Below are 123,719 nucleotides of genomic sequence, written 5' to 3'. Positions count from 1 at the left end.
TCCGTCCCCTCTTCCCTCCCATATCCTACAATCCTCCGTCCCCTCCCTCTTCCCTCCCATATCCTACAATCCTCCGTCCCCTCCCTCTTCCCTCCCATATCCTACAATCCTCCGTCCCCTCCCTCTTCCCTCCCATATCCTACAATCCTCCGTCCCCTCCCTCTTCCCTTCCATATCCTACAATCCTCCGTCCCCTCCCTCTTCCCTCCCATATCCTACAATCCTCCGTCCCCTCCCTCCCTCCCTCCCATATCCTACAATCCTCCGTCCCCTCCCTCTTCCCTCCCATATCCTACAATCCTCCGTCCCCTCCCTCTTCCCTCCCATATCCTACAATCCTCCGTCCCCTCCCTCTTCCCTCCCATATCCTACAATCCTCCCCTCCCTCTTCCCTCCCATATCCTACAATCCTCCCCTCCCTCTTCCCTCCCATATCCTACAATCCTCCGTCCCCTCCCTCTTCCCTCCCATATCCTACAATCCTCCGTCCCCTCCCTCTTCCCTCCCATATCCTACAATCCTCCCCTCCCTCTTCCCTCCCATATCCTACAATCCTCCCCTCCCTCTTCCCTCCCATATCCTACAATCCTGCCCTCCCTCCCTCCACATGCAGTCAAAAACAAGGCATTTAGAGGGATTTCTATTTAAGCTCCGGATTGCGTGTTCGCGACTGAGTTGTTTAGTAAACACGAAGAGGCTTAATGGGTATTGATGCCCGGCCGCTGTTGTTTGTTGTGGGCGCAGCGCAATGTTATGCGTCGCTGTTATGCGTCGCTGTTATGCGTCGCTGTTATGCGTCGCTGTTATGCGTCGCTGTTATGCGTTGAAAGTTTAATTGGTATGTCAGGAAATGTATTTTGTTGTTATTTTTTGATATAATAAAGCTATTGGGAGCTTACTGTGGCGTGTGATAGGCTGTGTTAGGCTGTGACAGGCTGTGACAGGCTGTGATTGGCTGTGACAGGCTGTGTTAGGCTGTGACAGGCTGTGTTAGGCTGTGACAGGCTGTGACAGGCTGTGTTAGGCTGTGATAGGCTGTGATAGGCTGTGACAGGCTGTGTTAGGCTGTGACAGGCTGTGATAGGCTGTGACAGGCTGTGTTAGGCTGTGACAGGCTGTGATAGGCTGTGACAGGCTGTGACAGGCTGTGTTAGGCTGTGACAGGCTGTGATAGGCTGTGATAGGCTGTGATAGGCTGTGATAGGCTGTGTTAGGCTGTGACAGGCTGTGACAGGTTGTGATAGGCTGTGTTAGGCTGTGACAGGTTGTGATAGGCTGTGTTAGGTTGTGACAGGTTGTGATAGGCTGTGACAGGCTGTGACAGGTTGTGATAGGCTGTGATAGGCTGTGATAGGCTGTGTTAGGCTGTGATAGGCTGTGATAGGCTGTGTTAGGCTGTGACGAAATAAAACAAAATTTTATTTTGTTTTATTTTGCGGCCTTCACTTATAACTTCCCAAGAGTAGATTCACAACCTGTCTGAAGTTTTTTTTCCAATTTGTGTTGAAATGGTAGACTTTTTTCACATTACCCTGTCTTGTTGCTGTCATGTAGATTTGTTTACAATAATCTTTTCAGTTATTGAGCTGATCCTGCCTGCTGTTTTTTTTTTAATAATCCTATTTGTTGAAATAATTTTGTCTGCATGTTAAAGAATCCTGCCTAAAGATAAAATGGTGTTGATAAGGAAACAGTTGCTGTTGTTAGAATACTTCCACAACAGAACTGTTGGGGTCCGTTGTCAGTGTCGTGGTCGGTTAAGATAACTAATGACCAGGATATTATCCGGCTCGGATAAGAGTCTTTATTGGATCTTACTCACTACTTATTGAATATTATCCATGTTTCAGTAAGTCATTTTATTCTGCGATTTTAATTTAGTTTCTCCTTGTGACCTGGCGAAATTTTCACACGGAGATGTGTTGTCCATAATTCATCACTCTTGTAAATTAGAGTTCCCTGCATCAGCATAGCAGCAGTACAGAGCCTGTAACTTATTTTATTTTTTTTTTGTGATATATACAAGAGTTGTTACATTCTTGTACAGCCACTAGTACGCGTAGCGTTTCGGGCAAGTCCTTAATCCTATGGTCCCTGGAATACGATCCCCTGCCGCGAAGAATTGTTTTTTCATCCAAGTACACATTTTACTGTTGCGTTAAACAGAGGCTACAGTTAAGGAATTGCGCCCAATAAATCCTCCCCGGCCAGGATACGAACCCATGACATAGCGCTCGCGGAACGCCAGGCGAGTGTCTTACCACTACACCACGGAGACTGCTTGACTCTATGGGTGACTCAAACACGAAAATCTTGATTTTGTGAATATATTAATTACTTAAATACATGAGAAAGATTTAGGAGGCTATTTACACAGTAAATAAAGACATCGCTGTCACCGGGGTGACAACGTAGAGACTTGGAGGCCGAGCGACCCGCGCTCAGTGCTCACAAGTGAAGGGTTAATAACAATATCCTTGATGATGATGCCACGGGAGCCTTTTACCCCTAGGACCTACGGGCTTTGCCGGGCTGCATGGACGCTACCCAAGGACTGTGATTCATACTTCGGGCTGCGAGCAGCTACGTCCAACAGCCTTAGTTGACCAGAACACCAACCAGGAAACCTGGTCAGAGACCGGACCGCGGGGACGTTGATTCCCGGAACCACTAACAGGTAGGTAGAATCTACGCGGGGTAGCTGGGCTGGGCTTTGCCCTAGGACTTCCACTCAAGGTAGCTAGGCTGGACTCTTCCATGTGGTCTTCAGCTCACTCTAAAATACACACTTCGTCTCCCGCTCTAAGACACCAGGGGACGAACCCCTCTTCTAAAGAGTAACAATTTTTTTCAAAATACCTCATAAATATTGTTCTAAATCTCTTACTCTTTTCTATAATGGGTTCAAATGTAACGCTCTGCTCCCTTACGTTATGAAGATGTTACTGGAGCGCTAAATACTGAGTCGTTTGCAGTGTATACAGAGCAGGAGGAGGCGTGGGTAGCGTGAGCTGTTGGTGTCGTTGACTGGCATGAGAGGCGTCCCTTACTCACTCCTCTGCAGGAGCGACGTCGGAGGTGGACGCTGGGGTCGCGGTAGCCAGGTGTGGGCCGTCGTGCTCTTCTTCGTCGGCTCCTGGTTCTGTAGGGGGGAGTTCGGGTTCAGACAGGGGTTCCTCTGTGTTTGCCAGAACCTCTTGAACTTGTTGGGATTCTGGTTCCTTCTGTGGTTCAGCATGCTCAGGCTCCTCACTTACCCGATCTTCTGAATATCCGAGTTCCTCTGGAATTTGAACTTGCTCAATGATTGGTTCCTCTTTGGAATCTGTTGGGCCATCCTGGTCTTGATGGTCCTGGATGTGGTCAGACTCTGGCTCGTTTAGGGTCCGAACTTGGGCGTGTTCTGGTTTCTTATGGGCTTGACTCTCGTCTTGCGTTGGTTCATCTTGAAATTCTGTTGAGCTATATTTTCGATCATAATATTCTTGGATTTTATCAGACTCTGGCTCATATAGGGTTCGGAATTGGGTGTGTTCTAGTTCCTGTTGAGTTCGGCTTTTGGCTCGTGATGCTTCTTCCTGGTATTGGAATTGACTGTGAACAGCTTCTCCGGTGCCTTCAGCTTCTACATATTCAGGTTTTTCATGAAATGAAGCTTGATCGCTTCTTTCTTCACCTTGATCTTGGTAATGTTCAAATTTTTGGGGGGCTTGGGCTACTTGACTGTATACAGCTTCATTTTGGTGTCGGACATGGTCAGTTTCCTTTGAGGCTTCGTCGTGGTCATAATCAGTTTCTTTTGAGGCTTCAAAGTGGTCATACTCAGTTTCCTTTGATGCTTCGAACTGGTCATATTCAGTTTCCTCTGAGGTTTCGAACTGGTCATCTTCAGTTTCCTTTGAGGGTTCGATTTTGGAATATTCAGCTGCCTTTGGGACTTGGTCATATTCAGTTCCCGTTAGAGTTTGACTTTCGCCATAATCAGACTTTTCTTGGGCAAGAACTTGCCCAAATTCAGCTTTTTCTTTAACTTGGTCATAACTAGTTACCTTGGGCGCTTGGACCTGGTCATAACCAGTTTCCTTCTGAGTTTGAACTTGGTCATAACCAGTTTCCTTCTGAGTTTGGACTTGGTCATAACTAGTTTCCTTCTGAGTTTGGACTTGGTCATAACTAGTTTCCTTCTGAGCTTGGACTTGGTCATAACCTGTTTCCTTGTGAGTTTGGACCTGGTCATCACCAGTTTCCTTGTGAGCTTGGACTTGGTCATAACCAGTTTCCTTGTGAGACTGGAATTTTTCATTTTCAATTTCCTCTTGGGCATGAACTTGACCAATTTCGGGTGTTGAATTAGGTGGAGATGGGCGATATTTTTCAACTTCACGAGATTGGACTAGGTCGTGTTCCGGTGTCTCACGGGACTGGACTTGGCCGAACTTAGTTTCTTCTCTGATCTGGACGTGATCAAACTCGGACGCTCCATGGGGCCGGACCTTAATCGCTTCAGATGCTGTGATTCTGGGAGCAGTAAAGTCTTCAACGTTCTTCACGACAACAGCTTCGTCAACGCTTCTTGGAGTTGAATCTTCGGGAGCATCATGTGTCTCAACGCCCTCTTTGGCCGGTACGAACTCAAGGTCCTCCACTTGAGGTGATTGTGGCTGTTCCAGTCGCAGGAGGTCCTGACCCGAAGAACTTTGAGGTTTCTCGTCATCCTGGCTAGGGACAGGCCACTGTGTCTCACGCTGATGGATTGGGATATATACAGGCACCTCGCCACCCTCAACCGAGAGATAGATCGATGGCGGAGGAGTTCGTGCTGGGCTGTGGACTGGTTCCTCGTGGATCTCCTCCTGGATATAGTCCGGGTCCTGGTTAGCTACCACCGGGTAGTACAGAGTTTCTCCCGCCTCCAGCACGGGCTCCGGGGATTCGCTCGACTCGTAGCGCACTGGTGCGTACTCGGAAGGTTGGCCGTCGTACTGACCAGCTGTTTCATCATAATCATAGACCGGGTCGTCGTACACGGGGGCGAGGTCGTGGACCGGGGAGGTGTTTCCAATATACTGCGAGGCCTGTCCGTTAACTTGAGCGAATCGTTTATGTTGTGTGGTTTGCTCTTGTTCGTTGTATTGGGAGACGTGCTGGCTCAACTCTGGAGTCTGCTCGTTATACTGAGGAGTGCGCTCGTTCAGGTAAGGAGAGGGTCCGTTATAGTGCACTTCCTCTTCCCTCTGAAGTTCCTGAGGATAGAAATAATGAATACGTTACAGCCATCTCTAACATGAAGACAGAGGTGATAGAAGTAGTGAAGAAATTACTCCACCAGTAACTAAGGCTCTGCAAATGTAAACAAATCACCATACGATATAAAACATATGTTCAGTGCTTCTGGGTCAGTGATATAGGATATAGTGGTGATTATGAAGGTGTGGAATGAGATAAAATGAGGAACGAAAGGACAGATGAAGAACCAAAGGAAATATGAGGAATATGAGCGGAAAAATCTCAAATGAGAATAGTTGTAATATTCTCAGCAGACAACCATGATAGGTCATAGATAACAGACGATGGGAAGGTCTTCTGGTATACCTCCCAGGCACTCCCACGCACTCCCACACCCTCCCACGCACTCCCACACCCTCCCACGCACTCCCACACCCTCCCACGCACTCTTAATAAACTAGCCTCGTTATGCAGGCAAAACCTCTTCCTCCCAACAGTCTGAAATCGGAGAGCTTTCCAGTGCTTCTGAACCCCCCCCCCCCATGGCTGCTATAATTTATAGCTTCCAGAGAAAGAGGATTCAATGCTGCCAGTGTATTGCACTTTTGTCTAGCATGATTGAATCCATTTTTACGCTGATGAAACAATTGTTTAAATCAATGAAGCTTTGTCAAATCATTGTTCATTTATTTGTTAAAATCCGCTTTCGGCGAGTTGGATTTGTCTATAAATGGAATAAATCTTTGCATTTTTTGTTGGTCGTACAACAGTGTATACTGACTCTCTTGGCCACAGTGGTGTATGGTGGCTCTCTTGGCCACAGTGGTGTATGGTGGCTCTCTTGGCCACAGTGGTGTATGGTGGCTCTCTTGGCCACAGTGGTGTATGGTGGCTCTCTTGGCCACAGTGGTGTATGGTGGCTCTCTTGGCCACAGTGGTGTATGGTGGCTCTCTTGGCCACAGTGGTGTATGGTGGCTCTCTTGGCCACAGTGGTGTATGGTGGCTCTCTTGGCCACAGTGGTGTATGGTGGCTCTCTTGGCCACAGTGGTGTATGGTGGCTCTCTTGGCCACAGTGGTGTATGGTGGCTCTCTTGGCCACAGTGGTGTATGGTGGCTCTCTTGGCCACAGTGGTGTATGGTGGCTCTCTTGGCCACAGTGGTGTATGGTGGCTCTCTTGGCCACAGTGGTGTATGGTGGCCCTCTTGGCCACAGTGGTGTATGGTGGCTCTCTTGGCCACAGTAGTGTATGGTGGCCCTCTTGGCCACAGTGGTGTATGGTGGCCCTCTTGGCCACAGTGGTGTATGGTGGCCCTCTTGGCCACAGTGGTGTATGGTGGCTCTCTTGGTCACAGTGGTGTATGGTGGCTCTCTTGGCCACAGTGGTGTATGGTGGCTCTCTTGGCCACAGTGGTGTATGGTGGCTCTCTTGGCCACAGTGGTGTATGGTGGCTCTCTTGGCCACAGTGGTGTATGGTGGCTCTCTTGGCCACAGTGGTGTATGGTGGCTCTCTTGGCCACAGTGGTGTATGGTGGCTCTCTTGGCCACAGTAGTGTATACTGGCCCTCTTGGCCACAGTGGTGTATGGTGGCTCTCTTGGCCACAGTGGTGTATGGTGGCTCTCTTGGCCACAGTAGTGTATACTGGCCCTCTTGGCCACAGTGGTGTATGGTGGCTCTCTTGGCCACAGTGGTGTATGGTGGCTCTCTTGGCCACAGTAGTGTATACTGGCCCTCTTGGCCACAGTGGTGTATGGTGGCTCTCTTGGCCACAGTAGTGTATGGTGGCTCTCTTGGCCACAGTGGTGTATGGTGGCTCTCTTGGCCACAGTGGTGTATGGTGGCTCTCTTGGCCACAGTGGTGTATGGTGGCTCTCTTGGCCACAGTGGTGTATGGTGGCTCTCTTGGCCACAATGGTGTATACTGGCTCTCTTGGCCACAGTGGTGTATGGTGGCTCTCTTGGCCACAGTAGTGTATACTGGCTCTCTTGGCCACAGTGGTGTATGGTGGCTCTCTTGGCCACAGTGGTGTATGCTGGCTCTCTTGGCCACAGTGGTGTATGCTGGCTCTCTTGGCCACAGTGGTGTATGCTGGCTCTCTTGGCCACAGTGGTGTATGGTGGCTCTCTTGGCCACAGTGGTGTATGCTGGCTCTCTTGGCCACAGTGGTGTATGCTGGCTCTCTTGGCCACAGTAGTGTATACTGGCTCTCTTGGCCACAGTAGTGTATACTGGCCCTCTTGGCCACAGTAGTGTATGCTGGCTCTCTTGGCCACAGTGGTGTATGCTGGCTCTCTTGGCCACAGTGGTGTATGCTGGCTCTCTTGGCCACAGTGGTGTATGCTGGCTCTCTTGGCCACAGTGGTGTATGCTGGCTCTCTTGGCCACAGTAGTGTATGCTGGCTCTCTTGGCCACAGTAGTGTATGCTGGCTCTCTTGGCCACAGTAGTGTATGCTGGCTCTCTTGGCCACAGTAGTGTATGCTGGCTCTCTTGGCCACAGTAGTGTATGCTGGCTCTCTTGGCCACAGTAGTGTATACTGGCTCTCTTGGCCACAGTAGTGTATGCTGGCTCTCTTGGCCACAGTAGTATATACTGGCTCTCTTGGCCACAGTAGTGTATACTGGCTCTCTTGGCCACAGTAGTGTATACTGGCTCTCTTGGCCACAGTAGTGTATACTGGCTCTCTTGGCCACAGTAGTGTATGCTGGCTCTCTTGGCCACAGTAGTGTATGCTGGCTCTCTTGGCCACAGTAGTGTATGCTGGCTCTCTTGGCCACAGTAGTGTATGCTGGCTCTCTTGGCCACAGTAGTGTATGCTGGCTCTCTTGGCCACAGTAGTGTATGCTGGCTCTCTTGGCCACAGTGGTGTATGCTGGCTCTCTTGGCCACAGTAGTGTATACTGGCTCTCTTGGCCACAGTAGTGTATACTGGCTCTCTTGGCCACAGTAGTGTATACTGGCTCTCTTGGCCACAGCAGTGTATACTGGCTCTCTTGGCCACAGTAGTGTATGCTGGCTCTCTTGGCCACAGTAGTGTATACTCTCTTGGCCACAGTAGTGTATACTGGCTCTCTTGGCCACAGTAGTGTATGCTGGCTCTCTTGGCCACAGTAGTGTATACTGGCTCTCTTGGCCACAGTAGTGTATACTGGCTCTCTTGGCCACAGTAGTGTATACTGGCTCTCTTGGCCACAGTAGTGTATACTGGCTCTCTTGGCCACAGTAGTGTATGCTGGCTCTCTTGGCCACAGTGGTGTATACTGGCTCTCTTGGCCACAGTAGTGTATACTGGCTCTCTTGGCCACAGTAGTGTATGCTGGCTCTCTTGGCCACAGTGGTGTATACTGGCTCTCTTGGCCACAGTGGTGTATACTGGCTCTCTTGGCCACAGTAGTGTATACTGGCTCTCTTGGCCACAGTGGTGTATGCTGGCTCTCTTGGCCACAGTGGTGTATGCTGGCTCTCTTGGCCACAGTAGTGTATGCTGGCGAGGCACGGGGGGGGGGGGGGAACGCCGACGGGAGGCAAGTGACACCTGCAATTAAAAAAAGTTCAATGACATAAGTATAGACTCCCTTGTTAGCGGAGTTTCTCCTCACCTGGTTGTGCAGTGATGCCTGCGGTGGGTGGCGCTGCTGCAGTGAAGCCTGCGGTGGGTGGCGCTGCTGCAGTGAAGCCTGCGGTGGGTGGCGCTGCTCCAGTGAAGCCTGCGGTGGGTGGCGCTGCTGCAGTGAAGCCTGCGGTGGGTGGCGCTGCTGCAGTGAAGCCTGCGGTGGGTGGCGCTGCTCCAGTGAAGCCTGCGGTGGGTGGCGCTGCTGCAGTGAAGCCTGAGTCTGTATTCGCTGCTCCGGGGGAACATAAGATGTGATGTGCTCCTCAAGTGGAACCTGTGACGGGCGGTATTGCTCCAGCTGAAGTCCTCCTTCTCTTGCCTCGTAGCCTCCAGCCGCAGCCTCCCGCTCCCTCAGCTCGTCCTCCAACTTGGCCTTCTTTATCTGCTCGAGTGCGTGGGGGGGCATGGGGTGCGGGTTGGTCGGAGCGACGGGCAGCATATTGGATGTCGGACGGAACCCATTCTCGTCCGCCACGTAGGTGAGTTCGTGGACCGTGCCGTCAGGGTGAGTGAACCTGTGGGTGGACGAGAGGTTAAGGGTACAAGTGTGTTGTGGCAGCTCATGGATGTAAACATTGCCATAAACTCTCTCCAGCAAGCGAAGTTTCAGAATATATATCGGGAGGGAGAAAACACTATAATGTTTGTGAATAAAGTGTTTAAAGTGGGTATAATAAAACTGGCAGAGTTTCCCCCGTTAAATCATTAGTAATCGGTTTCTATGACAGAATATCTACAGCTTTCACCGGCCGCTGGTACGCTCGTCTCGGCTCCTTTTTTTAAAGGAAAGCTATTGGAGTGCAGATATTTCCACACCTTTCCCTTATGATCCCCTTTTTTTCCCTTTACCCATCGTAATTTTCTGCATCTACTCTACCATTCCCATTCTCTCCCAATCTCATACAACGAAAACAGGGAACGTCAGAACGCGTAAATGTCCCCTACGAGGCACCCAGGGCCCAGCTGCTCCTCTAACTCTCCTGTCTGAAGCTATGCAGAGAATTACCTGTATCCCAGTGTCATTTGCGAGCCTGAACTTTCCCAACTTGTGTATCCACTGCCTCGAGTTCTGTCAAGAGTTCATTATTGGAGAACGCTATTTATATACGACTTCCTTGTCACCCAGTAAATACTCGCCTAGCTGTCCTCACGTAGTTGTGCTTGCAGGGGAAAATTTGCTAGGTTTATCAAGGTCCTCTGACCACCGACGAACTATCCACAAAATGCAACTCCCAACAGTTTAATAACTCCCAAATACCTATTTACTGCTAGACAAACAGAAGTATCGGATGTAAGGCAACGCGCGAACGTCTCTCCCTGCTCCGGACTCACACCACTAAGCAATCGGGTGTCCTCAGCCTTGAGAACTGTTTGTCTTCGTCTCTCTCTGTTTACTTCCAAGAGCAGTCTCATCCATTCTTTATTACCATCATCACAACTGGGGTTCACAGCGGCGGCCAGATGAAGGACAACGCCACCATTGCTGCTACTTCTATATATATATATATATATATATATATATATATATATATATATATATATATATATATATATATATATATATTCTAGTACTCTATTAGCTATATTTCGTGCGATAGTATATTTATCATAGTTCCATATCTCTAGTGATCGTGGCACACTGATGATTTTTTCCTATACTAAATCTAGACAATTTAGGAGTACGCTAAAAATCCACATTCGAGGTACCAGGACAGAGCCTTGAGGCACTCCACTCACTGTTGTCTGACATTCTGAGTGTACTCTATTTGACCTATTTTACTCCATTCAGGTTTCGATTTTATTAATTTCATGCAGGATTATAATTTTCTCACTACCCCCTCTCCCCCTACCCCCCTCCCTCCTCCTTTAATGTTCTCCTATTCCTCCCGGCCCACCTTCCTTCCCCTTGGTGTGGACTCACTGGTAGCTGCCCTTGGAGATTGAGCCACCAGTCAGCTGGCTGGACTCCACCTGCTGGACAATTCTAATCCCGTTGCCAGTTTCCACATCCATGTTGTACACGCCACTTTCCGGCGCTATCCTCATATCCTTCACTATTGGCACGAAAGAAGAGGCGCTGGGGTGGCCCTCAGAGGATTGACGGCGGATAGGAGCGCTGAGATGGCCCTCAGAGGACTGACGACGAATAGGGGCGCTGAGATGCGCCTCAGCGGACTGACGGTGGATAGGGAGGCTGAGGTGGCCCTCAGAGGACTGACGGTGGATAGGGAGGCTGAGGTGGCCCTCAGAGGACTGACGGTGGATAGGGGCGCTGGGATGGGTCTCAGCGGACTGACGGTGGATAGGAGCGTTGGGGTGACCATCAACGGAATGACGACGGATGGAGGGACTCTGGACGGCCTGACGGAAGAAGGTACCGCCGTCGAGGGCGTGGATGGGTGACGATTCATGGGTAGACTTTCCGGGTTGATTGACATAGGAAGATCCGTAAAGGCGTGAGTTGGTGGGAAGACGCGGCCTGGCCACACCCGCGGCCACACACACGGCCGCCAACACCATCTGTCGGGCAGAACAACACTTACGGTGAGAACAGGAATTGGTGTCAAGATCAGATAACTTGTTCACGCACAGTATGAAAACAATAGATGAGTAACAGAGAAAGGACATATAATGGACAATGAATCAATACAATGGACATTGTATTTTGTTGCCTTGATCATCTGGGGACACGAGTTGTAGTTTAATGTACCTCTGTGACACTTTACCTCCAGCAGGGTAACTTGCTCTCTCGCGCGCGCAGGAGAGAGAGAGAGAGAGAGAGAGAGAGAGAGAGAGAGAGAGAGAGAGAGAGAGAGAGAGAGAGAGAGCAAACAGCGGAATGTTATTTAAATGCAAAGAGCAGCGATGAAAAAAATAGGATGTGTAAATAGAAGTTGTTTACTTGAAGCTTTGTACTGTATGATGGGTGACTGAACGTGACTGTGTGAAACAAAAGTTTGTTGGTTGATGGTAGCTACTGTGAGTGCATTTCCACCGTGTGAAGATATATATAATATATATATATATATATAATATATATATATATATATATATATATATATATGTATATATATATATATATATATATATATATATATATATATATATATATAATATAATATTAATTGGATTGAATATTGAGGTTGGAAACATACGAGAATCTCTCTCTGTAGTACAAGACTCAAAAGACTAAACTAATTAATTTATGTGCAAGGAATTCAAGTTCTCAATGGCCTCAGACAAAAGTATATGTATACTGGAAGGTGGCTATGTATCACGGACGTATATTCCAAAAGACTATACATAAGTATTCATGAGACACACCGTAAGTGTGAAAAGGAGCCGTGAAGAGGAGGAGGATTAGTGTGTGTGTGTGTGTGTGTGTGCAGAGTCAAGCAGGTCAAGTCTGAATGTGATGGAAAATAATATTGAAAGGAATATCATAAGGCATGGCTGATAATTAGAAAAGTCTGTATAATGAGGTTCTCCAGTAAGTGGATAATGGAGCTTCCAGAAGTTGAAAAGTTGGGGAACATGAGTTTTCTGGCAAGAGATGGCATCAATCTTGTTGCTATATATAGTTAGGAATAAATCAATTTGATTGACACATTTGGTGAATACAATGACTGGCACATTGGGTGAATACAATGACTGGCACATTGGGTGAATACAATGACTGGCACATTGGGTGAATACAATGACTGGCACATTGGGTGAATACAATGACTGGCACATTGGGTGAACACAATGACTGGCACATTGGGTGAACACAATGACTGGCACATTGGGTGAATACAATGACTGGCACATTGGGTGAACACAATGACTGGCACATTGGGTGAATACAATGACTCTTTTTATGGTTTTCAGAACTTCTTTATATATTAGTCTTGGAAGAGACTTTGTGTATTGTATTTGCTGATAGTATTACTGGTAGTTGGTCACTTATGCTGGGCCAGTTGTGTGTGGGTGTTTAGGAAGTGGTGATTGTTTGTCAGTGTTATGTCAGGTTTGTCACTATGACCTTGTCTTGCAGAAGACTGGAAGTCTGGCAAGCATATGAATAGTATTTCTCTTCTTTTTCTTATTGTGTGTGGTTATTGTTGGTATGGTATGGCCTTGTTGGTGCGGCCGTGTCCTGGGGCGCCCGTGTCCCCCGTGGGCGGCATTCAGATCTCCCAGAAAACAGGCGTGATGTTCGCCAAGGGAAGGTAGGCAACCTGTCCTCCTACAACCTGCTCTCCTACAACCTGGCCCTCCTACAGCCTGGCCCTCCTACAGCCTGCCCTCCTACAGCCTGTCCTCCTACAACCTGCTCTCCTACAGCCCGGCCTCCTACAGCCTGGCCCTCCTACAGCCTGGCCCTCCTACAGCCTGCCCTCCTACAGCCTGGCCCTCCTACAGCCTGGCCCTCCTACAGCCTGCCCTCCTACAGCCTGGCCCTCCTACAGCCTGGCCCTCCTACAGCCTGGCCCTCCTACAGCCTGGCCCTCCTACAACCTGGCCCTCCTACAGCCTGGCCCTCCTACAGCCTGGCCTCCTACAGCCTGGCCCTCCTACAGCCTGGCCCTCTACTGCCTGCCCTCCCACATCCCGCCCTTCTACAGCCCGTCCTCCTACAACCCGTCCTCCTACAACCCGTCCTCCTACAACTCGTCCTCCTACAACCTGCCCTCCTACAGCCTCTCCTACAACCTGTCCTACAGCATACCCTCCTACAGCCTGTCCTCCTACAACCTGTCCTACAAAGAACGTCGCATTTCGCTCGTATGAGCGAAATGCGACGGGCTGAGGTAGGACCCGTCCTACCTCAGCGTCCTACGCGTCCTACCCGTAGGACCCGTCCTAGGTAGAACGGTCCTACCTCGGACGGGGTGAGGTACCCCGATTGTACCTGATATCAGGTACAATAAAGATTGTACCTGATATCGTTTGGAGTTCAAATTTCGGGAAACTTTCCTGGAAATTATTCAAGAATTTGTGGAATAAATTTATCCTGATTGGTGCTTCGTCATTGGCTTGGTCAGCTCTATTAACTGTAAGGTAATTATGAAGAGAAGTCATTAAGCCATGAAGACAAGGATAGGGTAGGAAGGAAAGGAATGGTGCTCAACCACTTGGACGGTCGGGGGATTGAACGTCGACCTGCATGAAGCGAGACAGTCGCTCTACCGTCCAACCCAAGTGGTTGGGCGGGCTCCCTCTCCCAAGAGGGATCAACTCGACTCCCACTCAGGAGGAATTCCAGGTTTCCAGGTGAGCTTCCATGACTTACAAAGGACACGAAGCGGCTTATGATATTTAATACCGATATCCGTGTGGCGGCGCTGGTGTTCTGTGGCTAAGACATAATTGGGGGGTGTTTATCGCGGAAAAGATAACGGTCAAAGACAAAATAACCAGGAAAAGCTTCTTTCAGTTCTTTTTGCTATGAAAGCTGCGGTATCAAACGTTGCTGACTCTAGCGATGCTGGCACAAACGTTGTGGCAAGCGCTTCTGCAGCAAACGTTTCTAGGTCAAGCTGTGCTGGCTCCAAACACTGGTGGCACAAACGTTTCTGACCCTCCGGCGTCACTCTCCTTTACTCCATGTTGTGAAGTTAGCAAGCTATATGCAGACGAGGAGTAACAATAACGTGGATGAAATATGTTGACCAGATCACACACTAGAAAGTGAAGGGACGACGACGTTTCGGTCCGTCCTGGACCATTCTCAAGTCGATTTATAGCTTTGCAAGCTATAAATAAGTTTAGCTTGTATAACCTCTGAAGCTTGACTGTTATACAAGCAGATATAATATATGTAAATAACACAGTAATTCAAGTGTGACTTGAAGACTTTATTTTATTTATTTTATTTTTTTCTACCACAGACGTGGCCACACATTTACAATGCTAACCAGCATATATACATTTTCTTCTGTCCTCCATGGGCAGGGTTAGAGATGTGTTGAACATATCTAACAGGACAAGGCAACCAACGACCCATTCCTGAGGAGCTACACGGGAGAACAATTACAAGAGGAGACTTCCGCTGCCGACCACAGACTCGCGACACCTGCCGGAGAAAGCAAGCAGATGTGTGACTGAGGCAGCTCGCACGAGCTTTCTAAACCCCTGAGACAGGTGTGTGGTGGATGATTGGGCCGAGCAGAGCCTCATTTCCGAGACCTCCATCTCCCGGACACCAGGAAAGAAAATTATGATAAGGCAGAGAGCCAGTACGACTGTATGGCACACACACACAGCATGCGAGAACAGGACGGAGTAAAAGAACGATGCCCAGCCTGTGAACCACTGGATTTCGAACGATAGCCTGCAAGAAGCGAGGTCGTCGATGTACCGTCCTAGCCAAGTGGCTGGGTCAGCGTCACTGTACTCGACCTCCAGGGTCGAGTAGAGCAATGTTGACCCACAGGAAGCTTCGTTTCCTGGCAGTCTTAGAACTAATATAGTACAGTTAGTTTTTTTCCGGTCTCTATAAAGATTATGGTACAAAATGTGGATTACTGATCGTCCTTCACTGTATGTTGGTACTTGCGAATAAGTAGCTACTATAAGTACTATAGGTTCCGGAGAATGGGCTGCATTATCACCACAAGTGTTGCTGTAAGTTCTAATATTTGTCATGTTGCAGAAGCTTGGGAATTCGCCCTCGAAGCAGAGTATATTGACACTCAAGTTGTACCCAAATAGCACAATACACGTGCCCACTGCCCCGTCCCACGTAATCGTGCGACGAAGGAGTGGGGAGGTCGTGGCCCACACCCACTAGCATCCACACCCCTTCCAGCGCCTGCCACAATGCTACTACCACCATTCCCAACCCATTAGTACCACAATAACACCGCCACCACTACTATCGCTGCCACCATCACCACTAACATCACTAACTACACCGCAAGCATCACCAATGCCACCATCACTAACACCGTCACATTACCGCATCACAACCATCATCACGACTATCATCACCATTACTACAACTTCCACCACTATGTCACCATTGTGTCACTGCCCCTTGCCCTACACCCACCAACCACCACACATCACAACGTCCAAACTTGGTGACTGAACTTGCTACAAGTCACAAGCTGGGAACTTCGCAGACGTGGAGACCACGAATACTTGACGACTTCGCAGACTTGGAGACCTCGCTAGCATCGTAACTTCATTCACCTGAAGAATTCGTACACCTCGTCACTTCGGCGGCTTAAAAACTTCGCAAACCTGGAGGTCTCGCACACCTGAAGCCATTGGGAACTTTGTGACGTCGTTAGTTTGACGATTTCGTGAGTTTTCAAGCCCCGATAAATAATCTCCAAGATGGCGCTTGCGTGAGGCCCATGAGCTCGCAGGCTGTGGAAAGGGAAGAAGAGAGGAGCAACTCACCAGTTTCATGACTGCGGAGCACCGTGACGCCGTCCGGGCACCAGTAGAGGCGACAGGAAACTAGACAGCAGAAGGGGAAAGCGACCAATATATATATACTTCATACTCCAGCGGGGGCGTCGGTGGTCACCAGGAGGGAGAGGGGGGGGCAGAGGGATGGAAGGAGAGAAGAAAGGTAGGAAGTAGGAAAGGAGGAAGAAAGGGAGGTAGGTAACATGGAGATAAATAGAAAGAAAGAATCGATAAGGAGGGAAAGGAAGTAGATACTTTCAGATCTTATTATCGCCCTTCATTGTTGACATTAGACACATTTCATGGGGCAGTTTCCACAGACGTGGAAAAAACTCATATATATATATATATATATATATATATATATATATATATATATATATATATATATATATATATATATATATATATATATATATACAGGGTGATGCTCGAAGGGAACAAGCTCACTTTGCAGGCGATGAGTCACAATAACGTGGCTAAAATAAGTTGACCAGACCACACACTAGAAGGTGAAGGGACGACGACGTATCGGTCCGTCCTGGACCATTCTCAAGTAGACTGTGACTTGAGAATGGTCCAGGACGGACCGAAACGTCGTCGTCCCTTCACCTTCTAGTGTGTGGTCTGGTCAAGTTCACTTTTAACAACCTTACTCTCGTTATCAACAGTCAATAGTTAAACAGCTAACGCCCGTTACCTGTGTACTATGATGCACCTGACTCATGACATAAACGGTCATACAGACTCGTACTCTACCACATGAATGACTGTTTAGGAAGTTAGACGGTACTGCAAGCGTCATCTTGAGTAGGATTAGAGCATGATTACTTCAGAGTGAACAGAGCCGTCAGCATAACAATACAGGAAACTGCTGAAGGCCAATACGAAGCAGCTCCTAATTTATGTCTACACTAACTCAGTCATAGACATGTCTAGTCTACGCGGTAAATGATTCAGCAATCCCACGTCTATTGTGTTATAAGTAATTTGTTCCGTAAATCACAGAAATTTGGTCCATAAATTGGTTGCGTAAGTGTGTGTGTGTGTGTGTGTGTGTGTGTGTGTGTGTGTGTGTGTGTGTGTGTGTGTGTGTGTGTGTGGGAAGCAATTTCGTGTCCCACACCTCTGTTCCGGAACTGTTATCGAGTAACGTGTACATATATTAGACACAAAATTGAACAGCAACATTATCAAATGTGCCGATGGCCTTACAAAAACGGGAAGAAGATAAATTCAGGAAACTCAAAATTGCTGAAGAACAGCTTAGATTGACTTTTAAATCTGACAAAAGATATACACAATTTTACGCTGACAAAAGCAGGATTCTAAGCCTACGAAATGTTGAGAGTCACCAGATATCAGCCGCTGGATAGCAGCGTATAACTGGTCAAAATGAGATTAAGAATATTATGACATAATAAGCGTTAGTAACACCACAAATAACGTTGTTCTTCATTCAGCCTTAACGTGACCTTGTTACACTATTTAGATCACGTAATTCTCTGTAAAAGCGATGAATAAGAGTGAATTTACACAAAATTTGAGTACATTATATACACAAAACTCAAAGCAATACCACAACACGCAACTAATATAATCATTTCCTCTATAATCTCGATTAAGATTTAGAAAATTAATGAAAGGGTTATAACAAGGATGAAATCGAGCGATACACCAACAGAAAACATAGCTCAACACATTGGATTCAAGCTGGATAAAGGTTTAATCTGAAAAACACTTTGTTAAACTCCGCGCCGGAAATATTGGTGCAGATCCACAATGAAATCTGCGAGTGTGACACGGGTGAGAGACGCCCACCGCCACACTGCTCCATATATTTCCTCATTGTTGCAGACTTGTTGCACAAGTCACCAGGCGACATGACTCCCGTGTGATCGCTGCATTGTTTCAAGCCAAGGTCAAGTAAATAGGAGTGGTTTTGTATAAATAGGAACTGCCTCGCCGGGTCAATAGGAGCTGCCTCGCCGGGCTAATAGGAGCTGCCTCGCCGGACCAATAGGAGCTGCCTCGCTGGACCAATAGGAGCTGCCTCGCTGGACCAATAGGAGCTGCCTCGCCGGACCAATAGGAGCTGCCTCGCTGGACCAATAGGAGCTGCCTCGCCGAACCAATAGGAGCTGATCACGCCATTAATAGTAATAATTATACAAAATTAATAGTAATTCCACTTCCAATTACTACAGCAACTGCAACTGCTCCTAATGATACTGCTACTGCTGCTACTGCTGCTGCTGCTGCTGCTGCTGCTGCTACTGCTACTGCTACTGCTGCTGCTGCTGCTACTGCTGCTGCTACTCTCAGCTTCTAATGGCGCTACTGTTACTGCAGTGATGAAGATGGGTGTGGTGGTGCTGCCTCTTGTCGAGCTGAACACAACGCCACATGTAATAGTAGTGACAACCAGTGTCACTCATCTGTGTGTCAAACGTTGGTTATGGAGTGGTCTAGAGTCTGAACCCGACTACTGCCTGTGCAGGAGTTGAGAGTCCTCGGGTCCCTTCGAACTGTCGAGCTCCTCTTGGAAGGGAAGAGCTGTCGAGCACTTCATAACACTCGGCTCTCGAAGAAACGTGAGGCAGTACTTGTGTGCTCTGACGGTCGTCTACTAGTAGAATATGCTGAAATAAATAGTAGTAGAAGCTATCACTGCTTCCAGCACCCCAATATCTACAAACACCAACTACATCAAGCCAGCAACCACCACCAACTACAATCAACGAGCACCACCAACGAGCACCGCCAATGAGCACCGCCAATAAATCCTCCACACTCGAAGCAGTAATCAGTAGCGAACGACTCACCGCAAGACAAAGAACCTCAGAAACAACCCGGGTGCAGAATCTGTTTCTCTCTCTGGAAACTCGGGAATCAGAGAGAGAGAGAGAGGAAGGGAGGGAGGGCGGGAAAGGGGGAATGTGTGTAAAACTTGTGAGGAATGTCGTAGTCACAGATGCTGGCCGCCTCATTGTTGGGAGGTTATTGCGTGCATCTGGCGAGCTGTTTGTGTTGCTTGCGGTCCACACACACATGGCGGTGTTGGAGTGGGGAGGGTCACACACACACACACACACAGTCATAGAGTGCATGGCACTTTAAAGGATAGGACATAATATGAAGCGTTATTGTCTATACAGAGCTTAGGTGGTTGAACATGTAGCACTAGAGAGATATAGAGAATGAATAGGACGGTTGTGAAATTTCAGAGAGCATGTGTAGGCAGGTGTGGGAAGGAGGTTGACCAGACCCAATCATGTGTAGGGCAGGTGTGGGACGGGGGTTGACCAGACCCAATCATGTGTAGGGCAGGTGTGGGACGGGGGTTGACCAGACCCAATCATGTGTAGGGCAGGTGTGGGACGGGGGTTGACCAAACCCCCAGAGAGAAACTGTATCACAGGGAAAGTTAGCTCTCATAAGAGAGGACTGACGCGTCACTGCCACACCTCCGTGTTTCTTGTGCTTTCTTCTCCTGTATTTAACCACCGATGTGCACCAGCCAATGTTTACCCAGACTGGCCTCGCCCAAAATAGAGCGGAAGTGACGGTGTCATTGCACTCTGGTTCCTCAGGTGTCATGCCACAGGGTCTGGTGGTGTCAGCTCCGGTGTCATAGTGCCATCCATCACCTCAAGGAGGCACCTCTTGACGCCCGGTGTGACCCGACTCACAGGTAACTTGCTTTCTTTCTTGTTCTTTGTGTCTTTTGCCCTCATGGCGGGTTTGTTGTGCAGCGTCACTCATCCTGTTGGTGGGCGTACGCCAGGGGGACAGTATTGTAGAGCACGCTTTACTTTCAACTGATGCCACTGTTCACCTAGCTGTAAATAGGTACCCGGAGATGGGCAACTGTGAGGGGGGGTTGTATCCTGGGGAGGGTCAGTACTTACACCTTGTGGGGTTCCTCGATACAAGCCTAAAGTAAGGGAGAGAGAGAGAGAGAGAGAGGGAGAGAGAGAGAGAGAGAGAGAGAGAGAGAGAGAGAGAGAGAGAGAGAGAGAGAGAGAGAGAGAGAGAGAGAGAGAGAGAGAGAGAGAGAGAGAGAGAATACAGGCTTTCTGCCCCCCGACAAAACATTATTTTTAATCTTAAAAACTGTAAAAGCCATTTAACTTGATGTCCTAAATACGCTTTAGACACAAAATGTTCGAATGTCTTCAACAAACTCTACAGAAAATGTGTCGGTCTGACTTACAAATTCCAAAGAAAACTTTCACAAGTGAAATGCAAGAAAAATATTACATAAACTCGACAATTATATTTTAAGTTTCTCGTGTATACCGTTCGTGTTGGGTATTGGTGGTGGTAAATGTTCACATCTTGAAGCTGCGGGTAAAGTTATTGTTTGTGCTTCTGTTTGTCTTGCGTGGGAGGTGGTGCCCACTCCTACGGCACTCGTGGGGCGGTGCCCACTCCCATGGCACTGGTGGGATGGTGCCCACTCCCACGGCACTGGTGGTGGGATGGTGCCCACTCCCACGGCACTGGTGGGATGGTGCCCACTCCCACGGCACCGGTGGGATGGTGCCCACTCCCACGGCACCGGTGGGATGGTGCCCACTCCCACGGCACCGATGGTGGGATGGTGCCCACTCCCACTACACTGGTGGGATGGTGCCCACTCCCACGGCACCGGTGGGATGGTGCCCACTCCCACGGCACCGGTGGGATGGTGCCCACTCCCACGGCACCGGTGGGATGGTGCCCACTCCCACGGCACTGGTGGGATGGTGCCCACTCCCACGGCACTGGTGGGATGGTGCCCACTCCCACGGCACCGGTGGGATGGTGCCCACTCCCACGGCACTGGTGGGGTGGTGCCCACTCCCACGGCACCGGTGGGGTGGTGCCCACTCCCATGGCACTGGTGGGATGGTGCTCACTCCCACGGCACTGGTGGGATGGTGCCCACTCCCACGGCACCGGTGGGATGGTGCCCACTCCCACAGCACCGGTGGGATGGTGCCCACTCCCACGGCACCGGTGGGGTGGTGCCCACTCCCATGGCACTGGTGGGATGGTGTCCACTCCCACGGCACTGGTGGGATGGTGCCCACTCCCACGGCACCGGTGGGATGGTGCCCACTCCCACGGCACTGGTGGGATGGTGCCCACTCCCACGGCACCGGTGGGATGGTGCCCACTCCCACGGCACTGGTGGGATGGTGCTCACTCCCACGGCACTGGTGGGATGGTGCCCACTCCCACGGCACCGGTGGGATGGTGCCCACTCCCACGGCACTGGTGGGATGGTGCTCACTCCCACGGCACTGGTGGGATGGTGCCCACTCCCACAGCACCGGTGGGATGGTGCCCACTCCCACGGCACCAGTGGGATGGTGCCCACTCCCACGGCACTGGTAGTGGGATGGTGCCCACTCCCACGGCACTGGTGGTGGGATGGTGCCCACTCCCACGGCACCGGTGGGATGGTGCCCACTCCCACGGCACTGGTGGGGTGGTGCCCACTCCCACGGCACCGGTGGGATGGTGCCCACTTCCACGGCACTGGTGGTGGGATGGTGCCCACTCCCACGGCACTGGTGGTGGGATGGTGCCCACTCCCACGGCACTGGTGGGATGGTGCCCACTCCCACGGCACTGGTGGTGGGATGGTGCCCACTCCCACGGCACCGGTGGGATGGTGCCCACTCCCACGGCACTGGTGGGATAGTGCCCACTCCCACGGCACTGGTGGGATGGTGCCCACTCCCACGGCACCGGTGGGATGGTGCCCACTCCCACAGCACTGGTGGTGGGATGGTGCCCACTCCCACGGCTCCGTGGCGCAGTAGTCAGCGCTCTCAACTCGCATGCGAACTGTCCCGGGTTACATTCCCGCACAGTACAAGTCGTTTGAACAGTTTTCCTTTCACCTAATTAATCTGTTCACCAGTCGGTAAATAGTCACCTATGAAGTAATTAACTGTTGTAGGCTGCATCCTGACTATGGTTCAGTCGTTAGCAAGGCCTCGGGGGACCTGAATCACCCTGGCACGCTTCCTGTGCCAGACATCATCTCCCACTCCGTAAAAAATGCAATTGTTTGGCCTAATCACAAATGTACGAGCCTGACCAACACGCCAAATCGATTGAATCCGATGCACGTAAATCGTCAAAAAAAAATGGGGCTTCAAGTTTTACTGATACGTTGCATTTATTAACGGATTGGTTGATTCCGCGTTAGCTGGTCATTCGGTAAAAGTTATTTCCGAGGCCAGTGGTGATTGTTGTAATGTATTTTGAAGAATGCAATAAATACATTACCTCCTGTGTCACGTCCACTCGGGAGCCAGTCACCCCGGGAACTTATTGGCCTTGTTTTTAATACTTTATCTCTCTCTCTCTCTCTCTCTCTCTCTCTCTCTCTCTCTCTCTCTCTCTCTCTCTCTCTCTCTCTCTCTCTCTCTCTCTCTCTTTCTGTTTTGTTTTTTGCTTTGTTTCTCGTATTACCTAAATTACTGATATTCTCACATTCACTCATTACTCTCATCTCTCACCTTCACTCACCCTCCCACCTACACTACACCTTCACCCTCCCACCTGCACTACACCCTCCCACCTGCACTACACCCTCCCACCTGCACTACACCCTCCCACCTGCACTACACCCTCCCACTTTCCTTCACCCACCAGTCGTCACCACCACCACCTGCCGCCTCACAACTTTCCCCTTTCCTTCCCTCTGGTTTTTTGTTATGGGTTATCCCTTCCCACTTTCCCAGTCCCTCATTGTCTACCTCCCCCCCCCCTACTCCCCCTCTCTCCCTTCCCCTCACACCTTCCTCCCTCACCTGTCAACGTGTCAACTGTCTTATCACTGACAGCGTTTACAGTCCATTATCGAGGCATTGACAGTGATAATGATCTGTTATTGTGAGACTGACAGATATGCGCGCGCGCGCACACACACACACACACACACACACACACACACACACACACACACACACACACACACACACATACAGGGGTCTGGTAGCTGAGCGGACAGTGTGCAGGACTTGTCATCCTGTGGCCCGGGTTCGATTCCCGGCGCCGGCAGAGACAAATGGGCAGAGTTTCTTTCACTCTGATGCCCTTGTTACCTAGCAGTAAAGAGGTACCTGGGAGTTAGACAGCTGTTACGGAGCTGCTTCCTGGAAATGTGTATATGTGTGTGTGTGCGGGGGAGGGGAGATAGTAGTTAGTAACAGTTGATTGGGTGACAGTCGAGAGGCGGGCCGAAAGAGCAGAGCTCAGCCCCCACAAGCATAACTAGGTGAACACACACATATACATAGTGATGAAGAGGGCCAGCAGAGGCAAGAGGACAGTGTCACAGCGAGAGGGGGAGACGTGAGAGTGGTGAAATGTTACCAATAGCGTGCCACAAGTCAATAATGGAGGTCACTACTACTCCTAATCTATGTGAACGACCAACCAAAGATTCCTTCCTCTCAGTGTTATCTGGCGATGTAAACATTGAGATTATGCTGGAGGACTACGACAATCTTCATAACCTGGACAAAATGAATGGTCCAGCAAATGGCCACTAAAGAGTTCAACAGCAAAAATAATGAAGTTAGCTGCTGGAAACAGGCGGTACCGGAGGGATTCGAACCTTGACTAACCCCTCCTAGCCGGTGATCAATAGTACCAAGTTGTGTACCAAAATCCAGATAAAGCGTATGGATTTGGACGTTGGTGTCTGTAGCGTCACAAACTGTGGTGGATGAGGCAGGAGCCTACCACAGCGCCACGGTCTCAAGTGGCGAGACTGAGAACCTCTGCAGCTGTTGCTTTAAAAACTGTGAAAACTTCTTACCAATTGAGAATGATTATTATCATTTACATTTTTTTGTAAATCTCGACTTTCATGTTACAGGTTTGAAGTGCGAGGAAATTCCTGTGTGCATCGTTCATAACTTTCTTGTCATTAATGACGTTGCTGTTGTTTTTGTATATCGCAATAAAGCAATAAATATGTAAATGTATAAATATGTATATATATATTGCCAGTAATGATGCTTATGCCTAAATGCCAAAATTATTTCTGCAGAGAAATTTAAAATGTACCCAGAACAACAACATGCAAAATGCATAGCATTCACGTATGCATAACATTCACGTATACAAAGCATCCACTTATACACGTTTTAATCTTGTATACATCTATAATCACATCTCGCATGAAGACATTCCTATAATTAGTCTGCCGGTTCTATTAATTCACCACAAGGTACAAAATACAGTGTCCTAACCTAACCAGACAGACAGGTGGGAGGACGTGGACGTTTGGATGACGTTACTTGTCATAGCACTGTGTACGTCGCGGACCTTAACGTACACAGTGAGACGCATTAGTTGTGAGGCGTCGTAAGTTGCCTCGTGTTGAACTTTCTCGTGTCGCCCGTGTTGGAGAGTGAGAGTCCCAGCTCTCACTCTCAGCCTTAGTGATTTTACGGGATGTCACAGGGGAGGAGAGGGCTAGTCTGACCCCATTGGATTGGGGGTCGGTCCGTATACCCCCTTCACAAAGCCGGTAGATATGAAATGTGAAACTCATACTCCGCAGAGTTTAGCATTTGTTTACAAATCTTGATGAATTCAGAGATTGACTTGCAAAACATATGTTCTGGCGACAGATTTTCATCCCGGGGTGCAGCATTTTGGTTACAGTGAGGCAGGAAGGGCGTGTATGAGCAGAGAGGGAGGGAGGCGACAAGGAGAAGGGCGTTTGTGGGTTAGGAGGGTAGAAGCGGGGAATGGGTGTGTATAGGCAGGGAAGGAGGAGATGGCGTTGGCTTCAAATGGCGTTTGAGAGCCGGGAGAGAGGTGACTGGGGAAGTTGCGTGTGTGGGCAAAGAAGAGACGAGGTGTAGGACGTGTGTGGGCATAGAGACGGCGAGTATATGGGAAGATATGGGGAAGGGTTTGTGGGGGGGAGAGGGTATAGTGAAGGTGTGTCGGGTGACATGGAGAGGGTGTATGGGGTGACACTGTATTGTGACCTGTATATGTGAGTGTGATGCGTGGCTGTGAGCATGACCTGGAGCTGTGAGAGTGAACTCTGACCTTGAGATGCGACTTTAGGTTCTGAACCGTGTTAATTGGCTTTGGGCTACACCATTGAGTTGAAACAACTGACTCCACTGAGGTCTTCATCCACAGTAATACATCAATCTAAATCTTGTGTCAACCCTTACGCCCTGGTGGCTCTTGCTCACAAAGGTTCAGCTCTCACTCCACGCAGCAGACAGCTGATGTATCAGGAGAGTCACGCTTGGTCCAGACATTGTGGCGTTTCTTGGTAAACCACTTGTCTAGAAATCTTCTTGTGTGTTTATAATTGTTCTCTTGTTCCTCTTCCCTAGAAGGTATGTCCAACACTCCCACCAGTAACAGGTAGAAACCAGGTTGGTAGCGGACCTTCTCAAGAGAGTCCGTGATCTTCACTTATGTTTTCTCCAGCCCTCGGTCAACACACGCGCGCGCGCACGCACACACACAGTTGAGAGGCGGGACCAAAGAGCCAAAGCTCAACCCCCGAAAACACAACTAGGTGAGTACACATTGTGGGTATAGTGTTTGCTTCCACAATGTGGAAGCAAACACTATGCATGGATTTAAAACTAGGTATGATAGGGAAGAACTGGAGTCATTGTTTTGAACAACCGGTGGCTAGAAAGGCGGGATCCAAGAGCCAACGCTCGATCTTGCAGGCTTAAATAGGCGAGTACCAACACATATATACCTATCTTTGTTATTATCCTAGTATGTCAAACTTTCTTTCAAGGTGCTTAGCAATGCTCAAAGAACAAGACCCTGCGAGAAAATCCACAGGAGCCATGACGAGGATTCGAACCAGTGCTGGGTATTCACAGACACTCTAGACGACTAGGACACATGAAAAAGAATTGCAACCCTGGGGGTGAACCCTCGAAGATTCCCGAGGCTTCCACTGAAGCCGAACCGAGGTTTCACAAAATTTCTCCCATACACTCTGGCTCTGTCGCAGGAATTCTACCTCTGGCGCCCCTCTTTCAATATAGAGAAATCACAGAATGGTGATATATCAATGAGATTTTTCTTGAATATCAATCACGAGGCATCTTCATATATCAGTGAGGATCCTATGGATTTTCTCATGATATATCATGATACTGTACTGTGATTTTTCTATGTATTGAAAGAATGGCGTATAACGATCAGTCATATAACGCTTTGAAACTACTGACAGTTTTGGCCTCCACCACCTTCTCACTTAACTTGTTCCAGTGGTCTGCTTCTCTGTTTGCCAAAGTGAATTCTCTTATATTTCTTCGGCAGCTGTGTTTAGTTTAAATCTATAACCTCTGGTTCTTGAAGTTCCAGATCTCAGGAATTCTTCCATATCAATTTTATAAAGATTCCTGTTACTATTTTGTACATGATCATATCACCTCTTCTATCTTCTAGTTTTGGCATATTTAGTGTCTAAGCTCTCCTCGTAGCTCGTCTTTAAGTTCCGGGAGCCATTTAGTTGCATGTCTTTGCACTTTTTCTAGTTTGTTGATGTGCAGCATAAGATATGGGCACCATACAACCGCTGCATATTCCAGCTTTGGTCTAACAAAATCCGTGAACAATTTAAGTATTTCACCGTCTACGTATTTAAAGGCAGTTCTGAAATTGGAAAGTGTAGCATAGGCTCCTGGCACGATGTTCTTTGTGGTCCACAAGTGATAGTTTTCCACCTAGAACCACCCCTAATCTTTTTCTTGATCAGAATTTTATCAAATGGTGCTTGATGTAGGTGGTTTGAGTGCCTCGAATGAGAGGAAGCGGTGTGTACTGGTGGTATGCACGTGCCTCGATGTGTAGTACTAACGGGTACTGGTGGTCTTAGGTACTGGTGGTCTGAGAGAGGAAGCAGCGTGTACTGGTGTGTGAGAGGAAGCAGCGTGTACTAACAGTTTGAGTGTCTCAGGTGAGAAGTAATCAATCCCCATACAGTTAAGCTCTTCAATTGTAAATTCTGTGAACGAGGTCAAATGTTACAAATATAGCCTTAAACTCTGTGAAAGTAAACAACTGATATATATCACGTGTAGAACTTGCAGAAAAACACCAGATAATTCATCTTAATTTTTTATATACAGTTCACAATAAATTACATAAAATATACAAAGAGGACACCACATGTTGCTTTATATACTAATGAGCTCAGCCTATGGCCTTTTTTTCCTTTATGGAACACAAGTGTGGCTAAAATAGTCAGTTTTTAAGTACATTACAGTTAGAAGTGCCAAGACAGTGCCTTTACATGCACTGTTTATTATTCACATTTTACAGAAAACAAGAATTGGAAAAAAAAGTTAATGTAATAACTTTTTTTTGTTTGAAGACCTGAAATAGAAAGAGTAATATAACATTTATGAATCACACACAGTACTGTATTATGCATGAACTGTCTTGAGCTAATATGAGAAAGGAGGATGACCATGTAGGAGTTTGTCCAATGTGCAGATCTCTGACATACATATTTACCAAAGGTACAAAGCTACCCCTGGCTCCCACCTCTTACACTTTCTCCTTGGCAGACGTTTAGTCTCAAATTTTCCATTTCCAAGCAAGAACAATGTATTCTGGAGGTATACAGTGTAATAAGCACTGGCAGTGCAAAAAAAAAAAACATTTACAGCATCATTGTAAATACAAATCTTAAAACCATAAAGATTTCAAAGTTCCATCAAACAAATAAATATTGTTTATATATATATAATTATACAGTATTGTATATACAGTACATTATACTGTGTAATATGTATTATATATATATATATATATATATATATAATATATATATATACATACATACACAATATATTGGACAAAATCATTAGTTCAATAGAATTCATACTTTCACCTGGAAATGGTCAATATGTACAAAACCTCTCCAAAATAATACAAATATCTCACTTATCAGATCTACCAACTAAATAAAAATCGGTTAAAGCATTACCATCTGCCAAGTTGAGCCTGAGATGGCACTTAATAAAGCTCACTTTACCTTTGATATAAACTAAGCAATGAACCCTATGGACACCCAAATGAAAATATATTAAACAGTGATGATATTTCAAGAAACAATATGTTTCCTTTCTTTAACATTATCAATTCCACTTTAGTTTTGGGCCGAACATATCCAGTGGACATAAGAGATATAGCACGTACCATTCAAGAAAAGTCCCTGCCTCAAAAGACATCAATTGACATGTGTAGTGGAAAACTATCTTCTGTACTTAAGGTACAATGTAGTTGCTTACACATTGAGAATTCTTAACATAAATTACATCCACAGAAATTTAAAGACCAATTAAAATAGAATTAATTGCACGGTGGCTTGGTCAAGTTCTTAAAACAACAAAATTCAAATTCCATTCTCAAAGTCCACTTTTCATGAATAAATCACTACTTTCCTTATCCACTTTACTTTGTTACTAAATTGATGCTCATCAGTTCACTGTGTATTAAAAATGCAATACCTTTTTATATTACCTGTGATGTAATATTGCTAGTCAATAACAAGTATATTGTACACAAATCTAACTCTTGTGATCACAGGGGCCAAATTCTTACGCCATTACCCGGAGGAACGACACATAATAGCTGATAAAATGGCTGAAGCTGAAACTCACATTGACCTTATAATTTGTTGCTCCAATTCATTGGCATTTAGCTAGTTTTGAATGCTACCACTCAAGCACTGTATAGGAATTGAAGCCCAGCATAACAAATATTTACTCAAGCTCAAATACAATATAATTTGCATCACTGAAATCTTTCCTCTGCTCTTATCAAAATAAACTAATATTTGATTGTGCGCAAAAAATCAATGCTACAAGTTGCAAGACCGAATGCAATAACTGTACTGGCTATTCCAAGACCTCCAAATATTTATTAACAAGGACTTCTTGATGCAAGCCTAAACTATTTGTGCTTGTATTATTAAAAACATGGAACAAATAATTGATCTGAAGAAACTTCATGATACACAATAAGAAAAGAAAATCAAGAAATCAAATTAAATTAACCTAACAAGTCCATTTGGCACCGAGATTTATTTGTAACTTGTCTTCAGGTCTTGCGTACTTACTACCCTACAATAACAAGGCCCAAGTTACAGCCACAAACCATGAAAAAACTCAACTTACTATGCATGACAAATTTATCCTTAATGGACTGACTAAGTGCACTGAGCTGTCTTTGTCCAACAAAACAAAACAAACAAAAAAGTATACACACATATATAGGAAAAAAGATGAATGCTTAGAAAAAAGGAGGAATGTAAGAACACTTGCAACAATGAAAGCCACAACACTGCAAGTAGAAGATAAATGGCTATATTCTCAATATTCTGATTCAGATTAAACACATTTCATGCCGAGTGATCAGGATAAACAACAGAAGATAACATTCCGTTGCAACGGGTTTACAAAAAAAATATATATATATACTGTATATATTCAAAACGGCTAATCCTATTAACTATAGTAATTATGAAGAAACTTTAAACTTTAAATTATGATTTACCATACATTGTAAAAAAGTTAACTCATTATAAACCTGAATTGGCAAATCATACCACTGTCACTCTGACTGTCGAGCCTAACCACAGCCTAAGAAAACCCGCAGCTTTCTACGAGAAATGTGTCGCACAAAACCAGACTTCAAAACAAAGCCAGTCAATACTACACCATTGTAACGTGTCATGCAACTCTCAACCTTAAGATTGTACTATGACAATCCTATTTCCAGTATTCATTACAAGATAACAACTGTCAGCAATGCAGCACTAATGACGACTAACAACTGTAATATACCACAATGAACTCCGAATAGCAGATTAAAGTTTCCATGCAACCAAAACCATGGGATAACCTTATTTGTACATACATCTGAGAAATACACAAAAACTTAAATTCCACTAGTGTTTATTAAATAAATAAAACAATAATATCAATAATAATAATAATAATAATAGATAACAATGACAATAATAATAAATACACAACAATGAAAATTAATAAAGGATAATCAGTGAAATTTAATAGATTAGAAGGATGGTCACATACAATCACTACTACACAGTAACATTTTAAATCACAAACATGAGAGCTATAATTTACATGTAATATTTTTTTAATTTTATTTAGTAAGATAAAAAAAAACACAAAAACAAAAAATTGAAAAAGGTTCCAACTAAATTAAATTAAGAGCCATTCGACAAATCATGTACAAAGGTCTGTACATATATTCCGGCCGAGTGCGGTAAACCAACTAAATCATGTAATGAAGGCCACCGCCAAAACTCTACCATACATGGAAGTAGAAATTATGGCACATCTATCGTGATAGAATTTTTGTTTCTGAATCTTGATTCACTAGCATTGCCTGCTTGCTGCTTATATCGAAAATATATTTTATATCAAGTGACTGCCCTGCAGCATACCTTATGTACAAGAAAAAACAAACTTGCTACTATTTATAACTAAGTGTTCATGACTGTGAAAGTAATGACATGATGATGATGATTAATTAAAGTCTATATTCATGTACATAAAAATGTTTAAAGATAATGAAGGTAAAATTAAAACATTGAAACAAGATTAATAGAGATGACAAGAGGGTAAATTCCCAGGTGTCTATTTTGTACCATAATGTTTTTACTACATTATATCTACATTCTGTGTCGTGAAACAACAATTACCACAAGTAATTGACAGAACATTAATTAACTTGTGATTTACACAGATCACCGTAATTACAGTCATCCAAGTAATACTGGCTAAATTTTTCTTATACATTGTCAAATTATTTTAATTATCACAAGTGCATCATTTGCATCAATTCATACAATTTACATGTCAAGTGGCACCTTTAATTGAATGAATTTGCAATATTCTCTCAATATACTTTTGATATTGCTGTTCTCCGTGGCTAATATAGATCAGCAGGCCAATGAAAGATGACTAACAAAAAGGCCTTCAAATGAAGCCGTTTATATTCAACAAGAAAAATCCATTTAAGTTGCGGATAAAGATTAGTCAGACCTTTCACCATCTACAGAGATTATTAGCCAAGGTGTGCCACAGTAGACTAGTTTAAAATCACTAAATCATGCTTGGAAGTCCAAAGTTCCTATATCTTTACACATTCCCACCACTCACAATGTTATAAGCTTTGACAGAATTTATAACTGTTTAAAACAAAGAATAAAATGGCACTCGCATATGTTTAAGCTTTAAAAAATTTATTATACGATTACGTTCTTGCACGACAAGAACAACAGTTCACATACGGGCAAATATATCAACCAATTAATTCTCAATCATAAGTAGTATTCAGATTTGTGACCCTTACTGTGCTTTACATATATTATAAAAGCTTCCATTTCTATGCATTGCTTACATTTAATTTTCAGTTAGATACATGGAATGTTTTTCTTCTTTTATGGCCAACAAGCAGTGTTCAGATAAGTCTTGTAGACTTGAGCTCTCGAGCAATTTATTTTCATAATTAAGATCAGTATGTGGTTAAATTTTCAATGTTTCCTGCATAGTTACTATCACTACAACAACACACACATCTTCAACAAGGACTAATTACCTTACTCGTATACACATAACTTTACTTCTTATCACTGCAACTTCAAAATATAATTAAATTTGTTGTCAAAGCTTTTAGCTAATAAAACACTATATTTTTCTAACATTAATCACACCTAATATTGAATTTTGAATTCTTAATTAATGGAAATTGTAATGAAAGTAGTAACTTGAAATAGTCGTCTGTATATAACAGGCCTTTTAGGGTTAAAACAGTTCAATCTGCTCAGACATTTAAATTTAGAGAAAGCATCCAGAAGCAGCTTATTCATTTCGTTTACATATTACAAGTTAAATGGACTTCCTGCAATAGATGTTTTACACACAACTGAGTAAATTACTTGGAAAGGAATACCTGTATGCTTGTGAAACCTTTATATAATTTAAAATGAAGAAGCATGTATATATTCCCATTTTATTAGAGGCATATGGCGGCATTTTCTTCACAAGCTAGTTCAATGTTCCTCCAAGACTGCTCAGCCTGTAGGTTCCATACTGGCGAGATGCTAAACTAGATTATCACAGCCATGATTGCTTGTTCTAGATTTAGTGACTGGACAGTGGCCCATTAATCTCAAGCCCCAAGCCTTTCCATCAATTATCACAGGAAAGGAACAGGATTATCATTTCATACATACCTACAAATTTTAGTAAGTGAAAGCAATGAAAAGATTTATGAGATTCAAGCAATTATTAACAAATAAATAATAATTAAATACTTATGATCTTGCAATAAATACGGGTCATCAGGGTCTCAATAATGGGAGGATACCATATTATTACAAATCAATTGTTATGAGAGGAATAAGTCATCCTTCAACATGTGTCAAGAAAATATGCAAATGCCATGCTCTTTTTTTACTCTAATTCTAATGCTGTATCAGAAGATTAACAACAAAATGTGCTAAACGTTCATTATCTGCCCCACACAGTTACTTAATGAGTTTTACCAATCACTGACCATTAGACAAAAGGACAATAAGTATGCTGAAGACGTTAAGAAATATCTATATATCCAGTGCTATCTTTTTAAAAAGATTATTTCAGCAAATATGATGTCTCAATGTTATTGAGGGATTTAATTGCATATTTCATGCCTGTCTAATAAAGACATAATTTCTTATGATGCCAAAATAATACCACAGTTTTTTTTTTTGTTTTTACATATTAAATTGATACTGTATAATATATTCAAGTCTCATATTAGACTAAAACTAATTTGGGCACTGCACTACATATTAAAATTATTTAATTACCGGTATTTGTTGGCTAATAATAGCAAAAATGGAACAAAAAACCAAGGTGAATCCTTAATGCTCTTCTATACCAATCTACTACTGCATGTCCCATTTGGATAACAGCTTAAAACACTTTCCTGGATACCTGAGGGGCCACTGTTGAACTCTAGAACATAACACCTTAGCCTCAACTTACCATTTCTAATACAGTATTTCTAGCTCGAGGAGATCTGGTGGTAGATTTAGCATAGAATAACTCGTTATATCTTATTTATGTACCAAGCCGTGCATGCATACCTTTATGCATGCAGTCATTTATCACATCTTGAGGATAATCAGGACCATATACACTTAGGTAAACATCATAGCAACAAGAATTCTGGAATTACTTATACTATGAAAAAACATGTGAAAGTAAACGTGTACATAAACGTAAACAATACGAGAATATGATCAAACTCAATATCCAGAACCCACACTGTGACACCTGTGCTAAAACAATAGAGGCTAAACAGCTCTCTTAAGAGTGTGCAAATTCATTCCATCAGTTCACCTTCGCAAGCAATAACCTCAACTGCATGTTTAACCAAGCTAACTTAGATACTTTGAGCAGTTAAGCTCCAGATGATCATTATTATGCCAATATAAGAATGAAATAATCTTTCCTGTATGCAAAAAATACCTAAACAATGCCAACTACACCAGCAAGAGCTAAACCACTGAAAAAATAATTAGGTAAATTTAAATTTGCAATTATGAAAGGATAACAGATGAATTCTACTGATGGTCACCCAAATCTCATTTGGAATATTGCCTGAAGACAAGTTTTCTTTTAAAATATATATCCCATATTTCACACACAATCTCCAACTCTCATAAAATAAGGAATTATCAAAAGTGCCAAGCCTGGAAGACTATTTAGCACTGTCCATGCCACGTAACGTTAAAAGTATTACTAGATATCAGCATGCGAGCAAAAAGATACAAGATGTGTAATGTCAAAGGTATCTGACTCGCTAAGATTTTGATCAAGGACTCGAAGTGGAAGCCTCTCAAAAAATTAACAAACCTATCCATCCAATTCAAGAGCACAAAACTATAAATTAAGACTCGCAAAATAATTACATGTCTTGGAGGACAGTTATGGTAATAAAAGACTTATCCACATTCCTTTATGATAGAACACATGGAGTAGTTTGCTGTGATTTTCAGCAGTAATGCAGTACCAGTAACTCACCATTCTTAAAAGAAACTACGTGAATTTTGAGAGGGTTTCAATCAATCGCTATTGGCAGCTCTAAAAACATTATTCAATATTCTTTGAATAACAAATCGGAATACAAGCCACGAAATTTTATAGTTAACATTACCAACATTCGCAAAGTTCATAGATATTATCAATACAGTATATCCCAGAGTGACATCACTTTAATGGAGTTTAAGGTGCCACAGGCTCGGAGCAATATCCAGAGCAATGTGAGTAAAGTTTCAGACAGAAAAGGGTGACCTTTCATCAGGAGTTACATCTGCAGAATTTTCCATCAAATTCTGTACGAAATTACTAAAGCAAAACTGATGCCTTGATTTAAAAGATAAAATTAATCTGTAAAATTTATATGTCCACAAAAATTCAGTTATAGATCTGCTGGTCTTTTCAATCATTGTGATGTTATTTGCTATGAAAAAGTGACTTAAAAAAAGCAGGCCTCAACACATGCATGCAATTGTTTTGTTTAATTCTACCAACAGAACTCCTACTTCCGTAGCTAACAGGTGTTACTTAGATATACAACACTGAGCAACTTCTATTACAAATGACAAATACAAAGCAAACTACATCAACTTCATAGGTGGGGAAAGGGGGGTATTAAATAAATATTTTCAAGTTAAAGGATACACTCGGGACCTAATTGCACATACACAATACATTAAACTAAACACTTCAAACCTATTAAGTGCCTCTTTGATCTAAGTTACCTTAATATATTTCAACAGTAAAGCTGTTACCCTTACAGGCTCTCTTAAAAAATAATCTTTGCTAGAGGTGAAACTCAATGAACAAGGTCTTCATTACAGTTTTAAATCAATAAATGGTATTTTCTAATGATCTGAAACAATAAGCAAGACAGTATCAAACATACTTCTTCCTTCATACAGTGTATTTAACTAGATAAAAGACAAATTTAAAGCCATACCAAAACTTAATATTGGTTTTCACGTTAAAAATCTGAACTCTGCATAGCTTGCAGAATATTATATTCTATCCAACACCATATTTTATACTCGTACAAAAATAGTTTCCTGTGGAGGATCACACTCCTTTCAATGGCTTTGTCTGGTATGGTTTAAATCTGAATCTAGGGCCAAAATTCGCAGACACTGGATGTATGAATTTTGTAACTGGCCAAGTTGAAAGAATTAAGTTAAATAATACTGGCCATATTATGGAGTTTTGACTAAAGAATGCTCCACAACTTTCAGAGACACGTTCCAGAAAGCACACCCTAGTCTTTGGTTGAGAAGCTAAGATGGGCAGAAAGACAAGCTGGATGAGAAATTGCAGAGCCACTGGTTACTATCATGTTGGACAAATGCATCATGGTAGCCTATCACTGTTACCATCACCAGAAGACAAGATCCTCATCATTCCTTGTCCACCATGTCAACACTCCCATCATCATCATCATCATCATCATCATCCTGTAAAATGAAAAGAAAACCTTAATTGTGTACTAGTCAGTCAACTGCACATTAACCCTGAGTGCCATCTTCAGCCTTGCATATGGCAGCACATTTCTGTAGCTAGCTATTCTTGCAACACTTATTACTGCACTGTTATCTTAAGAGGTGGACTTTTCCTTATATTGTGCTTCTCTTCCTACATCTGTAACAAAAGTCTTTTACCTGTATGTATGTATAAAAACAAAGATGAACTGTTCATCTTTGATGAACAAATCATCAAAGATGATGATTTGTTTACTGAACAGTAAACAAATCCACAAGGGCTGTGACGAGGGTTCGAACCTACGTCCGAGAGGATCCCAGACGCTGCCTTAATCGACCGACCTACGACATGGTTACAAATTTTCATTTGATGCATCACGCTATTGTGATTTGTCTGTGTAACTGAACAGTATTTCTGAAGATTAATTAAACCTTCGACTGTAAATGGGAATTTCAGAAAAGGACTGAGATAAGCAAATATTCTACAGAAAATGTAAACAATTATTTTTCCTTTGCCAAATACAAAACAAGACTATTGATTTCCACAAGACACCCAACTATACAGTGGGCACCCATCCAATACTGTAAAGCTGTGGATGGGTTACAGCAACTGTGTACATGTATGGCAATGGTATAATGCAGGGCTGTCCAATAAGCAAGCCCATAAGTGGTTAAGCTGTAGTCTGTGGAGGTACTGTATTTTAATATTCAGATGAAATAGTGTCAAGTGAAATGAAATGACTCTTTCTGAGTAGATCATTCAGTTGCTCCCCAAGCCTGAGCCAGAAGGGTCCACTAGGTTCAAATGGACTAGCTTGGCTCTGACCGTATTGTTGTTAGTATGTCGTGTCTGTTAACAGGCGTGGCTTTCAGAATCATTAAATGAATTTGTTGTTATTATCTACAGTATGTTTTGTAACTTTGTGTGCATTTCAGTTTGCTGTTTCACAATGTTTCGTGTTTGATAGCTGCCAACACACCCACACCCGTTAAATCTACTATTTTCTTAAAAAGTATGGGAAGAGGGTTCCCCATGCTTTTGTGAGGCTTGTTTACCCTATAAGAATGACTGGAAAGTTATGGATTTTCCCTGTATGCAAGAAGCTGATCGTGGTTCTTTGCAGCTTTTCAGAATAAAACTTTTCTTTGGCAATGACATTCATTCCTGTTACCCAAGTCAGTTTGCCTGTTGGTTTCAGTTTTGTTCCTTCAGATACGTAACACCTGTCATTACTGGACAAGAATGTTAGCCATGCCTCCCAATAGGATTGAAGCTTACTAGACTGCTGCCTGTTTAAGAACTCGGGCTTCTCATTTTAAGCGTTAGCTGTCAACAGAAGCTACAGTGAAGCTTCACTTTAACAGGAAAGTCTCTTTTGTTTTATGAAGATGATAGTGATACCTTAATTGCTGCCACTCATGCCAACTCTTAATTCTTCCACTTGGGGTTCTCCTTTTCAACATCTTGCTTAATTATGCCTTATGGTGCCACCTTGTTTGGCTTTTGGCAGCAGCTGAGGGTGTCTCTACAGTCGTTTTTTCAAGTGCTTCAGCTGAAGTCTGGTCTTTAGCACAGGCACTGATTATATTTTTCTCAGACTCCTGGATGTGGTAGGGATGCCAATGTGTCGGCTTTGTCGATGGATGCCTGTTCACCCACTTCCCTGCCCACCCACCTGTTTACCCACCTGCCAATCCATCCACCCACCTGTTCACCTGCCTGCCTGCTCGCCCACCCAACCACCGGTTCACCCACCTACCTGCCTGCTCACCCCACCCACCAACCTGTTCACCCACATGCCTACATGCCCACTTACCCACTTGTCAATCCACCCACCCACCTGTTCACCCACCTGCCTGAACGCCCACCCACCCACCCACCTGCCTGCTCGAACCTGTTCACCCACCAAGCCCATCTACCTGCCATCCACTCATCCAAAACCCACCTGCCGGAACCCACCTATCCCTGCCTGCCCACCCATTTTCTCTGCCCACCTACCAGCTAGGCAGCTAACCACCCACCCAGCCCCACACAGTAATTAGTGCGTGTCAATTCTAATCATGAGTGTGGTATAAAAATTGTTGGAAATGGTCCCTTTTTGACTCAGTGGTAAAAAAGTACTATTATCCGGAACACGTGATAATCCGGCTGGGGGTCCTTCCCATATAGTCCAGATGATCGAGTGGAGACAGTATATGGAACCGATATATGGGAAGAAAGAGGAAATAACTGCAGACTCATTCAGCAGATAAAACCAGAATTGCCATAGATACCTCATCTATCAAAGTTCCGTGGTGTATATCAGCAATTTCAGGATCAAGATTATATCCCAGTTTGCAAATTTCAGATTCCTCAATTATAATGCAAAGTAAATAATGATTCTTGAAATGTGCAAAGGTCACATTATGACAGTGTTAAGTATTTTATTAGCTGAAGTATAGGATTCCTGACCAATGACTTTAGTTGCTGAAATAAAATGACAAACATTATATCATCAAAGCTGATTATGAAATGAGCCCTGAAGATAATCTTGCAACAATGATGTAATCTCAACTACAATGCAAAAACAAAAACCATTACCACTGCACGTTCACACTTTCATAGAGAGAGAGAGACGCATCATGCACAGCAGCACCCCACTACTCCACGAGACTCGGTGTGTTGCGCCCGGTGAGAGTCATTATATACCAACATGCCCAAACATTCACCCCTCCTCCTCCATGAATATGTTTCCTACTACTTCTAGTGTGCTGCTAAAACTCCGTCCCCTACGTCATCATATTCTCACTCGCCAGATCTGCCCTGCTACATCCCTACCCATTATTCCCACCAAAACTGCAACCTTTAAGGATAATACAGCACACTACACTTGACATTCTTCAATAGCACCAGACTTTTGAAGCGCCTAATTCTAACATGGGGAAGTGTACATACCAAATTATACAAACTGGGATGCTATACTGAACTAAATAATGAAATACAGAAGAGATTTTTATAAAAAAGAAATATAAGCAAAATACCCTAACTATAAATACTGTACTAATTTCTACATAACAATGGATATATCACACCATTCAGAGTTAAACAAAATTGTCTATTTTAAACTCTTCCAAATTAACTGAGAAATGCATTAACTGATTGATTGGTTAAAATACCTCTGTCGCCGTAACAATGAGGTCATTGGCGCAGATGCATTAACACTGCACACTAATTCTTCTTACGTGTTCAAGAAAGAGGCAACAGTTGATATTCATACTTCTGAGATGATAAGCCAACAGCCTAGTGGATTTATAAATATAGAGACATTAAGTATGGAACTAGTAAGTGAGGAGTTAATAACTGTATGCTCTTCACACCCTCTAAAGCCTAACACTTGTATTGCCAGATTGATTAATACTCTTGTTAGGATCTTCTGAAAAATCAGACTTTTTAAACTTTTAGTAAATGCTCACCTGTACATGCCCTTGTCCAGAAGAAATTATTGTTGATGCATCCAGCGAGGCATTAAGACCTGCAGAAACTTCAACGGTGTTTTCTAGACCAGGTTCTAGTTTGGGGACTTGCACAATTGGTGTCATCACTTGTAGAGGTTGGCCATCAGATCCTTGGATGTTGGCCACCACAGTTTGATACACTGGTAATGGCACTGTTATCATCCCTGATACTGGATACGAGCCCGACACATTAACTGGAACTGATCAAATTAAAGGAGATATAGTTAGGTCTTAAACATTTTCCATTATTCTCAAAATACAACTTACAAAGTAGAGAACTAAAAGAGCCAGCATTGAATGTAATGAAGCACCTCTTTCTGAAGGGACCAACAGATGCTTCCTGAAACTAGCAACATGGAGATAGAAACTTTCTGCAGTTTCCTTAATTCTTTAGCTCTTATTGATACATACATTCATTGATACTGTATGTATGTATGAATGAATGTATATATGTATCAGTGAATGCTTGACACACTAGTGTTATAGATCAGGGAGATACTGATAGATTCAAAAAGGTGTTTCATTACATTCACGGCTCGATTTATTTACATTTTCCTTGAAACACGCGATAAAAATAAAAAATACACAGCGGCCCTTTAAACAAATTTACAAAACTGATGTGAGACTAGATATACAGAATTTTATATATTAAAGAAAGTATATGGATTTTTTTAAAGTTTTACCTTTTCACCATATCTTTAACTCTAATTTTAGAAACTCGTAAAAAAAAAAATTCAAATATTGCAAGATTAATTAATGCACTATAAGGAGTAAAGATAATTAAATAATGTCTTTCAATGCAGATTATATTTTGATCCTCACAGTGCTGGTGAGGATCCTATTGGCAGAATCTATGGTATTAATGAGAAACAAATTTCCCTACTCTTAGAAGCTCTGAACATACTTAAAATTCTTAATGACACAAAACAGTACCATAACAAGTACTACCAAGCTTTATATAGACCTAAACCCCAGAGGAAATCCTGGGAAAAATAAAGCATATGATATCCTGCTGCAGTGATAGATCCATTAAATGTACTCCCCAAAGATGGCTAAGTGATAGCTCTAAAAATCTAAAATGGCAAAACCTATTAGGATCTATTATTAAACAAAAATTTACTTTCTTCATGGAAATTAGTGATCTACATATACATTATGATTTAAATAGAACATGTTTCTCGCTTTCCATATGTATTTTTGTTTAGAAATAACATGTCCAGCCATGACTAGCAACTGCCATGATAATATGACCAAGAGAGTATCACAAAAAAAGGATAACAGAACAAACTAAGCGGGCTATTAACTTACTTTGTGATCCATCTTCTCCTGTTAGTAATATGGTCCCTTCATGGGCAAGAGTCCCTTCAGACACCTGGTTAAGGTCAATGGCTACCGAGCCACCAGATCCTCCACTCTCCCCATCCAGCGACTCCCCATTCTGTGTTGTGATCTGTGGGATCAACAACCTCATCCTTTTTAACACTGCTCAGTTAGTTATTTGCACCCAGGAGGAGTAACCATGCAGGAAAATGTAAGTGTGGCAAGCAGGGAAGGAGCTAACTTACAAATGGATACAATAGCATTAAAGAAATATGTAAACTAAAGGAGAAAAAGAAGCTGAAAATTAAAAAAAAAAACTGTAAAAGTCACATGGATTCCCGAGTCAAAAGCTAAATAGTTATCCCTGGGACTGGATTCACTCGCCAGTCCCTAGATGACTCGTCTCCTCGCCTTGACATAACTTTGCAAACTGTATTGCCATGTAGATAAAGGGAGCGAGACACTGCAGAAGCTAATTCCATCCACCACCAAGTGACCGCTCAATAAGACAGTCATGAAGAAATCACTCCAAATCCCTTAACAAGTGATTGTTATAATACCCAAGCATCCCTTTACAAGTGATTGTTATAATACCCAAGCAACCCAATCATTGCTATGTTATCAGTAAGTACTTAAACTAGAAGCTACACCGTCTAACCCAGTTGGCAGCACCAGCCATCACAACAGTCGCAGGTTCAGTTAGTGTGCATTAATAGCCTGATATTCCTTTTATGTTCACTTGTCTGCTCTACAGGCCTATTAAGTTCAACTGACTGGCTGCTCCTTGAGATAATTATCCTCCAATTATAATTTACAGAAGTGAATGAATATGAAATATAAATCAAGAATGTTAAAGTAAAATAATCATTACATTGACAAAATGCATAATATGATGAGTCAAACACTGCTTATACAGTGAGTAAGGGTTTCTTGGCATCATATTCTGAACTTTTTTATTTTTAAATAAAAATAATAATTGACCAGTTGGGTTAACATGCAATTTAAAGCCTCCTACAAACAAAATCTTGGCATATTACATGGATAAAACGACACTGGCTATGGATTTTTTTAAATAATAATTGATCAAACATTTTTTTAACACAATGTAGAGAAAAAAGTAACATGCAACTATTAAAATAATATATTAAATAATATTAACTCCAGCCCTGGGGTTAGAAAACAAAAGCAAACATCAAATGCATGCACTTAAATAAGTAATATACATCTAAAATCAATTAAACAGATAGTTACATACATTATCATATAAGTAAAATACTGCTGCACAAAATATTTTGAGCCATAATTTAGGCATGGTGATGTAGCAGCGTGATGTGATCACAACCTCAGCTTCTACGCTAACTTTGTGTTGGTTACACTGGTTGGTTGGTACCTGCTTGATACCTGGTTGATGGGGTTCTGGGAGTTCTTCTACTCCCCAAGCCCGGCCCGAGGCCAGGCTCGACTTGTGAGAGTTTGGTCCACCAGGCTGAACCACTTTGGTCCACCAGGCTGAACAGTGTTATTGAAATATTCTCTAGCACCAGTCACTAACATGATGGGCCTTCACTGCTTCACTTCTCACTCTCATTCAACCAATAAGAACACAAGCATTTAGCAAACTGGAACAGCAACTCCTATTTATACCCAATCAAACCCACTCGTATATGAGTGGGTTTGCTCCCTATGTATTTCTCGAAGCTATTTGACAATGAAGAAGAAAACAAAGGGGTGACCAAGGAGGGAAGGGAGTAGACAATTGACTTGATAATGGTCCAGGACAGACTGAAACGTCGTCGTCCCTCCATCTTCTAGTGTGGTGGTCATCAAGGAAGTAGAAGCTCTAGAAAACACAAACCTGAACAATCAATTAGGATCAAGAGGCCACAAAAGCGGTCAGCCTCGTACCTCGTAGCCTGGTGGATAGCGCGCAGGACTCGTAATTCTGTGGCGCGGGTTCGATTCCCGCACGAGGCAGAAACAAATGGGCAAAGTTTCTTTCACCCTGAATGCCCCTGTTACCTAGCAGTAAATAGGTACCTGGGTGTTAGTCAGCTGTCACGGGCTGCTTCCTGGGGGTGGAGGCCTGGTCGAGGACCGGGCCGCGGGGACACTAAAGCCCCGAAAGCATCTCAAGATAACCTCAAGATAGCACCACAATCAGCGACTCACAATCAATGAATATATTGCATATTATTGTTTTTACCATGCTCATTGTAGGATGACAGAAACCTTGGCTTCTAGCCAGTGAGACACGTGACTGTCAGTGAGAAAGCTATTTATTCTGTTGAGGTTGAAAACAAACTTGTATGTGGGGTACATGTGGCTCTCAAATCCAATAAGTGCAGACCGCACACTTAATTAAGTCACTAAAACTCCATAGTGTATCAGCTCAGAGATTGTAATATGCATAACACAAATTCACTAGTGTAATTTAAAATGCAGTATACAAAGTTATCAGTGGTTTATCACTGAATCTGTGTTATCTAAAACTGAAGAGCGTGAGGTTTGCCTGTAGATATTTCCCTTCTCGGTGAATTTGGAGACCAAAATCTGCAGCTGAGCCAAGTCTTCCCCATATTTTCTGTAGATTTTCACTTCCATCTCACATTTGGCTTCCAAACCCAAAAAAACACATTTGGCTATTCCAATTGGAATAGCTAATAAATCAGGCTTTGAGTGAATATGTAAAGCTCTTGTCTGAGTAGAACAATGAGCTCCTCTCCCTTCCCTCGAGTCATTAATTCCTCTGCTCACCATTCTCATTTCCTGCTCACTGCAGGAAAAAGCCAGACTGTTTAAGCACAAAATATAAACATTTGGAAAAGTAGAATTTATGAATGATAAAAAACCCAAGTAAGGGGGAGAAAATGTGAAAATAATATTAACTGAAAGAACACTGTGAAACACACGGTGCAGCAACCTGTAAAATGATCCGACTAGTAACAAAGATAAATCTGTTTCCATCTAAATTTTGCATCACCATCACCAAGCATACGTAGCTGAAGTTGTGAACACACCAAAATACAACACAACCATGATTATATGAAGTTTGCAAATCCCCAGATACACTAATCCTACATGTTTAATCATTATATGATCAAGAAAAACCATGGCATATTCTAAACACAATACTTATTCATTAGTCAAAGAATAAATTACAAGGTAAGGATATAGTGCTCCCTAAAATTCAAATCATATTGTTCTATATCCACTTCGAATTTTCAAATAATTCCCCAATTTAAGAGGGGAATATTTATCACCAAATTTTCTAGTTTTCTTATAACTTCTTTCAGCTAGACTGTCAAATATCTTTTCATCACTGCGTACATTTTATTCACAAACCATATGATATACTGTACTTCCTTTACTTTCTGGGAAGGCTTCCAAGGTGGTGCCCTATTGCTAGCCACTCTAAATAGCTTCACACTTGTATCAAATTGCACCAAGGACATCTAGGTGTCCTAGGGTTGACTAGGCACCAATCCTTAACTGAAGCCTCAGTTAAGGCTGAGTGAATGGGTACCCAACAGTGAATGGGTACTTGGTTGCTAAACAATTTGGCGGGTCGTATTCCAGGGAAAATTAGGATTAAGGACCTGCCTGAAATGCTATGCATGCTAGTGGTTTTACAAGAATGTAAGAACTTTTGTATATACAGTATAAATAATAATAATAATAATAATAATAATAATAATAATAATAATAATAATAATAATAATAATAATACAAAGATAAAACCAAGACCTTGTGAGTCATTAATAGCTGACCAGAGACCAAAGGTCAAAATCTGATCCCATCAGAGAGGTGCAGAGCAGAGGATACTAATCACTTTGAGGAGAACGCTGCCAGAACAACCTGTCCTCTTAAAAAGAACGTCGTTTTTCGCTCGTATGTGTCACAAAGGCCAAAAATTGTTATACAGTACTAGAAAATGGAAGCGGCTCGCAAAAGTGACGTACTGTCCCGTTTTCTGATTTGGGTCCTCTGGTTTAGTCTGTTAGGTTAGGAGAGGACACTTTAAATTATCCGTTTTCTTGACGTTTTAAAACCATAGAAGGACAGGCTGGCCAGAAGGGTAGTGAGAAAACGGACAACAGTGGGGCAAAGCAAATAAAAACTGCAAACCCAAAACTGCAAAACCAAATCGAGCAGTTCGGTCATTTCACCATTAGTACCACCTCCCCACCACCAGATGACAGCACTAGAAGATGGCAACTCGGGTGGTGAACTTCAGCCATTTGCTTGGTGCTACCTTGTGTAGTGCTCCAAGCCTTTGCGACAAATGAAGAACCTTCAGGTTTTTGCTCTGCTTCCTGTGTAAGTAACGAGGAAATACAAAAAATATCCTGTTTTTCTGGCCCAGCTGGTGTCTAGTGCCAGGCCTTTTCTCTCTCCTCCTGACATAGTTCCAGGCTGTTTTTTTTATCACTGCCCTACTTGGTGCATTTGGGAATTTGGGTTCCATTTCTGGAGATTGCCCCATACTTGGCTCCGGCAGTCACTTTAGTAGACGTTTTCCAGTCTCTGAACCATAGCCTTCAGTTCTGGGGGGTTTATGTCTTTGCTTGTAGGGGATCTGGACTGGAGGGAGCCTGTAGAGGGTCCATGAGTGACTTTCTCACTGCTTTGTCTGTGGTGCCTTATGTGGGAGGGTTTTTAATTAAAAACTAAATTAATAACATTTTATTAATACATACAAACAATAAATCCTTTTATGTTCTGCTCAGGGGTTACTAAGCCGCTCTCTGTTGCTGTTTGGGCTCGTTCTTAGGCTACTTCCCTAGTATGTTTCTGGGGGATGACCAGTTCCTGGGTTTCATCATATTTCTCACAGGTTCTTGTCAGCTTGCCTGCTCTCAGCATTTATGCAGGTGGTTTCCTTCCAGGGTTCAGGTTCCTATTGGGTTTGGAGTCCCAACCTTGCCCTGGTTAGTGGGCATCTTATTTCTTAAGGGGAAGCTTGGTGAGCTGTTTGCAGTCCCCAACTGTTCTTTTTTGTGCTTCCTGTTTTATAGTAGGGGCTGCAGCAGTTGTATCCTAGCTATTCACATTTCAATTAGTTTGCTTGCGAGCTCTTCTCACTCCTGTTTTGAGCGAGGAGAGTTTGGATCCACTTCCCCATTTGTCCACTTCAATTTTCAGGCAGTTTATGTTTTTTGCTTTCTTGGCAACAGCTGTGCCTTAGCAGCCTCTCCACCATGGTTTTATTCCATACACAATAGGTTCTCTCCCTTCTGTGTGTGGGGGGAGGGGATTATCTTTCATGCTTTGGTCAATCTTTTCCTGTCAGGGTAGGTGTCCATTGAGGCCTGTTTGCAGTTCATGCTTTGACGATGCTTTGGGGTGCCAAGTGGCTCGGTTTCTAGTCTTGACCTTACGATACTTGGGTTTTCTGGGCGTTTTCCTTAGGCCTGCAGGGGTAATGGCACCTTTCCCTTCCCCCTTCTCTTTCATGCAGTTTGCCGAGCTGGCTTAACCGAGCTGGTATGTTGGTTAGGCACTGGGGGGTTCAGGTTTTCCTGTTATCAAAGGGTTCCCATTCTGTTCCCTTCCCTGAGTGGGTCTCACCAACTCTGCAGTTTGTTCATCCTCTTTGGTTGCATCCTTTTTATCTTTGTCTCCTTGCATTATCTTTGCAATGTTCCTCTTAGACTTGTAGGTAGCTTCTTGATTTGTTTTTCCTAGCTTTGCAGGCCATCCTTTGACTCATTCCATTTGTATCAGATATCAGGATCTGATTCAGGTCCAGGCTAGTATCAGGACCTGGTTCAGTTAACATCAGGATCTTCTTATTTGTCATTTTGGGTCCTTTCCTTTGGTTTTGGCCCCTTGGACTTTAACTCACCTTGGTTCGGCTCAAGACTTAAGGGGCCTGAGCTACCAGCTTCCAGTGCTGCCACTTGGTGATGGGCAGGTGGTAATAACAATGAAACGACCTAACTGCTCACGTCTTGTTTGTTATTTTGTTAACTTTTGCCTTGCTGTCATCTCAGTCTCGTTCTACTTTCTGGTTGTTATTTCCTCAAAGTGATCCAGTATCCTTGCTCGCTCTCTCTCTGCCTCTGAGGGGACCAAGTTTTGGCCATAGGTCTGTGGTCTGAGTAAATTTTAAGTAATTTATCTTTTATGTATTTTGCAATCTTTTTTTATATTACCATTTTTACAGCCTACATTTTAAGCTAGATTTTGAGTTTATTTTAAAGATATCAGTCAACTCTTTAAGTATTTGATTTTTTTAGTAGCAAGAAAATCTTGTAATAATGGTGGGTTGTCTACTAGTATATTATTTTATATTTTTTTAATTGCTTTGAAGACATAAAACAATCGGATTAACTAAACACAAATCATTGGAAATTATTTGCAAACAAGTTATATAATTAAAACCGATATTGTTGAAAAATTGTGACAGGAAAATTATAACATTTTTGGCAGGAAAATTATAACATTTTTGGCAGGAAAATTAAAATCTCAAAAACATAAGGTTTTCCTATTTCAGTTTGTTGGTTCCATGCAATTTTGATAAAATTTTCACACAATACACAACCCAAAAAGCTTTACATTTGTGTTTGTGGCTTATTTATAAAAATAAATTTTGGGCAGACAAAATTCAGAACACCAAATTCATTATTTTTTTTTATTAGGAAACAAATTAGAAATTTCCTCTTTATTAGGAAACAAATTAGAAATTTCCTCTTTATTAGGAAACAAATTAGAAATTTCCTCTAACACAAGTTTAGAACTGTGTCTTGTCTTTACAATGATACCATCAAAATGACTTCAGTAATATTTGTAAATCTGAAATTTATTTTAATAAGTATTTTTGTTTACTAAAAATTTAAATTAACAGATAATAATCATACTTATGTTTTAAGGCTAAATTTCAAAGAAATGCAAAGTCTGAAAATATCATTCTTGAGTAAAATTTACTTGGACCTCTTATTAACTCACAAGGGTCTGGTGTGATCTGATAGGTGAGAATGTCAGAGTGGTGAGGACCACTTGAACCCACCATAAAAGAGACATTTCATTCAACGCTGGATTTTCATGTCGGAAATAATACTGTAAGTACAAATGCCATATATTTCTGCCATCCACTTTCCTCCCTGGCCACGAACATGCTTCTCTAATAACTCTGCCGTCTTATATTTGGTAAAGAAGTTCATGTTACCCTTGTTTGATGTACCCATACTATTCTCACTGCATGAGTACCTTCAACTCACAAATAATAACATATTACAGAACACCCAGTGAAAATGCTCGAGTAACAAGGGGTTAGACTGTACTCGCACAAAAATCTGCATGCCTTGGAAAAAATAGCATAGACTCGGTCATTTAATTTATAGGCGAGTACTAGTTCGGTAAAACATTTTTATAATACAAATGTATTGTTTTGAACAATATTTATAAATAAAAAAGTAAGATTATCAAAAACAGGAAAAGAAATATGATTTGATGGAAATTACGTTACATGAAGAACTGAGGTTACAGTTTCATCCCAGTCACCTTTGGCTTTCAGATTTTCTTGAGAAATCCAGAATTCAAAAAGGGAAAATCTGGTAGGTGGATATTATCCTTTGTCTTGAGAGATCTGTTATATGTTTGAATTTTTCAAGAGAGCACTATATTGCTTCTGTAAAGCTCACTATGTTCACCAAACAAATGGCAGTCTATGAAGTTAAAATAAAAATATATATTTTTATATACTGTATATAAAATATATATATATTACAGGATAATGTACATACACACACACTGCATACATATATGCCATACCTAATAGTAAAAACCTTACTTCTTAACCTAGTAAGCAAGGTCCAATTTGCTTAACAGGCAGATCAATTTTGATTAATTTCAAATATTTCTTTCAACATTAGTAATATTGTTAGGAATGAACCAATGTATATCACATTAAAAACCTGAATTACTGATTAAGTTATGTTAGTTTAGGGTTATGTTTGGTGAAATTTCTGAGTTTTTTGACTTGAAAACAAAATATAAAATCTTACTCGTATATAATGCAATGAAAAAATGTGTCTGTCCATAGGAGAAAATGTTTAAAAAATTTTATATTTCACAAAATTTGGTTTGTAAGACAACTCGGTGCTCTTTGTATGCGAGGAGCATACCTGGAGAATTTGTCATATACTGTACTGTAATTCAAGTCATGTAAGAATTTGTTATACATTTCTTTGAATCTACTGATGGTTTTGGCCTCCACTACTTTCTCACTTATTAATTAGTTCCAACCATCTACCACTCTGTAAAAGAAAACTTTCTAATATTTTTGGGCATCATGCATGTGAGTATATATACAGTATATGTGTGTATGAAAATTATATACATTATATATATTAGTTTACATTACTGAGACTAATTAACTTGTTAGTTAGGCTTTGTCGGCAAGTAAGTGCAACAGCATCTTTTGAATATATTCATATCAATAATCATATATTTCAAACGCATGATTACTTTTAACTTACAGACGAATATTGCCAACTTACATGGGCAATTCCTTGAACATGCGCAGTAGTTCCATCAGGTAACTGAATTACAGGGTTACTAGGATCCACTTGGACAATAGACACAGTGCCATCTGGGTTACTGATGGTCTGCACTACTGGGCCAGAGTACACTGAGCTGGTTTGGCCTCCAACCTGCAATATGTTTTTCTAATTTATTATCATGAATGTAAAACACACACAAACAAAATATGATGTCAACACAGCCTTCAAGAATTTCTAAGCAACATTTAATGTGACTGAAGTAAGTAATTATCAAAAGAAGGCACCAAACCGGGAAGGCTATGTAGCACCATCTAATGTGCGGAATAATAATGTGACTGAAACTTCACAGTAAGCAAGGAAAGAAGCAAACAAAAGGATGGGAAGAAGGATTGTACACATGATTTCAATGGCCAGAAACTTCTGTGTTACATGAACACACATACATCTTTATTGCTTCATTTTCCCTTTTTATGGGGTGGGAAGGCCTCAGCCCACAGGGTAATGGTGGACAATCTAGTGAATGTTGTTACAGAAAAAATAACTCATCCACTTTAAATAACATTAATTTTATATGGCATCACTGATACATGCACCGATACTTTACAGCAGTCCTCCACAGCAGCACCTCACTTCTTCAAAAGATTAAGTATATTGTCAAATCAGATAAATATATACATTTGCTCCCTCTTAAACCACCTCCACCTAGCCTCGTCCCTTACCATATGAAGTGTGTTGTACACTCATTCCCAACTTGTACACAGCTTCCTATGCCTTCGTCCTAGGCTTTTTCTTCTTCAACATTCCAAACCATTTCATTACACTCAAATGTATAGTTAACAGACTTTTGCAATACACATCATAAAAGTGTCAGGTATAGCAAAAAGTGCTATACCTGTTTATTCTCCAAACACTATACAATCTTCACAGCTTATTAATTTCTCCTGCTCTAACTCCACATGATCATGTTAAAACCATACACTAATGCTAGCACATGCAGACCTCTGGTTGCATCTATATTATTTTTCTTATCAGGACTTTGAATAAACCAGTCAATTCCTACCTTGACTTGTTAAATTGTAATTTTATTACACAAATTCCTTTGTAATTAATTAGTCATCCCAGATTTTTAAACTGATTGACCACTTCCAGCACTTCAACATTCAAATTTTTTCAGACAATTAACACTTTCGCGCTTTCCAGCAGACGTGAGTCGGCACCAATATTATTAAGCACACCGCACTCGTGCCCCTCGCGGGCGTCACGAGCAAAAATATTTGTATAAAATCCATTTATTATCCGATCAACTTGGGAATAGTATACAAATGTTTGCCATGTAATTTACGTTTTCTCTAATAGCCGAACAGCTTATAAAAGAAAACGGCGTGGCAGTGAATCATCGTGGTAAAACAATTGTATTATTGACACGACGCATGTAATCGACGTAGTTTTTATATATGTTGCAGGTCGAACGCATCCTTATGTGACCTTTAACACTTTCGCGCTCTCGGCGCTCAAAAAAAAACAATACCCCAGATGCTTTCGGCACTTCGCGCGCCTACGCGGTAAGACCGAAAAAGTGTACACTCTTTTGACTGTCCTGACAATAATTGAAGGCGCACGTATTTAAATTTGGTATCACTGTGTTCGCAATGAAATTGTCTATAAGAGCATACCTATAAAATGCCGCCCAAGCATAAGGAGTATCAACACCAAATAAAAAACTATGCAGATCACTCGCCTAGAGCGCCAAACAGCAACAAAATGTTTCCACTCTCTTAATGGTTGCGAAGCCTACAGTTGTCCTACATCGCTAATTTTGGTATCATTGGAATCGCAATAAAATTCTCTACACGGACATATGCATATGAATGTTTAATATAGGTAATTGCCCACCCGCAAGAGTGTGTGAAGTGGAGAGTAGTTAGCCGCGAGCGCACTGGCGAAAACACAGGGGGGAAATCATGCTTGGAAAGTTTATACGTTTCCTGACCCTACTTTTCTATGTACGTATTTCTTTTTTATACCAATGTGTTCGCAATAAAATTTTCTATAAGATGAACTGTATAACATTTGTACAAAGCATGTGTAAGAGAAGCGCCAAATATAGAACCACGTCGCTCAGTATGCGTTCGCGGCAGAAACGAACGCATTGTTTTCGTTCGTTTGATGTTTGTCATGTTTATACTTGTTGAAACATTTTATAATTTGTATGACAGTGATCGCAGTAAAATTCCCTACACAGACATATACATAACACATACAAATATTTCCCACGTGTTGGATATATCAACGGCTAAAGGGAACCCACTGCCACACGCTCGCCATACCCCCAAACATACTTTGTGTATTTTTTTTTTTACTCATAGAAGTTTATGTGATATAATATTCATTCTGGTACCAAAAAATTTGCAAATAAATTCTCTGCAAAACAAAAGTATCCCCATCCATTTCGGTTAAAAAATGGAATTTATAGAAATATTTTTTCGATGGACGAGAAAAGTAGGCTGTTATGCGGAATCGTAAGAAAAAACGGCGACGAGTTATCTCTAATATAAAGCGCGAAAGTGTTAATACTTATGTTCTTATAGAACATTCTATTGCGAGCACATTGGTACAAAAATGAAATACATACATCGACAAATAATGTCAGGACAGTGAATTGAATATACACTTTTCAAAGCGAGTTTCGCCGATATGCTGCCGCGGGTAACACTTCGGCCACTTCCCACACTGTTTTGGGTGGGCTACGACATTGAATCTATATTTATATGCATATGTCCGTGTAGAGAATTTTATTGCGATTCCAATGATACCACAATTAGCGATGTAGGACAACTGTAGGCTTCGCAACCATTAAGAGAGTGGAAACATTTTGTTGCTGTTTGGCGCTCTTGGCGAGTGATCTGAATAGTTTTTTATTTGGTGTTGATAGTCCTTATGCTTGGGCGGCATTTTATAGGTATGCTCTTATAGACAATTTCATTGCAAACACAGTGATACCAAATTTAAATACGTGCGCCTTCAATTATTGTCAGGACAGTAAAAAGAGTGTACACTTTTTCGGTCTTACCGCGTAGGCGCGCAGAGCGCCGAAAGCATCTAGGGTATTATTTTTTTTGAGCGCCGAAAGCATCTAGGGTATTATTTTTTTTGAGCGCCGAGAGTGCGAAAGTGTTAATTTCTAGCAATAACCATAACTTGCTTATCATTCACATTAGCCCCCCCCCACCCCCACCCCGAGTATGTCACATTCACATTCGAGTACGTTTAAGTTCACTTGATCCGAACCCATACAGATTGATGGTAGACAGTGTGCATTTAGGCGTAAATGTAAATTTATCGTACAGTACTGTATGTTGCGCACACACAATCTAAACATTTATTTATATACATTTATAAACCATTACTATACAAAAATAAAGACTAGTTTGTACCTGATTTTTCTCATCCTCTTCATTAAAAGCCGGTAAAAGGTCATCCCGCCCGTGATATTTGTAACAGTTGACAACAATTTGACGAAGTGCAGTTGTCCAAGAAACCTGCATAATGGACAATCTTTTTAAAATCTTTCTTTGAAATACAGCATGGTTGTACAAGAGTAACATTACTAGTAGCATCATGTGAAAAGATTAAAATAAGAAACTGAATGACCTTGCTCCTGAGAAGAGAAGCATCTGAAGTTTACTTCTGTCATTACATAATTTGTTAAGAAAAGAATCTATAGACATAAGACTGCTGCTAATTTAGGGGAACTTGACTACATTTGATATTTGTATTTTTCATAACATCTTGGCAAATATGATGTTTAACATTTAACTACTACTGATGATATATACAACAAACTTGAAAAATGCACTGATAATGTGTGCACTAACAAATATAAGGCATTGAGTGGTATGAAACTCTAAGTGGCCACTCAATTGCTTCTCCAGTCATCAGGCACCCAGGGACACTGCAAAGATGACATCCTCCCCCTGCATTTTGCATTGACATTCATCTTACCAAAACAAATTACTTTTCCAACAGTTTTGCCATGTATTTGGGAAGGGATAACTGGTATTCTCAATCCACCACATGAGCAGCTCTTCACTATTACACAAAAGAACAGAAATAAACTCCTCTACATCCCTTTCAAACATTAATTAGACACAACAAAAACAATTAATTATCTATCCTCTTGCAAACTATTGTACAGTAAATTACTAGTTATTGAATTACCCACCAGTTCTAGAAGGAGGCCTGGTCGAGGACCGGGCCGCGGGGTCGCTAAGTCCCGAAAACACCTCGGGTAACCTCTAGGTAAGGTAACCACATGGCTACCACCAGGTACATGTGTCAGGTGTAAAACTGTCTGAGGAGCTGGCTGTTTCCACTTAAACCAGGCCATCCAAGCATACATAGAGATTAAAGACTTTAAGGTTGTTAATAAGAGCAATTAAGTAGGCATTCAGAAAGGTGCATTTTGCATTACTTGATGCACTTTTTCTGAGCAAAATACCCCAGGTTATTCTCCAATGCACAGTTAGCAGCAACACATGCACAAAAATGAAGAACTTGCATGAGCTAGATCCACACACTGAATGTTCTTGTAACCACAAACATCATTTGAATGTGCTGTTAAGTACTGTTTTCCATTCTTTTGCATGCTAGCAGGTGCTTTCTTTGGTGGTGGTTTTAGAATACTCTCCATTGTCTCCCCTTCCCAGACATGTTGCAAGACTATTTGAAAAGCTCGTCAAGGGGAAGTGAAAATCGACAAGTTCGGGTGTCTGCTATGTTATGGGTAAACTTTGATAGCCAAGGAAGCAACTGAAAAAACCTCGATCAGAAAATACCTGACCATTCATAAAGTAAAACTAACAGCATTAATAATTGCACTTATAACTTTTAATAGATGTTATTTTCTTAACTTTTCTACTCAAATGCTCCTGAAGGCAAAATTACTGAAGGTCTCACTGGACAGAATCACAACAATTGAGGCAGGGTGGTCCTTGACATCACTTCCTTCTGGATGCCATGCAATGTAGTTTTCAATTTTATAATAGGTGTTCTTTTGTCAGTCCAATATGTAGTGAAAGGTCTCCCGCCTTCTCAACAATCTTAAGAACAAGAGGACTAAGAACAGTCCTCCTGTTCTTAAGCTTGTTAAGAGCCTTCTTTCACAAGCTGGTAAAGTGCCACCCTGCCCTGACTCTCATGATCCCGTCCAATGGTGCCTTCAGTGATATTGCCGTTAGAAGCGTGCGAGTATCTTGCTTAAACAAGGTTTTTCATGTACACTCAAAACCAAAATTTTACAATTAGAAAAAATACATTCCCAAGATTATTTTACCTTTACCTTCTGTTTTTGGTCATCTGATCTAGCATCCATCCTCACATTTGCCCACGGAACATCTTTCGGCCACCAAGGCGGTCTCGTCGATTCTTTTCCCCAACCAGGTTTGCCTCTCCCTAAATAATTTAATACATAATTAAACACTTGTCTCATCCAGTATGATAACTATACTGAGGTAATTACTTTTATGCACACACACACACAAAAGAGACAAGAACAAATAAACAAATACAAAACTAAAAGCAAATATAAAAACACACACACACGATTAAAGCTAAGGAAACAAAGGTGCCGAAAAATATTAGACAGTTCTCTTTTTGCAAACAATGGTAGATGGATGGAACTAGTCACATATGAAGGCAGTGGATGCCAACACTATCAGTAATATCAAAGCACCATATAACAGAGTACTGGGAAGATGGGACACCGTAAGCATAGCTCATCCTGTAATTATGCACAGGTACAGTGCATCTACAATTTGATGAAGTATATGGGACCAACCACGATACGCTGCATCCAGAGATTAGTTGCAATCCCAGATGTTTTTAGTTAATTTTTTTTTTTTTTTTTTTGAGAAGACAAGAACAGTACAATGATATGACAGTTTCTCCTAATGTTTCCCTCGTCTATGAATAGCATTAAAAATGTCAGTGGAGCCATATTAAACTTTACCATTTACACCGTAATATTTCCTACACTTTACGGACAAATTTAACAGAAAAATATTAATTTCACTATCATATGATGAGTGAAGAGAACCTGACTGTAAAGAGATTTAACCCTTGGTGCCATTATAAGGAATCAGCTCCTTATTTCTTGTTTTTAAAGGTAAGGCAAGACTTCACAATGGTATAAACGATCCAGGCCCATCAACTCTATCCCTGCATCCTAAGCAAATCCAGCCATCACCTGCATCACCAAACACCTGTTCAGTAAGGCAGGCGAGTAAATCCAACCTGCAAACTTACAACAGAGATTTGCCAAATCGAGACTGCACTGTAGTTACATACATACACATTGTATTATATTACATCGAGAATCACATGTTGAATGGTTATTCATAAATTAAGAATTCTGATATGATAATTCTGATATGATAATTCTGATTCCAATTCTGATAAGCTGTATTACTTTGAAATTTTAACTTTAAACTAAATATAAACATATCTATATATATATATATATACCTGTGGAATACTTCAACATTAGTGGAATAAACGCTCTTAATTGTGCTTGAGTCATTTTTTCAACAGGAGTTGGGATTCCGTCAATAACAAGTGGCGGTAGTTCATGAAGGGATGGATCGTCTTGAGGAGGGGGAGGGGCTTGTTGCGCTAATGCACTTTCCAGTTCCGTCATTAACATTTGCCGTAACGTTTTCATCTGTTGAGTTAGAAAATATATAATAAAAATGTAACATCGTAGAGATAAACTTCTAAATTTTACCGTAACTCATTTTAAACATCAACTTGATAAAAATGTGGGAATTCTAGTATAAACATGACTGCAGAACAAATATTAACTTACCACATCCTCTAGAGGTTTGGCTCCAAAACATTTGAAATTATTTCCCGATTTGCTAGGCGTTGCAACAACCACTACCGCCTGCTGCCCAACTCTTGTCGAGTATTCGTCAATTGTTGCCTACAAAAAAAATATGATGGTCACCTTCACAAGACAATAAATAGAACAACCAACAAAGTACAACTGAGAGAAAATGTAGGGACACTGAAACTGTAATGTGATTGACGTTCAGAAAGGCCACCAACTGAGGGACAATTAGAGGAAAACTGAGACCCAAAGCTGAACTGTCAACATGAGATCCACACATTTACATGACCCACAAAGCTCTCCAATATAAATGGCACAGTGAGCAGTATTTGGACCAGCTGAAAGAGGTAGAGCAAGTCCCACCTCTTCAAATCAAGAGGTAGAGCATCCAATTGCCTCCCTGTTGGAGAACAGCACCAAGTACAGTGAAGTTGATGGTTCCACACAAAAGTAAACAGCATTTTCAGCCACATTCAGAATATTCAATACAAATACTTGCCAGTAATATAAAAATATATATTTTTAAAGAGAAACTATAAAATTCCTTTGGGCAAGTACTGTTTAAGCAAGTGCTCTTTGGCATAGCCTCATCAAATGGCCAGAATTTGAGCATAACCAGGAGGTCGTCGACCAGGAGGCCTGGTCGACGACCGGGCCGCGTGGACGCTAAGCCCCAGAAGCACCTCAAGGTAACCCTTGGTGGTCCAGAACATGGTGTCTGCTTCGCCAAGCTGTCATGGTAGACCAGCCTTACTCAGCGCACAATATACCAATATTCCTTTTTTTGTTTTGCAGCTTTTGGAACTACTATAAATATAGTAAATGAAAAAGCACTAAATATAATGAAATGCTTCTTTGTGGTAGGTTTCTTGGTACTGTATCTCCCATTTAACTTAGTGGTAACATTTGAAAAACAGCCCCACTGTGCCAGAGAATGCTGAACTAGCCTGACTGTGTTTATTCCTGTCCTTGGGAAGAAGGCCATTAGCTAGGGGATCAAACCAAGTGGTATAGTTCAGAAATAAGAATGATTGAAGGAAAGGAATCTTTGCCTCTACTTATTTAAATACTGTAGAGCTAAACAATCTATTGAATAAAAATAAAAATTATTTCTAGCCATCAATCAGCATTTAATAATATTTTATGCTATGTAACATCAATAAGCATATTTACATCTAATAAATTATAAACATCAGTTGATAAAACATTTAGCTGCACCTGTAAACAAGAGCAAAACCTCACCTTTAACTTTCTTAAAAGTCGAGTCTGTTGTCTTTTACGTATAGACGGGTTGAGCTCAAAACTATGGTGTCGTTTACGTTTCTTAGCCGAGGCGATGGCAGCAGCCGCAGCCACTCCAACAGGTCCTGTACCATGCAAGGGAGAAACAACAAATAAAAGCCCTGTCCTCTCCTTGGTGGAGGGAACGGGAGTTGGGCAAGTTCTTGGCAATACTCTAAGGTAACTTCAATGACATATTGACACTGAGCTTCAAAGTGGATTTAAATGAAGTGGAAGATACAAATAAATAACAGATGAAAAATCACATAAATTGAATGAAGAATTTAAATAATAAGTAAAATGACAAAAATGCAATTGTTCATGCTAACTCAAAATCATCATCAACTGCAACAAATTAACCAAGAGTCTATATATAAAAACTAACAAAGCAAATGTGAAGAAAATGCCTTCTTCCCTCCACAAATAAAAAATAATAAAAATGTAACATGCATTTAAAAACAAAAAATATTTACATTTTATTCACAAAAAAGAAAAAATGAACACAATTATCCAAGTTAATCAAACATAAGCTGTGAATCATAAAATAAGATACAAGTAAAAAGAAACAATTACCACCCAATGGTTGTTAGAAAGACAACACCATGCAGAGCTCTTGAGATTCCTTCAATTGCCCTTCCCTTCACCAACTTCTGCATGAAGGTGCATGAGAGAAGTCGAGTTAACCACGACGCTTTCCAAGGGTTTTAATACGTACTATTCAGACACAATATGAGCAATAATAATCAACAATGACATCACAAATGAAGATTAGTAGGGCATTTAATTTGTGAAATTCATCTTCAAATCTGTGCTGTCACTGGCTCAACTGGTAACATTTAGGTGGAAGAAATCCAAATTCAATTTGTTAAATTTGTAAGCACTTTAAGTGTGCGCAAATAATACAAAATTTGGTCAGTAAAGGCTGTGGGATGTGGATATTCCGGGTTACTAACTTACCTTGGTATGCATTTGACTGATTTGATTACTAACTATATCTGTATTTTAACATTAAGAATTTCAAAAGTGAAACAGAAATACACCTCTGAAAATCTTGGGCACTTAAATCTTTGATACAATTAAGATTTTTATGGCAAATACGAACAGTAATGATAAACAAGACCTGTAAAGACCCTGTACTCTTATGTCACGTTCCAGTCGACTGACAATTTGTTTAAATTATATCTACGGTATCAGATATGAGTGGGCTAAGTTATAAAATTGCGAGTAACCGAGATGTATAGAATGTGACAATTGTCATTCTCAATACTAGAACCCCAGATAGATCTCATTATTTACACTCAATACTGTAAATATGACACAAACACCACCACCATAAAAAAAAAAAATTTGACCCTAACAAGTACTGTAGTCTGTGAAGTTACATAAAAGGGTTAAACAAAAAGGAAATTTAATCACTTATTATGATCAGTATTATTTTTCTACATCAGTTAATGATACTGTAATGCAAAACTCAAAAAACAATGCCTCAATATAAAAAGACAAAGACTGAGGAATTTTATCGTGATAAAAAACCTGACTTGTACAGAGCATAATATAATGCAGACAAAATCTAGAGACTATGAGATGTAAAAGACCTACTCAAATAATATATAATGTGAGCAATGTTATGTTGCTAAATATGTTTGGAACCGAGATTAAAATGACATTGCTATACACGAGAACCCTCCCTAAAAGAAGCTGGAATGTAATTACTGTATAATACCTGTAGATACTATTTATTCCCACATATGTACTTTATGAGACAATGCAAATGAAAAATGATGTGTAATACATACTATAAGATAAAACTCTATGAACATCAAGAGGCCAAAGCAATTTAATATACTTAAAACAAATTATTGCAATCCCATATCCTGCTTTCATGGCAAGATAACACCTACAGGGAAAGGAAGGAAAAGTATCACAAGGTCAAAGAAAACTGATGTATGGAGAGAAATGTAACCTAAATAATCAGCATCATGGCAAACTGTACCACACACTACCAAAATATTCGCTCTAGCTTATCAACAATTGTATCCTTTACTCATTGTACCAATCCACCTTCTTAGCTTTCCTCTCCTTGTACTGTACTGTATAAGGTAAAAGTCACCTGTCTTCAGAACCTAATACAGTAGTGTATTTAGTTTGTATTTGTTGTCCAAGTAGTTGCATATTTTAGTGCATTATACCTTTCTGCTGGATTTTCCATCAATAATGTGCTGATCTAGGGGGAGCCGGTCAGCCGAGCGGACAGCACGCTGGACTTGTGATCCTGTGGTCCTGGGTTCGATCCCAGGCGCCGGCGAGAAACAATGGGCAGAGTTTCTTTCACCCTATGCCCCTGTTACCTAGCAGTAAAATAAGTACCTGGGTGTTAGTCAGCTGTCACGGGCTGCTTCCTGGGGGTGGAGGCCTTGTCGAGGACCGGGCCGCGGGGACACTAAAAAGCCCCGAAATCATCTCAAGATAACCTCAAGATAGATCTTGCATCCCCACTTCCATGACACTACTGAAGGGACCAGATCCTGGCCTTGCTTCCCAGTTGGGGTGTTCATGGGGGCACCCAAACCTGGAGGACACCTTGTGGATAGCTTGGGAATACACGAAGAGGAAGTCTCCCAGGAAAATATATGAAAATCACTCAAGTTTTCCAGTTACAGAGAAAAACGGTGTGAAAAAAATATTAAAGCTAAAAATTAAAAAGGTTCAAGGTTGAAAATAATAGCATTTGAACTGTCTTAAGCTTTCAGTTCAGTTTTGATAATATGCAATTGCATATCAATACAAGCAGAGCTTTTCAGGACTGATGAAAAACCCTCAACCAATCTGTAGCCGAACTAACAAGTAGATTATTTGTTCCTGACTGACCTGCAGAAGTAGCACAGGTTACCATCAACAGAGATTATTTGGCGATGACAGACTGAGAACTTGAAGAAAAAAAGTGAATCCACCCCACAAGAAATGGGTCTACCCTATTTCCTCCCACCTCTGTATACGTACTGTACAGCAAAGTGTGTACTGTATTCCATTTTTGTTTTTCATAATATATGGTATATAGTACTGTATAGTACCTGGTTTTTGGGTATAACAGTTAAGGCACTTGTACCCACAAGCAAAAGTAAAACATCACGGATATGGTCCTTGATCAAATCAGTCAGACGTAAATTTCTCTCATTAATTTTCAATATCCACATCAAACAGCATTACTGACCTTGCAGATTTTGACTCTTAGAAGTTCATTTTTGTAAACGATGGAAAATTCTGAAAAATTTAAGAACATTTTTAGAACAAAAGTTACCACCTGAGCTATAGGCAACAAGGATTTACATAGAACTTGTAAAATTCAAACACCCTAGCAGATACAGTACAGTATTTCATTAATATAATTACAATATAACATTATGAAAATTATGCAAGAGTATAAAATATTTTCATGATATAAAATTCAACTAAAAAAACTATAATGTTATGTTAAGATCATAACCTGCAAACTGATGTGAATGTGATCCTTGCCACAAATGGATTTATGTATAAAATATAAACCCTCTAGGTTTGATCAAGGGCAATTCAAACTTCTCTCGTGCACACATCATGGGTTTTCTATTGGTTCCCTCCACCACCAACAAAACGCATAGTTTCCTTCGCCTCACCTGACCACCCACCTGCCGCCGCTAACTGGGCGGTCACGTCGTCTTCTCCTGGTAATGAACCTTCATCATCATCAAAACTTCCAGGGGAAGACGGAACGTCGTCGTCATCGTCATCACTGGTTCCCGTAATATGTGTTGTAACATTATCCCCCGGTCCTCCCCCTCCCCCTCCATCTTCACTTAATGGGTCACCTGACCCCCCACTGCCAGTAATGCCAGCCAGTCCAGAGGCCCCAACACTGTTCATCACCAGCTGTAAGCCAACAAAACCACCGTGGAGTTATGGAGTACAGCTAAAATAATTATATTTTAGGATTTTGAATGCATTCACTAACAATCATAATTCTACTGACCTGCTGTCCCCCTGCCAATGCCACGCGCCATCCTCGTAAGGCTGATGCATCAACACTGTTCATCACCAGCTGAAAATAAACAATTATATATGTAATATTTTCAGAGACCAACTTATAAAACCACAGCATTAGTTATAAATACCACCTCAGAGCAAAAACAAGTCATTGTTAAGCACAATGAAATACTCCATTCTGAGATAGTTCTTCAGATTTTTCTGTAGATATGATCTTCACTTAACTCCATGCCCTTTAATTATGGGACCAAACAATTTAAAGATTATTTTTGTCCTCATGAGACATGCAAAGTCCCTCAAGGCCTGGCATGTTAGCAGCAACCTGGAAGGATTCAGTACAAAGGCATGGGAGCGCTACTGTGGGGCTGCTCAGATAGGGTCATTTTATTACGTTCAGTGCTCTATCAACATTACATAATTAAAACCAATAAAAACAAAAACAAAATCAGTAATAAGTTTTCTTGGTTAAATATCACAAACGTTTTAAAACTGAATTTTTCTACTTATACATTTATTATTCAATTCAGTAAATAACAATCATTATAAGAATATTCTGAGCTAAATAAAATCAAATTTTTGTATTTTTTAATTTCCTCAACCTCAGCTGAGGAAAACGAAGAGTCTTTAATTTGGCAAAAGAAAAAATTAGTACAGTATAAAATGAATTAAGACTTACATACGAGGAACCTGAGTCAGAGCCTGACATTCCAAGGCTCCTGTGTTATGATGATGGTGAAGATGAGGGTGTTCACGAGTCTGACACGGCTCCGGTGGTGCCTATCAACATGGACACTGTTATAAGTAGGAGACCTGCAGCTGCTGTCTCTTATAACCACTCAGGAGTGGCCATGCTCATACTAAACTCACACACAAAGTAATAATACATTACTCAAGGAAAATACATTTACGGTATCAAGATTTATCATTAGGGTTATACAAAGCCATAGAAGGTATGGTTGTGCCAACTACTATATCAAGTATAGTATAGTACTCTACCTTAATACCAGTATAGCAAATAATTCAAATTATTAAATTAAACATTTCTACTCAAAGTTTCAATATGTTTTACACAATGGTTTTACAAGATTGCTAATTCAAAAAGTATTACACCAAAATCTGTGAATATCAATTTAAAAAAAAAAGGGTATAGGGCCTATTTTGGTTTCAGTACATTGAAAATGTTGAAATAAGGCAATTACAGTACTGTATATGGAAGATACTCTGATCTAAATAACAATAATACTAACTTTTAACAATCAATATCTTACAAACCTTTTCTTGTAATAAAGATAGATCCGAGTTGTCTACGCAAATCCTTCACCATACACCTATACATTCCTCCATGAATATACAGTACTATTTTCCTTTATTTGGCCTCAATTTTGTTTTTTCACCAAACTTATGTCATCCTAAACACCTCACTGGAAGTAAACAAAAAAGAAAATCAGTAATTCTCTTAATAAGCTTGTACTCTCCTGAATATAGCAGCTATTATTGTCAATGCTTAATTATCTCATATCAAGGTTTATTTACTACTACATATCCTTTCTCTCAATTCTATATCAGTTTCTTGAACAGTAAACTTTAATTGTTGGTCTTATGCATTGACAACTTGTACAACAATGAAAATACAGTATAAGAATTGTTGAAAACTACTGTAATTACAGTAATGTGGTGGATATACAGTAGTATAGTATTAAATGTGATACTGTACAGTATTTTAGTTTACAGATGCTGTACAGAACATAATTAGTACATTTACAAAAATCCCCTTACAGTTGATACTATCTACACTGTATAAATTATATGCATTTTTTTTAACAAATAATTTTTTTCATTTGGTCTTTTGTACAGTATGACTAAAAATTCTTGTATGTATATTCCTGAATATTATATTAAATTAGTGCTTATAAAACTATCAATTTATAATATAAAAAAGTAAAATTTTATTCCATAAGAAAAATACTGTATAATAAAATAATTTAGTTGGTATGAATATTATTATGTTAAAATACTGCATATTATTAAGTTAAAATACTGCAATCCCATATTGCAATTCACAAAATACAGAACAAAATTTTATATTGAAGGCTAAAGTGATAAATAGACATTCCAGTGCCGCAAGCCAGCCATATTGACCTGGTGACCACACAACAGCCTGACATGCAAGCCCAACTACAATCATTGACTTGAGAAATCAATGAATCTAATCAATACCTCTACTAGCCTTCTGAACCCTTACTGACTGCTATGTATAAGCCACTAATATTTCATTACTTTTAATTATAAAAAGCACAGTAGAATAGAGCAGTGGGCTATACAATATAAAATATAATACAGAACTAAAGACAATTGTACTTTAACAGATTTGAGGGTCATGTATACTAAACTATATTAAGTACAAAATATACATTAAATCATTATTCATAATCAAAACATAACTATGAACACTAATATGTTAAAATATAACTGGTAAAGCTTGCAATCTACTGGTAAAATTATAGCCATTGGTTTTAAGGATGTAGAACTCCAGTACAGTAAAACCTACACCTCTTGTAAGAATCCTCTATATGAAATCCTCTATATGAAAAATGAAACCTCTAGAAAGTATTTATCATTAAGGTTACAGTATACCATTCGACTTCCTTATCACCTTGATTACTGGTGCAAAGTCAAGATTACACTTGCCACACTGGAATGACATACCGCCTACACTTAATTAGCCAGACAAGCAATATGGGTGTGTGTGGGGTCAAGATATGCCAGCCAGCCAGGCCAAGCAGCATGACGCACGAGGACTGTCATAATGCAAACATTTAAAAGGACTCTGGGACAGTGAAGGGTAATTTTAACCCTCCTTAAAATAGCCCAGAGGCGCCCTCTCCCACTTCCTGCCCAACACACGAGGCTATATTAACACAGTACGAAAGGAAGAAATTCTAAGAATATATTCTAGTAGCTTTATTTTAAGTTTCTAACTATCCAAGAGAGCATTTCTCCCACCAGTGTAGTACTGGTGATAGAAATGGTGATGTTATAAGTGCGGGCAAGACATCGTATCTCTTGTACCACGACTTATGCTCCGTCTCCAGCCATTCTCTCGCCTAATTTATCAACTAGGCTGGTGTATGCCTTGTTCATGACTATGTGCGCCGAGGTGGCATGCCAAGGGGTCCATTCAGTGACATTTGGCGCAAGATGGGCGGGGGTACGGGACTGAGCAGGCCCAAATGAGCAAATTTTGGACACAGTCCTCCCTCGGCTGCGTACGCACATATTACCTGCGTCCTGCACTCAATTTCGGCCCACACTCACTCCTCTCGACAGCTTCGGGTTTTCTCTCACCTCACTAGTCTATTTCCAGGTAATTAGTAATCCTCGTGACTGCAGGTAGAGCACCAGGAACCAGGGAACGGCACTGTTAAATTTCTTGGTGAATTGTTTGTGGCAAGAGGGAAAAATATTGATTTTCTCCATGGCTTGCAGCCCTCCCTCGACCCCCTGCCATATTGAGTCTGCGCAGAACAAAGCTTAGCAGAAGATATTTGCGGCGGGAACACAAACGCTGGCTCTCCCGCCCTCCTCGAGGCTAGTCTACCTTCTACCACCTCTCAACTGGCCGATTCTGGAGGGGAAAGGGTTCAAAACTCACCCGAAAAGTGGTAGAAAGGTGAGGAAGGCGGCGAGAAAGGAGGACAGAACGCCGTATCTAGCAAACAGTGATTTTGAACGATGGTGGCCAGCGCCATCTGTCGGGCCGACCCCCGCCTCCCTCCCTCACCTCTCACTGTACCTCACACTGTACCTACACGTGGTTCATATACCTCCTCTACTCATATATATATATACTGTGGGTTGCAGCTACACCGGGAGTGGAAGGGTGGTGGTTGCATGAGGTGGGGGGAGTGTGATGCTTGTGAGGGGTGGCGCAGACGACGCCCTCACCTTTCCTCGTAGTTACCTCACCTCTCATTACAAGCCCTCGATTCTCCTCACAGTTCCCTCTCCTCCTCACAGTTCCCTCTTCTCCTCACAGTTCCCTCTTCTCCTCACAGTTCCCTCTTCTCCTCACAGTTCCCTCTTCTCACAGTTCCCTCTTCTCCTCACAAGCCCTCACCTCTCACAAGCCCTCACCTCTCCTCCCAGTTCCCTCACCTCTCCTCACACTTGCCTCACCTCTCCTTACAAGCCCTCACCTCTCCCAAGCCCTCACCTCTCCTCACACTTCCCTCACCTCTCTTCACAGTTCCCTCACCTCTCCTCACACTTCCCTCACTCCTCACCAACACTACTATCTCTCCACAGTTCCACTATCAAGGCTCTCTTAACTTACTACCAGCCACTGCGGAAGTGTTCACAGGAAGCGTAAACGAGATATATATATTTTTGTATATATAAGATAGTATGAACTGTCATGAAGCAAAAGTTTACCACATAGTCAGTAGTGGTTAATGAGTCAAAGTGTCCAACTTTGCCATTGGTGGACCTGATATGCATGTGGTGCTGTTATATAGGTTCAATAGCTAGAGTATGTAAGAATATAATTCTTGTCATGTCAAAACCTAAAAATTCTGTCTTAGGCAATACTGCTCTGTTCAAATCTCTCAATATATTAAATACTTTTACACAAGGTTGTGTTATTTACACTTAAAAGCAATTATTTCTCAGTACTTTGATTTGAAACTGCCAAGTTGTATGTAACAGAAGCCAGGAACAGCACATGAGAAGTAAATCTGATATTTCAGACTAAATTTATGCAAGTATGGCATGGTAAATAAAGGACTCCAATACTGTACATTCAACTCTTATTGCACAACAAATATTTTTAATAAAGTAAAATAATAAAGGACCTAATTTCTTGATCCTAGTACAGGTATTCCACTATGCTCTCCTAGTACAGTACTTTACTGTCTAGGAAACCCCAAAAACAATATAGTTTATCACCACCTTGCTCTATTAATGTAAATAACAGTAATTATTAACTAAATTTTATCTCATATATGTCACTAATTTTAATTCTTTTAAGTAAAATTGTATAGTTTTCTACCCTGTCAATTCCTGACATTTTTATAGGTTGTGATCATGTCTTCTGTAAGTCTTCCATCTTCCAGTGTCATGAAATTTAGTTCCCTTAGTCTCTCCTCGTAGCTCATACCCCTTAGCTTGGGTACTAGTCTGGTGGCAAACCTCTGAACCTTCTCCAATTTAATCTTGTGCTTAATGAGATATGGACTCCATGCTGGAGCTGCATACTCCAGGATTGGTCTGATGTGTGTGGTATACAAGGTTCTGAATGTTTCCTTACTCAAGTTTCTAAAGGCCATTCTTATGTTGGCCAACCTGGCATATGCCACTGATGATATCCCTTTGATATGGGCTTCAGGGGACAGGTCTGGCTTGATATCAACCCCTAGATCTCTTTTTCTCAGATTCTTGAAGAATTTAATCTCTCAAATGGTACCTTGTATCTGGCCTCCTGTTCCCTACACCAATCTTCATTACTGGTTAAACTCTATCTAACAACCATTTGTTTGATCATTCCTTCAGTTTGTTCAGGTCATCTTGAAGCCACATGCTGTCCTACTGTCTTAAACCTTCTCATAATTTTTGCATCATCGGCAAACAGTAAACACAACAGTCCTCTATTACGTAGTGGTAAAGCACTTGCCCAGCGCTTCTTGAACACTTTGGCCTGGGTTCGTATCCTGGCCAGGGAGGATTAACTGGATGCCAATCCTTACCTGTAGCCTCTATTCACCCAGCAGTGAATGAGTACCTGATTGTTAAATGATTTGGTGGATCATATTCCAGGGAAAAATTAGGATTAAGGACTACCCAAAATGCTATGCATGCTAGTGGCTTTACAAGACTGTAAGAACTCTTGTATACTGTATATAAATTAAATAAAAATTAAGAGGAAATGAGTCTATACCCTCTGGAAGATCATTTACGTATCTCGGAAACAGGATAGGTATGAGTATAGAACCCTGTGGGACTCCGCTGGTGATTCGCCCCATTCTGAAGTCTCTCCGCTCACAGTAACACACTGCTTCCTATTTCTTAGGTACTCTCTTATCCACTGGAGCACCCTACCAGTTACTCTTACGTGTTTCTTCAACGTATGCACCAGCCTCTTATGGAGTACTGTGTCAAAGGCTTTCCAGCAGTCCAAGAGAGTGCAGTCTGTCCATCCTTCTCTTTCTTACCTAATCTCTGTCACCTGGTCATAGAATTCTATTACACCTGTTTGGGGCATTGTGGGATATATATATTTTATGTGTACAGTATAAATAAATAGATACAGTACATATACTAAACTATATGTATGTATAATTTTATTTTTACAGAGATAAGCTACTATGTATCGCCCTTCATTAAATAATGGCATGCGTCTGTACAGCACGAAAGCAAGAAAGAAAAGAGAAATAATCGATCGTATTATACGTGTAGACCATGCTGGGGAACTGGGAGCTGATCGCATTTATGCTGGACAAATGGCAGTGCTTGGTATGTTGCAATGTAACCTTACATTTTCGGTTTAGGGGAAACAGTAATTTGTAAGTACTGTACTGTACTGTAATGAAATGCTTATGTTATAAACAGTAAATATATACAGTATTTGTTATTGGCTGTCAACCTTTATATCTTATGGGTTTTTGAGTTGTATAGCCTTCCTGAACATTTTGCCATAATTGTAATTCACACACATTCACACCAACAAGAGCTATAGATTGACGATGATAAACACATGCAAGGACTATATACATGACTGCACACACATACACAAAGGAACTTTGTCATAATCCAAACACTGATTCAAATAATAATAATTCATTGTGTCGGCAGACAGGAAGCCAGAGTGTATTCATGCACGTTTGGCTTTTATCAAGGTCCCCCCCCCCCTTTCCACCCCAGGCCGAATTACTAACCCCGCCCACCAGGATGCAACCCCCACAACACGCCCACTAACTCCTAAGTACCTACTAACTGCTAGGTGAACAGAGGCGAACTGAAATGCAAGGAAATGTGTCCAACCATTTCTGTCCCGCCCGGGATTCGAACCCGGGTGGGATAGATTATATATACTATGTGTGTATATAATATACAGTATATATATATATATAATATATATATTTATTATAATAATAATATAATATATAAATTTTTAATCAGGTAAATCTAGTGTGGGGCCAGTCATCCAACACATGTGGGATCAGGAAAAGGAGCATAAAGCAAAGTTTGAAGAATTGATACCAAAATACAGAGTTCGTCCCACTGTTCTCGTCCCAATCTGGAATGTGGCTGGTTTTGCTCTTGGTGCAGGTGAGTCTTTTCACTGTAACTTACATTACTTTTAAGGTTCTTCTGCACAGTACTAATTCATTACGCTTTGCGTAATGCCCGAAACGCTTTGCGTAATAGTGGCTTTAGGCATTGTATGTACTAGCTCTTATCTATAAAGCCAACAAACTTTGTAAAATCTCTTTATGTATGTACCTTTGCCTAAATAAAAATTATTATTATTTATTATTATTATTATTATTATTATTATTATTATTATTATAAAAATTATTATTATTATTATTATTATAATTTCTCATAATAGTTGTCTGAATGAATGACATTCCAAAATCAAGGAACTTAAGATAAATTCAATACCCTAGAGTCACCTTTTTTTTTTTTTTTTTTTTTTTTTTTTTGCCAAGTACAGTTTAATTAAAAAGTGTAAAGACTGAATATGGAGATGTAAAGGAAGTGGTAAAAATAAGACTGAAGAATGGGAGATGAATTGCACCTGTGACAAAACAGTCCACAAAGTGTTATTGTACAATATTAAAATTACTTGTTTAGAAAGATGCAATTTAAATGCTTTTGCAACTTCGAATCAATTAACAATTATCTTTAATTCAGGGACTGCATTAATGGGAAAAGAGGCAGCAATGGCGTGCACTGTAGCAGTAGAATCGGTCATCACAGATCACTATAACTCACAGCTACGAGAACTAATTTCTTTAGGAGAAGAAGAAAACAAGGAACTGATTGAAGCCATAAAGAAGTTCCGAGATGATGAAATGGACCACCACGACACCGGCCTGGAAAATGATGCACAATTAGCACCAGCATACAGTGCTCTAACTACTGTAATTAAGACTGGTTGTAGAGCAGCTGTGTGGATATCTGAACGCATTTAGCACTTGCTTAAATCATGTAAATTATGTATATTTTGTATCAAACTTGTTCTCATTCAGTTCTGTATTTATCAAGGGTATTTTTATAAAATATATTCAGAAGCACAGTTTCATCTTCACCTTTTTGGTAATGTCTGTCTTGTAGTTGTATGTTGAAAAATACTCATAGTAAGAATTCAAGTGGATCACATAAAATAGTGTACAACACTCGCACTTAACCCCTTGGACAAATCCACAAGGGCCGTGACAAGGATTCAAACCTGTGTCCGGGAGCATCCCAGACACTGCCTTAACCGTCAAGGGGTTAAGACTGTCTTAACCCCTTGGCTTTGGGCCTCCTCTTGAATTATTATTTTCATTAAATTCTTTTGCCAGTTCTGGTCTAGCTTTTACCTCATCAGTAAGCTTGATATGGAGGACTACCAGGTGCCCCAATGTACCTGCCGACGGGCCCTGCTGGGGGTCCAACAAGACCCTATCACCACATGAAGATGGAGAGAAGACTAACTTGTTGGGTGTGTGTAAGAGAAAGCCTGTACAGAAAAATCTTTAACTGTGGCTCAAGTATCAGATTCAGGTGAGGCATGTGAGCAAAAGCTTTTATTGGGGTGTAGGGGAGAAGAATTAGTAGACAAAGACTTTGCTTAAATGCCAGCAAGTAAGTAGTTATCAGGTGCCAAGCCTAGAAGACCATTTAGCACCATCTGTATCACAAATAAATAAATTATATATATACACAGTATATATAAATTTATTCTGTCTTGTCTTAATCAGTTTCTTTTTTTTTTTATTGTGTATAGACAGACTGGGAAAGGGGTATCCCTGGCTGCACCCGGGTCTCTCCCGTCCCTTCTCCATCACACTTCAACCCGTCCTCAGACCAAGTCCATTCCATCAAGCGGTCGATGCATTCATCAATTTTAACATCCTATTCATTCAAAATAGGAATTTTCTCATATAAATTAACTGTTATCTATTAGCATGCTGTGCATATTTAGGCATTGGTGTTTAGGTTTTGTTGGAGATTATTTGTAGTATATAGATACTGTACACACACGCACACACACACACATGGTGTGATCTAGTACTGTATGTCTATCAGAGTATGGTACCTGGATCTGTCTACTTATTCCCCTTCTCCCCCAGAAAATGTGTTAAGAACCACCGAAACAATTTTGTCTTAAGAAATTATGACAAACAACTCCAAATGAATCACATGACATATTTCATGCTAGAGTCAATGAAAATGGCCAAGGGGCATTTATAATTGCTAATATTTCTTAAAGAATTTAATTTAGGCCGATTGTGGTAGACCTATGTCCATCCCATATGCCAGACTATTTTTCCCTGCAAATTTGGGTGACGTTAGCCCCAAGTGTCTGGCCTCTGACTCTGGAGACAGAGAGGTTTTCTCTTATAGGTATTGATATATAGATGATATTGTTGGACATCTATCACTATCAGGTGTGCATTGGTATTACTCTATGGCCATAAGAAGTGTCAACGAAGCCAAGGAGTACCAAGACTACTACTGTACTGTACCAAGTACAGTACAGTACTGTACCAAGAGGTGTACACTCTTAATAATGACCACTTGAATTATATAAGGTCATAAACATGACATTAGGTTTAATACCATAAGTATTAGACTTGATGTTGTTGTGGTTCCCTCAATTCTTGTGTCTGGCTGTCTCCTGTAATGTACTGATCTTTTGAAATCCTTTTTCTCTCTCTTCTCATTACACTTGCTAGGATGAAGTGCCAAGAGTAATGTTTTGGTTATTTCTATGTAGTGAAGGAAGAGGAAAAAAGAGTGGGGTGGGGGGGGGGAGACAGACTGGGGGTAGAATATTAAATAGGTTGTTTTATAAAGCCCTTACAGGTAAAATATCATGTACTGTATAGCTCTTTCAATATATCACAAATTATTATTAGAGATTCTTATATCTCATACCTGTGCAGACGAGGAGTCACAATAACGTGGCTGAAATACGTTGACCAAACCACACACTAGAAAGTGAAGGGACAACGACGTTTCGGTCCGTCCTGGATCAAATCGACTTGAAAATGGTCCAGGACGGACCGAAACATCGTCGTCCCTTCACTTTCTAGTGTGTGGTTTGGTCAACATTTCATACCTCTCACGATCATCCTTTGAATTTTTCCTGGTGACAATTTTAATTCTGATCTATTCTGTTCACACTACCAATCTATTCTGTTCACACTACCAAAATAATTAGTGAAGCAATTATTGGAAATCTCCTTTTGTCTTGTAATAATGCGGTGGCAATCTCTCTGATTGTATGTCAGAGGGTGGTTCCTACAAGAGGTTATTGATGCTCTTTTAATTTAACTTTTTATTTGTTTACTTAAAATATATATAAAGCATTTTGTGGTTACTATTTACAGTGTCATTTTTAGTAAGAATGACTGGATAAAATAACATTTAGGAATGAAGTGCTGCTGATTTGAGGTTTTAAAATTTTACCGTTTCTACATTTTGTTAGTCTTGTAACTCTTAACAAAATTAAGCACTGGCAGTGTACATATGGTGTGTTTCCTGGCATTGAAAAAGTTAATAGAATAGTGTCCCCCACCTCTGTTTCTCCCCCTACTGTGTGGTAAACACTCGGGGCTGTGAATTCAATCAATTTAAAGAAAAGTAGACTACAGTATAGAATTGATAAAAGCTTTAATCATTGCATAAATAAAGTTTTATAGATCATACATAACAAAACTAAATTTGTCTGAAGAGCATCTATACTAAATTTATACATTTTATCCAATAAAAGTATGACATTTTAAAATATTTTTGAAAACATTTGAAATTCTGAAATTTGACAAGAGGCATCATCACAGAGGGAAAGAAATTGTTGTAAGAAAATTAGTGGAAATGGAATAAGTTAATTTAAATCCTTAGGGGTATGATACTCTCAACTTGGGCAAACTCTTAACATCAGTAATGGCTGGTGCTCCAAAATCCTGATATCAGAATATTGTATGGAAGGGTGCTAATCCTATCTGTATATATGAATTTGAAATGGTGGTGTATTAAAGCAGTAGAAAATGATGATCTTAAAAGCATGCATAACCTTAGTAGAGTAGAATAAAGAATAAAATATGTGGGATGTGAATAGCACACCTTGGGATTGAAAGTATAGTAGGTACTAAGGAGGTTAGCACATGTTGAAAGAACGGATTGTGACTCTTGAAGTGTAAATTCAAGTAAACTTAAGGTTGAGCAAAGGTAGTCATGATGATGGGTTAACTTGGTATGAACAATTCATTGTAAATAGAGGAAATAAAGCTATGCGACAGTGAAGGGGAAGTAAATAATTTACATGGCTCACAAAGAGCAATATACACAATCTTTCTTAATTTGGTAATACCAAAGTGCTACATAGTGCGAGTTGCTGATAAAAAAACTGTTTTGGTAATGCGAAGATTCATACACTGAGAACCATAAGGTATCTACAGCACACTCCAATTTCGCACCAATTCACTTAAACTCTTTAGAAATGTTTTAAAAATAAATATTCCCAACCTAAACCATTCTACAGAGCAGCAAATAAACAGATAACACTAGAAACTTGCCCTGGTGTCAGAGTACATTTTGAAATTGGTGCACTTGGTCATTGAATGTTGCTTGCGGTCAAGCATACAATTGAAATTTCAATTACACTGCTCCCTTCAAAATCCAGACTGCCACATAATGGATCCCTTTAAATAATGGAGAAAATCTGCTAACTGAGTTTACTCCAAAATTCTGATTTCAATAGAGAAAAATATTGATGTACAGTATTACAATTTCAGTCGAATCAATGTTTTTCTTTTTCCTTAGTGTTATTTATTTATTGTAAATATTAAAAATAATGCAATTACATTAGAAAAATTTTATTAAACTCGTGCTGAAACTATAAATTGTCCAAACTAATTTGTTTATTTGAAGTTTTTGTAAAACATCGAGACTTGCTGTAAGGGCGCACATACCTACTGCATTTTTCCCATTGACCCCTCTCGTTACTCAAGCATTTTCACTAGCTTTTCTTCTAATACGTCGCCATTTGCAAGTTGAAGCCATTTAGTGCAATAGTAGTATGGGTACAACAGACAATGATAAGAATAAAGCCAAGATATTAGAAAAATGTGATCGTAGCAGGGGAGGAAAGTTGCTGGCTTGACACTGGTACTAGTTTAGGATCAAAACCCACACCTGTGCATTTGTGAAATTTATGCAAGGAATTTACACCAAGTCTTTCACGCTCTCGTGAGAGCTTTGTCAAGGTCCGAGTGTGCCATTAGGACGAGACTTACATCTCTGGATCAGAGATGTAAGTCTCGTCCTAATGACACACTCAGACCTTTACAAAGCTCTCAGGAGAGTGCGAATGATATTCGCACTCAAAAATTTCCATACAAAAATTTCACAAATACACAGGTGTGGGTTTCAATCCTGTTATTATGTCTGCAAGAAGACATTATTACCATTACTAACTGGTATTATTAGTTCTATTTGTCAAAAATACAAAGGAAAATTATATAATTTTAGGACAAAAAATTATGCAGTGGTAGAAAGAAAAATGACAAAAACATTGAAACTTTCTAAACATGAGAATTTGGATGACGCTGATTACTAATGACTTGAGCAGCACTGTAGCTTGGGGCTGGTCATTGGTGGAGAACACTGTTGCTAAAAAGAATGAGCATTTGCAACTGTAGAAAACTTTTAACAAGTGTTATGACAGAGGCAGCAGAATGCAGGTATTGACTCTACTATGAGTTAAACAAAAAGAGCAAGTATTTGGATATCTGGATCAAGACTGAAATGAAAATGATTCAAATTTTGGAGGTTGCAGTGTACAATATTTATGAAATCAACTACATAGGCCTACACTTCCCAATAGTTGTTGAAACTTGCTTTTTACCATCTTACAGAAATCTCTAATTTTTGAGTCAGTACACAATAATGTTATTAGTGTGCAGTATCTTAATAAAAATTTAAAATGTGAAAACCAGAGGGTATCCATACTGAGAGGATGCCTAATTAATGATAGGTACACTAAATTTTAAAAGTCAACAATGGTTTAACACTTTACATGATATTTCATCACAATGTACTCGTCAACAAATTATAAGACTGTTGCTATACTCGCTGTTTCAGCTCTTTACTGATCGTGCCTCATAGCAATTTATATGAAATTGCTGTCACTTGTGTAACATACTTCATAAAAATAAAATCAAGCCTCAAACCAACAGATTTTTTTTCTCTGTTAATTTTCATACATAGTTAAACAATTTTTGTAACTGGATATAACTTGAGTTGTTTCTTGTGGCTGACAATGTCTGTGATAAAGTTATCACCCGATAAATTACTGTCTGTAGAGTCTTCATTTGGTCCCAGCAACTGCACAACAGTAGACTTTCCTGTAAACAAAGTTATTTATAATACTGTATATAAAATATGCAAACGTATCATGATACTATACAAGGATTGATATCCACCTAACATTCAATACTACTAAATGTGCTGTGATTGCTTTTAATTCTCAGAAGTTGTTTTGTTGAGATCCCCAGCCTAAAATTATGAGGCAGAAGGATTCCAGTACTGTATAGTACAGTATTCTGGAAAGCATTTGAGGCATATTATATCCTCAAACAGCCCACTTGCACATTTTCTTTATACTATTTATGACCTGAGGTCATAACAAATGTTATCAGTGAACCTGGTAATCTTCATACCTGGTCAAAAATAGTTAATTAACAATGTTTAAGCTTGTATAACTGTGAACTATTGGACCTACAAAATGCTGAATTAACTACAAAATTAAACAAGCTTAATTGTGAACAAAGGAAATGTTCTACACACATCTTGGGTGCCCATCCTTGCACTAATTGCAATCTCCTACCAGGTCTGATGTCAGATGTGCAACAAGGGAAGACTGAAGTGACTCTAGTCAGAGAACCAAAAGGTATAATACTGCCATCCTTTGGCAGTCAATGCAGGCAGTCAGGCAAGCCAACTGATAGTGAGAGCCCTCCTTTGGAGGTCATCTTTTGCCTGAATGTTCTTCATTAACTCCCTAGCACCTATAATGACCTTGCTGGAATCACTAGAAAAGTAACCTAGGCTGCTGGTCCCAGAAAATCATCTGGCCTCACTGCATAAATCTGCCCCATGAATGTAACAGATCTTCACACAAGAATTAACCGAATGAGATAGCTCAGAGAAAAATAAGAAAAAATCAAGAGTACTCGTACATATTCTTTGCACGGTAAATAGTTTAGTCACAGCACGTTTTACTATTTAAATAATAAACCCTGCAAAATACTTTCGTGAAGTGACAGATGAGAGAATGAAAAATTAGGCTCATGTACTATGTAGGACTCAAAATTTGTAGTCATTAAATATTTAATGTATAAATACTGACCCATGAGGTTCTCCAGTGATGGTGGAGATCCCTCCTGAGGATTTGCTGCACCAACAACCTGCACACTCAGCTTCTTATATCCGGGGTTGTCTTTATGTGACGATATGTGCTTTATACACTCCATGACAGACTTGTGTGTAATATTTGGAATCAACTCAATCTGAAAGAAATGGATTCATAATTAGTCTTAATTAAATATTTTAGCATTACAGTAATGTAATTATATATAACACTTTAAATACAACAGAAATGTTTTGACTGCAGACAATCAAAGGAAGTATCACTTGTCCTTATGCCAGGAAAGTAGTTATCACCGTATGTTGATTTACGGGGTAATACAGTTATCACACATTGATTCTAGATTTTAATGTCTGGTTTTTACACATGATGATAATATGAATGCACATTAATAGCTCTATATGGATGTATACAATTTGTATACTTATTATGTTCATGTGGTTTTCACAACTCTATATAGCTCCAAATGAAGTATACCATAAGAATAAAGGAATAACAAAGTATTGACCCATACATGGCAGCTATTTACACCCAAGCCCTATATCTACAAATTGAAATGTATGTCCGTCAGAGATTAGAGGCCAGCTTTACCCAATTTTCCCCATTTGCAGCTCTACCCCCTTATTTGTAATGTCTGAATTTGTGTACCAAGATTTTTTATATTACTCATTTCTACTGTGCTGCTTAAGTGTGGCAGCTTCCTATATTACCTTTCCTATTTACGTGAGCTTCCAGTGTCAAAATTCTACCTTCTTCTAAATCCTATTTTTCTTTTTTATTCCTGTAGTTTCCTCCACATTATGGTACAGATTTCTTTTTATATTTTAGGGGTGCATGGATGGGGATTGTTGTGCCTAATGTGTTAGTTACTTGGTGATTGCTTGAGTTAAGATTTGTCAGTCTCCATTTTCCAAATATGTGACTAGACTAATTGAAGAGTTACTGATCATGGTTGAGTGAAAAAGTCATTCAGGGCCAGGTGGGCAAAATGTACTTCTGTATGACCATACAAACCATTGGTTTATGAGAGCAACTGAGGCACTTTAGCTCTGAAAAAGTAATATCAAAGTCTTGCTTTGCAGGAAAATAGCTAGGGATGACCCGACTGATCGAGCGACGCGCCCATCGACTATGCCATGACATAACTCCCATACAGAAATACAAAATTTAAAAAACACAAACATATCACAAATACCTGTCTTTTTAATCTGTTAAATACATATTCTTCATTAACAATTTCACTCCAATTCCTGTCTACTTCTTCTCTCAAGGTTAAATCAATGGTCTGTTTCATGCTGGTGAGTGTCTCCTTCAGTTCTGCTAACTCATCCTGCTTCATATTGCTGAGAGTATCCATAAACTCCTGCAGGAAAGCTTCAATCCTCTCATCAATGTGGGACACACTGTATTAAGGAGAAAATTTATATATGTATTTTAGGCAATGGAGCTAAATGATAAATAAGATGTAAATGATAAATAAGATGCAAACATCGTGATTCCTAGAGAATAATTTATTTCATACTTCTTTATTTCAAAGATATTAATTTAATTAATGACTACTTCAACTTTCCCCAGTGCCAATTATAGATGCACTGACAATATCCATCAACACCTGAAGGCCAGCCCCTCCCAAGCCTGCACACAAACATAACCCACTTGACTAACAGATGCTGTAGGAGTTGTAGAAAAAACAATAACAATCAGAGGTACATAAGAGCATGTTATGAGAAAAGCATCACTATCCAATTCAATGAATATTAAACTTTTACAGTTAATACTGCGGAATCAAAGGCATCAGTCTTCAAAAAGATATTAAAGAGATTCCTGTTGAGTGTGCCTGGCTAGGCAAACTGAGATGGCTACTTAGGACTGGCTATTCAAGCAGTCACATAATCCTAGTACCAACAGCCTGGATGATCAAGTAATTTGGCTTCAAGCCAAACTTAAAATAGAAAAACCCTCAGATTGGTCACACACATACTACAAAGATAATATAAATATATTGAAAGAGTTACAATACATTTGCCATAAATTAACCTCAACTCTCTTGACATTTTCAATATTAATAGACATCAGTTACATGTTATTTGAAGCTTAACAAGTAAAGGCAGAGGCCTGTCTTTTTTTACTTTTTAATAACTTTTGACACTTTTAATAACTTGTGCACAAAACTGAAAACAAGTCGGGAATAAATCATCATTATATTCATTATACCCCAGAAAGATAAAACAAAAAAGGCTTTGAGCTATTGTAAAAAAATTCTTTTTGGACACTTTTGGCCGTTTTATCAAATAAAATCCTTCTGTATCTTTGGACAAGTATTGTGTAATTAGACTGAATAAAACAAACAGCATGGTGTCACACAAAACTTTTAAGCATCCTTTCAGGGTTATATTGTGCCTAATTACTAGAAAATATTGAATTCAGCCCAGAAATAAATTTCAAAACATCTTTCCATAAAAATCCAAGCCTTCCAAGCTCACTCTTGTGATGAATGCCAAGGAAGCGAGGAACAAACCCTACGATTTGTCTAAAGGTAACCAAGACCCCTACCTTGAAAACCCCAGGTGAACCCCTCTCCCTTGACACTGATGGAGAGGAGCCAGGGGGCCAGATTCACGAAGTAGTTACGCAAGTACTTACAAACATGTACATCTTTTCTCAATCTTTGATGCCTTTGTTTACATATATTTACATATAAACAGTTTACAAGCATGAAAACTTGCCAATCAACTGTTGTTATTGTTACAAACAGCCTCCTGGTGCTTCGGAGCTCATTAACTGTTTAATATTTGTAAACAAAGCCGCCAAAGACTGAGAAAAGATGTACAGGTTAGTAAGTGTTTGCGTAACTGCTTTGCGAATCTGGCCCCAGGGTCGGAGTCCGACCCTACACCACAGCTCCAGGCAGAGAAAGAACGTTAACCACAGAAGCCACCCTATACCCAAAAAAGTGGACAAATAATCACTTCATTTAGCATAACAATCTTAAACATATACCAGCCAACCATAATGTTTTTGAACACAATTTTTGTTAAACATTTGAATTACACTATCTCAAGATCAGTTGAGATTCCAATCCAATTCAATTCAATGTAGCTTCTTGTGAATGCACAACTAACCTGAACTTATTAGCCTGGGTGTTGACTGTAACAGACAGCCCAAGAATCCCAAAGGTAATGTGATTTGTGCAGAAAACATGGTAGCCAAGCTGCTCTCTTGTTCTTAAAACATCAAACACTGGTTCATCCATCACCATCTATAGACAAATAAATACAAATGGATAACATAATAAAGAAAAATAATGCTAAATATTTTTAGTTTTAACTACATACTTCATATTTTAAGTGGTAAAGCTTTAATTTGTGACACAATGACTCAATGAATGTGTATGTTTGATATGTGGTCCACTCTATGAGGTGGGTTGTCTCTAGTAATTCCCTCAATTTATTAGCCCTCTAAATATTGAAAGACATTTAAAGAAACTAGAAACATTTATACAGAGATTGTCCCATGCAGGTTTGGCTAAGACATAAGTGAAGGAATCAGTACTATCTCAGCAAACAGAAGTGGGAAAATAGAAACAAAAAGAGATATGAGAGACAGCAAGGCAAAAATAAAAAGGAAAAACAAATTTATAAAAAAAAAAAAAAAAAAAAAAAAACACTAAGGGTGAGAGGAAGGCAGTGAACATGGACTGTGAATTGTAGATGCTTCCACTACCCCTTGATTCAAGCTCATTCTACTTGTTTACCATTCGGTTAAATCTGTTAGATCTCTTAAACTCTGAATATGTTTTAGGTGAGGAAAGCAGAAGCAATGAAACAAACAAACCCCGGGAACAAGCACCGAGATATACCACATAGCAGCTCTGCAATCTGAGCCAAATAACCATGCACAGGAGAAATAATGCCAGTACATTTATGGGTAACCAACCCAAACTCTCCTTACTATTTTTATAAAAATTACCCTCATAACAAAGTGATGCAGCAGTCTACCCCACAATTTCCTCACCACTTGTATTAAATATATTTGTGTACTTACTTGTATGAACTCCAGTAAGACTTCCAACATCGGAGTGCCCTCTTTATACTGGTAATAATTAATCACCGAACTATTAGTGTCTGCCGGGTTGATACCATTCACTCTGGCTACCCAGCATCCATTCAACAGTTCCAATGTACGTAGCTAGAAAGAAATCTTCCAATAAAGCCTACTTCATGTTTAAGTTATGAAAATCAAGAATATTGTGACTAAAGCACCTAAGATAGTGTCAGTATTAACCTTATGCAACAAAATATAGACAAAAGTTGATTAAGCTTCACTTTATGCAACTTATGAATGTATTAAGTAGTATGCTTCATGACCAGCATATCTGCTAAGAATGGCATTAAGTGGCACGTAAACAAATTTTGAGATAAATTATAGTATATTTTTCTTACTGTACAGTTAAGATAATATTATTGAATTACATAATAAAGAGGTGATTGTTGTACACAATAGTTTATTACAGACTCCAACACATTTTTCTGGAAAACATATTATAGTTAAGCAAAACAGTCCTTGGTTACTAGGCATAGTAGTAAGGTTGTGGCTATCAGATACTACATACAATACATACATGGATGCATGTACACATGTACAAAGATACATACTGTACACACAACACACACACGAGGAAAGGCTGCGTGAAATGCACCTCACGACACTGGAAGACAGAAGAGTAAGGGAAGACATGATCACCACCTACAAAATTCTCAAAGGAATTGACAGGGTTGATAAGGATAAACTATTAACACAGGTGGTACTCGAACAAGAGGACACATGTGGAAACCGAGTACCCAAATAAGCCACAGGGACGTTGGAAAGAACTTTTTCAGTGTCAGAGTAGTTAACAGGTGGAATGCATTAGGCAATGATGTGGTGGAGGCTGACTCCATACACAGTTTCAAATGTAGATATGTACATATCTGTACACCGGTTGATTGATAGTTGAGAGGCGGGACCAAAGAGCCAGAGCTCATCCCCTGCAAACACAAATAGGCGAGTACAAATGAGTACACACACACACACACACACACACACACACACACACACACACACACGTATGGTGTGGTGTGTATGAGCTGGAGGAGGCAGAAGTCACACTGCAGCAAGCTCCTGTAAATATCGAATTACCTAAGTATTGGGCACAGGTTGAGGGCTACAGTGGTGTCCCAGGTTACATAAAGGTTCAGGGAAGAGTAAAAGCAAATAAAATACAATAAACAAGTAAAAGTGAGTGAAAATAGCCGAGTGGAAAAGTTTGTTTTGGTCTAGAACAAAAACAAAGATGGCCGCCGCCACCACCCCCACTGAGAATGTAGACACACCAACAGATGATGGTTTCAAAGGATTCTCACCACAAGATATAAGGAAAGGAGGTGTTCTTGGCAGGTTAGAGATAATTGAGGATATGCAAAAGAAGTATGAAGAAAAAGTGCTTAAATTGGAAGAGGACAATGGAGCTCTTTGGAGTGAGCTTTGCACTCTAAAAGGGAGTATGCTTCAACAAGGTAAGATTATTACTGCATTAACAGACAAGGTAACAAATCAGGAGCAGCAAATCAAGGAACTAGTGAAAGAAAATGAGGCATGGAAAGTGAAGTGTGGTGACTTTGAAGAAATAAACAAGAAGATAGACTCATATGGTGAACAACTCCAAGCAAGCCTAAGGGCTTGCCAATAAGTTGTAAAAGTTGTAAAAGTAAAGTTGTAAAAAGTAAGAAGTTGTAAAAGTAAGTTGTAAAAGAAAAAGAGACTATCAAAGAAGTGTGTTCGGAAGTCAAAACCAGAAATGACCAACAAGAAGCAGAAATTAGGCAAGCAATTAGGAAAGAACTGGTTACCAACAGTAAACTGGTACAAAACACTGCAGATAGAACTAAGTCCATAATCATTTTTGGATGTTTAGAGAAGGAAATTTCATCTAGGGTGGACCGAGCGGCAGAAGAGATGAAAATCATAGAGAAAATAGTAGGTTTAGGAGAAGGCTCAAAGGAAAATGTCAGAGATTTTAGAAGAATAGGAAAATATGAGAAAGAAAAGAACCGCCCCTTAAGGGTGACGTTTAATGGAGTGAAAAACATGATGGAAGTGCTAAGAAATGCCAGGAAACTGCAGAGTGATGAGGTTGGCAAATTTTGGTCAATAAGACAAGACCTCTCCAAGGAAGACAGAGAAAAGCTGAAAATGAACCTAATTGAGGCAAAACGTCTAAATGGGGATAGAAATGAAGAAGACAGAAATTCTTTTTTTTACAAAGTGACAGGGACTGGAAAGCTTGTGAAATGGTACATAAAAACAAAGCAACAAGATCAGTAGTGGAAGGGGGAGTAAAGAGCAAAGGAAAAGGGAACATGTTCCTGAAAATTGTATATACCAACATAGATGGAGTGAGGTCAAAAACTTTGGAGTTGCAAGATATAATCCAGCTTAGGGTCCCAGATATTGTTGCATTATCAGAGACGAAACTTGAAGGAAATATAATAAATGAAGTCATATTCCCAAGAGGCTACTCAGTTTGGAGACGTGACAGGAAAACTAGGAAGGGAGGAGGAGTGGCTGTACTGGTGAAAAAACACCTGAAGGTAAAAAGAGTTAATATTTGAAAACCCTCGAGATATTGACATAATGGCATTGCAGGTCTGGAATCAGGATGATAAGCTGATAATTGTAAATACCTACAGCCCACCAGCAAGCAACACGTGGACAAAGGAAGAACTGGATGACAAACGAGAGGGCCTCATAATGGTCATGAGAGATATTATTGTACAAGCAGATAAAGATAAATCACGACTGTTGATACTGGGGGACTTCAACTTTAGAGCAATAGACTGGGAGGCCTATGAAGCAAGAACGGAGGACTTTTGGACATGCAGATTTGTGAACCTCATTCTGGAGACATTCTTGTATCAACACATAAAGCAAGCCACAAGAATGAGGGAAGGAGATGTACCGTCAGTACTGGATCTAGTATTCACCAGGAAAGAAGAAGAGATTTTTGACATCCAGTACCTTCCTCCCTTGGGAAAGAGTGATCACGTCCTGTTAGACATTAAATATGCTTTAAGATATCATCTAGAAGAAAATGGGGACATTGAAACAGTTGATAAACTCGATTTAAGGAGAGGCAACTATGGGGAACTTCGAAATTTTTTTAATGAGTGTAATTGGACAGAATTGTTGCTAGGCAGGGAAGTAAATGAAATGTATGCCAAATTTTTAAAACTATACGAGGAAGGCACACAAACATTCATACCAAAACAGAGATGCAGGGCCAGAAAACAGGATTGGTTCGACAGAAATTGTGAGAGGGCAAGAGACCAAAAGACACAAAAATGGAATCAGTATAGGAAGAGGCCAAACCCCCAAACATACCAGCGATACAAAGATGCGAGAAACAACTATACAGCAGTAAGGAGAGAGGCAGAAAGAAATTTTGAAAAAGGGATAGCAGATAAATGTAAAACAGAACTGGGCCTATTCTACAAATTCATAAACAACAAATTGCAGGTAAAGGATAATATCCAGAGGTTGAAAATGAGAAACAGATTCACGGAAAATGAAAAGGAAATGTGCGAAACATTAAATGAAAAGTTCCAAAGTGTGTTTGTACAAAATGAAATCTTCAGAGAACCAGACACAATAAGAATTCCAGAGAACAACATAGAGCGGATAGAGGTGTCTAGAGATGAAGTGGAAAATATGCTAAAGGAGCTCGGGAAGAACAAAGCAGCTGGCCCAGATGGCGTTTCACCATGGGTTCTGAGAGAATGTGCATCTGAGCTCAGCATTCCACTTCACCTGATCTTTCAGGCATCCCTGTGTACTGGAATCGTAGCAGACGTGTGGAAACAGGCTAACATAGTTCCAATCTACAAAAGTGGCAGCAGGGAAGACCCCCTCAATTATAGACCTGTATCATTGACAAGTGTAATAGTGAAAGTATTGGAAAAGCTAATCAAAACTAAATGGGTAGAACACCTGGAGAGAAATGATATAATATCAGACAGACAGTATGGTTTTCGATCTGGAAGATCCTGTGTATCGAATTTACTCAGTTTCTATGATCGAGCCACAGAGATATTACAGGAAAGAGATGGTTGGGTTGACTGCATCTATCTGGACCTAAAAAAGGCTTTCGACAGAGTTCTACATAAGAGGTTGTTCTGGAAACTGGAAAATATTGGAGGGGTGACAGGTAAGCTTCTATTATGGATAAAAAAATTTCTGACTGATAGAAAAATGAGGGCAGTAATCAGAGGCAATGTATCGGAATGGAGAAATGTCACAAGTGGAGTACCACAGGGTTCAGTTCTTGCACCAGTGATGTTTATTGTGTACATAAATGATCTACCAGTTGGTATACAGAATTATATGAACATGTTTGCTGATGATGCTAAGATAATAGGAAGGATAAGAAATTTAGATGATTGTCATGCCCTTCAAGAAGACCTGGACAAAATAAGTATATGGAGCACCACCTGGCAAATGGAATTTAATGTTAATAAATGTCATGTTATGGAATGTGGAAGAGGAGAACATAGACCCCATACAACCTATATATTATGTGAGAAATCTTTAAAGAATTCTGATAAAGAAAGAGATCTAGGGGTGGTTCTAGATAGAAAACTATCACCTGAGGACCACATGAAGAATATTGTGCAAGGAGCCTATGCGATGCTTTCTAACTTCAGAATTGCATTTAAATACATGGATGGCGATATACTAAAGAAATTGTTCATGACTTTTGTTAGGCCAAAGCTAGAATATGCAGTTGTTGTGTGGTGCCCATATCTTAAGAAGCACATCAACAAACTGGAAAAGGTGCACAGACATGCTACGAAGTGGCTCCCAGAACTGAAGGGCAAGAGCTACGAGGAGAGGTTGGAAGCATTGAACATGCCAAAACTAGAAGACAGAAGAAAAAGAGGTGATATGATCACTACATACAAAATAGTAACAGGGATTGATAAAATCGACAGGGAGGATTTCCTGAGACCTGGCACTTCAAGAACAAGAGGTCATAGATTTAAACTAGCTAAACACAGATGCCGAAGAAATATAAGAAAATTCACCTTCGCAAATAGAGTGGTAGACGGTTGGAACAAGTTAAGTGAGAAGGTGGTGGAGGCCAAGACCGTCAGTAGTTTCAAAGCGTTATATGACAAAGAGTGCTGGGAAGACGGGACACCACGAGCGTAGCTCTCATCCTGTAACTACACTTAGGTAATTACACTTAGGTAATTACACACACACACACACTTTGATCCACTCACCTTAGGAAGTGCACATTTTTCTACCAATTGTAGTTTATCTTTTCTGGCCTTCACCTTGTTATACATAACTGTGGCCTGAGAAGCTGTGGTGTTACCCTGTTAATGAAAACAATGACAAATGACAAAAATGTAAACCACAGCCAAATTAAGCTATTCAGGTAAAATTAAGTACAAACCTTTGTTTACAAGCTAAATGCTTAAGAATTGCATACATGCTTCTTGCTTGGACTCCTACTTAAAGGCCTGGCCCAAATATTGAATAATTTGAAGCTAGCTTTAAAGAATAATCGTTTTGTTGATCAAAATATATAGGGTAGGGTATATATTCATGCTGGGAATAATTCAACACACACTCAGCAGCATGAGCGAATCTGAATAATCTTTTAATAACCGCGATAAAATTCTTGTTAAGCTATATTAAATTCACAATATGTAGTCACATGAAAGTCACAATACACATGAAAATATTAATTAAAACTTATATAAATGGTTCTCTCCACATGACAGATAAGTTATACCTCCATACTAACATTTCCTCACCTCTGACAACTCTCCCTTCTTCTCGAGGAAATGTATGCCACTGGTGCCCCAAACAACTAGCGTTATTTAACTGTTTCTGAAGTCGTATTATAAAAAGCCATAAAGTAAAAACAAATTCCTCTAAATGATATGATTATGTAAGAACAAGAACAAGTGTTACAATAGGACATCAACTTACCTGCACCAGCATTCGCAGATGACTGGTTGGAAACAGCTTGGCCACAAAATCTTTGAGAAGATCCTTACTTGTTACATTCAGCATCTCCAACAATTTCTGGTGGCTTGTCCAGTGCACTTTTTGAATAATAGACAAGCGAATATCTCTATAACAAAAGAGAATAGGATTTAGAGCAGATTTTACAAAGTGTGTATTAGTGAATGATTATCAAACTGCAGGTACACCAGCAGTTATACTCGTGGTATTCTGTTTACCTTATCTATAGGTTTTGCCTAAGGTTTCCTGTGATTTTAGCTAATAATGTCTCTTGTTGGTGTAAATTCCTGCTAATGGCTTATGGCTGCTTTACCTGCTGAAGGTTTTGTTTTACTCTACCTTTGTTATCAGCTCATGACTAATGACTCCTTGTTCTACAAGCTCATGGTTTTATTGAGTATTTCCTGTCCACTGTCTCATTTTGTATGTGCTTATAACATCTAATTTTTTTAAATTTTTTTTATTTATTTTTATTTGCTTCCATAGTGAAAATGCAAAGTGGTTCAATCTTTCTTCATAGTTTATATTTCCTACTTATCCATGTGCGAGACATCCAGCTTTAGGGTCACTGCCTCCTAACTATTATGTACCTGGTGCCAGATTGCTGCCAAATTTCACAACTTCCATAATTTTCTTTTTGTACTTTATGGAGCAAGGATCCCATGCTGTTGTTACCTACTTTAGTACAGTGTCGTGTAGAGCTTAACAAATCAAAACTTAGGCAAGCAGCAATAGTCCAATCTGACCAGCTACATAGTAAATTTTAGTCTCAGGCAGCTAAGTTTTAGTCTCAGGCAGCTAAGTAACTGTTAATTGTTGACCAGACCACACACTAGAAGGTGACGGGACGACAACGTTTCGGTCCATCCTGGACCATTCTCAAGTCAATTGTGATGAGGAAGTAGAGACAGGCAATAAATAGGCGAGAGAGTGCCGAGGAGCAAAGTAAGGTGTAGTAGAGGGGATAGTAATAATAATAAGAGCTGCAGAGAGCCTATTGGCCCATACGAGGCAGCTCCTATTGTAACCACCAAATGAGAAGGAGATAGGAATAAGAAGAGGATAGCAAGGTTACTTAGCTGATGTTACTAATAAGCTATGAATGTTTGAATCACCAGAATAACAAGTGCCAAGTGAACTTACTTGCGAACAACGCCTGGTTTGAGAATAGCATTATGGTAGGATTTCATTTGCTGTTGTTTGATTTCCTGGAATGTTTTCTCATTAAGATTATCTTTAAAACTTTCCATGTGATGTAAAAGAAGATCCAGTAATTGCTGCAGGAGAAATACAAAAATTAATAGCATATTTACTTACAAAATAGTGTATATTTTAATATATATTGTATATTTATGTATATTGTGTGTGTGTGTATTGTATTATATATATGTTGTACCTAGTAGCCAGAACACACTTCTCAGCCTACTATGCAAGGCCCAATTTGCCTAATAAGCCAAGTTTTCCTGAATTAATATATTTTCTCTAATTTTTTTCTTATGAAATGATAAAGCTACCCATATCATTATGTACGAGGTCAATTTTTTTTTTATTGGAGTTAAAATTAACGTAGATATATGACCGAACCTAACCAACCCTACCTAACCTAAACTAACCTATCTTTATAGGTTAGGCTAGGTAGCCGAAAAAGTTAGGTTAGGTAGGTTAGGTAGTCGAAAAACAATTAGTTCATGAAAACTTGGCTTATTAGGCAAATCGTGCTTTGCATAGTAGGCTGAGAAGTGCGTTGTGGCTACTAGGTACGACATATATATATATATATATATTTATTTTGGTAGCAGTCTTTCTTGTACACATAATGGTAAGAATTAAAAAAACCAGCGTTGAATGTAATGAAACGCCATTTTCTGGGAGAGTCCCGGAGGCTCCCCGGAGCTATCCCAGGCTGATATGCTAATGTCAGACTTTGGCATCAGTCATGTGTATGGAGTTCTTAGGCCTACCGGGGACCACGGCCAGAACCGGGCCCCCTCAGAGAGGCAAGGGGAGCAATGGCCTATAGAAGCCCCCGTGTAGTTGGAAGCATTCTATGTCTGCCATCGACCGGAACAGGCACCCAGAAAGGTAAGCGCCCCAAAACAAACCCCTATTCTGGTTAAAATTGCTACCTAAAACCGAACTAGTGGATAGAACTCCCCAACCGAAAACAAGCAAACTAGTGTGACGTCACACACTGCCGCGCCGCTGTCTGCGCAGCTCCCCCCTCCCCGGGAGGGGGAAGGGGGAGCCCCAGACCCCCCGCGCCGGCTACCCACACCTCAGTTCTTGAGGCTGGATGTCAAAAACGCGAAAAACCGCCGACCAGAGGGAGGGAGGGATGCCGGGGAGCCTCCGGGACTCACCCAGAAAATGGAGTTTCATTACATTCAACGCTGGTTTTCTGGGGGGAGCCCCGTCGGCTCCCCGGAGCTAACTACCCACAGACAGAAAAAGAGGGACCCGGGAGGCGGTCGTCGCTCACCCCTCAACTCGAAGCCGAGACAACTGGCTGCAACCGCCGACCCAAAGCAACACAGGCCCGACGAGGCCCAGGGACATTCACAAGGTAACGAGCAGCCAGGACCCTGTTCGACCGCCAAAATCCCCGCGCCCGAATATCAGACCAAGACATATTCCCAAAGACGGCAGCAAGAGCCGCGAACTTACGAACGTCATGGGCACGGGGATAGACCGCAGGCTGGCTGGACCTAATAACCCTGCGGACGACCTGAGAGACTCGAACCCGCGAACAGGGAAGAAGGGAAACCGGATCAACCCACAGCGCGTCCCCGGACACAGAAGCTGTGGCGCGCAAATAACGGCGAAGCGCCGCAACTGGACACAAAACATGATGCACCCCCGGCCTGACCAACCAAGCATCAACCACCCATGGACCCCTCCGGAACGCAGCAGTCTCATTCTTCGCCAGAAAAGAAGGAGACGGCTGCAAACGAACAAAACTATCACCACGACCAAAAGAGCAGAAACCCCTGCGCCGGAGGAGAGCATAAAGCTCCCCTACCCGACCCCCAGAGGCCAAAGCCAACAAGAAAAGTGCCTTGGAAAAACAATCCTGGACCGAAGGGGCCACAACGAAACGAGGAGATGAAAGGAAAGCGAGCACTCTGTCCAAAGACCAGGACGGCTCAGGCGACGCATGAGCAGGCCGGAGGTGAAACAATGCACGAGACAGCTTGCGAAACGGCGCAGACGTAACATCGATACCGAAAGCAAGCTGAAGCGGCTCCGCCAGCGCCGCACAATACGAAGCGACAGTGTTAGGCATAAGATGACGGTCCTGAAACAACCACGAGAGGAAGGACAAGACCACCCGAACAGACAAGGAGCTAACACGACGAAGACGCAAAAAGAAACGGAAGGACCGCCAGGAAACTTCATATTGCCGCCGAGAAGAAGCCCTCAGGTGGGACACCATCAAGGAGGCCGCCTGATCACCATAGAGATGATGATAGACTCGAGTCAAAAAAACCATACGCGAAGACTCGAGGAGAAGATCGAACCAGCTACGTGACGTACCGGCCCGATCTGCTGAAAGAGGCGGAGCCGCGGGAAAACCCTCGGGTTCGGACACCGAGCAACCAGCGCCTGAAACCAAGGCTGGGCCGGCCACCAAGGGGCCAGAAGGACAACTCTCCCCCGGTAAGTCTCTAAGCGAGTCAGGACCTGGAGCAACAGCCGAACCGGGGGAAAGAGGTACAGGAACCCCCACCTCGACCAGTCTAGCCGAAAGGCATCGACCCCGACGGCCACGCAATCGGGGAAGGGCGCCGCATAAACGGGAAGACGCGAAGAGGTCCACTTCGGGGCGCCCGAACGTCTGGCAAAGCCAACGGAAGGACTCGTCGTCGACCATCCACTCCGTGGAGAGGGGAACGAAGCGAGACAGGGCGTCGGCCAAGATGTTGGACACGCCCCGTACATGAACCGCCAGGAGAGCCAAACCCCGAGAACTCAGCAGACGAGTCACCCGAAGCGACCAACCCCAAAGAGACAAGGACCGCATCGAACCCCCGCGGTTCAGGCAATGAACCACCGGAGAGCAGTCCGAATGGAGCCGAATCGTCGATCCGCGGGCCACCCGAATCCTCCCCAGAGCAAACCACACTGCCGCGAACTCCCGCACCGTACTGTGAGCTCGACGGAAGGACGGATCCCAACGCCCCTGGCCGGCCTGGTGAGCACTGGTAACAAAACCCCAGCCGAGAGACGACACATCCGTGTACACATCGAGCGAGGGCTCGGGTAGGCGCCAAGGCACTGAACCCCGAAAAACCCGAAGAGGAAGCCGGTGACGCAGCAACCGACGCAAGTCCCCCGGGGGTCGAACTCTGCGATCGCGAGAGAGGCGGAAGGGGAAACCCCGAAGGAACCAGAACAGCCGTCGAAGCCAAACCCGACCCGGCGGGTAGACCACCATCGCGAAGTTCAGGCTCCCGCACAGCCCCTGGAGCAACCGCCGGGTGACCCGAGGGCCCTCCAGAAACAGACGAAGGCGGGACCGCAGCCGCAGGAGAGACTCTGGAGGGAGAGACAAGGAGGCGGTTCGAGAGTCCCACACGAGACCCAGCCAAGTCCGAACCTGAGAGGGAACCAGATGGGACTTCCTCCAGTTCACCAAGAACCCGAACCCGGCGAGCTGGGAAAGAACCAAATCCCTGGCTAGCAAGCAAGCTGACTGGCTGGGAGCCCAAACCAGCCAGTTGTCGAGGTAGGCCAACACCCGAACACCTAGAAGACGCAAACGAGCCACCACAACCCGTGTAAGGCGTGTGAACACGCGAGGTGCCAGGTTCAACCCGAACGGGAGACAACGAAAGCGGTAACTCAAGACGCCCCACTACAAAACCGAGCCAGTCCCTGAACCGCGGATGAATCGGGACATGCCAATAAGCGTCCCGGAGGTCCAGGGACACCATCCAAGCTCCCGGCTCCAAGAGGAGCCGAACCTGAGACAGCGTAGTCATCCGAAAGGAGGGGCAATGAACCCAGGGGTTCAGACGGGACAAGTCCAGAATGAACCGCAGGTCCGCGCAGTCCCGTTTCGGAACCGGAAACAGACGGGAAACCCATCTGAGGGACGACGTCGTTTCGACGACGCCCAAGCGTACCCACTCCAAGACGACTCGACAGAGCGCAGGGGAAGAAGCCTGCCCTGCCAGCCCCGACCCCCCAAAGGGGGGAGGGGCCACCCAACGCCACCGCAGGCCGCGAGACACGACCCGAAAGGCCCACGAATCGTGGGACCAGGCGCGGGCGAACAGCGCAAGCCGCCCCCCCATCGCCCCGTCAAGGGGGCAAACCGCGAAAGGGCCGGCGACCCTTACGAGACCCAGAACCCCGAACACCGCGCCGACCAGACGAGGGAGGGTCCGCAGGAGGAGCCAACCCCAAACCTGACACCAGAGGCCTACCACGACGAGAGGAACCCCAAGCCCTGGCACGACCTTTCCGGGAAGACCCACCCCGGGACCCCCGGAAAACCAACAAGTCCGACATCGGACGACAAGCCGCCGACGCAGCCTGAATAAACTGCGCCACGGCCGACTCCCCAAACAGGAGAGGACAAAAAGGTGAAGAACGCCTAAGAGCCAGAGCCCAAGCAGATTCCACGGAGGAACCCAGCACCACCTGCCGACACGCGAGACGGGAAGCATAGAACAGGGAAACCGCATCCCGCAAAATCGGCGTGAACAGCTTCAACAAGGCAGCCGACGAACGCGCAGCCGAGGACAAGGTGCCGGACCCCGGGACGGACCCAAGCGTCCCCACATCCTCCACGAGCCAATCCGAAGACAGCTCCAGGAGGGAAAAGAACCGCAAGGCCGAACACAAAAGGCCCCGGGCGTGCAAGTCCTCCGCCACGAGCGCCGCTGAAAGGGAGGGAACCTGCACATGGAGCTGAATAACGCCCACATCGCGGGGAAGGGCAGGGGCAAACAAGCACTCATTCAGGTACTCAAGTTCACCCCCCAGGAAAACCTGAAGCACCGTGGAAGCTTCCCGCCACTCCAGCGTGCGGGAACGACAGAAGGAATGCCAGGAATCCAGACCAAACAAGGGGCAGTCTGCTAGCCAGGACGACTCCGGAACCTCGTAACGGAGCCAGAAAGGGAACGAAGTCCCAAACCTGAACGTGGACGGATCCATTTCCGAAGCATAATCCGGGTCACGCAGGAGGTAAGCTGCAAAGGCCGCTCGCACCACACCAGGTTGGATACGATAAGCCGAAAACCTCCGGAAGGACGGAACCGACGTACCCGGGGGAACACGGAACCGAACCCGGGGAGGGGCCGACACCAAATCCAACTCGTACGCAGAGGGGGGAAAAGAAAACCCCACTCCTTGTAACAATAAGCCCCGCTCAGTGGGAAGAAAAACCCAGGCGGGGTCCAGCGGGGCCCAAGGCCCCCAAGTCAGCCCCTCCCCAGCCTCGAGGTCCGTCACCACAGGACCCGAGGCCGAGTCCTCTCCCCAAGCCCCGACCCCACAAGACAAGGACGGAGCAGCCGGAAAAGCTGGAGGAAGGGGGGCCCACTGGTCAGACCCTGAAGCTTCGGCCAGGAGACAAGACTCGAATGCCTCTGCCGCCCCCCCGGAAGGGGCAACCCCCGAAGCTGCCCGAGTCTCGAGATCAAGTAACCCCTGCTCCGACCCCGAAACCCTCAGACGCTTCGGGGCCGGAAGCAGGGGCGGGGGACCAGAACGAACAGAAGGGGAAGGACGAGGAGGTGCGGACTGAACCAGGATCGAAGCGACCCCCACCCCCAAGTCCGGGTCTCGAAAAGCAAAGCGGGGCAGCCCCGGGGCATCCGGGGAAGCAACCAACCGAGCGCGTTGCAACAGACGAAACCTAGACTGCAACGCACGTGCCGCCTGTACCCGAATAGAATCATCAGAGGATTGGGTAAATTGAGTCACAAGCAAACAGCAACACTCACAGGACTCAGGGTCGAAAGTATCACCGACCCAACAGGCAGCGTGGCAGAGGCAAAAACAATGAGAGTCACCCTGAGACAAGGGGACCGAGCAACCCTCAAACTCGCACACAGCGAGTGGGGACCCCGGGGTCACATCCATCGGACCCACGCGCCCCCTAGGGGATTCCCAGGGTCCTGAGCGTTTACTTTAAGAGGACTCGCGCTCAGGTAGTCCCAGGCAGGGTGCTGCAAACCGGCGCCCAAAACTACCAAGCAAACTTCTAAAGCTGAACCCCAGGGACGTGTACACTCACGGGGACCTAGCAGGGGGTGCCACCGAGGAGAACAGTGGAAGGGCAAAAACAAACTGAATAAAATGACAGAACCCCCCACCAGGCAAAAACAAAAAGAAAAACAAAACCCCGCAAGAGGACAGCGAACCCCAAGGAACAGAGCCGGCCGCGATGTCGGGAAATACAAGCTGAGCAGCACCCTGCGCCCCTACCAGTGCAAACTGCCTCTTACCTGCCGGTAACAAGGGAGAACAGAACACCCAAGAGCCCAACAGGCGGCCGAAAAACCGAAAGGTAAAACGGACCAGCAGAGGCAGACCCCGAGGAGCCTGTGGAAGGTGGCCCCAAGCCCCAAGGGCAGTACAGGCATACCTCAGTTTAAGAGTTTAATTGGTTCCTGGAGACGCCTCGTATTCCGAAAACTCGCATTCCGAAGCTAATTTCCCCATAAGAAATAAAGGGAAATGAATTAATCCGTTCCTGACTACCCCAAAAACCCCACATCAAACTAAATTTTTATACCTAATTCATCTAAATAAACCTACAAAACTATGTTCAAATTATTACTTACCTTGCTGTTGAATGCTGTAGGCGTATGGAAGATGGTGAGGAGGTGGGAGGAAGAGAGGAGTTACTGTTTGGAAGAGGAGTCCCCTTCCATTATCACATCAGGCAGTGAGGACTTCACTGGTATGCACACTCTGGCACATTTTGCCTGCATACAACTAGGACTTGCTTGTTTTACTAAGAATTTATCTAATGACACTTGTTTTTCCCTACATTTTAACACTTGTCTGTAGTAAGACATCACATTATCATTTAAAAGGTCAATGCAACGGCCTGCTACAGCTTTATCTGGGTGAGTTTTTTCAACAAAACTTTGCAGTTCTTCCCATACTTCACACATTTTCTTAATCAAGAAGGGACATCCTCTACTGCCTCTACTCACAGCTATTTTCTTAGGTTGAACCTTACCAATGGCTTTCTTGAGACCCATGGCAAGATATATAATGACAACATTTATGCTCAAATGGCCAAAAAAACGATAAAAAACTGTAAATCCTTGTGAAGAATTCAGGTGGGATAGTCACTGGACACGAGACACTGGTAAACTGAGGCGCGATCGCCATGCCATCACGCGCCAGTCGGCCTGTACACGTATCAACAAACTCGCGTCCCGAGGTAACCCTCGCCTTCCGAGACATATTTTTCGAGTAAATCCTGCTCATCTTCCGAAAAACTCGCATACAGGGACACTCGCATTCCGAGGTACCACTGTACTTACAGGGCACCTAGGGAAGGCAGCCCTAGGCGCATGCAGCCCGAGTACTGAAGATAACTCCTGGCTCTCGCACCCACAAAACTAACACCACACGCAAAGCACAGTGCAGTAGCGACACCGGAGCCAGAGCACACGACCATCGCCTATAGCATCAGCCTCAAGAACTGAGGTGTGGGTAGCCGGCGCGGGGGGATCTGGGGCTCCCCCTTCCCCCTCCCGGGGAGGGGAGAGCTGCGCAGACAGCGGCGCGGCAGTGTGTGACATCACACTAGTTTGCTTGTTTTCGGTTGGGGAGTTCTATCCAATAGTTTGGTTTTAGGTAGCAATTTTAACCAGAATAGGGGTTTGTTTTGGGGCGCTTACCTTTCTGGGTGCCTGTTCCGGTCGATGGCAGACATAGAATGCTTCCAACTACACGGGGGCTTCTATAGGCCATTGCTCCCCTTGCCTCTCTGAGGGGGCCCGGTTCTGGCCGTGGTCCCCGGTAGGCCTAAGAACTCCATACACATGACTGATGCCAAAGTCTGACATTAGCATATCAGCCTGGGATAGCTCCGGGGAGCCGACGAGGCTCCCCCCAGAAAAAGCAATTGGAAACAATATAACAATATATTGAAAATAAAGAAAATCACTCGGCCTATTAGGCCAATCGGACCTTGCATAGTAGGCCCAAATTCACCAAAACTAAATTCACATTACAATACTACAGATATGAACAATATTTTCCACCTAAAAATATATTTCACCATAGTTATACAGTACAGTTCTTTAATAACCTTAGATAAAGGCCGACAATATTATTAAGAGGGGTTTGTTTATGCTTAACATATTATTCACATTGTAGCAAAACATTGGACAACATATACTTGATGACAAATATTAACATACCAAAGCAGGCAAAGCCCTCTTGAGCCCGAATGGCCACCAATTCAAGCAAACGAGACAAAGATCTGCTACAGTAACACATTAACTCAATTTTTATTCACTACTTTACTTGGACATTTCATGCTTCTTGCACTTCTGCCTTGCTAATTAATCTGATCCCTGCTCCCAGGCTCATCTCTCGCTGCTGCTGCTATGGTAGGTTATCAGGTTCATCCAGCCTCGTGCTAGACTCGAAGCCTGTGCTTTATTTACGTATGCCACCATCGTAACTTTCATCACAGCATATCATGTTCAGTTATTTTGGCAAAGTCTCTAAGGAGTTGACTCACACCTTAGCCACTTGATTCTCATGAAAACTTATATTTATATAGTATGTGTGTATATCACGAAAATAAACACGTGATTAAGAATGTGACAATGTCAGACCACGGAGGAAAAATGAAACAGGAAATTTCCTTAAGTACTTTCGTATATTAAATACATCTTCAGAAGGTCATTTTACAGATCGAGTGATGGGTATAAATAGGCAGGAGAGAGTGGTGAAGTAAGGTGAGGTACAATACTTGGACAACGCAGACGGCCCATTGGCCCATCAGATGCACCCAATTGGCCCATCCGATGTAGCCCAATGGCCCATGTGATACAGCAGACATGCAAGCATAATACATATGTAATTATAACATATTTATGTTATAATTACCTATGTATTATGCTTGTATGTCTGCTGTATCAGATGGGCCATTGGGCTACATCGGATGGGCCAATTGGGTGCATCTGATGGGCCAATGGGCCGTCTGCGTTGTCCAAGTATTGTACCTCACCTTACTTCACCACTCTCTCCTGCCTATTTATACCCATCACTCGATCTGTAAAATGACCTTCTGAAGATGTATTTAATATACGAAAGTACTTAAGGAAATTTCCTGTTTCATTTTTCCTCCGTGGTCTGACATTATATAGTATGTTCATATTATACTTGGTGTGGTGTGGTTTTAACAGACACGGTGAGTTTCTCAGACGGTCTGTCTCAATTATCAAGTTATGGTATGATTTACAACCCCAAACAACTTCTGTGTTGCTGAGATAGAATAAACTGTGCCATGACTATATATCCTCTCCTCCAAACTCTTGTGCTTGAAAGAAATCATACAATGATTATCCTCCCAATGCACAAGAATTTTAAACTCCACGACTTACCGAAAGCTTTTCATTAAAGCCATTCATCTTAATAACAAGGCCTTTTGGAGTGGCTTTGATGGAATATCGATACTGTGCCATACTAGCTGGATAAACATCCTCCATTACCAGCTGCTCAAACAGGTTCAGGTACAAGTCCAGTAGAGCTGCTCTGAAAAGGATGAAAATAAAATTTATTTTTTTAAATTTAAACTAAATGTTAATTGTTTGTTTTGGGAAAGTGAAAAAGGCATCTCCATATAAAAGTAAAAGTGAAATTATTAATTTGGCTAGGAAGCAAGCCTATATATTGATAAAGACATGAAAGGCAGGTTGACATTTAGCCATGCCTACTAAACATTAGTTTCCCAGTAGACACCAAGATGATATTAATGATATTGAAAAATAGTATATTTGGTTCCTACAACAATTATGGACATAATTCAAGTGTGCTATGTAGCTCATAAACTAATTAATGTATGGTAGTTACTAATATAAATCATTCTAGCACAAAACCCTACAGAATCCCACTTTTCAATACTGTCCAGCCTGAAATATATATATGTCACTTACAATCTGGGAGACTGCAGAGGCAGTTCAGATATTAAATATATATAGCAGTAGGTCCTTGGCAACTTAAACTTCTGATCCTGTCTAAACCATAATTCTCCCCATTCATCTTGACACAACTTTTCAGGATACTCCGGAACTTCTTTCTCTGGCGTCAATAAGTCAAAACTGCTTGGGATGAAATTATTGGGAGCTGGAATGTGCAGTTCTGGATTACTTGGGAGGTTAGCCCACTGCTCTTCCCAATCTTTTGGAATACCTATAAAGAAAATATTTTTGTTTTCAGAGGCCGATATATATAAGCCCTTACATTTAGAGTACAATGATAAATGTAATGAAAAATATAATGGATGCAACTTCAGTCATTCATACCCCATACATATCATTTATTTGTCCATTATTATTACTGCACATAGGTGTTAGTCAGGAGAAAAATTAGAGTGTTGAGTAATATAGTATGAAACGCTCCTTTCTGAGTAGTCTATTTCTGCATGAAGTTATCCAAGGCCTATGGTCCACAGAAGATAAACTTTTTGTCAGGCTATTAACTTGTGCCCTAAAGTGACAAGGAACATTTCGAATGGTCCTGGAAAACCTAGAGGGTAGATAGGCAAAATAAAATTCATTCCACTGATAAGAGTGAGTTTGCTATGTGACCTCAGATCGCTTCTCGTTGCACTAGCTCACGTATGTTCCTTACTTTTGTACATGTTCCAGGTAGGTTATGCTCAGAAATAGGTATCGTGTGATATGAAATGCTTTTTGCTCCTGCTGCCAATGTAGCTAGTGCGGCAACCTTGTGGCGGGCAGATGGCAAGTAGCTGGTGGCATGACACCAGCCACCTGTTGAATTAACCAAGCTTTATTAGCCAAGACTATAACCCAGATTTTATAATGCAGTCATTAGATCAGCTGTAACAGATAGTGAGTACAGGACAGGTGCAGTCATCTCCAGACGAGCATTATAAACCACAAACATGCCAAATAATTAGTCTGAACACTTGTTACTTCAGGGATAACCTTGCAAGTTATAATGCCTAATAACGATCATGTACAGGTATTTATTGAACATTAACAAATTATGTGCACTCCACATGTTCCGTGACATTTTCATTACTTACTCTTATTAACTCTTCTTATTAACACTATTTATTTTCATTATTATTTTATCTTCATTATCTCTTCTCTTTCATTATTATTTTATCTCTATTTTATCTCTTCTATTAACACTACACATGCTGCTAAATAGTACTTACCTTCTATTGAATATTTGGTTCCAAACCATTTCTCCGTTAGATTACATATGTTCTGGTCTTCAAAAGTCTTGGAACTAATCGTTATGTTGCAGTTTTCAGGACCCAAAGCATCAAGACACATTTTAATAATCTGCAATTAAAACCGATATTAAATACTATGTACTTTTCAGCAGGAATTAAGGGTACTGTTAGTAGCATGGATATAATGGCTGCAAACAGGAAAAAATCATAGCTTTTCTAAATGCCAGTGACAATGATACAGGAAAATATAGGAGTGAGGAACTGCTAGTAAAATTTCGGACTGCCACCAAGTTAATTAGTATGATGAGATGAATTACTATCAAAAGTTGGCAATAAATTACTGTCAAAGGAAATTTGTATCTCCTGCCTAGATAAATAATGTAAATCTTAGGCAATGTCATTCTTCAACATCAGAGACAAATTGTATAACAAACAACCTCTTCCCTAAAAACTAACCAGTCAAACACACTGTATAATCTCTCTCTTCTATTATCAAACCCCTTGGCATAAATGACTTACCACCTTTCATAAATCTGTATATCACGAACTAAAATTCTCCAATTCATTGATCTCAAGATGGACAATCTACTTGTAAGTTGTAGATCAGGCGTCAAGATTTGTGTGAAAATTGGGTGTTCCAATATTTTGAAAACTCAAGTTCAAACTTGAACCAAATAAATAGAATTGGCCTCGTTATTACCACTACTTCATGTGCCATTTTAAAGAATGGAGACCACTTGCCTCAGAAACAAAAATTAAAAAGTTATGTAGAAATCAGGAATATAATACTTTGCTTTGCTTTGAACATTTTTCATTTACAGCTGGAGATTCCACAAATATACACATTGTGTGTAAATTATACAGTATTTCAAGAATATATGACAAAAGAAATGTGACTTGTCAAGGTACATAGCACAAGGAGTAGTATGAAACCTAAGGATGCTATGGGATATCCCGGCCAAGCACACTTACTGTCACTGGCTAGTGCACCCAGCTTAAGACACATCTCACAATTCAAAATAATTGATCCAATGAATTGACTCATTGCCATAAAGCCACATCTGCTAGAGCTAGACAGATCAAATAAAAACACACCTCTTAGGAAAACCTGGTCATTTTTAGACAGTAAGTTTTCCTTACCTGAGGATTATAATTAGTCATAAGAGAGTCTCCTGTAAGATAATCAACTGGGGGAAATATCTGCATTGCTTCAGAAAGATTTTCAACATTTTCAATTGCCGTTTGCTCTTCTGCATAGTCAAAATTCAGTTGCTCCATTTGCTGAATCTCCCTAAAGATTCTTTCGACTGGTCCTGCTTTCTGGATCATCGCTATATACTGGAATACTACACACAGAACCTGCAAATGAAAATATAAATATTCTGTATAACTATTCAACTCGAGTAAGTCAATAAAGCACACAATATAGTAAGCTATGCTGCAATTTGGTAAGCCACTAGACAAATTACCCGTTCTGAGACAGATTCATTATGAACACAACTGTTAATTACTAAATAATAAGTAAACAAATTATAAATAAATAAGAAACCTTTAAATGAAACCCAAAGAAAGAAAGAGTTGGCCAAAGGTAGCCTGCACATTCATATATTACCATTACCCTGTTTCCCATTTTCATGGAATGAGGAGGCATCAGCCACAGAATGAAAATGTGAATATAGTAAAAGAAAGTTGCTCTTATTCCATAATAAAATATTTAAAATGTCACTCACTTTCTATAGACACAACTGGATGAGTAGACAACATAACATCAGTGAAATTAGTCATTTTTCTATCTTTTACATTGTAAATTTGGGCCTTACTTGCCAACATTAATGTTTTAAACTGTTACCTTGTCAACATTCTTGAAGCCTTCATCCGTAAGTTCTATGCTAATGTTCAAAGCTGCATATGTACTGTTGTGTTCAAAGCCTGTCTCATCATTTCCTGAAAACAGCCCAACAGCCCAAACTCTGAAAGATAAAATTTTAAAGCAAGATTTCATTTAAATGGTTTGATCAAGTGTACATCATGTGTCTACAGAGGCTCTGGTCATCATATATGTATCGTGTGTCTCTACAGAAGCTCTAGTCATCATGTGTGCATCTACAGGGGCTATGGTCATAATGTATCATGTATGTATCTACAGAAGCTCTGGTCATGTTGACCAAACCACACACTAGCAAGTGAAGGGACAACAACGTTTCGGTCCGTCCTGGACCATTCTCAAGTTGATTGTGAATGGTCCAGGACAGACCGAAATGTCGTCAGATTTCAGCCATGTTATTGAGACTCCTCATCTGCAGCTCTGGTCATCATTTACTGTAAATTGATGCGAGACTTGTCTAACACATATCTTAAGGTTTTGACGGGAAGTTTGGAAAAACAAAATTCCACATACAATGTACATGTACTAGATCCAATCAAAAAGCACACCAAGACATCACCACAAATACAAGCACTATGCCGCAATCTGTTGGTCGTAGGATAAATTTCATTCCTCAAAGGAGCGTGTTTCAGAACACCGCCCTGTCAGAGACATAAAAACACTTCCCTACACGAAACTTTGAATATCTAGTTTCCTGCCCCATACCTAATCAAAGTGGAAAAGAGTACTGATGATGAAAAAATGTTACAGCTGAAGATAATTAATAAAAAATTTTACAACAATCAAAAGTTTGTTATACATAGAGTATTGATTTTACAGAGGATGTTTATATTTGGAGCCCCCTTGAATACTAATTACTTTCACTACTCTTAAGAACATTTAATATGTTACAAGACCAATATTAAAGATAAAGATAACAATAACATGCATGAACCTCAATGTCATTGGGAATGTTTTGTAACTTTGAATTATTATAAATGGAAATTAGAAAGTATAAGATTACAGTATGAAATTATCATGCTGCTGAGTGTATGCAGCAATATAGTTAAAATGTTAAATAACAGAACCCAAGAATATCTCAAATTACAAAATTGCAATAGTGTATTTATATACGCATCATGTGAGTTAGGTCCCTAAATATGAGAGAACAGATTCAAGGGGACGTAAGAAATAATCCACAATATAAAATATGTCTCAAAAATACTGTAAATAACTTGACACAATAAAAATAAAATGACACTAACTTCTTTTTGAGATACGAGAGGATCGAGCCTCGTCCTTCATGTCCAATTAAATGAGACACATAGTGCAGAGGCTTTGTGTGATAGTGCTTGAGAAGAGAAGGCAAGGCATAATTTATATCCACACAATGGTATTCTTTGGTTGGTACCACACGGCGCAAACAGTGAAGTCTCTTCAAGGGAAAGGGAAATTCAAGGTGACTGTAGGTGGGTCTTGCCATGTTATTACAAGGAATCTGCAAGGAAGAAAACTTTGTTAGCTTTAATTCAAATCTAATCAAGTACTTTTTAATTAATGGACATAGATGTTACTTCTATGTACATTATACAAATTACAGTGCATTAGCTTTCATCAAAAGGCAAAGGAGAAATATTAAATTAAAATTACAATTGGCAAGATGACCGGTTGCCTAGTTATAGGTTTACTCAAATGAAAATTAGAGAAAGACAATTTGGAAAGTTATAAAATTAAGTCTTCCTTTTGGGTGTACATCTATTATCACACTTTTAAAATGGATTTTTTAATGGAAACTACAAAGGAGAAATTAAACAACTGGAGCTCTAAATATGAGCTTTGATTTGTACCAGTTATTATGAATATTCAGATTCTGAAGCCATTCTAACATTACAGTATTTTTCAAAGCAAGTGCACAATAAACGGGACATGCACAGTAAACAGGACAACTGATGAGGTGTAATAACTAGTTTCAGCAACTTGCCTGACCAGTAAAACTGCCAAAATTGGCATGTCTAGCAATCAACTGCTGCTCATATTAAGCTATACAGCTAATGAAATGCAGGCATCCAGATACTACTCCCTGGACTGACGAAGGTTTAGCCTATGGCCGGCAAGTAAGTAATTATCAAAGAAGGCACCAAGCCGAGAAGGCTATGTAGCACCTATGGTCGGCAAATAAACCCTTTATTACTAGAGCAATACTCTTTGACCAATGGAGCAAGAATCCCTCGCTTCTGGAGCATGACACCTTTTCTACTAGAGAAAGAATCTCACTGAAGTTCAAGGAACCCCAGTTTTGCAATCTAAGAGCAAGTATCAACACTCACGGCCAAAGACTTAACATGTTCACATCAGTACAACAACTCGTCTAGTGACAACTATACAAGTTTCTTCGGACAATGGTTGAACACTGGATTGTTATAGTCATTGATATGCATCAGCAAGTCTGGGTGATATAATTACTGTATTACCAAAGCAGCTTAGAAAATTGTTGGCCAGAAAAAATAGAGGGAAAATTAAAATAAGATAAGCATACAGTACCACAAGTGAAATACACAAAATCTGGCAAAAAATATCTTACACCTTTTAGATAGATGTTAACTTCATCAGTATGAAGTCAACAAACCATACAATGAGAAAGTATAATCTCCATGTGATGGGAAGACTTAAGCACCCACCTGAGAAAATATACTGCACACATACTCCTGCAAGCAGTCTAGTGTCAACCGTGCCTGCACAGCTAGTGTCATGTGATGGGCAGAATAATATTTCAGACGTAATTCGTGTAGCTTTTTATGTAGCTCCTCGTCTGGGATATCAATATTTAGTGTGGATTCATTACCCCAAGTAAACTTGCCCATAGGATGACCCTCTACAGCAAAACTCCCAAACAGCTGTTCATTTCTATATTCATCATCTGGTAGAGCCATCTGAAATTCTGAAAACTTAATAAGTATCTATCATTACTAGAATTTGTATCTTGCAATTACAATCATCTTATTATAATCTTTAAGAGAAGTATTTTAATTCAATAAATTAAACAACAATTTAGTCAACACACGTAACAGACAACAGGAAAGGAAGATAGCTGCTAAAGCTGAGAAGAGCAATATGTGCCTAAGGTTTAAATGAATGTTAAATAATATTGGAGTGATGTTTTAGAAGTATAGGCCAAACAGCAAAGGCAGGTTTCTATGGTTGAAAGGAATGCGAGAAGAATAACTCAGGAATGGAACAAGGTGGAAGAGACAAAAGATTTCAAGGAAGTCTGGTGAGTTAATCTCTTGATTTCAAGGAAGTCTGGTGAGTTAATCTCTTGCAAAGTAAAGATAAAGGGAAATGACAATGAAGAGTGAAATGAATAAATGTAATAATAGTACACCTAGTAGTAGTAGTATAGAGCTGTGAAGAAGCAATCTTTTTCACACCCACAAACATTCCTTAATGAGTAGTTATCACATTGCAAAAAGCAATGAAGCTTGGTGCAGTGGTTATGAGTCTTACCACTATGCACTGCCTCCCGTTCTCTAGTCATTGCCTCCTTCTTCATGAGCGGGTTGATGAAGAACTGAGCAAACCGGTCCAAACCCTCATGCAGGTAACGTTCCTGAACCTCGAAGTAGAAGGTCGTATGCTCCATATCAGTATGAGCATTATCGTGGCCACCATGTTTCTGTTAAAATACACACAGTGGTTTGAACAGTTAATCTTAAAATGTTCCTTGAAAGACTTGCAAAACCAAGCTATCTAAAAAATTATCTAAATATAATGCTAGGCTATCCTGTTTGGAAAATAAGTTTTTATTTGACTGACCCTTTGACTTTTACATAAAACACAAACTTGAACTCAATTGGTTTCCAATGATGATTTTCTTGTATATACAGTACATGAAAACCTAAAGACAATAGTTTAAACATTGCAGCAGTCTCAAGACTGTCAAACATAAAAGCTTAACTATTTTTTTTTTGTTAACAATGCAACAATTTATTAGAATTTATTTCAACATATATGTGTGGTCAGGGGGGGGGGGAATATTTAACAAGTATGGAATGATAAAAACGTTTTGGAAATAATTTTCCTGCAAACACCAAATGGCTTGTCATATTTAACACAAATATTAAGTGGTTAAACACAAACATTACAATAATGACAAAGCAAGCACATGACCTGATACTAAATGCCTCACCTTAATGTAATAATCAAAGGCATTCTCCTTTGGATATTTCTCCGACCCCATGAAGACCATGTGTTCCAAAAAATGCATCAGGCCGGGTATTTCTGCAGGGTCTTCGAAGCTTCCCACTCCTACACTAAGAGATGCTGCTGCCTAAATTGCAAAGAAAAATCACACTTAGATACATTACAATATATTTTCTACACAAAATCTAAAACTAATTTTTTTTTCACAGAAAACAAGGAAAATGTACAAGTGAAAATCAGCTACAGTATTTGACAACAAAAAAGTACCATGTGAATATGCCAACATACCAGATATTTGGTTGAATCTGTACTATTTTTTCCACAATTCTTTCCCTCTGTATCATCCTCTTCGATACCAGCGTCATCTTCCGATTCCTCATCTTCTACCACTTCTTCATCTTCATCATCTTCATCTTCACTGACATCATCATCCTCCTCATCTTCTGAATCGTCTTGATAAGATTAAACATTATCAGAAATATTGTGCACCTTTTACATTACGAGTACAATCCTGTTAACTCATGACTTAACTCACTATTAAAATCAGTGTATGCTTAAGTAAAATGCCTTTTAATTTAACACACTTAAAATACTTAAGATTATTTTAATGTTAGTGTATTGGTGAGTGTAGCATTGGTCTTTCCTTGCTAGATAAGGCCATAATTACATACTCAATGTAAATGACTTTACTTTTTCTAGATTTATATATCTAGAAATCTTACAATTTCCAGGATATTGTAAGTTGGAAGTTGCAGTGCATCACTAATACACCACTGTCCATTAGCAATGTGGAAGGTGCTGTCTGGTAAATATTAATGTCCCTCCAAACAGCTTTTCCTCCGACTCTACTCCTTTTAACCTTGCTTTATACACATTTTCTCTACACCCACAAATCACCTTCATACACAATTTTTCCCCTTCTTATTATGCTGTATATATCACACAAGAAGAATAAGAGAAACTTGAGGCAAGGACAAAAAAGAAAGAACCTGATCCAATGACCAATTCGACTTCAGAGGAATGTGATTACGAATTAAAAAAAAAGGCCCAAGACAATTTAAGGCACAGAGGAGAAAGAAACATCTATCCCTAAAACAAGGAGGAGGCTTTACCTGGGCCAAACAGTAAGATAATATTATTGGACATGAGATAATGCTTCACAAAGAGCCAGAACAAAAAGGATATGACTACTGGCACAGAAACAAAGGACAACCAGTAGAGGAAAGGTAAAGCTGGAAGGACCCCCAAGCCATTTCATACCGACACCTGAAAGGAGGATATAATTGCAACACTAAGGTAGCCACCACCTGGCTCAGTATAGGTTGTGGAACAACCTATATGAGAGCCAGGTTGCTTAATTAAATGTGAAAATTGGGGGACAGATTCAAACCAGCTTGTGAGCTTGAGTTTAAATTTGTAACTTTTATGTTTCTGTTATTTTAGCAGGATTGATACTCTCTCCAAAGGCTCCCAAGTACAGTACACCTTTATGAAACTTTGTGGTCCCTAATGACATTGGTGCCATGTCTTTCTGCATGATTAAAAGTACTGTAATCTTATTGTGCAGTGGATCACTAATTCTGAGAGAAAAATAATAATTGTCAAAAATAAGGTTTTCACAAGCACAAATCCTATCCTAAATAATACAAAACTATATAACAAAATTATTATTTAATGTGTTTGTATGCCACATTCACAAAGATATGCTCTGCTCACCTTCCTCGTCTGCAGATGACACAAGTCTGCCCACATCTGAGATAAGTAAAGCCCTCAAGCCATTTTCAAGCTGAATCACTCTGTAAAAGAAAAAAATATACACAAATATAAATATATAAATACACATTTTAAATTTTAATCAGGTGATTAGTAAATTTTAATCAGTTCAGTTTTTAATTGGTCTTAGACTTTTAGTTTGCTACATTGCTCAGGTACAGTATTATTTTTCTATAACCTACTTCAAAACTAAGGATGAAATTCCTGATTTCAAAGTTGAAAAGAAGAATGAGAAACGGTGTTTGTCTGTTGAACTATTACTTATGTCCGAAAAATATAGGTGCTAATGATTTACAACTAATAAGATCAGATACGATCAGATAAAATAATCTGGGAGGGTTTAATTTGTGTTTCTAATTTTCGGGATTAACATTGTCATCCTATGCTGGAAGCATTCTAGTGAATTTACAGTACTATACTGCACAGTATATCCATTCACTATCATTTCTAGTGAAGTGATAGTTTATAATATTAATTTTCATATTAGAAAATCCCTATCTTGAATGAACAGCATGTTAAGTGATGAATATCTCTTTGGGGTTGACTGCTGGATTGAATGAACGTGGCCTGAGGAGAGTAGGCAAGTAATTATGCAAAGAAGGCACCAAGCCGAGGAGATTATGTAGGAGAGATCGTATGTGAAGCCAACCTACCTGTATTCCTTTTTGTCAATTGGAGACTTTGATGGAGTTGTGAGAACCTGGAAGTTATAGTGTGTGGCCTGCGTGTTGAGTGGTACTGGTGACGAGGGTGTAGGGCCGCTCTCGCCGCCCATACCGCCCACGCCGCCCGTGCCGACCATACTGCCCGTACCACCTACGCCGCCCGTGCCACCCTCAGTACTGCTGGCGTATCCTCTCATCCTTGGTGGTCGAGGTCCTGATATCCTGGGCTTCTTCACACCTCGGCCGCTAGCTACAGACAACAGCCTCTTTGGTGACATGAAATGTTGTCTTTCAAGCGTTAGGATTCTTATGATCATACAACATGCCACAGTAATACTACGTCGATGGTGTATTACATCTTACTCATTAATGCCTCAAACATAGTATAACTGATTAGAAATATCGCGATCAATTTAAATCAAGATAATGTTGAGAATTTTGAGTTAATACGAAAATAAGTAACAGCGGTGCGACCAGCGGCTCCCAGGCGCACATGTCAACACGGCTGGTTCAGTCACTTCCTCTCCCACACCTGATCTAACCTTCTGCCCGCTTTCCTTATACACTTACGTACTTGTATATATATGGCGAATTCCATTAACTGACCAAATGCAAACTGTCAATAAAATTATTCGCACACCCTCTGTCACTATGCGATGAGGTGCCAAAATATACGTGAATTTAGAGACAGCTCATTAACAAATGTTCCAGAAATGTGTAAACTATTTATTTTATTTTGTATGTATTTATTTATATATATATACAAGAGTTATTACAGTCTTGTAAAGCCACTAGTAAGCATAGTGTTTCGGACAGGTCCTTAATTTTAATTTTCCATTCACTGCTGGGTGAACAGAAGCTACAGTTCTCACTCCCCAGCCGGGATACGAACCCAGGCTATATGTATATGTGTATTTATAAGTATATATATATAGTGTATAATAAGTATATGTGGTTTATCGGTCAACTGGCATATAGAAGCACAACCAAACACGATTACACTTAAACAAATCCACAAGGGCCGTGATCAGGGTTCGAACCTACGTCCGAGAGGATCCCAGACACGCCTTAATCGACTGAGCGGCCCTTGTGGATTTGTTTATTTGATGCATCACACTATTGTGATGTCTGTGTGTGTAACGATTACACTTAAATAACAGACTCACCCCATTGGAAGGCGCGGGGTGCAGTAGTGTACATTCAATAGTATTACGTACGTAGATTGACCAGACCACACACTAGAAGTTGAAGGGACGACGACGTTTCGGTCCGTCCTGGACCATTCTCAAGTCGACAATCGACTTGAGAATGGTCCAGGACGGACCGAAACGTCGTCGTCCCTTCAACTTCTAGTGTGTGGTCTGGTCAACATACTTCAGCCACGTTATTGTGACTCATCGCCTGCATTACGTACGTACCTTTACAAGTAGAATGTTAGGCTGTGTCGTTCCCTGGCCCACTGTTTACCACCACTGCCGGAGAGATACTAAGGTCCTTAGGAGGTCATAAGGTTAGAGGTCAGGTTGGCATCCAGATTGATTGATAAAGATTAAGCCACCCAAGAGGTGGCACGGGCATGAATAGCCCGTAAGGCATCCAGATGGGGCTGTGGGGGCATTCGGGGAGGGCCTATCCCAGAGGCTTAAGGGGGATGTCATTGGCCGGCATTAGGGGAGGTGGGATGTGTAGACTATCAGGTGAAGTAACGAGAATTGGTCGAGATTTTGACAGAATTAGAGGGATGGGAGTGAAAGATAATTGGAGAATGAGATAACGAGAAAAAATGATGGAGAATGTGGGACAATGAGAGAGAATGGGAGAGGATAAGTGAATGAGAGAAAAATTCAGAGAATTAGACAATGAGAGAGAAAGGTAGATCAATAAGAGAGCATGAGAGAAAGAAAGAGAATGAGAGAACAAGAAAGAATGATAGAAAAAGAGAGTGAGAGATAATGGAAGAACGAGAGAGAATGGGAGAATGAGAAAGTGAGAGAAAATGAGGGAATTAGAGGATGAGAGATAATGGGAGAAAGTGGAAGAATGAGAGATAGACCGAGCTTGGAACAATGAATCAAATGAGAAAAAAATTCAAGTTCTTAAACGCCAGTAAATGTCACTATCACTTTCACTAAACTTAAACTGGTCAGCGAAGTTTCGGGGCTTAGCGTCCCCCGCGGCCCGGTCCTCAACCAGGCTTCTTTTTTTGGTTACATATCCCCAGGAAGCAGCCCGTAGCAGCTGTTTAACTCCCAGGTACCTATTTACTGATAGGTGAACAGGGGGGCATCAGGGTGAAAGAAACTCTGCTCATCTGTTTCCACCTCTGCCGGAATCGAACCCGGAACCTTAGGACTACGAATACCGAACTCTGTCCATTCAGCCGTCAGGCCCCCTACTAGGGGTTTTGAAACTGTGGGCTATGTGTAGCTATAGCGTGGGGCAGGTGGGAGAAAGCTCTTTGCAACAGATAGAGCTGTCAAAGTTAGTTCATTGCCCGCTAGTCCGCTAAAAATAACGAGTCATTAGATTCTTAGAAACATCTAAGGAGAACGTTAATATTTACAGCAGGCAACGGTGAGGATGTCACTTGAATAGACATTACCCGGGATGAAGTATTCAAGTTCAAGTTCAAGTATGTTTATTGGGACAAGATAGAAATACATCTCATAGGGATTGAGTAGCTTAGGCTATTTCTACCCCCCCCCCCCCCACTATGAAGTATTAGCGGAAATTAAGAAATCTCCCGCCTCCCCTTACCCTTTGGGGAGGATTACCTTGCCCTGCGGTTATTTTGTGGTTACCCTGCAGTTACCCAGTTCGCGGGCACTTAATGGAGCACCGCCCTGCTCATTATTGTCTGAACCAGGGTTGCCAGACTGGGCTACAAGTAGCGAATTGGGCTACTTTTGAGAGCCCCACGATCCCAAATTTTTAATTTCGCTACTTGCGACTTTTTGGGCTAGTTTAAACGCAAGTTGGGCTACTTTGGGCTATTAATATTAAGAAACTCAATGATGATTATTTATTTATTTATTTATTTATTTATTTATTTATGCATATACAAGAATGTACATAAGGAATGTGAGGATACAAATATGGTAATTACAGTCTTGTAAAGCCACTAGCACGCGCAGCGTTTCGGGCAGGTCCTTAATCTAAGAAAATTTTAAGGAGGTAAATACTTGCAAAATTATAGATGATAACAGATTACATGAAATGAAAAAAAAGATGAGATGCTTTTTTGATTTATGCTTTATGATTTATTCTTTAAGATTTATGCTTTAATAATATAATCTGTACAAATCACAGCCGAGTCCAACAGCCTGATTGACTAGACCACTTACCGCAGGAGAGCCCTGGTCAGAGACCGGCCCCTGGGGACGTTGATCCTAGGAACCTTTGAAAGAAAAAGTAACCGCAAGGCCAGGTAATCCTCCCCAGGGGGCAATAGATTTCCCAACCTTAATTGTTAATAATACTTCATCCCAAAAGCTGCACCTGGTTCCACAGATCTTCATTAAGGGGAGAAAGTTATCTAGAAATTTACAGATTGATAAATGATTGGAAAGATCCCTTACAGTTAATACCTTTGTCAGGAAGACGATGGTTGGCAAGGAGTGGTAGTGTAAAGCGGCCGTTAGATCAGTGGGGTTCTCTAACAACTCATTACCAAATAGCTTCTTCCTCTTGTGATAAATATGTTGCAAGGCAACTATTTTCAATGTACGCTGATCCCTCCAATAAGCTATATTTCACATGTCTCAAACCAATCATAAATGATTTTGAAAGGATGAATTTACTTTATCAAAAGATGAAGCAGATCAGTATAGCCTTCACACTGTCTTAGAAAACTTCACTCTTGGAATACTCAGAAGAATCTTTCGTCCTCATCATGCAAAGCTTCATGTTAATTTGGACTACAATTCTATGTATCTGCCCCTGGAGAAAGTTGACTTTAGTTACGAATTTTCAACATTGGCATATTTTCGGTGTAACAAGTAGTAATTTGAAAATGAAAATAGGTGCAGAGAGTCAGAATTCGGCTCAAAAATCACGCTCAGGAGTCAAATTTCAGACATTTCAGATATTTTGAAAACTGCAGGGGGGTTTGGGCAAAATATGACCCATCGCCGTTTTCAATACTTGGCATATTTTCGGTATAAAAAGTCGTAATTTGAAAATGAAAATAGGCGCAGAGTCAGAATTCGGCTCAAAAATCACGCTCAGGCGTCAAATTTCCGACATTTCAGATATTTTGAAAACTGTAGGGGGGTTTGGGCAAAATATGACCCCATCGCCGTTTTCAGTAATTGGCATATTTTCGGTATAAAAAGTCGTAATTTGAAAATGAAAATAGGCGCAGAGTCAGAATTCGGCTCAAAAATCACACTCATGAGTCAAATTTCCGACATTTCAGATATTTTATAAACTGCAAAGGGGTTTGGGCAAAATTTGACCCTTCGCCGTTTTCAGTAATTGGCATATTTTCGGTATAAAATGTCGTAATTTGAAAATGAAAATAGGTGCAGAGAGTCAGAATTCGGCTCAAAAATCACGCTCAGGAGTCACATTTCGGACATTTCGGATATTTTGAAAACTGTAGGGGGGTTTGGGCAAAATATAACCCATCGCCGTTTTCAGTACTTGGCATATTTTCGGTATAAAAAGTCGTAATTTGAAAATGAAAATAGGTGCAGAGAGTCCGAATTCGGCTCAAAAATCACGCTCAGGGGTCAAATTTCGGACATTTCAGATATTTTGAAAACTGCAGGGGGGTTTGGGCAAAATATGACCCATCGCCGTTTTCAGTAATTGGCATATTTTCGGTATAAAAAGTTGTAATTTGAAAATGAAAATAGGTACAGAGAGTCAGAATTCGGCTCAAAAATCACGCTCAGGAGTCAAATTTCGGACATTTCAGATTTTTTGAAAACTGCAGGAGGGTTTGAGCAAAATATGACCCTTCGCCGTTTTCAGTAATTGGCATATTTTCGGTGTAAAAAGTTGTAATTTGAAAATGAAAATAGGTGCAGAGAGTCCGAATTCGGCTCAAAAATCACGCTCAGGAGTCAAATTTCCGACACTTCAGATATTTTGAAAACTGCAGGGGGGGGTTTGGGCAAAATATGACCCATCGCCGTTTTCAGTAATTGGCATATTTTCGGTGTAAAAAGTCGTAATTTGAAAATGAAAATGGGTGCAGAGAGTCAAAACTTGCCAGACTGGGCTACAAGTAGTTAATTGGGCTACTTTTGAGAGCCCCACGCTCCTAAATTTTTAATTTCGCTACTTGCGACTTTTTGGGCTAGTTTAAACGCAAGTTGGGCTACTTTGGTCTATTAATATTAATATTAATAATATTAATTATTAATATTAATATTAAGAAACTCAATGATGATTATTTATGCTTTAATAATATAATCTGTACAAATCACAGCTGAGTCCAACAGCCTGATTGACTAGACCACTTACCGCAGGAGAGCCCTGGTCAGAGACCGGCCCCTGGGGACGTTGATCCTAGGAACCTTTGAAAGAAAAAGTAACCGCAAGGCCAGGTAATCCTCCCCAGGGGGCAATAGATTTCCCAACCTTAATTGTTAATAATACTTCATCCCAAAAGCTGCACCTGGTTCCACAGATCTTCATTAAGGGGAGAAAGTTATCTAGAAATTTACAGACTGATAAATGATTGGAAAGATCCCTTACAGTTAATACCTTTGTCAGGAAGACGATGGTTGGCAAGGAGTGCGCATGGTAGTGTAAAGCGGCCGTTAGATCAGTGGGGTTCTCTAACAACTCATTACCAAATAGCTTCTTCCTCTTGTGATAAATATGTTGCAAGGCAACTATTTTCAATGTACGCTGATCCCTCCAATAAGCTATATTTCACATGTCTCAAACCAATCATAAATGATTTTGAAAGGATGAATTTACTTTATCAAAAGATACAGCAGATCAGTATAGCCTTCACACTGTCTTAGAAAACTTCACTCTTGGAATACTCAGAAGAATCTTTCGTCCTCATCATGCAAAGCTTTATGTTAATTTGGACTACAATTCTATGTATCTGCCCCTGGAGAAAGTTGACTTTGGTTACGAATTTTCAACACTTCTGTCTCTACGGCTTGGCGACCTCTTTTGATAATTACTTACTGTACCACTATAAAAGTTGAGCAGATCTGCGCCACATCCTATGTATGACCTTGGCCATTTTTTAGAAATTTTGAAACATTTATTTTGCAAGGACTGTACCCTGAGATACAGAGCTTTTAAGGGGGCATATCATTCTAAATCGTTATAAATTAAAAGTTGTTCAATTTGCTTATAAATTTTTTTATGAAATGGTTATAGAAAGGGCTGCAACTGGTCCAAGTTTCACCATCACACCCTAAACAGAAAAGGAGAAAAAAAATACACAATGTATTATGCAACGAATGTTCAACATTCTCAAATAATCTCAGGAAACACATGTGTCAACTAAAATGTCTACTATGTGCTGTAGAAGCACAAACTCTTGTAATAATTGTAATATGTATATGCAATATATTTATATTTAATTTTTTTTTTTCTTTTTTTCTTTTTTTTCTTTTTTTTTTTTTTTGGCCAATATTTTTTTCTCGTTTGTTATCAAGGGATTTGCATGAAACTTGCACACCTTGCTCAATGGATGCCTATCTGCAAGGGTGCCAATTATGAACGAAATCTGTCGAAGTCAAGCTCAGCTACAGGTGGCCGAACTTGGATCTTTATTTTACTCTGGAAAGTAATTTACACCTTCAAATTACTTCAGAGCTTTCATTTATTAATCAATTTACATGCAAATTACACCTTATATGTAGCGTTTATGCTTCTACAGAATCTAGTAGACATTTTAGTCCAAAGTCTATTTGTTGATTTTATAAAAATTTATAAATATCATATATTGCATATTTTTTAGAAGGGTAACTTTGAAAAATTATATTATTGCACTAAACACTTTTTTGATAAAACTGATCACTAGAATCCTTTATTATGTGCTTAATTTAATATCTGAGTGTTATAGAAATGATTTTGGTTGACACATGTGTTCCCTGAAACTATTTGAAAATTCGTTGCATAATTCGTTGTTTATTTTTTTTCTCCTTTTCTGTTTAGGGTGTGATGATGAAACTTGGACCAGCTGCAGCCCTTTCTATAACCATTTCCTAAAAAAATTTATAAGCAAATTGAACCACTTTTAATTTTACATTGATATGCCCCCTTAACTGGGGTTGGACTATTTTATTTGGTCAACTGTTACTCTTTGTGTTCTGTTTGACAGAAAACTGAATATCCACCATCCTACTTTACCTATTTGCCTCATTTAATGTGCTATCAATCCATGATCACATTTATTGAATGTTTTTGAAAAGTCCTTGTGTACCACATTTGTATTTGGTTTTTCTTCTAATGCCTCAGTGATTTTGTCGTAGTGGTCAAGTAGCTGTGAGAGGTACGAGCTTCCCACTCTAAATCTATGTTGGCCTGGGTTGTGGAGGTCATTGGTCTCCATGATGCTGGTAACCTGACGCCTAATCACACTCTCAAATACTTTTATTATGTGGGATGTTACTGCAACTCGTCTATAATTCTTTGCCAATGCTTTGCTCCCTCCCTTGTGTAGAGGGGCTATGTCTGCTGATTTAAGCACATCCGGTATCTCCACATGTCCAAGCGCTTCCTCCACACAATACCGAGTGCCTGTGCTACTGGCACTCTGCATTTCTTTAGAAATGTAGAGTGCTTTTAAATTCCACGAGTCTGGACCTGGGGCCGAGTGCATGGGCATGTTGTCAATTTCTTTTTCATAATCTGCCACGCTCGTGTTGATATTGGTTATATTTTCAGGAGTTTGGTTATCACGCATAAAGAAGTTGTCCGGATCTTCCATCTTTCATGCTGTTTATTGGGTTGCTAACCATGTCCTCATACTGTTTTTTTTTTGTAGGATTTCACTAATTTCTTTGTCATCCTCTGTGTATGAACCTTCACTTGTTTTTTGACAGTGAACTAATAAGTTAGTTTAATTCATTTATTATGCACCCCATACCCATCCTGTGGGCGGTAGTGGAAAGGGTTACAGAGGCACATAATGGGCTCAGGGACTGAACCCCACATTTCATTTAGCTAAGCAAGTTACAATCATGAAATAATGAAATATGTACATATACAATATTTAGCTATTAGCTTCAGTTAAAACACTGGTGCTTTAGCATAACTTAGTATTCTCCAGGGTATATATATATATCTGATCTTGTGTAACAACCTGAATGCTTCAAAATAATCTCAATACAATTCCTGAGCATTATAGAGCAATGCTAGGGAATAATATTTAACCAGCTACCATCTTTCAGGACAACTTGAGCTTTTATTCACGATAATCACATGCACACACTGATATAAAAATATAACATTTAAATAAATAAAAAAATGTAAAACAGTACAAAACATGCAACAACGATGTGCATTCAATCTATACTAAAAATGATTTATCTTTTAGGTAGTTTTACAAAACTCGTGAAAAGGTTTGTTTCATTATAAGTATAAAATGTATCTGAAAAATATTCGACTGAAAGAGACAATATTGTGCACTGATGAGATAAAGCTTTGAATATTAATGCATCTGAATATTAAAATATTGTACTGAATAGATTTGGATTTGATCAAAACGTATCTGCAACTTTATCATGCAAGTCCTGTGCAAAATATATGTTGATGGGAATAATTCTAGAAACTTTAAAACAATAGATGCCATATAATTTAAATTTACATCATATATGCATGTAACACTTTTCATCAACACAAAGATTCTCGAGCTATAATGACACAAAATTTGTGACAAATGAGGTGAAATACAATTATGATGAATGATGCTAGATGTGAGACTCTTCCCAACAGCTTGACCAGGCATAGCACTGATAGGAACTCTTGAGCACAAAACTCAAAACAATTATTTACACTATTTACACGGTACAACTATATCACAGACAGTAGCACAATTCCTTTTAAATACAAATAGCCAGAACTGGCCTAGCCATTCACATGTGTATACAATACAGTATTTATAGTGTGTAATGTTAATTTTTGGCTTCAGTCTAAGTGCTTATAATGTAAATATTGAATACTGTATCTGTATAACTTAAAGTATGGATGTTTTTATGTAAATGATTTAATTGCACATACTGTATAGAAAATTACTGTGAAGTGACTGAACTGTGTTTTGATATATTTGCTCCTGGAGCAGTTATTGATTTCAGATGAAAAAGAAAAATGTTTTTTTTTCTGTGGAACATTATTCAGGTTCTGCTTCCTCCAATACTGTAATTACATATTAATGTGGGAAACATAATTTGCTGAAAGACGCATGTAAACATTTATGATACTGTACTTGTCAATTTTGTAATTCTTCATATTACAACAATGTATGCTAACCGTACAGTATTGAATATTATACTAAATTATTAATAAAGTGAATCGTTATAAAATGGATATAATTTTTAAGTGCATAAAAACAGTGTTACTCATTCCTTTGAATATCTTCATCTGCATAGAGCATGCACAGAACTATTACACAGTAAGTAATTAACTTGTTTTAAGTAACTAATTTCATCCACATAGTTTCCTATTTTGTGCTTCAAACTCACACTGTATCTTGTACTACCTACTTCCTCAATATTAGTACTTAAGACATATTGTATATCCTTACCAGTGTAATCACCTCTGTCAACTTATATTGTAGTGATTTGTTAATACAAAACATTGCTACAATGTACCTTTACATTTTACCAGATATGTTAGATTAAGGACCTGCCCGAAACGCTATGCGTGTGAGTGGCTTTGCATGAATATAAACATACCAGTCTTATGTAATCTCACCAACCCATTGTACCTTCTTGCAAATAAATTATTATTATTATTAATATAATTATTATTATACTGTCTGGATGTGGAACTGTTACGTCACAGCTAACAGAGAATGTGCTCAACAATTACCAGTGAAGAACAGGGGGTAACTCTGCTGTACACTTTTGAAAGCAAATATTTTGTGGTAATTGGAAATGTTGCATAAATTATCACATTGCATTTTTGGAGTGCTGAAGTCTTTGGTTTTGTCACTTTTAAAAGGTCAGTAACTTCACTTTCATTGTGGATTACCAACATTGACACCATCTTCACAATAAAATGCTAAGATTTGTATTATTGGCTCCTCTTCAGCTTAAGATTCTAAAGGTGCATCGTACGTCAGGCTGCGAGCAGCCACGTCCAACAGCCTGGTTGATCAGTCTGGCAACCAGGAAGCGTGGTCGATGACCGGGCCGCGGGGACGCTAAGCCCCGGAAGCACCTCAAGGTAACCTCAAGGTACAGTGATATTTTTATTATCACAACCATTTGAGGCAACCTTGCTATTTAATTGTGTAACTTAGGGAATCCCACTTCACTTAATGACTAGCTGTGAAATACTGTAATGTTAGAATGTTTCATTTCATAACTGAACATACAGAGAAACAACATAGGACTGCTGTCAAACCATTGCTTCTCAGAACATCTTGTCCTTAGTCATCCAGAAAACTGCACTGTCTGCAGCATTATTGTATTCTCTCTCACTTTTTAGGTGCTAAAGGTACGTCATCCTGAAAAAAAGTGAAAGGTGCTAATGAATGATGTAAAAACACAAAAATTGTATAAATACTCTACTGGTGGTCAACCAAGGTTCATCCTAGCCAAATGGGTTTATTTAAGCTCAATGTTTTAAAAGGAGAAACAATTTTAAGTAAAATTGGTTCCTTTCATAAATGGTGTGTACCAAGTTTGAAAGATGGGTCCCCAGAAATTACCTTTACCACCTTAAACCCATGGACTGCTACGATTGTTAGCCACAATTTTAGGACATGTAAACTTATTGCTATTTAGACTTTTCTCAGAGGATGGACACAGAATTGCCCAGTAAAGAAATTATGCATGAAAGAGAATTTTCATGATTTAAAAATACAAATCTATGCACACTGAAATTCCCACTGTGTATCAACTTGGGATAAGGAAAACCAAATTGGAGTTAAAGCTTCACAAGTGATTTGTGAAAGATTGTAGATTAATGGCATGAAAGACCTAGGACGGTAGTTAATTCAAGATGACGTGGATGGAAAGGACAAATTAAATTCTTTAATATGCAAAAGATAGAGTAAATGCGAGAAGCAGCTGCAGAGTAAATATTGTATGGCCATACTTTAAGAATAGGCACACAACTTGGGGGTGAACAGCCTTTGAGTTTCTAAGAGCACGAGGCACGGAAACAACAATAGCAGAAAGATAAGCAACTTTGTAGTGGGAGGCCAGTGACTTAAGTTTAGATGTGAGATCTGGCAAAATGATCCATTTACCAGCTTTCATCTGAACTGCATCGAGAGTTTTGATCGAGGGCAAGATATAAAAGCAGTATTCTGGACAAGCAAGTAGAGTAAAAGTAACATGTTAAATATACCTTGAACCTAGAGGAACCCAACTGTGATACTTTGAGATACTGATGGAGGTTTGAGATATGAGATACTGTATATCTACTGAATCATCTGCATAAAAAATACAACACTATTATATAAAGTTTGGTATATATTACTTACATCGTCTATTATAGGCACTTCAGGCCCTTCAGTGTACTGATAATCCCTTGGGTTGTATAACAACTCATCTTGGCCAAGGATATAGCCACCACCTTCAGTGTCTTCGTCTGTTGTTTTCCGATATACTGGATTGGGGAAACGGGTGTGAAGTACGTGTATAACACCACCGCGCACTTTCCACCACCCAACAAACAGCTGTCGAATAAGTACAAAATATAATGTTTAATGATGGTAAAATTTATTATTAATTTATTTATGACTTGTAACAAGCACCAGCAAAAAATTTTGTTCTTTAATGATGGAAAATTTTGCAATACTGTAATGTACATTTTATATACTGTATAATCAATGGAGCTCTATTGAGCACAAGCCAAAATTTCTTACAGTAACTTGGCCTTATGTCTCATCATTATTGACTGGAAATACATTTCTTTTTCAATTCTCATTTTGGCCTTTGTTTATAAGAATATTGTTTGAAAGCTACATAATCTTATAAATCTAACCCCCAAGAGGAATGAGCCTAAAATAATGTACTGTATATGGAAATTATAGTTTTGTTTAATAAAAGGTAGCTGAAATTCAAGGTTACACCATATTTGGAATATGATGTAAAATGAACACACTATACTATATGTTGTAAACTTACAGCTGTGGCCAATGCTAGAACCACAATAGCGCCAATAGAAGCTCCAAGAATCATGCCAACTTGAGGACTGTGTATAAGGTCTTTGTCAGTCATTGGAGAATCTACATATTTGGCACTTCCAGACACTGGTAAAGCTGTTGCAGCACTGTCTATGTCCATATCTGTCTCAAGAATGTCAGTGTTGTATTCAGTTAGACCGACATTAGATGGCAACTCTGTATCATCTGAAAGAAATATGAAAGAAGAAATTTATAAATTTTCCTGTCACCTAAAAGTACTATGTACTTATACATTGTGGTATAATAAAACTAATAAAATTTCAGTTGCAGTGAGTAGCAATTTATCATTCTTAATACTGAAACATGGAGTTGTAATTATGACATTTAACTCACCAGTATAAATGCAAGTGATAGAATCTCCATTTAAGAAGACCATGCCATCTGGACAGACACAGAGAGGGACCCCTTCAGGACTACGAACACACAAGTGGCTGCACTTGTGAGATGAACATACATTATCTCCATTAGGCTGCCGATACTCGTGGTAGACATGTACAACCTTTGGTGACTCCAACTGTAACATTGAAAAATGTAAATTTAACATATTTTGTAACTTTCATCAGATGCATGTCACACAAAGCAAAAACTGTAAGGTGAGTACAGTATGTACAGTATAATCTTATCTCTCTCTCTTGCCTTTTAATAACACCTTACTCTTAACCAACATTTACATTTAATATGCTTTTATTGTACACTATAGAAGCCATTCATCACTTTCTATGCTTTCACATTCGGCCATTAATAATAATAAGCAAGACAAAAGACAATTGATCAGTGTGTCTTTTCAATCTGTTAAAACTTTGCACAGCATTCCTTCCATTGTTTGCAGCTTGCTACATCACATAAATATATATTTACCAAATAGTTTGTATTCAACTGTAGTGTATGTACTTGCATGAATCAACCTTTCAAAGTATGTTATATGGTAAATGTCATGTTTTAATACTGTAGTTCAAAACAGTTCATTACACACATACAATACATGTACAAAAACTTACCAAATGTCCAGCTGACACATTCTGGATGTCTTCTCCAGTGAATTTATCAGCACTGTAAAGTGCAAGCTTTGACCAGTCTGTCCAATATAATCTGTCTTCAAACACAGTGATCGAGTATGGCAGACGAAGTACTTTCGGTGAGAAGAGAATAACCTACAAAATAAGGAGAGTGTTATTGGACAATACATAATTAACTAAAATAAAAATATGCCTTAACATTGGGTATACAGTACTACATAAACCAATAGACAACATTCACTCATCAACACTCATATTCCAGTGATGGTACTCGTTTTCTGGTACTAAGCAAAAAAAAAAGAAAAAAATTCAGGTACTCTCTTAGCAACATATTCAGTAGAATGCAAAATTGTTAAATAGATAATGCCTGTATCTCTCCAAATTCCTTCTAATATACGGTATTGGAAACATTCAAATGTACTATACCAGAAACATTCAAATATACTGTACACGAAACATTCCACTATACTGTATCGGAAACATTCCAATATACTGTACTGTTTTGGAAACATTCCAATGTACTGCAGCAAACATTCCAATGAACCATATCAGAAACATTCTAATCTACTGTGATGCTAATATCATAGCTAAAAATGTGGTAATTAAAATTGTAATTTTTAATTTAGTAAATCAATACTGACCTCAATTTGTGATCCATCAAGATTGGATTTGCTAATAGTGTTAAGTTTGCCATCACACCAGTAGAGGCGTTTATTAGAATGGTCAATAGTAATGCCATTTGGCCAGTAGACATGGGGAGCAGTGACGATGGCTGTGCGGTCACCACCATCCAGTCTAGCACGCTCGACTTTGGGTGAACTGCCCCAATCGGTCCAGAATATATACCTAAGAAACAAAAAGAGAATTGCTTATTATCGTGGAGGAAAAGATAACAGATATGTTTTGCTGTTATGTGTGGCCATACAAAGAATGTTTGGTTAGAAATACTAAGCTGGCTCATGGTGTTGCATCCCCATGAAAGCTTGAAACAGGGTAATGATAATGTATTTACAATATTGTGAATATACATGTCACCTAATACAAAACATGTTAAAAAAATGATAGATGACTAACATAAAGCTATAAAAATGAGCCTCATTTATACATGGTTACAAATTTATGTAGCCATGCAGTCTCAAATGAACTGCAAATTACGAACCCGTCAAGGGGACTGACGACAATAGCTCGTGGCTGTCCCAGTTCTTCTTTTACAATTGCCTTGGACCATTTAGCATCCCATGATATCATTTGGATCCTGAAGTTGGTGGTATCTGTATAGTAGATATGATTGTGGATCCAGTCTACCGCCAGACCATCAGCTGACACTTTCTCACCATCCACAAGCACCTCTCGCACTTCAGGATTGGTCATGTTAGTTCTGCAGAGGTGGACAGAATTATCAGTACTGCAAATTAAATTATTCCTAAGACTATAAAATCAAACTTTAAAATGTATTATATACAGTACTACTTGCAATAATATCAAGCATATGTCTTCATGCTGTATAATGTTTTATACATACCTTATTATCTTGTTTTCCTTATTATCTGACCAAATGATCTGATGACTTATGTATAAGTAGTCAAGAGCTGTAGCGCCGCGAGCCTCTCTCACCACTGATGTCATGTCACTGTCCCTCAGCCGCAGGCTTCGAATGTCATATCTATGGTACAGTATTTAAAAAACTTAATTAACAACTACAATATACAATATTTCATTAAAAAAGTCATGCTTATCGTGATTTTACCATCACAATTAATTATGAACTAATTTTATACCATATATTACTTTTATGATTACAGTGTCTGAGACTGTAATACAGTATTAACATGAGTGCAGAGAGGCTAGAAGACAGCATTTTAAATGTGGAGCAGATGGGAACGTGTTGTGAATACAGATATTCACAACACATTGTCTGCAGATAAAACCAGCAGACTGCCAGTTGCAGTGAAAACATTCTTTGCAACGGAACCAGGATGTACATCATCATTATTGACAAATTAACATGGCAAAGACAGTAAATAAAGTATTCAGACAATGCACACTCCTCCTCATGTCAAGTTTCAGATACAAATAAGGAAATGTTCTGTTCAGTTCTCTTAATTTCTTATGGAAATGGAGACTGCTAATAAGAGATAGTGAACAAGATCTCAATTTATTTACTGTACTATGTATTACCTGTGTGAGAAGAGCAAGTATGGCTCGCCTGAAGATGCCTTACAGCGGGTGTAATTCCTTGGATCCCTTTCATAACCAGGAAGGCAGGAACAGTGGTAACTGCCAACAGTGTTGACACACCGTTGTGAACAAGTGCCAGGAATCTCCAAGCATTCATCAATATCTGCACGATAAGAGTAATTTTAAAGGTAAGATTTAGCAAAGAGGAACATTTTGTAAATTATCCACAAGCTTAATGTACTATGTTTGGTAAGAAAACTGAATTATATGTTTTATGCAGGTCACAAATGTATACTGCAAAGCCAAAAATTCCATTTCTGCATATTGTACAAGATATCTATCTACCTTCACAAGTGTATTTTCCAACGAGACGATAACCACTGCGGCACTGGCAATAGTAACTCTCTCTCGTATCTACACACAATTGAGTGCAGCCACCGTTGTTGCGTTCACATTCATTTGGTCCACACAATTCCTCTGACTCATCCTAGAAGTAATGAGCAAATATTAAGTACAGTAATGACAAAGTCAAAGAACAATCAAACTAAATCTGTGTAAACACACTATGCAAATACATGTATAGGGACTAGCGTATGGAACTCACTCCCTAACGAATTAAAAATCTGTCCAACCTACGCCTAATTCAAAAGTAAAACCAAAAAGTACCTAATTTTATCCTCATAGTTTCCTACCTTGTGCTTCAAACTCACACTGTATCTTGTGCTATCCACTCCCCAAAAATATGTGCCTAAGCCATGCAACTTCACCATTGTAATCACTGCTATCATCTTATATTATAGTTGTTATGTTGAATGCAAATTTTACTACAATGATCCTGTAGTAATAAACCTCAAATTATACTACAATGTACCTGTTGATAATCCTCAAACTTTACTATAATATACCTACTAATTTTCTTTAAGTTTTCTTACGATGTACCTGATAACATTTTTCAATTTTGCTACAAATTACCTACTTAATATTATCTGTTATATTAAGTACCTGCTAGAAACGCTATGCGTGAGAATGTAAAATTTTACAAGAATGTAAAAATATCAATGCTATGTACTCTCATAAACCCAATGTACCTTCTTGTATAAATAAATAAATAAATAAATAAATAAATAAATAAATAAATAAACAAATTATCTGCCTGTTATGCAAAAGTGTAAATTCATATGTACACTTGCT

The 123,719-nt window shown here is 40.6% G+C and overlaps 6 protein-coding genes across 21 annotated transcripts in view; 1 reads left to right on the top strand and 5 right to left on the bottom strand.

Annotated features, from left to right (window-relative positions):
- Window positions 1–2,028: 2,028 nt before the first annotated feature.
- On the bottom strand, window positions 2,029–9,282 carry LOC138360048 (uncharacterized). The gene is made up of 2 exons (XM_069319982.1): window positions 8,830–9,282; window positions 2,029–5,261 (listed from the first exon to the last, which is right to left on the bottom strand). Exons 1-2 carry the CDS (start codon window positions 9,280–9,282, stop codon window positions 3,051–3,053), a joined length of 2,664 nt encoding a protein of 887 aa, XP_069176083.1. The 3' UTR covers window positions 2,029–3,050.
- Window positions 9,283–10,659: 1,377 nt separating this feature from the next.
- On the bottom strand, window positions 10,660–16,281 carry LOC138360017 (uncharacterized). Its single transcript, XM_069319917.1, has 2 exons — window positions 16,236–16,281; window positions 10,660–11,363 (listed from the first exon to the last, which is right to left on the bottom strand). Exons 1-2 carry the CDS (start codon window positions 16,242–16,244, stop codon window positions 10,761–10,763), a joined length of 612 nt encoding a protein of 203 aa, XP_069176018.1. The 5' UTR covers window positions 16,245–16,281; the 3' UTR covers window positions 10,660–10,760.
- An 11,085-nt stretch (window positions 16,282–27,366) lies between these two features.
- LOC123747399 (DNA-binding protein P3A2) lies at window positions 27,367–65,152 on the bottom strand. 11 transcript variants are annotated; one of them, XR_011226136.1, is made up of 15 exons: window positions 64,711–64,849; window positions 62,638–62,786; window positions 62,042–62,142; window positions 61,352–61,420; window positions 60,999–61,251; window positions 57,310–57,434; window positions 56,044–56,160; window positions 55,704–55,899; window positions 54,514–54,632; window positions 52,616–52,720; window positions 49,158–49,331; window positions 40,666–40,807; window positions 39,316–39,557; window positions 39,019–39,142; window positions 27,367–35,838 (listed from the first exon to the last, which is right to left on the bottom strand). XR_011226136.1 is itself a non-coding variant. In XM_069319747.1 (14 exons), exons 3-14 carry the CDS (start codon window positions 62,069–62,071, stop codon window positions 35,782–35,784), a joined length of 1,629 nt encoding a protein of 542 aa, XP_069175848.1. In that variant the 5' UTR covers window positions 62,072–62,142; window positions 62,638–62,786; window positions 65,018–65,152; the 3' UTR covers window positions 27,367–35,781. The 11 variants fall into 11 exon arrangements, 10 of the variants coding, with proteins under 10 accessions (XP_069175848.1, XP_069175847.1, XP_045585548.1 ...); XM_069319747.1 differs by lacking the exons at window positions 39,019–39,142; window positions 64,711–64,849 and adding an exon at window positions 65,018–65,152; XM_069319746.1 differs by lacking the exon at window positions 39,019–39,142.
- Window positions 64,590–69,656, top strand: Coq7 (ubiquinone biosynthesis protein COQ7, mitochondrial). Of its 6 annotated transcripts, none has more exons than XM_045729600.2 (4): window positions 64,590–64,729; window positions 67,713–67,872; window positions 68,539–68,688; window positions 69,277–69,656. In XM_045729600.2, the coding sequence occupies exons 2-4, from the start codon at window positions 67,725–67,727 to the stop codon at window positions 69,555–69,557; spliced, it is 579 nt and encodes a 192-aa protein (XP_045585556.1). In that variant the 5' UTR covers window positions 64,590–64,729; window positions 67,713–67,724; the 3' UTR covers window positions 69,558–69,656. The 6 variants fall into 6 exon arrangements, with proteins under 6 accessions (XP_045585556.1, XP_045585557.1, XP_045585562.1 ...); XM_045729601.2 differs by lacking the exon at window positions 64,590–64,729 and adding an exon at window positions 64,895–65,035; XM_045729606.2 differs by lacking the exon at window positions 64,590–64,729 and adding an exon at window positions 65,034–65,166.
- A 2,573-nt stretch (window positions 69,657–72,229) lies between these two features.
- Window positions 72,230–107,524, bottom strand: LOC123747402 (nardilysin-like). Its single transcript, XM_069319745.1, has 20 exons — window positions 106,983–107,524; window positions 106,273–106,352; window positions 104,845–105,008; window positions 104,543–104,683; window positions 103,861–104,029; window positions 103,035–103,294; window positions 101,622–101,854; window positions 100,342–100,462; window positions 99,633–99,851; window positions 98,472–98,601; window positions 97,219–97,474; window positions 96,667–96,817; window positions 87,218–87,351; window positions 86,039–86,183; window positions 85,321–85,416; window positions 80,045–80,188; window positions 79,123–79,259; window positions 77,196–77,403; window positions 75,983–76,142; window positions 72,230–74,978 (listed from the first exon to the last, which is right to left on the bottom strand). The coding sequence occupies exons 1-20, from the start codon at window positions 107,309–107,311 to the stop codon at window positions 74,842–74,844; spliced, it is 3,414 nt and encodes a 1,137-aa protein (XP_069175846.1). The 5' UTR covers window positions 107,312–107,524; the 3' UTR covers window positions 72,230–74,841.
- Window positions 107,525–115,030: 7,506 nt separating this feature from the next.
- Window positions 115,031–123,719, bottom strand: part of LOC123747398 (low-density lipoprotein receptor) — a 15,725-nt gene continuing 7,036 nt past the window's right edge. The window contains exons 8-17 of the mRNA XM_045729588.2: window positions 122,874–123,015; window positions 122,529–122,691; window positions 121,873–122,013; window positions 121,510–121,728; window positions 120,992–121,196; window positions 120,333–120,485; window positions 119,668–119,848; window positions 119,276–119,499; window positions 118,630–118,824; window positions 115,031–117,645 (exon numbers count right to left, since the gene is read on the bottom strand). Coding sequence (XP_045585544.1) covers window positions 117,616–117,645; window positions 118,630–118,824; window positions 119,276–119,499; window positions 119,668–119,848; window positions 120,333–120,485; window positions 120,992–121,196; window positions 121,510–121,728; window positions 121,873–122,013; window positions 122,529–122,691; window positions 122,874–123,015 — 1,653 coding nt within the window. The 3' untranslated portion in view covers window positions 115,031–117,615. The remainder of the gene's footprint in view (window positions 117,646–118,629; window positions 118,825–119,275; window positions 119,500–119,667; window positions 119,849–120,332; window positions 120,486–120,991; window positions 121,197–121,509; window positions 121,729–121,872; window positions 122,014–122,528; window positions 122,692–122,873; window positions 123,016–123,719) is intronic.

The sequence above is a fragment of the Procambarus clarkii genome, chromosome 94 (assembly GCF_040958095.1).
Source record: "Procambarus clarkii isolate CNS0578487 chromosome 94, FALCON_Pclarkii_2.0, whole genome shotgun sequence".
NCBI lineage: Eukaryota > Metazoa > Arthropoda > Malacostraca > Decapoda > Cambaridae > Procambarus > Procambarus clarkii.
Note: the sequence above shows the minus strand (reverse complement) of the source record. Positions and strands in the feature narration are given on the sequence as shown.

Coding starts and splice junctions, on each gene's coding strand:
- LOC138360048 (XM_069319982.1), bottom strand. CDS start 9,282: ATGCTGCCCGTCGCTCCGACCAACCCGCACCCCATGCCCCCCCACGCA. Junction 5,262..8,829: donor AGGCATCACTGCACAACCAG/GTGAGGAGAAAC, acceptor CTGTAACGTATT/CATTATTTCTATCCTCAGGA.
- LOC123747399 (XM_069319747.1), bottom strand. CDS start 62,071: ATGTCAGGCTCTGACTCAGGTTCCTCGTAT. Junction 54,633..55,703: donor AATGTTGAAGTATTCCACAG/GTATATATATAT, acceptor TAAATTATTTAG/GGAGAGGCAAACCTGGTTGG. Junction 35,839..39,315: donor CTGGACAAGGGCATGTACAG/GTGAGCATTTAC, acceptor TTCATTTTACAG/GATGATGATGATGATGATGA.
- Coq7 (XM_045729600.2), top strand. CDS start 67,725: ATGTATCGCCCTTCATTAAATAATGGCATGCGTCTGTACAGCACGAAA. Junction 67,873..68,538: donor TGGACAAATGGCAGTGCTTG/GTATGTTGCAAT, acceptor ATTTTTAATCAG/GTAAATCTAGTGTGGGGCCA. Junction 68,689..69,276: donor TGGTTTTGCTCTTGGTGCAG/GTGAGTCTTTTC, acceptor TCTTTAATTCAG/GGACTGCATTAATGGGAAAA.
- LOC123747402 (XM_069319745.1), bottom strand. CDS start 107,311: ATGATCATAAGAATCCTAACGCTTGAAAGACAACATTTCATGTCACCA. Junction 99,852..100,341: donor GCTTCAAGAATGTTGACAAG/GTAACAGTTTAA, acceptor TTTCATTTGCAG/GTTCTGTGTGTAGTATTCCA. Junction 87,352..96,666: donor GCTTTAATGAAAAGCTTTCG/GTAAGTCGTGGA, acceptor TTTCTCCTGCAG/CAATTACTGGATCTTCTTTT.